The sequence below is a fragment of the Lepidochelys kempii genome, chromosome 22 (assembly GCF_965140285.1).
Source record: "Lepidochelys kempii isolate rLepKem1 chromosome 22, rLepKem1.hap1, whole genome shotgun sequence".
Lineage (NCBI taxonomy): Eukaryota > Metazoa > Chordata > Testudines > Cheloniidae > Lepidochelys > Lepidochelys kempii.
In genome coordinates, this window is record NC_136401.1 from 7,141,487 (window position 1) to 7,263,382 (window position 121,896).

The 121,896-nt window shown below is 47.9% G+C and overlaps 5 protein-coding genes across 8 annotated transcripts; 1 reads left to right on the top strand and 4 right to left on the bottom strand.

Annotated features, from left to right (window-relative positions):
• Positions 1 to 1,899: 1,899 nt before the first annotated feature.
• ACRV1 (acrosomal vesicle protein 1) lies at positions 1,900 to 5,205 on the top strand. The gene is made up of 3 exons (XM_073320981.2): positions 1,900 to 2,021; positions 2,394 to 2,513; positions 3,947 to 5,205. Exons 1-3 carry the CDS (start codon positions 1,970 to 1,972, stop codon positions 4,099 to 4,101), a joined length of 327 nt encoding a protein of 108 aa, XP_073177082.1. The 5' UTR covers positions 1,900 to 1,969; the 3' UTR covers positions 4,102 to 5,205.
• Positions 5,206 to 6,238: 1,033 nt separating this feature from the next.
• LOC140901678 (prostate and testis expressed protein 4) lies at positions 6,239 to 8,618 on the bottom strand. The gene is made up of 3 exons (XM_073320922.2): positions 8,389 to 8,618; positions 7,075 to 7,191; positions 6,239 to 6,574 (listed from the first exon to the last, which is right to left on the bottom strand). The coding sequence occupies exons 1-3, from the start codon at positions 8,438 to 8,440 to the stop codon at positions 6,459 to 6,461; spliced, it is 285 nt and encodes a 94-aa protein (XP_073177023.1). The 5' UTR covers positions 8,441 to 8,618; the 3' UTR covers positions 6,239 to 6,458.
• Positions 8,619 to 18,026: 9,408 nt separating this feature from the next.
• CHEK1 (checkpoint kinase 1) lies at positions 18,027 to 35,999 on the bottom strand. 2 transcript variants are annotated; one of them, XM_073320829.2, is made up of 13 exons: positions 35,939 to 35,999; positions 35,783 to 35,862; positions 33,301 to 33,524; positions 30,341 to 30,405; positions 30,177 to 30,246; positions 29,034 to 29,222; positions 27,593 to 27,697; positions 26,401 to 26,496; positions 25,238 to 25,346; positions 21,483 to 21,660; positions 21,135 to 21,266; positions 20,805 to 20,906; positions 18,027 to 19,266 (listed from the first exon to the last, which is right to left on the bottom strand). In XM_073320829.2, the coding sequence occupies exons 2-13, from the start codon at positions 35,845 to 35,847 to the stop codon at positions 19,171 to 19,173; spliced, it is 1,431 nt and encodes a 476-aa protein (XP_073176930.1). In that variant the 5' UTR covers positions 35,848 to 35,862; positions 35,939 to 35,999; the 3' UTR covers positions 18,027 to 19,170. The 2 variants fall into 2 exon arrangements, with proteins under 2 accessions (XP_073176930.1, XP_073176931.1); XM_073320830.2 differs by lacking the exon at positions 35,939 to 35,999 and adding an exon at positions 34,610 to 34,692 and having other exon boundaries at positions 35,783 to 35,843.
• Positions 36,000 to 42,331: 6,332 nt separating this feature from the next.
• Positions 42,332 to 67,231, bottom strand: STT3A (STT3 oligosaccharyltransferase complex catalytic subunit A). The gene is made up of 19 exons (XM_073320526.2): positions 67,149 to 67,231; positions 63,875 to 63,954; positions 63,259 to 63,384; positions 62,833 to 62,893; positions 61,626 to 61,747; positions 60,276 to 60,421; positions 58,716 to 58,806; positions 57,404 to 57,510; positions 55,061 to 55,225; positions 53,730 to 53,910; positions 52,556 to 52,711; positions 51,239 to 51,330; positions 50,064 to 50,219; positions 49,531 to 49,719; positions 46,920 to 47,036; positions 46,574 to 46,676; positions 45,084 to 45,272; positions 44,189 to 44,304; positions 42,332 to 42,599 (listed from the first exon to the last, which is right to left on the bottom strand). The coding sequence occupies exons 3-19, from the start codon at positions 63,344 to 63,346 to the stop codon at positions 42,561 to 42,563; spliced, it is 2,118 nt and encodes a 705-aa protein (XP_073176627.2). The 5' UTR covers positions 63,347 to 63,384; positions 63,875 to 63,954; positions 67,149 to 67,231; the 3' UTR covers positions 42,332 to 42,560.
• A 5,787-nt stretch (positions 67,232 to 73,018) lies between these two features.
• On the bottom strand, positions 73,019 to 112,748 carry EI24 (EI24 autophagy associated transmembrane protein). 3 transcript variants are annotated; one of them, XM_073320766.2, is made up of 11 exons: positions 112,584 to 112,748; positions 94,686 to 94,833; positions 92,130 to 92,275; positions 86,771 to 86,831; positions 85,741 to 85,807; positions 82,453 to 82,577; positions 81,453 to 81,572; positions 80,893 to 81,004; positions 78,257 to 78,368; positions 76,915 to 76,989; positions 73,019 to 74,689 (listed from the first exon to the last, which is right to left on the bottom strand). In XM_073320766.2, the coding sequence occupies exons 2-11, from the start codon at positions 94,725 to 94,727 to the stop codon at positions 74,527 to 74,529; spliced, it is 1,023 nt and encodes a 340-aa protein (XP_073176867.1). In that variant the 5' UTR covers positions 94,728 to 94,833; positions 112,584 to 112,748; the 3' UTR covers positions 73,019 to 74,526. The 3 variants fall into 3 exon arrangements, with proteins under 3 accessions (XP_073176867.1, XP_073176866.1, XP_073176868.1); XM_073320765.1 differs by lacking the exon at positions 112,584 to 112,748 and adding an exon at positions 106,925 to 107,029; XM_073320767.1 differs by lacking the exons at positions 78,257 to 78,368; positions 112,584 to 112,748 and adding an exon at positions 106,925 to 107,029.
• Between the last annotated feature and the right edge of the window lie 9,148 nt (positions 112,749 to 121,896).

The following is a 121,896-nucleotide window of genomic DNA, read 5'->3' on the forward strand; positions in this document are numbered from 1 at the left end:
GGAGTAATGGTCTCAAGTGGCAGTGGGGGAGGTCTAGATTGGATATTAGGAAAGACTTTCACTAGGAGGGTGGTGAAGCACTGGAATGGGTTATCTAGGGAGGTGGTGGAACCTCCATCCTTAGAGGTTTTTAAGGCCCATCTTGACAAAGCCCTGGCTGGGATGATTTGGTGGGTGTTGGTCCTGCTTTGAGCAGGGGGTTGGACTAGATGACCTCCTGAGGTCTCTTCCAACCCTGATATTCTATGATAAAGGTCTCTCTTCTATTGGCCATGGCTCTGTGCGTGCGGATGGCTGGACGGGCAGGCAGCACGTTTGGGAATATAGTTATTTGCTTCACAGAATTGCATCTGTTGATCATTGACCCTGACCTGATCTTGGTTTTGAGTAAAACACAATCTATTTGTTAAGTATGCATATAGAAATAACAATGAAGGTTATTATTGCAACTGTAACAGCCAGTAGAAGAACCAAAATGCACATATTAAAAATTGGCTTCGGTTTAAGCACTAAGGGCTTAGAGTGAGGTCTCATTGGAATAAGTATTATGTGCTTAAGCGAAGATTATGAAGTTTAGCAATATGCATCTTGTGATAGGTCAGCAATGCATTTTGTGATATATGCGTAAACCACAAACAAGCAGATGCGTACTTTTGCAATGAGTTAACAATGGAGCTGTCTGCATTGACATATCAAAACTATGGGGACATTAATTGATGCAAGTGCTTGCATCGGTGGTTGGAAGTTTAACTGTGGTACTACCAGGCTGAATCCTTATCAAAGATGGACCCAGACATGAGAGGGTAAAATAGGAAAATGTGATTATCCAGCCTGCTGTTGGGGCACCAGGGGATGACATGAGACAGCCTGTCAGGATCCCAACAAGGGCAGTCAGGGCCAAAGATCAGAGCAGGGGCAAACCTGAGGTTGGAAGTAGCAGAGGAGTTCACAGCCAGGGTCAGTCCAAGTCAGGAGGCAGAATCCAAATCAAACCGAGGTCAAAGCCTGAACTTCAGGAGCAAAGAGCAGGAACCATCATGGCAGCTGGAGGACCGCCCCCTTGGGTTTATATAGAGTAGACAGCCAATCAGAAGCCTTGAGGCTGCTGCCTGTCAAACGCTTGAGGTGGATCTTTCCATTGATCTGCGTCCATAGCAGATCATGGGAAGTAGAGAGCAAACTGGTCACAGTGACTACTGGGTGGCAGGCTGGAGCTGCTACCTACCTATCAGCTCTATGGACCTGGGTTCTGGGGCCTTATACAATGGATGGAAAGCCTGGCCCTGTGCCCTTCTCCTAGGGTGAGCTCCAGTTACACTTTGTTTCCAATGGTCCATGAGGTTATAAGTCCACACAATGAAATACTGTAAGTTTGAACAAAGCAGGAACTTATGTACATTGATTTTTCTATTACTTCAGGTATATTTGTCTGTACCATCTCAAGCTTATAAAGTTTCTGTGTCCTTCACCAATTGCATCTTCTCACTTACCTGTAAGCAGCTGCCTGGAAAAGAGCTGGTTATTTGTGACAAGTGCATGCTTCACCCCAGTGCATACTTTTATCATTGTAATAACTGATCTGATTTTTTTTCTTAATAAAATAGAACCCAACAGGCCAACCGACAGCTCCACAGTGACACAGGAACAGGTCTCACCCCTCATTCCCAGCTGCTGTGGCATTTTGCCACTTTTCCTCCCACTTGCACATTTGGCAAAATGTCCCTGTGGGGGAGGCAGGGCTGGGGAGTCACCTGCCAGAGCCACTCACCTGGGCAGGGAATGTTCTGCTCTGAGCTGCACAGTGACCATTAGATTGTAATTAGTAATTATCCCAGTCCCCGGGGGTATAAATCCATCTCTGTCCTCCCCCGGGAGCCAGTGCACCAGGTTTGCAGCCCTGGCTCAGCTCCTCACGTACCTGACACAATCGCACAGTTGCCCCCTTCTCTTGGCAGAGAGAAAACTAAAGATGAACAAGATCCTGGCTCTGGGTTTGCCAGCCCTGCTCTGCTTAGTTACAGGTAAGTCCCGAAACAAAACCCAACGAGGAGAGATTTCCACCCGTGGTGGGGCAGAGCTTCAGCTGGTGCCAGTCCAATCAGCTGAGGTCTGGCCTGTGTTCTTTAGTGAGGGCATTTCAATTACAACCAAGTATCCTACCTAAAGGGCAGCCCGTGCCCTGGCGGAGAGACAGAGCCGCCCCTGAAAAGTCAGGCTGGCCCAGCGGTGACCTGCCCACGGAGGGATGAAATGAACCAGAGCAGGACATCAATATGCGGGAGGGGAATGGCTGGTTCCATGCGGCTGGGAAGCTGTTTTGGTGTCTGTGTCCGGTCACCAGTCTGGGTCTGGCTGTTTGTTTCCTACTCTCCCTTCTCTGTCCTCTCCCACAGCTGCAGCTCTCCAGTGCAACAGCTGTTTCATGCTGTTACAGGACGGCAGCTGTATGCTCGGCAAACACACCTGCACAGCGGCTCGGGGGGAATCCTGCTTTACCCGGAAAATCACTATAGGTGAGTCTGGGCAGCCAAGGGCCCCATGAAATGCCATTTAGGAGCTGCCGGGGTGTGAGGGCACCTTACTCTAGACCAGAGGTGGGCAAACTACGGCCTGCAGGCGACATCTGGCCCACGGGACCGTCCTGCCCAGCCCCTGAGCTGCCGGCTGTGGAGTCTAGTCCCCATCCCCTCCCCTGCTATGCCCCCTCCCCTGCAGCCACGTCACCGCGCGGGCAGTGCGGCTTGTGCCCGCCCACCTCCCAGGCTTTCCACTAAGCCTGTCCTGCTGCTCTGAGTGGCCTGGTAAGGGGGCGGGAGGAGGGGGAGGTTGGATGGGGGGCAGTCAGGGGACAGGGGGCGGTTGGATGGGGTGGAGGTTCGGGAGGGCGGTCAGGAGACAGGGAGCGGGGGGTTGGATGGGGGTGGAGTCCTGGGGGGCACTCCCAGGACAGGGGTCCTGGGAGGGGGCGGTCAGGGGACAAGAAGTGGGGGAGGGAGGGATGTGTCGGGGGTCCCGGGGGGCCTGTCAGGGGTGGGGGTGTGCATAGGCATCGGGGGAATCAGGAGACAGGGAGCGGGGGGGGTTGGATAGGGGGTGGGGTCCGGGGGGGGCGGTTAGGGGTGGGGGTCCCAGAAGGGGGCTGTCAGGGGACAAGGAGCAGGGGGGGTTGGATGGGTTGGGGGTCCTGAGGGGGGCAGCCAGGGGGCGGGAAGTGCAAGGGGGCTGATAGGGGCCAGGGGCCAGGCTGTTTGCGGAGGCCCAGCCTTCCCTACCCGGGCCTCCATACCGTTTCACAACCCCGATGTGGCCCTCGGGCCAAAAAGTTTGCCCACCCCTGCTCTAGAGTGACCCCTTGTGGCCAAGCTGGCCGCAGTACTGAGGAGGGAAGCTGGGGAGGGCCTCACAGCCCTGCTACGGAGCAGCTACACGGCTGTTTTTAGGGCCACAGTGTCCTGGTGTTCTGTCGACCTGGCTCTGAGATGTGCTGCTGCTCGCTCGGTGGCCGCCACATTCGTCCCTAAATCTAGGCCGGTGAGTACGGGGACGGCCAGAGCTAGGGGTGGCCCAGCTCGCGTGGCGAGCACGAGCCGGGAGGCTGGGGCATCAGGGGTGACCGCACAGCTAGCTGCTGGCGGATGCACCCAGAGGCCCGGGTGGGCTCGTCTGCCCAGTGCTGCCGTGGTTGCCCTGCTGTTGTCACCGGAGCTGGCTCCGGCCTGTCTACAGGGCTTCAGTCACGGCTCTGACTGCCGTGTAGACAGACCCTGTGACGCTGGGGCGGGTGTCCTCTGAGGACAGAGAGAGGGGCCAGCAAGTGTCCTCCCCGGGAGCAGTGCGAAGGAAGTGGCAAGGGGAGACAGAGGAGCCCTGGACAGAGGGGCGGGCAGCTCAGCTGGCAGGAGGGGCCTGTCCCTGGCACCTGGCTCTGGACTCTTTCCCTCTGCAGCGGGCTTTATCAGGCGTGTGGAGCGGGGCTGCACGTCCATCTGCAAGGATACGGAGATCACTGGCGACTACTACAAGGACACCACCCAGTGCTGCACAGACGAGGACTTCTGCAACATCCACAACCCCTTCCCCAAATTCTCCGATTATGCCTAGCGGGAGGCTGGCAGTCCGGCCTGGCAGGAACGCCATGGTCTCCCTTCACCCCACCCCCTGGCTCTAGGTTAGTCTCTCCCGCCCCTCGCCGCATGTAAAACCCAGCAGGACCCAAGACCATCCCCTGGTGTCATCCTCAATTCCCCGCTCCTGTCGGCTACAAACGATGTTTAAATTAGGAACTGAGCTCTACCCTCCGGCCCCGCCCCACTCCCCCTGGCCACGTCCCGCTTCCCCTTGGCCCCTCCCCGTGCCTGGCTGCCCTCCTCCCATCTTGCTGCCCCAGGCCCAGCACCCAAACTCTGGAGCTTTGCTGCTGTTCCATAGTTAAAGGTGCCCGAATCGGGGCGACACCCTCCCCCACAGCTGTCGCTTCAGAGTCGCCGCTGCCCCGTGAGAATGTTAAGGGGGACCCCCCCCCATTTCCCCAGACATCGCTCTGTGCAGGGTGGTCAGTTTGCCAGCTCAGGAGGCTGCAGTGCAGAGGGGACACCTAACCTGCCAACCAGTGGGACCCACTCAATTCTCCCTCCGTGCTTCCCCGTACACTGGGCCCCAGTGACGCCCTGAGCCTGGTGTCTGCTCAGCGCAGACCCCTGAGACAGAGTGAACACAGCACAACCCACAGGTCTCTGCTCCAGACGGGCTGTAAGAGGGTCGCTACCAGGTTCTCCCCCAGGCAACAGGCTGGCAGAGCCACGCCTGGGACAGGAACCCGGACAACAGAGCGCGCAGGGATTTCCTCCTCCACAGCGTGCCCAGCTCCCTGCCTGGCTGATCCCCCAGAGCCCCCCTGCCCTCGGAAATGAGTCCTGCCCGTCTCCCTGCCGTGCTCCAACCCCCACTGTGCCTGGGGCAGTCCCTGGTCTCTGAGTGATCCTGGAATGGGGTCACTCTCTACTGATCACATCCCGCCATTGGCGATGTAACGGTTACAGCTGTCTCTGAAACGCCGCCTCCCCGCTGTGCCCAGGGACAGGTGTGATCCTGGCTTGCTGTATTTGCAGCTGAGATTTCGCTGATGAAATGACTGCACTTATCTCCCTCTTTGTGGTATTTTGCTCTTTTGTTTCCTTGCGCAATAAACCCTCTGATTCTCACGGAGCTCTCAGGGCCTTCGTTTCTTCATACACGGTCAGGGGACACTGTATTTTCAGACCCACATTTGGGACAGTAGCTTCTCTCACCACCCCTCCGTGTCCAAAGATGGCAGAGGTTCTGCTAGGACATCTCCCTCTGGTGGGTAAAGCAGAGTGCCTGGCCCTGTGGCATTACAACCAAGTTCTTCCCATTGGGAGGGCGGGTCTAAGTGTAACCCTGTGTTGGCAGCAAAAGGGCTGCGTTCAGTGTTCTCGGGGTGCCCTCCTTAGCTGACACCGACTTGATCCCCTCCCCAGAAATGAATGAAACTATGTACCCCACCCTGAGCACCCTTGGTGGGACCGAGTCCAGGGGTTAAAACAAAGAGAACTTTATTAGGGGAGGGGAAAGGGGGGTAGGGCAGACAACAGAACAAATTTGGGGAAATCAGTAATTAACAAATTCTAAGGAGGTAAGATTCCCACCCCACAAAGTATCTTAACGACAGTCCCACCCTCGTTCCTCCTGGCCTTTGGGAATGGCGGACGATATGTTGGCCCTGGCTGGGCCGTTGGCGGTGGGGTCCTTAACGCATGAGCCGGGACCGCCTCAGCTGACAGACCCAGCCAGCTCCGTTAGCCACGGCTGTGGCAGGCTCCTCAGCCTCTGTCTGACACCCAGCTACCGCCAGAGGAACAGGGAGCACTGCCCTGCGGGGTATGGGTTACACGGGCCCCAGGCTCAGGGCTGGCCCCGGGCATTCGGGGGAGCCTGGCGGATGGAGGGGGGATTGAGCAGGGCTGGCTGGGTGGCAGGCACGGTGTCCCCGTCCCTCAAACGTCAAGGGAGGGCACTGGAGCCTTCCCCACTGGCAAACTGCCCACCCTGTTCAGAGCGCTGCCAGGGAGAGGGGCCCCTTAATGCTCTTGGGGAGGAGGGGGGCTCTGAATGACAGCTGGGCGGGGGGGGCGCATGGGTCACCTTAACCCACGGCACCACAGCAAACCCAATATCCAAGGGAGTCATAGTGGGCCAGCGAGACACAGACAGGGGGTGAGCAGGCAGGAGAGGGGTCAAAGGGGAGGGGGCCATGGGAAGGGGGAGGCCAGAGGACAGGAGAGGGCAGGCATGAGCTACAGCAGATCTTGGATTCTGGTGGGTTTTTAATCAGACTGGAGAGAAACCAGGAGGGATGGGGGGGGAGGGGAGAACATGGACTTCTTCCAGAAGTGCAGCTGCTCCCACGTGAGTGGGAAGTGAGGGGGTGTCCATGGCCCCTAGGCGTTGCAGAAGTCTTTGGTGCAGCAGTGGAAGATGTGCCAGTTGTATGGGCCTACGACGTAGTCCTGGCAATTGCTGACGCAGCCCATCTTTGCAAAGACGAAGTTGTTCCCTGGAGAGAGAGAGAGAGAGCCTGGGCGACAGGGACAGACGCCTCCTCCCTGGGACTGTGCCAGAGGAATCCAGCATCTGGTCCAGCCCCATAGCCAGAGCATCCCCAGCTGAGATGCCTTTCCCTTTGTTGACGCCCAGGAACCAGGGCTCCGTTGTCATGCTCTGCCATTCCTTTCCCATTGCTCCAGGGGAAGACACCTGCCGGTCCCTCCCTCTGCCCTCAGGAGATTCCCACACCCCTACCCCTCATCCTCCTGCTCTTCCCTACGGCCTCATGTCACAGCCACCTTTCTGAACTAAGGGCTGAACATAGCTCCCTCTGGAGTTCCCCAGTGCTCCTGCCAGTCTGGCAACCAGGGCTCGCTCTAGACCTAGCAGAGACCATCCTAGTTCTCACCCTGCCAGGGGCAGCACCGTGAGCCCCAGAGATGGGGCATCTCGTGGTGACTGAAAACAGCAGGAATGAGAGCGGGGTGCGTGCATGCCACATGCACCTACCTAATGAGTGTGTGTGGACGAAGCAGGATTCCTCCTGATCCGCCTTGCACGATTTCCATCCTGTGCACATCTTGTTTGGCTGCAGTCTGACACACATGTGGCATAGCAGGGCTCCCGCTGCGTGACAGGAGAGAGAAGAGAATGACAACTCGCCAGGCACAGAGGGCCACTGGAGATGGGCGGGGAAACAGAGTCACCCATCTGATCAGGAGCGTGGCTGGGTGACAGGGAGCGCTCACTTCCCTCTGTCATAAGAAAGGCTGAGTGTGGATCGGCCTAGGGAACTGGCCCAGCCAAGCTCATGAAATAGAAGCTTGTCAGCATACACACACTAGCTCTGCCTCGGAAACTGACTAAACAGAGGGCCGCGATATGCTAACAAAGTAAACCGGGGAGTGTGGGTGGGTGGGGGGGAATGGGAAAAATACCTTTCTCTCTGGTCCTTGCAGTTACAATGAGCTTTTATTCTCTTAGTTCAAAATATTTCAGAAACTGTGATTTCTATGTGGAGAGTGAATCAAATCAATCTGAAGGCCCATTCCAGTTTTTCTGTACTGCTTATGAAAGAGTCAGTGAGTATTTTAAAGAGCCTGGGGAAAAAACACTGTGCAGCATGTCAGCAGCCAGTCAGATCTCTCTATTCCACTATCCCTGTGGCAGCATAGAACTTTTCCTGCCCCTGTAATTTTATTAAGAATTTAAAATAATGTGAAAACCACAAAGTGACCCACGGAAGTGATTGGCACTGGCTGCCGCTCACCATTTTGCAACACACGTTGTCCAGTTCTTTGTCTTGGAGAAAAGGGACTGGTAATGTTCACTGCACAGGTCACCTCAAAATCCCCCTTGCTAGTTACACAAAGAGGCTAGATCTCTCTCTACCAACTGCCTGGATCCAGCCCAACTGGACTTTGCGACTGCCAGAGACGCTTCTAACAAGCTCATGGCCCTGCTGTATTTGGGCAAATTTGGGAAGCATGTCGCTGGTTTGCACAACTCAACAGCCCTGTCTCAGTCTTGTGAACCCATCCATTTCCCTGAATTGACTTCAGAACACGCTGATGTTATCTGTCCCCTCGCAGGGCCCTCCCTAGGCCAGCCTGGCTTTGCCAAGGCATCTGTCCCTAATGCAGAGCACAGCCTGCTCTTCCGCTACAGTATGTGAATCCCTCTCCCTAACCAACAAAGGCCAGCTCCTCTGCTGGTGTACATCATCCTAGCTAGCTCCACTGACGTCGAAGGGCCAGCTCCCCGATGGAGCCGAGGATCTGGCCCCTTTGGGAGTGAATAGGTCGGTTTTGTTTGGGGACTTACCCGTTGAGAAGTACAGCAGGGCTGTGAAAATAGGAACCAGCATCTTGCTCATCCTTCGTTTTCTCTCCTTCAAGCGGAGTGGAAAGCAGCACGGTGTGCTGGGCAAGTGAGAGCCCAGGCAGTGGTGCAGGGCAGTGGGCGGAGTACGGCACAACTCAAACACCAGCCGGATTTATATTACCCCTGGTGGGGCCGGGCAGCAGCCAGTCAGGGCCCATCCTGCGGGAAACACCCATGAGTTTCTGTTGATTAACAGTCATATCCCCAGATCGGATCGGATGGTCAGCCCAGGAGCAGAGCGATTCCTGCTCAGGTGACCAGCTCTGGGCAGGCAGCTGCCCACCCTCCCCAAAGGCTGGGGTTGGACTGCACTGGTGCCCGTCGCCCAGGGCTCCCATAGGGTCCCGCCCAATGCCCACAGAACATAAATGGTCCTTTTTAAGCATTAAACTTCTTGCCCCGTTATTGTGAATAAAACCTTCCAACCGGGCCCGATGCACAGCTGGCTGCTGAGTCTGCCTGGCTGAGACACACACCCACTCCCGGGGAGAGGGGAGCCAGCTGCAGTAGAGTTGGCCACAGCAGACTGACACCCCCTTGAAAGTCTCCCTGCTGGGACGTGGAGGGCAGCAGAGCTAGTGGCTCCAACAGAGAACGCCCTGGCCACAGGCAGAGAGTCCCACCAGCTGTTATGGAGAAAGAGGCAGCATGTGTCCCCAGTTACCAGCAGGGCAACTGGGAGCTGGGATGGGGGATCAGGATTATGGTGGGATGGTGGGCATGGGCGAGCAGGACAGGAACCTCACAAACAAACCTGCAGCCCCCAGTGGCCGTGGGAGGGGAGAGCTGCAGCACCCCCCTCAGCTCATGCGCTGGGAAAGGTGCAAACTCCTCCAACCGCTGTGTGTGCCCCCTCATGCCCAGGGAACAGAGCCCCTGGGGATCTGCCCACCAGAGCCTGACCACTGCAAAGGACAGAGAGGGAACATGCTGGGAACGTGGGTGGCAGATTTCCATCAGTATTTTTAGCCCAGCAGCGGAGGCAGTGCAGGATCAGAGGGATCCAATTCGCTTCGGGACAGAGTCTGCGGCTCGGCCCGTCCCAGGGTCACTCTAAGCCCCCTTTATGGAGTCGTTTGGACCATCTCAGCCACACGCTATTTAGTGTTGTCACCCTGGCTGCTGGAGGCCAATGCCCAGGCCCCAGAGGGACCTCACTGGCATTAGCCAAGGCGTCCAACTCAAGCAATGACATTCCACCTCCTGAAACACCCCCTCCCCTGGCAGTTTCAACTGGACAGGGGATCCATCCACCAGTCCTGTCCTAAACCTGGGCTGGGCCCGAGAGGTGGCTGCATAGTCCAGCCTTCGGTGAAGGGGCTGTTAGCCCCACTTGTTATTACGGTTGCCCAAGACATCTCATTATAGGGCCCTGTTTTCAGTTGCTGATACCTTTGCCAAACTTTAGCTAGTTAGACTGACATTTTCCATGACCGGTGTCTGCCTCTGGCTGAATTTTCTTGGGAAGTTTCAGCCAAAACGGTCCAGCTGTTCCTGAGAACAAGACCAGGGGAAGTTAGACATAAAGGTAGCTCTGGAACAGGCTTCCAAGGGAGGCTGTGGAATCCCCCTCATTGGAAGTTTTTAAGAACAGGTTAGACAAACACCTGTCAGGGATGGTTCAGGCTCACTTGGTCCTGCCTCAGGGCTGGGGGCTGGACTTGGTGACCTCTCAAGGTTCCTCTCATCCCTACACTTCTGTGATTCTATGTGGGGCTAAGAGGTTTCCCTGAGACTGACTGTAAAACACAGGGGCTAGGGGATTGATTGCTTGCAGCTACCTGTGTGCACCAGCATCAGCAGGCAAGACAAGCAGGGGTGAGCATGGCCCTGACAGGAAGCTGAGAGACAGGGCTTCTGTTTGGGCACAGTGCTGGCTGGAAACGCAGACTTGGGTTTCTGGGCAAAGAAACTGCCTGCTGTTTGGTTCTGCTTTGTTTAGGGAAATAGGACTTTGTGGCCAGTCTTTTGACTAAACAGGATTGCACCAAAGAAATACCTGACTCTCTCATCAGTCTCTCCTCCTAATGGAAATGACCCACAGAGCCCCGAATACTGGCTAACTACTTGGACCAAAAGGGGTACAGGTTTGCATTCGCACAGGCTGCAGCATGCAGTGCATCCCCATCTGTGCTGGCAGGGGGAAGGGTGCTGTATGGGGGCCAGGGTCTGTTAGCACAGTCTGTGATGTGCTGGGTGCACTGAGATTTTAAAGGCACTTCCTTAGCACAAGACACATAGAATCATAGAATATCAGGGTTGGAAGGGACCCCAGAAGGTCATCTAGTCCAACCCCCTGCTCAAAGCAGGACCAATTCCCAGTTAAATCATCCCAGCCAGGGCTTTGTCAAGCCTGACCTTAAAAACCTCTAAGGAAGGAGATTCTACCACCTCCCTAGGTAACACATTCCAGTGTTTTACCACCCTCTTAGTGAAAAAGTTTTTCCTAATATCCAATCTAAACCTCCCCCACTGCAACTTGAGACCATTACTCCTCGTTCTGTCATCTGCTACCATTGAGACCAGTCTAGAGCCATCCTCTTTGGAACCCCCTTTCAGGTAGTTGAAAGCAGCTATCAAATCCCCCCTCATTCTTCTCTTCTGCAGACTAAACAATCCCAGCTCCCTCAGCCTCTCCTCATAACTCATGTGTTCCAGTCCCCTAATCATTTTTGTTGCCCTTCGCTGGACTCTCTCCAATTTATCCACATCCTTCTTGAAGTGTGGGGCCCAAAACTGGACACAGTACTCCAGATGAGGCCTCACCAATGTCAAATAGAGGGGAATGATCATGTCCCTCGATCTGCTCGCTATGCCCCTACTTATACATCCCAAAATGCCATTGGCTTTCTTGGCAACAAGGGCACACTGCTGACTCATATCCAGCTTCTCGTCCACTGTCACCCCTAGGTCCTTTTCTGCAGAACTGCTGCCTAGCCATTTGGTCCCTACCCACATGGGTGAGTTTAGCAAGGTAGCGACACAGACAGCACCAGTCAGATTTGTTTCCCCTTTGGCCCCACTTAGGACATTAGTGCGTTGATGCTTCGGCATGATTTGCGCGTACAGCACCTGACACAAAGTGGGCTCCTCAGTGTTCTGGGTTCAGAGTGACCTTGGGACGTGCCAAGCCACAGTCTCTGTCCCCAAACAAATCAGCTCCATCTGATCCGGTGCTATCCCCTCCACAGGGCTAAACATACTCCCACCAGCTGTCATCCATGCTCCCAGCACAACCCCCCACTGCCTCACTTCCAGCCAGGCTCGACGGGCTCAGGTGGGTGGATCCAGAGCATAGCATTCTGCTCCCTGGGGTTGCATGAGAGCAGACCTGAGCTGAGCGTGGGCTGGCCAGATGTTTGGGGGAGGGGGAGAAAGGGTGTTTTGCCTCCCCACTCTGTGTGAGGGGGACTCTGTCCCATTTGTATGTTTCGGGGTTCATAGTACTTAGACCATCCCATCTCATTAGAGGAGAGTCATCAGGAACTAGTCAATGCCTCCTCCAGAGAGACACAGCTACCAAACCCTTTAAAAAAGTCAAGTGCTTGACCAGTTCTCACCACCCAAACCCCAACCCAGTAGATCTTTCCAACAGCTGCCCTGTCTCCAACCTCCTATAACAACTGAGACGGTCATAACCACGCTGGCCCAACAACATGGGGCTGCCTTGCAGCAGGGTTCATACCAGGGCACAGCAGAGACGACAGCCTCGTGGCCGTGGACGCAGGTCAGCTCTCTATGCCCCTGTTGCTGGACCTCTCCGCAGCCTTTGACACAGTGCACCATAAAGTCCTGCTACCTGCTGACACAGATCCCAGCAGGAGCTGCTTCAATGGCTCCAATCAGCCTTCTGCATCAGAACTCAGAAGGGCGGTGGGTAACGGCCCCTCTCCAAAGGCCCCACTGTGGGTCTCACAGGGATCCCTCCTATCCCTGCTTGTCTTCAATGGCTGGGAGAGAGCATGAGAGGCCATGGGCTTAGCTGCCAGTGTGGCACTCAACCCTGTCTCTCCTTCTCAGCTCATGCACCCACAGCTACTGCTAACCTATCAGGATGCTACTGGAAAACAGTTCCTGGGTGAACCGCAGCTGAACCCCATTTCATCCCCTCCCCCACCCTTTCCCCCTGAACTGTCCTAATCCTGCAAACTTCTGCAGGGATGTGGGCCCCCGTGTTCCTGCAGTGTCGTACCCAAGTCGGGGGGGGGGAAGGGCCACACGAGCGGGTCCCATAGAGCCCAATCCTGCCAGATGCTCCATGCACTACTAAAAAAAAAAGAAGAAGAGGAGGACTTGGGGCACCTTCGAGGCCAACCAATTTATTTGAGCATAAGCTTTCGTGAGCTACAGCTCACTTCATCGGATGGGAATGCATCCGATGAAGTGAGCTGGAGCTCACGAAAGCTCATGCTCAAATAAATTGGTTAGTCTCTAAGGTGCCACAAGTCCTTTTCTTTTTGCGAATACAGACTAACACGGCTGTTACTCTGAAAGCTGCCCTACTGGTAGCACTCCCTGACAAGGCTGGCACTGAAAGTCTCGTTCTTTTCCATAACACTCCCCGCCCTCCCGAGGGGCCTCCTCACAGGGCCGCCGTGTGTCCCTGTCACACAGGGCCATGGCCGGTAATGGGAACTTGCTGTACAAACAACCTTAAAATAAACTAACTTCACCTCAGTGGGCCAGGTGCTGAGCCCTGGGACACCGGGTCGATGGGGAGGGACTCTGGGCTCACACAGGTGTACCTGAGCTCAGGATCTGGCCCACCAAGTAACTTGGGATCGGATCCCACATTCTCTCCTCTCCCTCAGTTACACCAGCCCTCCCATCATACCCTTCCCCCGGCCAGCACCACAGTGCAGGGCCCTTCAGCCAGTTTGCCTCCTCCATCCCTCAGGCCTTCAGCCAAATTTAGTCTCTGATTAGCACAGGGGTAGGCAACCTGCAGCACACGAGCGGATTTTCAGTGACACTCACACTGCCCAGGTCCTGGCCACAGGTCCGGGGGACTCTGCATTGTAATTTAATTTTAAATGAAGCTTCTTAAACATTTTTAAAAACCTTATTTACTTTACATACAACAATAGTTTAGTTATATATTAAAGACTTATAGAAAGAGACCTTCTAAAAACGTTAAAATTAGAGTGAATAAAGGAAGACTTGGCACACCACTTCTGAAAGGTTGCCGACCCCTGCATTAGCATGTTTATGGAGCAGCAGCCGCTCATCTGGGCAGGGAGCGTCTTGCCCCCGGTCTGCCATACGACAAGAGTCCAACGAGTAAGATCCCGGGGGTGCATGTTGGTTCCTCCCAGGACTCGCCTTTGCCCTGGGGATATCAATTCAGTTCTGCCCTGCCCAGCAGCCACTGAGCGAGGTTTGCAGTCTCAGGATCCCCACTCACCCCACATGACTGCGGCTTTACGGAGACGAAGCTAAAGATGAACAAGCTCTTGGCTCTGGGCTTCTCTGCCCTGCTCTGCTGTGTCCCAGGTGAGTCCCTGAAACAAAATGGGGGCGCTGGAAAGATAAGTGCCTGGGCTGCAGTGGCAGAATTCCTGGGGGGCCCAGGGAATAGGAGTAACTAGGTGAAATTATCTGGCCTGTGCTATACAGGAGGTCTGACTAGATGATCTGTGGTCCCTTCTGGTTTTGTAATCTAGCCTCGATGAACCGGATCTTTCCAAGGTCTGCGAGCAGCAGATCACAGCACCAACACCCCCACTGTGCTAGTCCATTCCATGCAGCATATCCAAGCTGCCTGTGGAGAGCCACTGGAGACATGGAGCACAGCTAACAAAGCAGTCCAGCGGTGATTGTCCTCGTGTCGCGTGCACAGTTCCTGCATTTCACTGCTAGATGGTGACTAACAGCATTTGTCTCCTGTGTAACCAAACCCTGTCAGAAACTGGCAACTGGCTTCCTCTGGGCACTGGAGAGACTGCTTAGCAGTCGCGGGGAGAACAGTCCCCACTTGTCTTTGTGTTACCTGCCTCTGTCCTTAGGGATTGGGAACCAACTATTGCCCAGCCCTGCCTCCTGTGTAATACCCTCTAACACGTTTGCTTCCCCCTAGTGGAGGGACATTGGCATGTGCTACTGCCAGCCCAGGGAATTTACCTTTATCACGAGCAGACTCTTGCCTGACTTGCTTCTCCACAGGCCTCTTCTTTGGCTCCATCTGCGGGTGGTCTTTGTCATCACATGACACACTCTCCATGGCAGGTGCATGGGGAATTCTGTGGCCTTCTCTGCTAACTGCTTCCTGTCTGGCTCTGTGTGGGTTTTTCCTCCTTTTTCCTGCAGCTGAAGTCCTTCGATGTATTGTTTGCCAAAACAAGATTCCCATCTTCGGCTGCATCAAAGGACAGGGCATTTGCCACCTTCCGCCAGGGCTGCCCTGCAAACTCATCAGAGTCTATACCAGTATGTACCAAAATGGGCACTCCCCATGGGGTGGTTTATATCAGCTCAGGCTGCCTCTCTCTCAGTTGGGCCCCAAATGAGACAGGACAGGGAGAAAAGGCATGCTGTACCCTTAGTGACCCCTTGTGGCCAAGAAATGTGATGAGTCTTGCCTTCTGGCTGGGTGTCCAGGCAAGGGCTGTCGGAGTTACCTATGCAGCATTCTATTTAACCCCTGCTTGCAGAGCTGTAGGGTAAGGAGCTTGAAGTGACAGTAATGGGTTATGAAAAGCTACTTCCCTCTCTCCAAGGAGGGTCCATCTTAGGGCCAAGACGGGAAGAGGACTGGCTTTGGGAAGGCGGCTTAACTGCATGCGAACAGGGCCAGCAGGACCCATGAGGGTCAATGGAGACACTGGACCCATGGCCAAAGGGGGCCTTATTCACAAGTCCCAGCCCAGCTGCAGACCATGCAGTGCCATAGTGGCTGCGCTGCACTGGCAAACCAGGGGAGCTGCCCGGGCAGAGGACACAGACTAGTACTGGCCACTTCTTTAGCACCTCCCCCATCCAAGGAGCTCAAACGGTGAAATCAACGAATGGAAACCACAACATGCCGCTGGGATAGGTGAGACTATATGGGGCACATCACCCAATTCTGAAAGGCAGTCACCTTGGGGAACGTGGCAGCTGTTTAACCAGGGACAGCACTTTAGGGCAGGAAATGAAGAATCCTGTAGCCCAGTGAAACGACATTAGGAACAGTGCACCCAAAGGTTGTGTGTGGCTGGGACACCAGCGTTTACTCCCTTCTTCCTATCAGAGGGAACCTGGGAGCTTCAGTGATCACCTGGGAGCGCAGTACATCTTAATCTTGACGTGACCTACTTTGGGGGTTCAGCATGGATCCCAGCATTAAGTAGCTGGCTTAGCTTTTTGTCCCCATCTCCAGTGTGTACCCAAACACTGAGCTCACAAAGTAGGACTGAAGAATGTTGGTTGGTTGCTGTGCTATTGCTGGAAGTGGTCCTTTGGAGAAGACTTTAAATCAAGCTCTAGTCTGCCCCAGCAGAAGTTAGCCATTTGCCCCAGCACTGAGTTATGTGGATAACCCCATGAGTCCTGATCTGTCATGATCCATATGTGTTCACACAGTAGAGCTGGGCAGCAAGAGCAGTTCTTTACCTCCATGTTCTTTCGAGGGTCAGCACTCTCATCTCTCTTGGCCCACATGTCTTGTTAGCCTAAATGTTAGTCTAGCCCTGTGAGCGGAGAGAGGAAATGAGTACATAAACTATTTCTGGTTAGACACTCCACCTTTGCCACTGAGTTGAACTGAGCGGGCACTTGTGAGAATCTTGGAAGGAGCCCTCATTCCTGGGTGCATTGTCCTGATGTGTTTTTCCTCCCTACACAGCAGGCATCCAATTTTCTTCTCAAGCAGATTGTGCTATGCAAGGTGACAGATGCAACATCATGGAGCCAACGAAGTCTGGCCACCACCAAATTTCCTGCTGCAACTCTGATTTCTGCAACAATTAGAACTACCAACAGCACCAATGTGGATCTCCACCTCATGGAATTGCGGGGCCTGCCTCCTCCATGCTATAGGGATCCCAAGCCCTTCTCTCATCCCCCATCTCGGGCTTCAAGATGCCTCCACAATCCAAGACCACCACCTAGGACCTCGCTGCCTTTATGGTGCTAATTTGACATTTCCAAAACGATCCTAACTCTGAAAACTCTTGCCATACATGGCACTAACAGGCTCGCTGCCAGACTGACTCAGCCACAATCGAGGTCCTCACAGCTGGGAGCTCATATACCTCTGCCTTACTCAGCAGAGATCCCAGTTAGCTGCATTCACACCCACACCCCTGCCTCGCTGATTATCCCATTTCACCATTCCCTCAGGCAAAGGATAGTAATGTGGGCTAGTGGAGAGAGCACAGGCTAGGAACTCTGGAGTTCCAGTTCCAGCTCTACTAGCTGTATTCTAGGGCAGGTCCCTTCACCTTTGCACGTCTTACGCCTTGTTTATGCTAGGAGATTTGCACTAGTTTGCCCAAATCAATTTAAAATCTATTTAAAACTAATGCAACCTTTAACATCCATATATTTAAACCAGTGAAACTGTCACTGAAATCACTTTAACTTGCATCAGTAACCACTGAGGGAAGCTAAAAAGATGCAAGTTAAACTGGTTTAAGTGCATCTACATTAGGGGCTTGCACCAGCTTACCTACACCAATTTAGGTCTTGAATCGATTTAGCTGATAAGGAATCAACTTCAGTTGGTTGGTAAAAGCACTCAAAACTGAAATAAGAGCGCCTATGCAAGGGAGACTGACTTTCAAGCAATCTTCACATATCCAGAGCCAGCAGCTGGTGCAACATTTCAGTGGTCTCTGAAATATTGCTGGTGTACTGAGCATGTATCCGTTCGCCTATGATATTGCGCTGCTGAACTGTGAACTTTGCTTCGTTTGGATTTCTCTACTTTGTTTCCTGGTCTATAAACCTCATTATTACTAAATTGAAATCTCAGCAGTTCTGATTTGTATCAGGGGTTCCCCTTGCATAAGCCAGGCAGCCTTCTGATCTCTCCTAAGCATTTTCATGCCAAAAAACCCTACAACACTCTTGGCCAGATATAGTCTATTAATTTAAACCACAGTCCCAGTTTGACCTCTGTTTTGGGAAGCTACATCAAATGGCCCGGAGGCCTGTATCAGGAATATGTAAACCTTTCCTTTCAAGTTTATGACTAAAGCTAGGAAAGAAGAGGTCACAATACAAAACGTGTTGCTAAACCACTGCTTGAAAACTGGCAGTGTCATACCTGACTTCAGTCATTATGGGAGTGAGCTTTGAACTGCTCCTATACTGCCAGGCCTGCTGGAGAAGCAAGCCTGACTGATTGAAGGACTCAGAGGCATAGCAGAAAGCTGAATCCTGAGCCAAAACTGGAACCCCCTCCCTGCCCAATGTGGAAGACATGAAAAGACTCCCTACCTTCCTACTGAAATAAAACAGAAAGGGGGCACTGCTAGATGCTGGGAGGTGGTGTTGTGGGAATGAGACACCGGCTTGTCTGGATCCTTTGCTTTGTTAATAAGTTGAGATCCCTAGAAGGGGCAAACTTTTCTGAAATGAAATTCTGTTCAGAACACCCTGGGGCAGCCATTTGCTTTCTTTCAAATTGAGATTATACTTTATTTTGTAAAATTTACAAAAGTTTACACAGATCGTGTTTATCTTCCCATCATTGTACATTTGACTGTGACTGGTCAGAAGCAAGTGGTCCTTGTTAATACAAATAAACTATGTACCATTAAAAGAAATAACTGTCCAACTAAGTCTGAATTTTAGGTACCAAGAAAGGGGTAAGAGAAAGGGGCATTTCTTATTTCCATGGGGCCCTGCTACCCTCCAGCAAATTCCCAATATAAGCTGTTGTATATAATAGGTTTGACTTTACCTTCCAATGTAGGGAAAACTGCAAAACACTGAACAAGCGGAAAAGATAGTTAAAAACAAGATAAATGGTACATAAAATGTTAATACAGCATCTATTCTGCTGCAGACCTCTTAGCCTGCAATGTGTAAAACTACAGGTGAACAACACACTAGAACTAGTGCTTTGGACCCAACCACTTTACTTAATAAAAGGAAAGGCCAAAAAGATATAATAAATTTAACAAAATTACATGACTAAGACCCACATTGTCTCTAAGCCTCTGCACCCATGTCATCAAATTTTAAATGAAAGGGTAACAGACAAGTTATAGCTCAAATAGATTTAAAATCAGAAGATACAGCAATGCAGTAAGGGGGCTGAAACAATTTTTTTTATTAGGTATAGGCTCTTCCCCTCCCCACACCCCCAACCCTAAGTCTGCATCAGTCAGTGGCTGCAACAACCTTGGGACAGGAGGCATATGCTCCATAAATCAGTGGAACAGTCAGGTTGGCTCCCACAGAAGCACAAAGCATCCCAATGACAGGGTTTTCTGACTGAGCAGAAGAAAAAACTCCTCATGCCAGTAGCTAGCAATAGGAAGGCATGCCACCAGCTAACTTACTACAGTCAGGAACACTTTCATGATCATTAACCCAAATTCATCTGGACATGTATTTACTAAGTCTGTCCTCTGAGGAAATGTCCTGGTGTCAAGATGGATCCCTAAACAAATGGGTTTCCATCGCAAGTGACTCTCAGATACTGGCACCCACAAGTATTTGTTGATGCGGAATAAAAAAAATTAGATCAGTGTAGCAGCATCCAATTCACTCCACCTCCCAACGGCAGCTGGATCATGTGGCAGGAAGCCATACTTTCTGGGTGCTGACAATATCATTCAGTTTCCCTTTAATCTTCAGGAAGTGCCTCTTGAACTCCAACCCATCACCCTAGGTAATAAAAACAAAACTACTTTGGGGACTGCATGCATGTGCAAATAGACAGACAAGAAAGGAATGGGAACGCTTTAACGCCTGCCTATCTGAGGGACACTGGGACCTATTATAGAGATTTTATTTTTTCCTTTACAAGTTTTGTGTTCATTGTTTATAATTAGTTCTCAAGAAACGCTGCCACCTCCTCTATCGTTATATGCATGGTATTACTTTTATAACCTTTTACAAAAGTGTCTCTTCCATTTGCCCCTTTGAGACAGTAGTTGTGGATTTTCTCCACTTAGGGTGCAGCAGAAATTCCCCTGAACCCATGTTAAATAAAATTAAAATATTTTTAAGACTTAATCTTTCAAGAAGGGAAATATATGACATGGCAAGAAGAGTCCCCACCTCTACTATTATGCTCTTAACAGCTTGGCCCGACCATGACCTAATCCATTTCAGAGCCTTATTTTTCATGCACACATTTATAATAGACTCTCCCTCCAAATACATTGACAAGTGTTCTCTATAGAAACAAAACTGTCAGGGATCTTTAACACAGCAAGCAAATCAGCCTATTACTGTTAATTGTCACTGGCAGAGGCAGAAGCTGGAGTTCTCTGTCTCACCTGCAGCAGACTATTCTGCACCATCTGCCTAGAGATGAAGAGCACCTTTAATATTAGGTAGGGCCCCCGTTTCACAGAATCACAGACGTGTAGAGCTGGAACTACCTCAAGAGGTCATCTAGTCCAGTCCCCTGCACTCAAGACAGAATGCTTAACCTTTTCCCAGAAAGCTATTATGGTCCATTACATTCAGATCTCTCTTAGCTTGATACTGTGGGCCAAATTTATGCAGCCCCTGCATACTACGCTAGGGACAAGACACAGGGAACCCCATGCACACCAACAGCCATAATACAGTTGCAGTGTTGGCAGACAGTCCAGCTAGTGGCTGCCAAACTCCAAGAGAGGCTGTCTGAGTGTGGGCATGCTTTCTTCCCCACTACAGTAGGTATCAGCAGAGCTGAATGGGGAGATAGAATAAGGCTAACTACACCTTTAAGGGCTTGATCCTGCTTCCACTGGAGTTCATAACTCTATTTCCCCACTGATTTCCACGAAAGCAGGATCAGGCTAGCCCAGCATGCTGCCCCAGTGCCTAGAAGTCATTATGCTTTAGATAATTACAATTTCTTCTCCCATAGTATTTGGGCACTCCAGGAGCTTGCTCTCTCACTAGCTCGCCACACTTATTAACTGGAAGGAGGGATTTCCAGACAGTGAGAGTTAATAGCTTTTGCACTGCATGGGGCATTCAGTACCACAGCCCTTGTTTCAGGCACCAGTGAAAAAGTAATGTTTCCAGCTCCCATTTTGTAGGTTCTCTCTTCAGTTAGACACAACATGCCCATGCAAAAACCCCTTCTCCCCAGGCTTGTCATCTTATCCCACTTGCACATGTAGCTTTATCATATGAAAGCTGGTCCAGTTTGCTTCTAACACCCACCCCTCTAACGCTAAAGTCTGTTGGCTTATTTTGCATACCTTAGACAGGCGGAAATCCACCAAAATCTTGTCCTCCATTTCTACCAGGTTCACCTTGAAAATCAGTTTATTATTCCTTCTGTCAGTAGTTGATATAGTGACCTTGAAGGCAAATGGGAGAACATTTTTATGAGAAGGGCAGATTTCACATGCTCCTAGCACTATATTCACAGTATACTAGAAACTACACTAAGGGAGTCTGACTGACTAGAGATCTCATTTACAGGTCTTGTGTTGGTTCAGAAAATGCTACATCTGACTAAAAGATATTTTTATAGATTTGCCAAATGGAATCAGAAGCTTTAATTTGTTTATTTCCATGGACTGTACCTGGTTTGTGCAGCTTTTCTTCCAGACATAGCCCATCTTCTCACAAACCTCCTTCAAACTATTATAGGAGCGGTCAGCATCCAGCTTTGTAAAGAAACGGGTCATCCTCTTCACTAAGCGTTGCCATGGGTTCTGCAGATTAGAGATGTGGATTCCACAGATAACCAACTACTTTTCGGGGCTGAACGTTTGGATACCACCTCCCCCCCACCCAATTTACTTGGCTTTAAAATTAGGATAATGTATCTGAATTGGTGCAAACTGCATCTTTACAGTCTAGCAGCCAAAGAACAAATTGCCAAGCTGCTGTGAACAAAGATGAACGAACATAGCATTTCCAGATATTACCTGTGATGAGCCTGGGGTGCCAAGTAACTGACTGTTAACTAGCATGTGCTCAGGGCATGCTGGCTGGGAGAAGCTGATCCCTTGCACTAGTTTGTTGATATTGGTTGGACTGCTGTCCCACAAGGAAATGCCAGTGCGAGGTTCTGGCTGAGAAGTGGAGTAGCTCACTTTTTCCTCACTGAAACATGAAAACACAATTAGTTATGTTAATAATAAAGTGCATCATAGTAATGTTACATTTCTCTGCTGACTTTTACAGACTAAACCAGGGGTTCCCAAACTTTTTGGCTGAGTGACCACAATTTTGAGACTGTTTTCTGTGACCCCAGACAACAATATAGCAACCAAGGAATCCAAAGAATTTACACATTAAGTATCCTTTAGTGCTCTCGTGTGATACATGGGCTTGCATGTTGTGACAGCTCCTCAAAGTCTGGTGGCATGGTAGAAATTGCACATCTAATGACACCAACAGTAGCTCAATATTGCAGAGACTTGATGGACACAAGTGTGCTGAATACAACTTCGCACAAGTATGTGCTTGTGAATGGCACCATCAACTTCAAGGCAAGTGTTGAGAGTGCAGGATATTCATTCTGGACAATGAACCACAACTCTGGCAGGTTTCAGAGTAGCAGCCGTGTTAGTCTGTATTCGCAAAAAAAAAAAAGAAGTACTTGTGGCACCTTAGAGACTAACAAATTTATCTGAGCAAGAAGGTTCCTTGCAAGAATCGACTGCAGGAAATTTTGATGACCTGTTCGATTTCAGTTGCTGGCAAATCCATGGCATCAGGCTTGCACTGAAAGGGGTTTTGCACCCAATCATACTTTGTCATGTCCAAGTCAGGGAAAAAGGATGGAAACTATTCCTCCAGCCAACTAAGATGCTCAGCCATCACCTGCACTGGAGGCTGAATAGCTGGTCAGCCAGGAATTTGCAAAGCTTCAGAAAGGATTCATAGTTCATCTTTTATAGATTATTCTTCCAGAAAACAATTTTCTTCATGAATGAATCCTGTGATTCAATCACTCAGCTGAAGGACGTGGGAGTTCTTTCCTTGCAGATCTGTATTCAATTCATTCAGATTCCCAAATATGTCTGTGACATAGGCAAGAAGGCACATCTTCCTTTAGCCACAAAGGAAAAAAAACCAATAAATTCACTTTTCGCAGACCATTACATGGGCGTGCAAATCATGCAACTCATCTCAGTTAACAGAATTGTTCTAGTACTTTTGTTCTCAAATGCCAACAAGCTTCAGTGTGGACCAACACATGATCAGATTTCTTCGCAGTTTTGCAAATAGATGTGCACAGAGAGGCTGGGTCTTGATGTAGATCACAATAGATGAGACCTGCTGCAAAATGTCACCTAGCTCTGGACACAGACCTTTAGATGCCAGCTGCTCTCTGTGAACCATGCAGTGAGTCCACACAGGAGACTGAGCAACTTCCTTTACATTGGTACACAGACTTGCTTTGTGGCCTGTCAGACAACGCTCCATCTGTGCAAAACCTCACCATTGTGATATCACAGTACATTTTGTCTTGCATGTAGCACAAGGAATGTTCAATGTGCTACGTGGCTGCGTCGTGTCCGAGAGAAAGAACAGAATGTCTTCGAGAACCACAGCCTCCCATGTGTATTTCACAAAAGTCAAGACATGTGCATCACAACCCTCAGTTCTCTCATCAACTTGCAGAGCAAAAGCAGCTGTGTTTTTCAGCTGCTCCACTAACATGTTTTCCTTATCTGATCCTAATGCTTCAATCCTTTGCTTCACCATGTTGTTGGAGAGTGAGATGGCTTTGAGTTTGCCTCAGGCCATGTCTACACTTACAAGCTTACAGCAGCACAGTTGTACTACAGCTGCGTTGCTGTAAGATTGCTCCCGTAGCCATGTTATGCCGACAGGAGGGAACTCTACTGTCAACATAATAAAACTCGATCTATGAGCGGCAGTAGCTATGTTGGAGGGAGAGTGTCTCCTGCCCACACAGCGTTGTGCACACGAGCGCTTACGCCAGCAAAACTTATGTCATTCAGGGCTGTGTTTTTTTCACACCCCTCAACACCAAAATTTTGCCGACATAAGTGCTAGTGAAGACATGGCCTCAGTTTCCCCACACATTATATTCACCGTATTGACTGCAGCTGGCAAAATCAAAGTCTCTCCAATTGTGAGGTTTCTTGGCCTGTGCAGTGCGGTCACTAACTTCAAAATGACGACTTTTGAGCTTGGTCAGATATGGACTTGACTCCCCTCAATAGCAATGATTGATGCAAAAGTTCTTTTTTCCAACACTGGAAAAATGACCTTGGTTTTCCCTGTGTTCTTTGCAAAATGTTTCCAAGCATTGTTTAGGTTTATTAGGGATCATGCTTCCACTTAACAACACTGTGTGACATAGCAGACATTTAGCCTTTCTTCGTTCTTGACCAAAACACTGGTGAAGCCATAATCAAAGCAAACCTCATCATATTTGCAAGTACATTTCTTGAACTCTTGTTTTTCGTTCATTACTGCATCACTTGACTCACTGCTGGAGGTTGAAGCACAGAGTCCACTGTGCCTTTTATCACAAATCAGAAAGAGGAAGTCACTGTTAAGCAAATGAGCCCAGGATGGAAGAAATCCCTGTGTGGTGATAGTAGGGCAGCACAGAGACAGGGACTTACAATGAATCTTTACTGAGTGCCAACAGGGTACTCAAAAAAGATATGGGCCCTTAAGGCGCTTATAAGCCACTGCAAATTCTCATCTCAGAAGAGGCTAGCACAGGATCCTTCTAGCTCATGCAGAGAGGATGTTTTGTTGATAACGCTGCTGCCCACAGATAAGGATCTTCTAAATTCAAGTCCCTCAGCTGGATGCTTGCACAGCTGGACGGTGCAAATGGCCAAACTGCCATCCGCATGGCCAATGTGTCCGGGCCTGCTCCACAAATGCCGTTTTGATGTACAAAATGGTGGCCTCCACACAACATGACCTTGTACACACCATACTGGCACAGTCTGGATACATCTGTGGTCAGATGGCATAACCTCACAGGCTCTACCCCATCTGCTGATGGCCCACAGTTCGGGAACTGCTGGACTACATACACATATATTTAAAAACAACAGTAATTTGCATTACAGAACTTATATTAAAAGACCCACTTTACAAGGTTTAGCCACCTCCACAGTCTTAATGGGTGCGGACAGATCTGAATACTGAGTATGTTTGCGCTAATTCATGGAACATTCATCGGGTGGAAACTATTAAGGATCCCCCTCCCCATGATGTTTTAATATACTCTAGGAATTTGGGGGAAGTTCTATGTGCTGTGGTATACGGGAGATTAGACAAAGGCCCTTCTGGCCTTTGAATCTATGAATACAGAGTATGGGGAGAAGAGCTGTCAGATTACAACCTGTTTTCACATAAGAGGGAAATTTGGATAAAATACAACAGGAAGGGTATAATTCTGAAGCCAGCTTAACTAAGTTATAGGTTTTCAAGTAAAGGCTTTCAGGTAAAGAAGTGTGTGGGGTTAGAAAGTGAGGCTATAATCATCTTTTAAGGTATCGCGGGGAAGGGAACCCTGAATCACAGGTAGCGGAGAAGAATGTAATTATACATATCCCCATCTGAATAGCACTGTGGTGTAAAAAACAGGCATCTAAAAACAAAAGGTGATATCAGGCTGGAGTCCATTGTGTATTAGTCACTGAAAACAACAAAAAACACAAGCATATAGCATTCTGACCTGTGTGCACTTTTCATCGGCGAAAAGTCCATATCAGACCGAATGTGCTTAGAAAAGCCACCTGGTGAGTCTGAAAGGCCCCCTGAGGAGACACGAGCCCGCTTTACACCTAACAGAAGAAGATAGATCACACAATCAGGGGTCAGAAAAATCATCCTAAGGGTCACCAGGGGTTTAAAGCATTTGGAATTAGGCGGAGCTCCCCCATTAAAAATACATAGCTCTCGCATAGGTTGGTCTTTGAATTGTCACACAGATCACTGTCTTTGTTTATTTTTTCCATTTGTGTTCCAGGAGCTGCAATGTTTGAAACTATGATGCCAAACATCACTGAACAGCAATCTCAATAGCTGAACAACTAGCATAGCCACAAGGGTAAAAATCCTTAATACATTATCGTTTTCAAAAACGTCACTTAAGGGGCAGAAAAATCCTGCCCTTATAGGAATACCGTGAGAAAAAATGAGAAATAACTATTTTTTTCATCCAAAAGAGTAACATCTCACTAGAAAAGACAGGAACTATAATGCCTTAAGCCTATGCTGGTTGCGCTGATCCTTCTTTCTTTATGGTTGTGTCCACAGGGAAAAAAATGCTTTGCAAATTCCCAAGATCTCATCCTGAAGACAACTGTTCCCCCACTCTTCGTTAAGAGCAGACCCCTTCCATGGGGTGCTGATAGCACTCAGCACCGTCTCCTATGATATTGTGTGACAACCAGTTATAAGAGCATCATGAGACAGAGCTAACATGCCCACATATGTAAGTCTCCCAGGCCAGATGATGACATTTTAACACTTATATGAGAAGACCCAAGGTTAATGAGGTAACAAAAATATCACACTTGATATCAAACATACTTATGAAAGTCTTAAAACCAATACTCTGCAGTGTACATTTTTGAAACTTCACTCACAGAGCAGAGAAGTTGGGAAGGAGACATATATCCAGAGGATGAATTAAGGTAGTCTGCACACTTCAACTGTGAATTTCCAGGATTTAAGTTGTTTGAATTTCTTGTAAGTTTAACCTTAACTCTGAATTTCTTGCCTTTAGAGTAGTTTCTGCTAACTATAGCGTTCCAAGGATTTTACCCCAACATATGCTCTCAACCTTTACTTAAGCTATTTGTCTATGCTGACAAAGCACTTAAAGGCATTTACCTTTTTTCATAGGTTTGTTGTACCATCTGTCCTTTTTAATGTCTGCAATGGTAACCCTTGCCGTGGGGCTCTCAGTTAGTATTTTGTGGAGCAAAGCTAGAGAGAAACATTACATTCATAGGAAGAAACAACAATGAATTAACTGCCATATATCCTGATTCCTAGATCTCTATATATCATGTTTTCCACAGGTCATTACATTTCAAAATGATACTTCAATTCCATCCCCAAATCCTAGAGTTTATCAATCCTAACCAGATCAAATCCACATTTTGATCACTCATAAATTAACACCAAGTTAAGGTAAACTCATATCTGGGAGGCCTAAAATAAAACCCAAGTTTTGTATAGATTTGTGACTGTGTACCAAAGTCCACCGTGTTCCACCTTCCACCTTCATGAAGGCTTTCTAGCAGATTTCTATAGGCCTGTTTACTTACAAGAATCATCTTGGGCAAGAACAGCGTAGGAGAGTACACCAAACAAATCTAGTACCCTGGGTTTTAGGTCACTCAGCAAAGAAAGAAATATTAGCAACACTTCAACCCTCAGACTTTCCAGGGTCAGGAAGAAATGTAGTGACCAAAGAGCCCGGCGTGGGGGTTAAATTTAATCGGCTCAGACCTACCAAGTGTCCTTAAGCTCATTACTCAAAAATAATAAAACATAGCCTAGTTGTACACATCTTCATCAACAGGACTTCTGCCCGTTCCCTTGGGAAATAATTTCCTGTCTAACAGATCTCGGGCCCCAATTCTTTACTAGCTTGTGAAGTCATTATAGCTGTGCAAAGTAGGTGTGAAATAGTACCAGATCAGAATGACAGATCTTTGCATGTGCTTTGCACAGCTAAGTGACTGCACAAGCAAGGAGGAGGCAGGCCCCATATCTTTAGAAGTCTGTCTGAATAGTCTCTTCCTGTTGCCATCGCTGCTATGTCAACCAGATGTCTCCCACCAGTCTTGCTTAAGAACACCCACCCTCCCCCCCAACCCAATTTTCAGGTAGCTCCCTAAAGGTGTTTTACAAGTGACAGTTCATGTGACATCGTGAGTCCATAGTAGAATCCAGCCTTTAGACAGAATGATTTTTGAACACAGACATGCATAACTCCAGCACTTTATTCCCCTAGACACATCACTGTCCTACTCAAATACATAAAAATCAGCCAGCCATTCCACTGACAACTTACCTAATGGTGCAGAATCAATCTTCTTCCAAGGTGGAAGGTATGTTTTCTTTTCCTTCCAGTCACAGTATTCTTGACAACTGTCGCTAGGCTGGTCCCATGGCAATTCTGCAAGTAAAAAAGCCAGGTACCAAATCATTTTTATGCCTCTGAACACAAGTTTAAGGATTAAAAATTTAGGATGGCTAGGGAAAGAGTGAAAGACATGTAAAGAGCACTGCCATGAAACTAAATGGATTTCAATGTGTGGAAAAGGGAAAAAAATGGTCCATCCTGATTGTGGTTACAAGTTATAGAAGTGCCAGGTTAAAGCTAAAAGTCATTGCATTGCTCCAAACTAGTTACATATGTAATGACATCATCTGTTTAGAAAATATCCTGACCTCAAACTGGTGAGTCAGTGGCTCTACAGTGAACAGAGAACCTCTGAGCAACACCAAACCTTGGTAAATTCTTCTCTAACAGCAAGGTTAGTGAGGAGGCACACTTGGCTAACAGCACTAATCCTGTACAATGTGCATTAGCAAAGCATGGCAAGGTTCTGGCTAACGCCTTCAGAAGGATCACTACAACACTCACTGCCTCCTTGCAGTGGTGAGAGGCGCTCCCTGCTCAACAACATGACTGGATATTTCTATATCCCTTGTCAAAAAAGCGGTTTAATAAACTGTATTTGCTTTGAACTATATGTAATGATCAGTGGGTCAGGGAAGCATCCAGTGTGGGGAGAGCACCCCAGCGTTGAGGCACCCTAGCCCCTGCCCTAACTGACCACGACAAGGTTGGGAGTCAAGCCCCCCAGAAATCCTGGACCCAGCCTTATCGGGATTACAAGGACTCTGCCACACAGGAAAATAGAAGGAGAGCCCTTGAGGTCAGGCAGGCCTCTGGGTAAAGGAAGCGGGAATGAGGACTCAGATCCTTTTGCTAGCCCATTTCACCAGGGTAATTTATAAGCCAGAAAAGTTCTCCACAATAGAGGGACCATTCCCTCCCTTACATATACTAGCGGTTCTCAATCTGTAGCCTGCTTGCAGCCCAATCAGCACACAGCTGCAGCCCAGGTGACATCCTCAGGGCCATACAGGTACTACATATATTGTGTGGATGCAGCTCATATAAAACATATATAATAAAAGAGAGCTACATATGCAGCCCACAATGGTAAATACTAAATGCCATATACTAGAGCTGCTACAGAACAAGATGGTCCATGGCAGATGACCCCTATGAGAATCTATAAAAAAGATGACCACAATATGGAAGTTTGAGAAAATATTTAAAATACAACATTTACTTTCCCCACCAAGACCACCTCCATGATTTGGGATCAACTCTTTAAATCTAGGTAGGTTATGAGCATTTGTACTGCAAATCTAAATCACTGAAGCTGCAGTAAATATGCATGTTATAAAATAGTGAGAAGAAATTGACCAACTCCTACCTCCTGCCAACATAGCAGTAAGTACTATCCCACATGACCAAACGTCAACTGGCTCTGCATGGAATTCTTTTCTCTTTAACAGTTCTGGGGCAACATATGGGAGAGTGCCACACATCTTGTTTAACAGACGCTCACGACCATTGTGTTTAAATACAGTCGCTAAACCAAAGTCAGAGATTTTGAGATTATCTAAGCAAACAAAAGAAAAAAGTCATTAAGTATATTGTGTAACAAGGTATGTTCATCTTCTCGGCTAGAAGACTATTATATTACGTTAAAGCTAGATAAAACCAGAGATAAGCACATTTACACTCACTCTAAGGTCCCCTTTACATTGCCAGTGCAGCATAAAGGGGCCTTAATAAAAGTGAAAATCAGGCCCTTATGACTTTTCTCTCGTTTCTGATCATAGGCATTTATACAATTGATCTGAAGTTTGAACCTGACTTTGATTCAAGGAGCACATGAGTTTGATTCAAAGAGAGATTCAGGGTACAGAAAAACCTCTAAGACAGTTTGTGAAGAGTTATTCTCTCCTTAAAGAATAGTCACGTTAGAAACCATTTAAAAAATACGTTTTTATTACTAACACTGCCTTTGATTATTAAACTGAAAGTTTTAAAAATCTAGATTACTTTTCACCATACCCCGATTATTTAGTGTTTTGGTTTTCCTCTCAGCTTTAACAAAATCAATCCATTTCACTAGTCTGTTTCGGATTCTCATGCACTAGTACCATGCTGTAATATTTTGGTTCTGAACACCGTTTTACAAAAGTTCAAATAAAAAGCTTGTTCAGCAGACATAGAAACATTTGTATTGGTCTTTAAATTTTGTAAGAACAAGGTTTAACAAAACTTAAGCTTTATTCAAGTGTGTTCCTTTAAAGGCCACTGTGCAGAGACCCAGAATAACTTGCTTTAGAATACACTGATTAGTCTATTTACACAGGATAAGGGAATGAATACAAGCCCTGACAGCACAAATCTGCTTACTGCATTTGGTTATTCTTAATGTAGCAGGATGCCACAGAAGCTCTAGGAGTATTTTCAGACTCATTGAGTGATGGTGTTTCTTTTCTCCCCTATATTCTTGATGACCAAGAATTTAAGAGAATATGAAGTCAAAAGTTTTTATACTTACCTCTTTCATCTAGTAGTAGATTCTCAGGCTTAATATCCCTGTGAGTTATTCCTATACTGTGAAGATATACCTGAACAAATAAATAAAAGGCTTTAATACCATGTTCTGTTTAATTTAACTGGAAAAAAGGAGCTTGAAATAAATGCATAAAGCCCAACACGTACCACGCCAGCCATAAGCTGATGGAAAAACTTCTGTGCATCTGGTTCAGGCATTCCTATATCAGGTTCTGTAAAAAGTAATTCAGAATCTACATACCAAAATACTTTTCTTCCATCATAAACAAACTATGGAACGGAGACTCTACACTATGTTTTTGTAACTATTTTACAAAGTTTCCTGGATACTCTGCACAACACTTATTTTTCACCTGCCTTGAAACAGTAACTACAGGCAATGCAAAAGTGTCATGAAAGGTTATTGAGTTACACTGCAGAGTCTGCATCTATTTAATCTAAACTGAGATGCTACTTTTTTTGTATCTTCCCAAAGCACCATGGGGGAAAATGCTAAAGGTTCTCTTTAAATCTTATACCATCAAAACACTAGGGCCCAGATCCTGCAAGCTGCTCTACACCAACAGACCCCTTGTGCCCATATATAGTCCCACTGTAGTCTATTTTCCACTTTCTAGGGGCAAATTCGTTGCCTCAAAACTCCAGTCTAGAGCCCTGGGTGGGACTAGTGTAAAGCCCTGCAGCGGGACCAGGATCCCGCAGGTCCCACAAGACCCGCTGCCATAATAGCAAGAGTGGTTGGGAGCGAAGTTAAGAATAGTTCCAACAGGGCTCTACTCCAGTCCTCTTCAGTAATGCCAACCGCTTCTCCACTTAAAAAGCTAATAAAATGAGGCTAGTTTAATATTAAGATGCACACTGAAAAAAGAACCAGGAGTTTATGATGTTAGAAGAAAGGCTTCTCTACATAAAAACTGAAAATTCCTGTATATTATTGCAGTTCGTTACTACTGCACAATATGTACTGTTAAAACTTGTATCAGAACGTTCCTTGCACAGCTCTACTTCAGAAGCAGTTTCACATTCCAATGGTAGAAAAAAAAACAGATTAAAGAAAAATGGAAGATATATCTTACATACCAAATTGCTTTTGTGGTTGGAAATACTGATTAAAACTTCCAAGAGACAGATATCTACTTATGGCCCAAACATTTTGTTTTAAAAAAAGCTTCAAAAGGATTTTTTGTTGCACAGATTAATCTATTTGATCTGTGCAATTTGAGTCTCCAATACTCCAGCTTTTCTTCTCTACTTGGTTAGTGATTTACAAGATAAACATTCTCTAAATCACACTTAAAACAGCACATAATCTCTGAAGTTAAATGATTCTGAAATATAAAACATCTTCCCAATTACATTAAATCCAGAAGACATTGGTTAAAAGATTTATTATCTTTTGCAATAAAAACTGTGTCACATGACTTGTAGGCAAGCGATTTTTACAAAATCAAATGCAAAGAAAAAATTTTAAGGATTTTGTGCTTTTCACTGCTCCATTATGATTATAAAGATTACATCAAAATACTCTCTTTTAAAAAGTGTTATCTATATTAGAAATATCCTGGTCTGACTATCCTCATTTTTCTGGAGGACTTTGGCAAGATGAAAGAGCCTGAACACCAGACCAGGGCTTGTAAAGTTTGCCCAACACACGCTAGCCCAAGGTCTAAGCCTACCAGCCACGGTGAACAATAGCTGTGCTGCCACTTCCCCGGCCATTTTAAGGAATAAAACAGTTGTGTACTATGATATTTAATAGCTTTTTAAAATAAAGTAACTCCCTAGATCTTTTGCATTTATTATACCTTCTTTAATTCCTGACTTCATTCCATTTTCTCTCTTTTCCTATAAGACATCTCTTCTTACATTGTCCTCAGGGTAAGTTTCATCTAAGTGCCACAGAATCAAGTCTTCTAGCCACAGCCGTATAAGAAAGCTGGAGGATCCCAGTGTGCAAGGGCACACAAGTGAGAAACCAGCCCCCATTGGCACACTTCCACTTCCCCAACTTCCTTGCTGACATGAGGAGTGGCCGCCAACACTTCTCATGTTTATGATGCTTTTGTGTTCTCCTTAGCAATACCAATATTTGTTACCTACATACTGCTCAGAGTTTTCCCAACCAGCAGCAGAGTGAAACTGACCTTTCTTTTCAGCTTCACAGCTGCACCCTAAGGTCTGAATAGCAGCAGTTAAAACTGACAAAACTAGTCAGTTTTTACTCTGCTTCAGCTTGATAAACCTGCAAACAGCAGCAGAGCTCTGGCTACAGACTTTGAAAAATACCACTGCCTCAGTCCCCAAGGCTCATGTTCAGAAAATGAGTTTTGTAGCCATGAGAGTGAGATTTTTATTTATTTATTTTTTTTAATGAAAGCTTAGAGTCCGCAGAAATTGAAAGCATTGGCCTGGGAAAACTTCCTTCCTTGGATTTCTCAAGCTCCTCACAGCAAGTTATTTTATTTGTTTAAATTAAATTATCCTTACTTGTGAAAAACGATGGCTGTCAATAGTCTTGTAACAGAAGTTCTACCAGGATTACGCTATCAATAGTGAGCATAAAGACAGTCATGAGCAGAAACTCCTGCAGATTTCAATGGCTACCTTCTCAGGGTGCATGCATCTCCCATTAGCACTAAATAGAACTGTACACTGGAAGGGGAATATATTACATATTTATTTTCAGTCTGGTAACCACTGGAATGCAAGTCTGTACGCATTAAATTTTCCAGCCCATTTATCATGTTTGCTCTCCAATCAGTTTTTCCCCCTAACTTTTATTTAACCTATAGCATTAAATATGTAGAATTTCTGAATTGTTAGGACCATGCAAAGTGAAGCAAGGTGGTATAGTGAGCTAAGCATAGGTTTGAAACGTGGGAACTCTACTTCTAGCCATGGCTTAATCACTGACTCACAGTGTGCAGAAGGACAGCCACCCGCAAAGCCAGCCTCTCCTAGACACTTTCCCTCTAAGATCAGTGGCACTGGAAGAGTAGAGTAAGGAATCCCTCCGGTCTTATAAGACAACTATGGTGTTCTAATGAGTCTGTGCAACCACCACTGGAGTTGCCCTCAGACCCTCCCCTGCCCCAAGAATTCTGTACCTATTCGGTCAAAGAGCTCTCCCCCGCTGCAGTACTCGAGGAAGAGGTACTGAATACTGCCTTCTCTACGATGTCCATAGAACTTCACAATGTTCTCATGATTTAACATCTTATTAATGCAGATCTCTTTTTTTATGTTCTCTGGACAGTCCACAGCACGTTTCATGTCAACTATTTTTACTGCAACAGCTTCTTCTGTGCGTCTGTTCACAGCAAGCTGAACTCTGAAGAGAAGAAGGGGAAAAGCAAGGTAACAAGGGATGAAGCAGGTAGTGCACTATGAACCTTGGAATGCACAGCTAGTTCGCATGTTTAACACTATGATCCATATACTCAATGGAAGTTAGGCACCCAATTCCCACTTAAATCAATGGGAGTTAGGCACCTAACATCTTTAAGGACCAGGGCTTGAGACACTATGGTGATGGGTGCTAGAGAGAAATCTCCAATATAGATATGTAGTGGTCTAGCCTGAAGCTTAGGATGCCCCATCCTTTATTTACATAAGAGTTTCACCCTACTCCCTGTCAAAGCATAGCGAGTGTGGGCAGCTCTATCGATCAGGTGTTAGTGTGAGGTCTACCCCCAGTCTGAATTTACATACCCCTATCTCGATATGTTGTTTAAAAATAGCCTGACAGATGAAAAGTGCCAAAAACCAGGCTCAACAGACCCACATGTCCATGTTCCAAAACAACTAATTACATGCCTGGACACATAGAAGGCTTACAGCTGTTCAAGTTGTAAAAATTCTGATAAGCATTTGAAATTTGTGGTCTCCATAAATTATATGGAGGAAATTCCAGCTCTGGTGTAAATGGATGCAGCTATATGGAGTACAATAGAGTTGCATGCGCTTACATCTATGAGTTTCACCCAAGTGTCATGCCTGAGCTTTAAAAATATCCACATAAAGCTAGTTTTGAAATTGTCAATGATCACAAAAGTCATAATATTTACATTAATTCTGACATTTGTTTAAGAAGTTGCAGCATATCCCTAATTATGACTTATATAAAAGCAAGAGAAAACAAGATTAGTAGTGACATTAATTAACTCAGGTTGCATCATAAACGTATTGTATGCCACAGTACATGGTGGATACAACATACCGTACATACACAGAATATAATGGTAATATCAGAATATAATACAGTGTGTCTCAAGATGTCTTGGGAGTTAAGTTGAAGGAGAATGTATCCTTACCATCAGTACATGTCCTAACAGAGTAACACCACCACCAAACTGCTACAATATTAAACAGTCAAAGCACTTCACAACCAAAAAAAAGGCAGATTAAGTGACTTGCCCAGAGCTAGAAAGGGGCTCCCAGTCCTTTGGTTAAAGCACCTCTCTGTACAGGGAAGCACAAGTTGACATGATGTGATGGACCTGACGTGAAAGACAACTGTGGGTTACCACTGTTGACAGCAAAATAGTTTGGAAAGTCAGTTCTACCTCCAAGACTCCTATCAGGGGCAGGACCCTGGACATTACTCGGAAGAGTCCTGAAGACTGGTTGTAATTTCTGGCAGATGCTACCTATAAAGGTCTGCACAACCCTTGCAGCTCAGTCATTTTTTCCCTTCTGACAGTTATATGTTACATCTGGACATCAAGTTAACGTCAGATAAAAATGTCAACTCTCACTTAGGCTGAAACCTGGCACCGCTGTGCCAGCAACACCGGCTTCAGCAAGCGTCTGCCTTCCGCAGCCTTGCAGGCCCTTATTGGTCAGAAGTGGCCCTGGGGCGAACACAGGGGTGGAGGGGGCAACTATACCCCCCCCTTCAGATGTACATATGGGAGTGACAAGGGTGAGGCGATGTGGGTGATGGGGTGAGACGATGGGGTGGGGGCGACGAGGGCCAGGCGATGGGGGGAGTCGGGCGAGGGAGGTGATGGGGGTCGGGCGAGGGGGAGGGTCGGGCGATGGGGGTGAGGGGGGCGAGGGTGATGGGGATTGGGCGAGGGGGGCGAGGCGATGGGGGTGAGGGGGTCAGGTGATGGGGGCCAGGCGATGGGGGGAGTCGGGCGAGGGAGATGATGGGGGTCGGGCGAGGGGGGCCATTGGGCCAGGCGATGGGGGGGTCGGGCGAGGGGGGCGGGGCAATGAGGCGAGGCGAGGGGGTCGGGCGATGGGGGTGAGGGTGATGAGGGTGATGGGGGTCGGGCGAGGCGATGGGGGTCAGGCGAGGGGGGCGGGGCAATGAGGGCAATGGGGCGAGGCGATGGGGGCGGGGCGATGGGGTGAGGTGAGGGGGGGGGGGTCAGGCAATGGGGGCCAGGGGGCGACGCGATGTCTTTTATTGGACCCACTGCTGCCGGGGCGCGCCCCGCTCTGGGGCAGCTTTTCCGGCCAGGCAGGCTGCCGAGCGGCGGCGGAGCAGGGCCGGCCACGCCCCCGCGGGGCCCCTCGGCCTCCGCCCGCCGGGGGCGAGCCCAGGCTCGCGGCAAGGCGCCCGAGCCCCGCCGTACTCACTCTCCGTAGGCGCCCTCGCCCAGGGTCTGCACCAGGTCCCAGTCCTCCACGAAGGGCACGGCCATGGCGGTCCGCGGGCCCTGCAGCCGGGAGAGAGCGGGGTCAGCGGCCGGGCGGGGGGGGGGGGCGTGAGGCGACCCGGCCCGAGCCGCTCACCTGCTGCCGGCCCCGCGCCTCAGCCGCCGCGACTTTCCCGCCCAGCGCCGCGCGCCGCCCCCCGCGCGCGGCACTGGCCGGGCGCAGGGCAGGGGCGGGGCCTAGGAGCCGCTCGCCCCGCCCCGCCCCGGGGATCGGCCCCGCCCCTGCCCGTCACCGCCGGGGTCTCCCCGTCGGCCTGTGAGTGACCCTGGGCCGAGAGCGGAGGTGGGGGCCAGGACTCCTGGGTTCTTTCCCCCCCAGGGGAGCGAGGCCTGGGGTGGGGGGCAGGACTCCTGGGTTCTTTCCCCCCTAGGGGAGCGAGGCCTGGGGGTGGGGGGCAGGACTCCTGGGTTCTTTCCCTGCCAGGGGAGCGAGGCCTGGGGGTGGGGGGCAGGACTCCTGGGTTCTTTCCCCGCCAGGGGAGCGAGGCCTGGGGGTGGGGGGGCCAGGACTCCTGGGTTCTTTCCCTGCCAGGGGAGCGAGGCCTGGGGGTGGGGGCCAGGACTCCTGGGTTCTTTCCCCCCCAGGGGAGCGAGGCCTGGGGGTGGGGGGCAGGACTCCTGGGTTCTTTCCCCCCCAGGGGAGCGAGGCCTGGGGGTGGGGGGCAGGACTCCTGGGTTCTTTCTCCCGCAGGGGAGCGAGGCCTGGGGGTGGGGGGCAGGACTCCTGGGTTCTTTCCCTGCCAGGGGAGCGAGGCCTGGGGGTGGGGGGCAGGACTCCTGGGTTCTTTCCCCCCCAGGGGAGCGAGGCCTGGGGGTGGGGGGCAGGACTCCTGGGTTCTTTCCCAGCCAGGGGAGCGAGGCCTGGGGGTGGGGGGCAGGACTCCTGGGTTCTTTCCTCACTCTGCCTCTAACTCACCTCTCTGCCCCCATCCCCGGGTCCCTGTTTACAAAGTGATGCTGACGCCCATGGCCAGGGGCTGAACTCATCCATGTCTGTGAAGCACCTTGGAGGAGGAGGCTGGAGCTTGGAGCTGCTGGCAGAGAGGCACTGGATCTTGGCAGAGGCTGGGACAGAAAGTGCTTAGGTGGGAAGCAGGAGATGCCTCTGGTGAGCGAGATGGAAGCAGCTTCCTTCAGCCTGTCCGGCCATTGGGAGACACAGCACAGAAGCTCTAACCCAGCACATGCTTCAGTGGACACAAGTTAATTTGAGGAAGGGAAAAATGTACCAGGTACTTGCCTGGATGCCACTCTAGGTAGAAGCCAGCTCTCCTGAGGGTAAATCTGGTGACCTCCAAACAGAAGCATCCTGTCAACCGAACTGATGCCATTCTGCTACATAAATATGCAGAGACCAGGCAGCAGTGCTCATTCCCATGCCTGGCACAGGGCGCAGCATTGCACAGGCTTCCTGTCTGATGGTGCACTCGAGGGGAGGGGCAGGATGGGGGAGCAATGGGACTAAAGGATCCCCTTGCTTGTGGAACTTCCTGTTCTTCCTTTCATCAAGGTTCCCTGTTAAGGGAACACAGGGCACAGTAATCCTCTGGGAAGGTGTTCTGCAGCAGCCCTAGGACAGCAGTTCTCAATCAGGTGTTCAGGGTCCCCTGGAGGGCCACGAGCAGGTTTCAGGGGGTTCATCAAGCCGAGCCAGTGTTAGACTCCCTGGGGCCTAGGGCAGAAAGCTGAAGCCCCGAGCCCTGCCACCCACGGCTGAAGCCAAAGCCTGAGCAACTTCGCTTTGTGGAACCCCCTGGGACAGTGGGGCAATTGCAGAGGTAATTGCCCTGCTTGCTACCCCCTAACACCAGCCCTGGGCTTTATATGCAGAAAAGGAGCAGTTTTGGAGCATGGCGTTTTTGTAGTGGGGGGGGGGGGGTTCAGAAAGGAAAAGGTTGAGAACCCCTGCTGTAGGAGATTCCACCCATCCACCCGTGCACACAAACTATCAGTTCATATTTCAAGAAAACTACCGTCTCACGGTCTGACTCTGATCAGGCAGGAGGCAAGACCTTTCCCCTTGAGACTCCTCACTAGCTGCTTAGGCCTCGGGACACTCCCGCCTTGTACTACCTCATAGATGGACCTTGTGGGAAACCATAAACTTCACTGGTGGGATATATGCTACCCTAACCTGCTTCACTTCTCTCGGCTATGCCCTCCTCAGACCACCTCCCTCGGTCCCTGGAACACTAGTGTCCAACTCCATCTACTGGCTTTGAGGTAACTCCCAGCCCAGGGTGTGCACAAGCCTGCTCCATCTGTCAGATGGCAACAGGCATACTCCCTCCTCCCCAACCCAGTCCTGCTTCCCTCTCTGCCATACTCTACCCGCCTTCCTTTAAGGCAGCTGCATCATGGGGTAGCAGGTCCCCCATCTCCTTGCTGGACTCTGGATAAGACAGATGGGTTTTGGGCATCACTGTCACACATATCCAAGAAGACAGGTCAGAAGTGAGTAAAGGTAAGAAGACAGGGAAAAAACAGGCTGGAAGAGAGTGAACTTGAAAGTCTAGTTACATTGGCTAAGAGACTGTGTATAGTAATGAGCTCTGAAAACTTCCTATTGTCCTCCCACGGCACCCCATGCTAACAGATAGCTAACTCTGCTATACCCATGTCCTAGACAGCAGTTGAGGCCCCACATTGATACCGCTACAGAAAAGAGTACAGGAACTAGAAAGAAACATCAAGGATAGGCGGGCAGGTAAGATCTCTGAAAGCCAGAGGTCTTGCTGTGGAGAAAAAAGTCCTTGATGCACAGAGGCAGAGAAAGGTTAAATGCAAAAGGCAGAGAGAAAGTGCCGTGTCTCTAGCAGAACATCACAAACACCGTGGCCTGGTCTACACTAAAAAGTTAGGTCAACCCTGCTATGTCGTTCAGGGGGTATGAAAAATCCACACACCTGAGCGAAGTAAAGCCAACCTAAACCCCAGCGTAGACAGAGTTTAGGCAATAGAGTTCTTCCATCACTCTCGAGGAGTGGATCGCCTACCCCAACTGGCGAACTCCTGCTGTTGGCATACGTATAGGCCACACTGAAGCACTACAGTGGTGCAGATTGCAGCTGTGCCCATGTAGCATTTCAAGTGTAGACAAGCCCATACTTCATCATGCAACAACCTGACCCCTAACTAAGGGATGGCTGGGGAGGGAGGAAGAGAGTTTAAGCAGTGTTAACAAAGGAAAGTCTTACTGCTGTCCTTTGTTTAGTGATAACTTTCTAAGGCAAGGGACAGGGCTGAAGGAATCTCTGCAACAGGAGTGGCTGGAAATAACATTTCTATTTGAATGGAAGCTGTGATTTTCACTGAAAGAAGTGAAATAATTTTGAGAAAGCTCCTTACATTGCACAATCCCAGGCTTCAGCCCCACCACCTCATTTATTTTGGATTTATAGTGGTGTCAATTAGAAACCGCCCGGCTGTGTTTACTCCCTTGCCTCCTGTCCCGTTTATTTCGTTACATTAATTTGGCAGATACAGGATCTCCCCAGTTATTGAGAGGTTCATTCTACTGCCCAATTTTATCTTGGGCCTGTGGTGAAAGAATTTTCCTTGACTCACATTTGTCTTCATTAGCCTCCCTATTACAACTTTTCCTCTTAAAGGCATTGGACAGATAAAATGCAAATCAGTCTTACATTCTTTCAGCATGTGGTTTTTAAAGAGTACTCCGAAATTAGTGCCTTATGGACGTTGTTTTATCTGTTGTCCCCTTATAAATATACTAGAGGCCCTAAACACAACAGATTGGTGTTATGGGAGGGGTTGGGATCATTACTGGAGAAGGTTTGGGGTTTTTTTCAGTTAATATATATTAAGATTAGAAACCCATTTTAGCAGTGGGTAAAGGAGCACAAATTGCATCCTATACGTAGAACATTGAAGAGATCAGGAATTTCCTGATCACACCATTACCTGCTGTGCCTTCAACAACATGCAGGTGCCATCCTTCCCTACTAGTTACACAACACCTGTCCAGCTTATCAGTGAAAATTAGGCTAAAGATCCAGCTCAGTATCCATAGTGGGCGGTTAGTTTCTCATTATTTTTGTTTTGCAAAATAGGTTTCATTGATGAATCTTGTGTCACAACCACCCTAGATCTTCTGATTTAGAGTATCTCAGCTACCTAAAAAGCAGATGTGACTTTACCACAGCTTCCCCTAACATCAACAAGACTTCCACAGAGCATTACTCATGTTTAGAAAAAATTAGATAAATTTCAATACAGTAAAAAATTATTAGATGTTTCACCATTCACTACAAATAAAGCCACTTCCCACCAGGATAAAGATATCCCATGTTATTTCCTGGTTTTTAGCTGCGGTCAGATTTAGATATTAACTCAATTTTCTCAGTTGGCCTGAGGATCCAAGGTGGCCATCAGTTGTTGTACACCCATTTGGCTGCTGTATGCTCTAAAGCAGTTTTTTTCAACCTTCTTGATACCAGGGATCAGCTTGCTGCCTTCCTAAACTATGTCAGGGAGATCTCAGGGACCACCACTGGCCCACAGACTGGTCATTGAGAAATGCTCTAGATTGGTGCAGTAACATTAGTTCAGTCTCATTTTCAGAGACTCCAAGGCTAGAAGGGACCACTGTGATCATCTAGCCTCACCTCCTGTAGAACAGGTCATAGAAATCACCCAAAATAATTGCTCAAGATCTTTCAGAAAACCATCCAATTTTGATTTAAAAATGGTCAACGATGGAGAATCCACCACCACCCTTGGTAAATTGTTCTAATGGTTAATTACTCTCACCATTAAAAATTTACACCTTATTTCTAGTCTGAATTGGTCTAGCTTCAACTTTCAGCCATTGGATCATATTATATCTTTCTCTGCTAAACTGAAGAGCCTATTCTTAAATGTGTTCCCCATCTAGAAACTTAATAGACCAGGGGTAGCCAACTGTGGCGTGCAAGCCACATGCAGCTCTTTTACCGTTAAAAGTGCAGCTTGGAAGCCGCCCACATGCCCCCATTCTCCACCTACTGGGGGGACAGAGCTCAGGACCTCTGCCTTGCAGTGCGGTGGTGGAGGGGCTTCTGTCCAGCAGGGAGGGGGATCTTGGTGCTTCCGGCTGCTGGGGCTTGGCGCTTCAACAGGAGTGGAGCTGAAGCCCTGAACCCTGGCTCCCGGCAGGTATGCCCTGGCTGTCAAACTTCTGAAGAGTGTTGTACGCAGCTCGGAAGGCCAGCAAGTTTGGCCACCCCTATTAAACTGTATTCAAGTCACCTCTTAACTTTGCCTCTCTTTTTAGCTTAACAAAGAGAAAGAGCTGAGTTACCAGAATGCATGCTTTCTAATCCTGTAGTCATTCTTATGGCTCTTCTCTGAACCATCTCCAATTTATCAACAGCCTTCCTAAACTATGGACAACAGAACTGGTCACCAGCTATGGACAGCAGCAGCAGTCCCACCAGTGCCAAATATAGAGAGAAAATACCCTCCTTACTTGAGATTCCTGTTTATGGATCCCAGGATCATATTAGCACTTTTGGCTATAGCATCACAGTAGGAGCTTAGCCACCATGACCCCCAAATCTTTTTCAAAGTCACTGCCTCCTAGCATAGAGTCCCCCATGCTATAAGCAAGCCCTATATCCTTTATTCCTAGCTGCACACCATTTAGGCATATATTACTTACTTGTGCCCACTTTACCAAGGGAACCAGATCACTCTCAAACAATCACCTGTCTTCTGCAGTGTTTACCACCAATTTGCATCATCTGCAAACTTTATCAGTGATTGTTTTTGTCTGTCATTGATACAAATACTAAATGGCATAGGGTCAAGAACAGATACCTAGGGGACCCTACTGGAAATACACCTACCTGCTAACTATTCCCCATTTACAGTTACATTTTGAGACCAAGCAGTGACCCAGGTTTTAACCCATGTAATGTGTGCCACATTAATTTTATATCATTCTAGCCTTTTAATCAAAATGTCACATGGTACTAAGTCAATCACCTTTTGGGTGATGCTAATCAGGTGTATGGACTGACCTTGCCAGGAGAAAGCAAACTGGAGGGTTCAAGAAGAGGCTGTTAACACTGAACCATACCACTGATGCATGACAGAGGGAAGTCTGGAACAAGGTGGCTCAGTCAGGTAGAGGCTGCCTACAATGACACAGGCTGGAGGAGATACAGGCTGGAAGGGAAAGGCTTGGTTTTATATGTCAGGGGAGCAGGAGCTGCCACTTCATAGTAGGCAATATGTTCAGTGCCCTCCAGTATAGGAAACCACAAGGAAGTTTACTGCTTGTTTAGATAGGAGGAGAGGTTTCATAGACTTGATCTGAAATTCTAAATGGACAAGGACTGCTGTTTTATAGACTGCTGAGTGTTGATCGACAGCGGCCAAAATGCGTTTCCTGTTTATCAGGGGAAGTGCAGACATCTGGATTGCTGCATCTGGCATCATCAGTGGAAGGGAAAGAAGAAACACACTCTTTTTCGTTCCCCCTTTAATCAACCCACCGTAAAGCCATTATTTCTGATTTGGTAACCGGTTCATATTTATAAAAAATCATTCCATCAAATACAGACTGAACGCATGAGGATGGGACTTCACGGGCAGTTAAATCCAACTCCTTTCTGCACTTACAAACTGTATAAAAAAATTCTGCTTCACAGGCAAAGGCTCGGTCAGTGCAGTTTGCGTTAAAGCTGAAGGCAAATTTATGTTCTTGACAATCCACGATTATCCAAGTCCTTTACCTGCAAGACACAAATAATCTTTGCAGCTTTCCATAGTTCCATTAACACAGGGAACTACTCTACTGCGTACTGACTCCAGCACATGTTTAGGAGAAATCATAAATTATTCGTACTGACTTGTCCACTTTGTATTGGCAACTCAACATTCAAAGTTACATTCTTTTTACTCCTGTTCACAAGTACTTTGCTGTCTGTAGCTCATGCACTTCTAAACACCAAAAGGGCAAGTCATTTCACTTATACAGTTTCTCTACCTTTTCACAAGCTATCCAACTAAGTGAGGGGAGAAACATCTAGGATCATTTCACTTGTCTGTAACGTTATATTCCACACACATGCTCCATCGGTTCCAATTCTTAGCTGTAGTAGCCACAGGATAATTTTAAATTTCAGTGTTTAAAGTTTAACAAAATGTTCAGCCCAAATTCTTTAGACTGCTGGCTGCACATTACTATCCAGATATAATCCACTTTCAAACACAGTAACAGAATACCACTTTGTACTTCTATAGTGCTTAGGTACCATGGTGATGGGAGCCATATGTGGATTTTGACAGCACTTGGTAACTAAGATAAGATCCTAAGAAAGACCACTCTAGATCAGACCAATGGTCCATCTAGCCCAGTATCCAGTCTTCTGCCAGTGGCCGATGTCAAATGCTTCAGAGTGATCCCATCCCCTGTTGTCCAGTCCCATTTCCTGGTAGCTGGAAGTTTAGGGACACCCAGAGCATGGGGTTGCATCCCTGACCATCTTGGCTAATAGCTATTGATGGACTAACTATCATCATCAACCCCATTTTACAGATGGAGAAATAGATGCAGAGAGGTGAACAGACTTGTTCAAGGTCACAGAGCAAATCTGTGGCAGAAGTGGGACTAAAACCTATTTCTACTTACTCCTAGTCTTGTGCCCTGCTCACTGGACCCATGCTGCCTTTGAGTATTTAATGGAAAGGCAAAAACGGTATTAGCTGTTTCAGAGAAGGTATGATGTGATCGCATATAAAGACCAAACAAATGGCATCAGTACAGGGGAACTGAAGACCTGTGGCACAGTCTGCATTCATTATTTGTTTACTTTAGTATAGCAGAAATAAGATCTGTGATCTAATCTATGGAGGATCACCTTCACAGCCATCTGGTGGCCTACGCTTCCCAATTCCCCTGCAGCATAGCTAACAAAATACATCCTCTGACACTTGTTTGGGCATGCAAGGAATGTTCAAGAATCCTAATCAAAATGGGGCATTTCCGGTACAACAATATAGAAAATGCCAACTAAAGAAACAAAGAGCCCTGAAGGAAAAGCAGCATCAGACCTGGTTTAAAGCTTGACTCCTTTGTAAATTTAGCAGTCCAGTTATTACGGCATTCCTGGCAGCTTCCCAGGACTTGTAGCCCATATCAGTAGCCTAAACTTGCCTAGAAAGCTGGACTCCATCCTTTGTTTAAAAGAAAAAAATTCCCAAAGTCTCACTTCCAAAAAGGCTGTCATATCCCAGCACAGGCAAACCCCAGATACCCAGACTGTTCACAATTTCCCCCCGCTCCTCTGTAGAGAGACGATAGCACCCACTGCCTGCTTACTTTGTATATTCGAACTAGCCAGTGCTCTGTGGTATATGCCTCCTCCAGCACATCGAGTTCAAAGTCTTTGTTTCCAATCTCAGCGTTTCTCACTCTGTCATAACCTGGGGGACGCTCTAGAAAGAATGGGAGTGGGGAAAATGACCAACAGCTTCAGAGTCCACATTTCTGCCAAAAATAATACAGGTCCTTCCAACCCAAATGAAAACCCTTTCCCAAGGCCTCTCAAAACCCGGTGGGCAGACAATGCATTCAAAACATGGAGCTGGCCAGGCTCTTCTCTTTCCCCAGATGACTCAATTCTGAACGTACAGCCTCCTGTGAGTTCTAACACAGTCTGTGCCCCCTATATAAAGTCAGATTTTCATCTCTTTATGTTCTGAAGGGCTGCAGTACAAGCCTCCTCGGGGCAAGCCAGAGCAGGGAAACAAGGTAAGTGGGAGGTGTTATTTTTTGTATTCCTTTCAGCTGTATTCCTTTCCAAATGCATCCTTAACTTTTGGGTGTCAGGTATCAAGATGTTCTCATGAAAGGCAGTCATGCGCCAACATCAGCACAGCAGGCTCAGAGCTGCCAATGCCTTCAAAGAAAGCCCAGAGCCTGGCAATGCACTTTATATTCCAGAACAAAACTTTGCACTGGTGTGTGGTGCTGGAATGACAGTCCTGCCAATAGAAGCCCTCCTTCCCCACCCCCAGGAGGTAGGGCAACATCCTCTCCATTTACAGAGTAGAGACAGAAAAAGGAAGGGACTTGCTCAAGTTCACACAGCAAGTTAGCATCAGAGTTGGGAACAGAACCTCAGGATCTGGGTACCCATGTTCCCTGCTCTAATGCCTAGACAGTATTCCTGATACTCTTCTGCAATACCAATACAAGGACCATTACTACATACTGGCTTCTGTGTAGACCTGCCCGAAGCGGTAGTAGCACATCTTATACATAAGGCAGTTGAGCAACACAGGGGAACCTTCCCTATCCACACGGAACTCTCCTGTCGGCGTGTAGTAATCGTGCTCCTTTATGTGCTTCCCGGTGTCTGTGCTTCCACCAATTCGCACCATCCACAGAAACTTGTTTATATCTAACAGAGGTAGGAAAGAGAGGTCAAAGTGTTTTTACACATCACACGTACTTCAAGCAAACAGTCTAAGCAGCTAAGAATGGCACTCAGCGGGGTCAACTTTCAGACTTCAGGCCTCCACCAGTTAGGTGACCCATGTGAAGGAGCACACACAGGGCATGTGGTTATTGAGACAACTGCCCATCTGGAGGCACAAGGCTGAAAGGCAGGTGCCCTCAGTCCCTATATTCAGAAACGTCAGTAGCAGCTGGACCTCCTGGAGAGCCTCACTTCAGGCTGAAACTGTATATGTGGCTCTGAGTGAAGAAACAAGGTAGATGAAGCTGCTTTGAACTCTGTAGTCTCCCCGAATCGCACAAGCTAGGAGCTCAGTGAGCAAATAGGTAAAAGGTGCCCCATCTACATTCTTCTCAAGTGGAAACATGAATTCATGAACCCTCAATACCCACCAGGAGGTAGGGAATTGTCTCCAGTTTACTGACAGGGAAAGGAAGGCAGAGAATGTAAGTGACTTTGCCCAGGAACACAGAACATATACTCCACCTGCTACCCAAACTGCAACCTTCCCTCAAACATCAGTAATCATAAGGCACTTAGCCACTGCCTCGGTAAGGAAGCTCACAGGAGCTTACATACTTTGCAAAATTACTGCATAACAAGCTATTGTACGTTCCAGAGGGTACCTGCAATTGAATTGCAGGATTGTTCTTGTTCCTGGCAGAGAATTGGTTTTGTGTTTCTCTAATACCCAGCCTGAAGGCTCAGAAGATGCCATCCAATTCAATTAGCAAGCCCCCTAGACACCCTTTGATCAAACAGTATCGTACAAACAAATCCAGGCATTCACCAGCAAGATGGAGCAGCGACATGAATCATTCTGGCCTTGCCACGCACCTGCTCATCCCTACACTGATTATCCATCCCCGAAGTCTAACAGAACCTCCAGCCTACCTGTCCATTCTAGTCTGTGTGTTGGGATTAATTTACATTAGATTAAAAAAACCCCACACCAATAACAAACCCGCCCAATTTAAGAGTAACCATGGGCTAGGTCTTTCCTTCCCCTGCTGCTTGTGCAGTGTAGCTCCAGCCAGCTCTTCAGTGGTCACTTGGTGCAGCAGCTGAATGCACAACCTGCTACTGTGCATTGTGCAGGCAGGAGATGAGAGCATCACAGCACAGAAATCAGGGTTATTCATGCAAGAAGGGAGTGTGGGCAACTGGGCTAGAGGGATGAGTTAGCATGCAGGAGTTTGCACTGCAGAGCTGTAAGAAAAGGGTTTTAGAGTGACATATGTTACCATCTGAGGAATATCCAGTGAGGCCTCCAAATATTACCAGCACATAACTGACATCCAGCTCCCTCATAATCTCATAGGCCTTCTCTTCAGTGGATGCCATTGCCTTGGAGAAAAACAAAGCCAGAGTCAAGCCATAGCCATGAAATCCACAGTAACCCCATCACACGGGAGTACAAGCTGCATCATGGAATCGTCTCCATCAATAAATAAGAGCACGGGTCACTCAAATGAGAGCTAGAACCTCCATTCAGTGCAGCACCCAAGAAGAATTCATCTTCATCCATGGGAGGTTTTTCCTGGTACACTAAGAAGAGAGGTCCTGCGTTCAAGGAGTCACTGCACCTACCTGACCAACTCGGGAGATGTGTGTGTTATTCCAGGTGTTGTTGTCTACAAGAATCGTCCGATTCGCCATGGCTGTTATCTGATACCCATAGTCCCACCAGGACATGACCTTTGCATCCTGCATTCAAATACGAAAGAACCAATTAGTCACCTGCTTTCAACCAAAATTCAGAAAGGGCGCTGTCCTATTCCCACTACAACACACTTAAGTCGCAGGCCTGAGTGATTTGCTCTGAGAAGCTTAAACATTTGCATCAGGTTCCCAAAGTCCTTTGGCTCTAGGGTTGCTTAGGAATAAACATTATTATAGGACACTACAGTGTTCATTGAAGTTGAACTAGTCTGTGATGGAAAAAAGTTGGGCAGCCATAGAGCCATGTATGCCAAAGGTTCAGAGACAAAGCAGGCGGGGCGGGGCGCGCAAGAGCATTAAAAGCTTGCTCAAACAGCTAAGCTCTGCAGCAAACTGGGCCATCTCTGCAAATAAAGACATCTGGAAAAGAACTATCTGCGATCTCATTTCCCAGCTACAAAATACACAGAGAGCAAGACTGCAACAGGGAATTCCTTGAAAGCTGCCAAGAAAGGCTTTGTTAAAATGGAGAAGGGGCTCAAAGATGCTGTGCCTGCCAATATTCCCCGCAACCATTTCAACATACAGGTCACCTCTAGCTCAGGCTGTATCCAGAGGAACCCTCACCTCACCATTTTATCCCTTTCTTTGAGTCTGAAATCTGAGGCCAAAGACCTATTTACACAGCCAAACTGACCATGTCAGTGGACAGCATTCTTGCTCACAGACTGAATTAAGGTGTATTACAACCCCTTTAGATTGTGTTACAGTTGTGCAATGACCCAGACTATAATGCTAGAATGTGGAGTTGTGATGCAGTTTGTTCTAGTCTACATAGGTAGGATCAAACTGCCTTACACTGCAACCTTCTAAAACGGTTGATTTTCATGGCTAGATAGGCCCAACACAGGAACTGCTCCATACGTTAGTTGTATAGCGAGTCACTAATATGCTAGCTTCTGGAGACTGATAGTCTTGCAATACAACCAATTGCTCCAGAGACCCAGGGACTGAGATAATTTCCAAACCTATGTTGTGTGTGACAGAACTACTCACTGCACCGGACAGTTTTAAATTTAAAGTGACACACTGGGTCTCGGAGGCCAAGTCAGAGACACACAGTACCATCTTGGAGTTAACAACACCAGAATTATGAACTGACCGGTCAACCACACACCACAGGTGGAAGCAAAAATATGCAATCAGGCAGCGGGGGGGGGGGGAAGCAAATATAGTACAGTACTGTGTTAAACTACTAAAAATATAAAGGGAAAGTTTAAACAAAAAGAAGAGTTGACAAGGTAAGGAAACGGTTTCTGTGCTTGTTTCATTTACATTAAGATGGTTAAATGCAGCATTTTTCTTCTGCACAGTAAAGTTTCAAAGCTGCATTAAGTCAATGCTCTGTTGTAAACTTTTGAAAGAACAACCGTAATGTTTTGTTCTGAGATACAAACATTTCAGAGTTACGAAAAACCTCCATTCCCAATGTGTTCGGAAGTCTGAGGTTCATCCTCATAGGCAATCCCTCTGCAGAGGTGAGCTGTACTCCCCAGTGCCAGTCCAAAGGGACATAATGGTAAAGTTAGAGCAACACCTAACCTACACTTTCATAACCTCCCACAAATGAAACAAATGTGTCAAAACTGTTTGCTTCCCACAAGTCTAGGCCAGCGGCCCAGCACTATGAACAGTAGATCCATGTGCCACATGCAGCTCTACAGAAAACAAACCAGCTGACGTGCAACAGACAGTATGGCAAAGAACCTTCACTTCCCCAAGAAATTAACAGTGTAAAAGCAAGTCATTCTGCAAGTGATGAAGGGCAATTTATCAGGGCCCTTCCTGTACAGACACACTAAAAGCAGCTAACTTACTTTTCCAGTTTTCCATTACCGTGTGATGCCATCATGCTGAATATTAGTATCTTGCAAATAGGGCCTTGTGGCCCCTGCCAGGAAGCTTGGGACCTAGGGATGGGTTACAAATGTAACCCCATGCTTACTCAGTGTAATAATATTCACTCAAGTAGTACCTTTCATACCAGGCTATCAGAGCCCTTTACAAACAGTAATTAATTAGTTAGGCCTCTTCACTCTCCTAGAAGGGAGCTATGCAACTATTATCTCCATTTTACAGATGGAATAGTTGAGGCACATATCGGATAAGTGACCTCCCACCGTCACACACCATGGGGAATTAGAACCCAGGAGTCCAGACTCCCAGTTGTGCACCGTGGATAGGTACAGCAGTAGAGAAAATAAACATAAAACCCTGCTCGTCAGAAACAGATTTAATTCTGTTTCAGTTTTGATTTAGCACATTTAAATAAAAACCTGATCAGTGCCTCCTCCTCTTACTCGGAATAAATCTAATTTAGCCAAATATTCTGGCATTTAAGTCCAAATTGTTGCCATTGTCTCCCCAGCGACAGAAGGTGCAACAGCCCTGTAAGCTGTCAGGATTCAAGTCTCCCTGCTCCACCTGAAACCAAGCCCTAGGATCACTTTGTTTGTGCAGAGACCCTGTGGCAGTTTACCTCTGGCGTATTGTGACGCAGCCAGTAATACGCCTCTCTGAAGTCATCGAAGATGATCCTACTGCCATCCCCCCCACGAGCAGATAGCACTATGGAGGGGGAGGAGTAGGCCTCACTGGTTACCCAAGTCGAATGAAAAGTGTAGGTGATCAAGAAGAAAGCCATGACCAGGATCATGCCACTGGCAACCTAGGGAAGCAACAGACAGTATCAAAAGCATGTCAGAAGGTTCACTCATTTTGAAAGAGAGCTCAACCTCATATCACAGAGCTGTGCTCAACCAAAGTGCAGGGATCACAAGCGACGATTGGTCTACTCTATGCTCAGAAAAGAGACTCTACCACTGATCCTCTCTGAGCTACTCAAAAGGAGGGCTAGAGAACATCCCCATGTCACTTCCCCGCACCCCGCAATCTCCTTCCCCCACCTCCTTTAATCACATTCCCCCATAGAGATTTGGAGCACTTCCCCCAGATCAGTGCCCACATGGCTTCCCCTTGAAACCTGGATTATAATCATGCATGAAAACCCACTTCGTTTTTAATAGGGTAGGTAGAGTCCTGTTGCTTTTTGGTTTTCTTGTCTGGTCGGCTGATATCCAGGTTCTTCATGTAAGTGGAGAGCACCTGAGAAACCCCAATGCCAGATAGAATGCACATAACTGGGGCCAGAACCAGCATGAGACGCACCTGTTGAAGACAACAGGACATTTAGTACCTGGCCACAGAATGATGAGCTCCTAGCAAAATGCACAATGAGCACAGAAATGAAATACAGACAGTGGGTGTATATAGCTCCTCCCCACGGATGCAGTGACTGTACAGGCAAACAGCCATACTGTACTTCGCAATAACCATCCCAGCCTGGGACATAAGACTGTTTTCCAGTGGACCATCATTATGTTGAACACACTGGCATTCAGGACCAAAACAGAATGTTATGAATCACCTGATTTTAGAATGCATCACCTAATGCCAACAATGAAATCAGTTACATGCAGCATTAGGCTGTCCAAGGGGAATGCAAGGCAACATGCCTAGTGCCATGGGGTCTTTGAATTTCTCAGGGATGGCCACCAGCCATGTGCAGGAGGGATCTTAATTTAACATCACTTCTACAACCTCTAATACTGTTGTACCGTAACCAAGAATTAACGGATGCTTCCATGCACAGAGGTCAACTCTCACCTGGGGCACAATGTGCTAAACCAAAATCCTGAACTACTAGCTCACCATCAGCCACTCAGCTTTAATAATGAAATCCAGAGCCTACCACCTAGAAGCTTGATGGGCTTTACAACTCAGCTGTGAAAAACTAGAAAGAACATTCACTAATCCCTCCCAAAAATCTACTCACCCACGGCGATGGCAAGAGAGAGACTAATGATATTTCATTGCCGCTTCAAAAATCTCGCAAGGGCGCATTCCCTAACAAAACCTCACAACCATGTGTGATTGAAAAACAGAAAAATGTCATGACTGTTTTAACTAACTCTGTGGGTAACATTAGCTCTGTTTGACAATTGAAAAAGTTCAGACATAGGGAGGAGAAATTACTCTAAGGCCACTAGTGAGTCAGTAACAGACGGACTAGGAGCCATCCTAGTTCTCCACTTTACTCATTTCCTCTTTCTACCCATTTTTCCATCCCCAGGATGGTCAATCCCGTGACTTCGCACATTCAATCCTCAGCACGTGGCAGCTCTCACCATGACTGCAGAGAAATACATGCTGGTTACGCCGTACATGATGATAAAAATGCGGGCGTCCGACAGATTACTGAAACAGTAATACAGACCAACTGTAAGAGAGGGAGAGACAGGTCAGCAGCCAGCTTGACAATTTCCTTCCAGGCCAAGAGTTAAAACGCATTGTATTAAACAATGCAGGACCAAAACAGAATGTTATGAATCACCTGATTTTAGAATGCATCACCTGTTGCCAACAATGAAATCAGTTACATGCAGCATTAGGCTGTCCAAGGAGAATGCAAGGTTACAATGCATTAACACCAGGGATGGGGCAGTGCTGGTCAGGTATTGTAAGGCTGTCTTGTGATGAATTAGCCTGTCAACATGGGGTTGAGGGTTAGAAGACAGAGCAAATGCTGGGCTTACTGTGCATAACAAGGGACCCATAAGTATGTGGTGTGCTACAGCATTAAGACAATGAGCAGGACATTTTATTGGCACAGCAACGAATGATTCAGCTGATTTAGTGGGTTTTTGTGTACAAAGCATACAAGGCTGTAGTACCCTCACTAACCAACCAATGCTCTGCAGACTGCACTTGCTTCTTATTCATATCTGGGTGTAATTCAAAATATTAGCACCAATTAACCCCAAATGCTCAGATCTAAAGACTGAGGGCAGAAGGCCATGGGGTAATCTCAGCAGTGACAACAGTTCATGGCAGGGATAGGCTGTCTCTCCAGTGGTAATAATATCCAGCACCTATTGTGTTTATAGCTTTCCATCCATAGATCTGAAAGTATTTTACAAGGCAGTTTAAGCATTATCATCCCATTTTACAGAGAATGGAATGACTTGCTCAGGATCACACTGTAGCAAAGAAAGCAACAGAACCCAGAAGTCCTAACTCCCATTCCAATGTTCTCTCTGCTATATAATGCTCTTTCATGGCAGTTGGGACCCAAGCCACACAGGCCATGCCATAAGGTCAACACTCTGGACTGCATCCAGAAGTAAAAGTGCAGGTTTCAGAGTGAATGTAGTATGAAACGCATGGCTGACAATGCTAAGCCGGGGGCAGCTCCATGGTGCACTAGCTGAAGCTTTTAAGTGGCCCTAAAATGTAGGCCTAACCAGCTGTACATTGCAATGCAATTTCCCACTGATCTTCTGTTGGACAAGGGTTTTGGCTTTTGGTATAAAGCTCCTCCACTCTAGGGCTTTGCCCACTTGGTGTGGGCAGGGGCCTGTCATTAGAATTTCTGCAGCAATTTTTTTCTTCATCGGAATCGGATTGGTGTGAGCACATTCCATAAACAAGTGCACTGAACTCACCTGGGAACATGAAAACAAGAAGCTGCAGGTCAAAGTAATAGGAGGACCAAGTGGTGGGCTGGTGCTCAGAGACTGAAGCAATGATGGGAATGTTATTCTTTGCATAGGAAGGATCCAGCAGAGAGTAGAAACGGCCAGTCCAAGGAGAGATTTTCCCTGGCAGTGAGGAGAGAAATCCACATTTATGTACTGGAGTCACAGGTCAGTTTACACCAGAAAGTTCTTTTACAGAGGACGAATATGTAGAGCTGTAATTGTATCTCACAAATATTGATCACATGCAACACTATTAATATACTGAATTTATTACTCCTCAGAATTACTAGGTTTTAAAATAGCTGTAAAGTGCAGCTCTCCTCTGAAAGGCACTCTCAGCATGGAGCTCCACAGTGCCATTTGTAATAGTCTCTCCTTGACTCCAGGTCAAATCTGTTCAGATTCCAAGTCAAGCAGCAGTTGTGTAACCTCTAGCTCAGCAAACTCAGTATGGGATCCAAGAGTCCTTTCTGACACTTCTATACAGATTCTGCTGCTGGAGATTAGTTAACTGTTCTGAAGATGAAGCATGAACCAGAATATACCCCAGCTCCAGCTCCCAGAGTTGTGCTGGCTCTGTTGGGCTAACAAAAATACTAAAAACATGCTTTTAGTGAATAACATAAGAAGATTATGAGTACTTGTGGCACCTTAGACTAACCAATTTATTTGAGCATAAGCTTTCGTGAGCTACAGCTCACTTCGTCGGATGCATTTTTTTTCCACTAAATGCATCCGACGAAGTGAGCTGTAGCTCACAAAAGCTTATGCTCAAATAAATGGGTTAGTCTCTAAGGTGCCACAAGTCCTCCTTTTCTTTTTGCGAATACAGACTAACACGGCTGCTACGCTGAAATAAGAAGATTATGACTCTGGACACACACACAGGGGATCAGGTTTGAGGAAGAAGGAGCTATTTCTACTTATCAGCGTAGAGCTACACTTTGCATGCAGATTTTGGTACAAGAGCTAGTACAACTTCTCAGCCAAGATAAGGGCTCTTTCCTATTTCATTGAAGGAAAGAATTAAAATTAACCATTATGCCACTTTTCAAAGCAATAGCAGGAAAGTGAAGCAGAAAATTCATGTGTTCCATCACCAACACGATCACAGCTTTTGTCACATATCTCAATCTACCTGTCAGCATCAGCACAGCTCCTATAGTGAGAAGAACAAATCCAACCAGGGAGATCACACTTCTGAAGAGAATTTCAAATTGCTGGGGGTTCAGCTTGCTGCGCAGGTAATCCACAAAGGCATGGATCTGACACAGGCCAAAGACCCCCAAGGCAGCCATGTGCTCAGATGACAGGACAGGCTGTGAGGAGAAAGAGCGGGATCAGATGCGAAGGAGAACGACAGCAGATATTTCAATCTGCTTTCCAGCAGCATTCTCACTGAGTCACATGAAGCCTTCCCCTCTGGGCAGAGAGTGCACCACTCGGCCAGGAAGAGTCATTTTCTCACACAAATTAAAGCTCTTAGGAAGCCAGAAAGAAAATTAAATCCAGGAGCCACAATGAGAGCCCTGATCATACCAATCCCTTTTTCCACATACTCTCTCCCTGAGAACTTGTTAAGACAAAGATGCTGACCTGAACTGATACCGTAACATTTAGCATATGGTAGTAGCTCAGATTAAGTCTCCTGAGTATCTAAGCAGGAGCTCAGAAAGACCACATAACTGCAGCTCAAGATGGTTTCAGCTGGCTCATTCGTTTACGAGAAAATAGGGGTATTTTAATAAAAAGGTAACAACAAAGACGCAGTGAATAATCTAGTACCAGCCTACTGCTGTAGAAGTCACCCAGCCTTACAACCACGCCCAGGCTAAGTTGTAAACATGTAACATTTGACAAAGGCTGTGAAGCAGCTTTCTCCCCATTTCACGGAGCTGGAAACAGAGGCACAGCGAGGTTAAGTGACTTGCCCAAGGCCCCAGAAAAGTCAGTATGGCAAAGCTGGAAGTAGAACCCATCCCTCAATGGACAACCCGGCCTTCCATAATTAGCACTGGGACTAGAAAAGCCATAATAAGAAACAATGACCTTAATCACAATGGCATTGAGTAAGTCCGTGAAGACCAAGTGGTTTTAAGAACAGGCAAACCCAAGTGATTTGGAACTTACAGCTATTTTATAATAATGGGTTTTATAATAACTTAAAATATCCAGAACACAGCAGGTCAGGATATTTGCTAGCACTGATAACAGTCTGCAGCCCTCTGACGAACAGTGCAAAGAGCATTACCGAAGTTCATGAAGCCCTGCACACTTCTGGGAGGAAATTCAGTCATATCATCCCTCTGTTACATATGAACTGAGGGACAGAGAGGTGAAGCATCTCCCCTAAGGTCACTCAATAAGTTAGTGGCAGAGCCAGGAACAGAACTCAAACATCAACCTACAGTTCCCCTTCTCTAACTGCTAGACCATACTCCATCTCACTGCTTCATTTAATTCCCTTACCTGGAAGCCAACAAAGGAAATCTGCATAGACAAGATGGTTCCTAAGCAGTACACGGTGCAGTAGGCTACATAGATCCTGTGGGAGAAGCGTCCTGTCAGCATCAGCACAAGGACATGCAGGGGGATCAGGTTAATCAGAAATACGTAGCCACCCCACGAGGAGACCTGGGTAAGAAAAGAAAAAAAAACAATTCTATGCTCAGAGTCAGTTGCACTGTGGGGATGGAAAAGAGGTTAATATTCTACAGGCCATCTCCCATTCCCTTACTCCTTTTGACAGGGAGACAACTGGGCCCAGAATCCTACAATGCTGAAAAGCCATTCTCCCTTTTATACAAATCATGGCTAACGTGACTGGGAGAGTAACTGCAAAGTGGACGAAAGACTGCGCACTCAGTGAATATGCCAGGGAAGCAACAAACATGCAGCAGATCAAATACCATCAATATTTAAGTAAAATATATTAAGGAAGACAAGCTAAGCTGAGCTGTGCATCTTTCACTACAGGGCATCCAAACTCTATCCAATACAGGCCCATGCTTGCCAACTTCACAGAAATGCATGGTATGCTCATAGGTTGTGTAAGACAGACTACAGCTACCCTCATCTGCCATGTAGGCCACATAGGACAACTGGTCCAATTTTACAAGATACCCACAAAGTATCATGGGCTTTTGCTCAAAAACAGGACCATTTTCACTCAGGAATAGTCTGATTCTTAAGCAAACTAATACTTTCAAAATTCCCTTTAAAAGGAAACAAATTCCCATCAACACCCATGTGAAAACTGGAATTTCTCACAGTAGCCAATGCCACATACGTGGGACTCTTGATCACACTCCAGTCGTTTTTAAACAGTTACCAATTCAAAACGTTCTTCAGAATTAACACTGTCCGTATATAGCAGCCTTCTTGTGATGGCTTCAAACAATGCAGAGTTAACGTCCCTCTTTGGCTTTTCTAACACTTAGTTCACTGTTTCTCTCAGCAGACTTGGGCAAATGTTACTGTTGTTTGTACATTTAGTACATCCCACTAGAGGGAAGAGAACATGTAAAAGTCATGGTGCTGCCCCAATTCCAAACATCTTTCCTTTTAAGTAAGTGACTCTTCTTTAAAAATCTGCCTTTTCTCTGCTAGTTTAGATGAGCTCTCCAGCACTGACCTGACAGGAAAATGCACCCAAAGAAAGAGAATTATCTTTGTAGCCACATGGAAGAATTTCAGAATGGCTCATCTCAGATCTTGCATTATCTGCTGTATTATGAATATAGTCTTATGTGACGCTTACCCAGACTCGCCAATGCTACTACTATGCACAAACAATATGGCATGTAACACTGGGAATCATTAGCAGTTAATCTGATACAGTATTCATAAAAGCTGAACGGAGCATTGACCCTACTTGCTCCACTCAAAAAAGCCAAATAAAGAAAAAGCAAAAGAAAATAGCATCTGAGAATATACAGAGACCACTGGGTCTTAATGACAGCATCTAGGCAGCTTAGATCACTGGACAAAATGAAACCCACTACACAGGAAACAGGAGGAGTGAAAGCTTTGCCCCTCACTTCATTTCAACATATCAGGATGAATGTTCCACAGGAGGGGGGAAACATGTCCTTCTGGCTTTGAAATCAAATTCTAGTTTTTTTACGCCTCAGATAAATTTTCTTTACACTGGAGTTGCTAACAGAGCATCTCTGCTGGGCTGCTCTGGAGTCCTCGAACACCAGACAGCATGCTAGGCAGCTCTGCTTACTATTTGCTTTGACCATGTCTACACTAGGAAAAGAGGTGAAGGCCAAAACATGTTAAAATCCTAATGTAGGCAAGGCAAGTTGTAGTTTTAACATGTCAGTCTGTATATGGAAACCCTAGGCTTTACTTTGATCACTAATGTGTTAAAAAAAACCACCTTTTCTCCTAATGAGGACAAGGCCTTTGATACCTGGACTCTGCTACATCACCCTCTATAATAAAAAGGGTCAATGGATAATAAAGCTCAATCAGCAGGGAGTCAATCCAAGGGCTCCCAACCACTGGCCCCATCAGCAACCTGGTAGGAACTAGGCAGACACATGTAACTGGCATAAAATGATACAAAATATAGTCACCCGCAACTTCAATACCCAGGTGTGCCGCAGGGAGGATACACCCTACATATAGGAATCATCAAGGAACACAGGATGGAAGATTGAATGCTGAAACAGAGACAAACAGCTGCAGGACACATTTGACACCCAGGCTGTATTTTGGTTACTTCTGGTCAACCCCCACAGCTGAAGTGGTCACTGGCTTGTTGGAGATTCCTAAACATTATGAACAGAAACAGACACTTACCATGTAGAAGTAGGCAAGGGCACACATGGCTGCCCAGTAGATGGAGCCAGTCTTCACTGCTTTGATCCACATGTAGTAAGTTAGCAACATACAGAATATTGCAATACCTGAGCAAAATAATGTACAGAAATCAGCCTGGAAAAACTATGGACACAAAAACAAATATCTGCCCTGAAGGGCCCAGGACAACCTCACCATGGCAAAAAGGACAAGCCCTTTAATTCAATGGGGATTAGGTGCCTAACTTACTTAGGCGCTTTTGTAAATCTCACTAGACAACATCTGCATCTTTAGGCACCTAAAAACCTTGGTAAACCTGACCCTAGGTCCACCATGTTGTCCAAGGAGACAAAATTTCCTCACAGTAGTAATAGCCATTGCATCACTGGCAATGTGATCTCCTATGAAAGTTACTGCCCTATGTCAAAATGTCCTTCCCTCAAAGTTCAGCCATGGGACTAGGGCACAGCACACACTGTCCAGCTCCTGAAAAACCCCCCACTGGTTTGGGAACCACACGTGCAGTGGCAGTGCCTACCTAGATTATCGCAAGGAGCAGAGGCCTACAAAATTACTGTCTGTTACACGGACAACTTAACACGTCACTGTCTATGTTGCCTTGGGCCCCTGGAAGAAACATCTACCCCGTATGTGAATGTATATGTAAATTAAATTACAATTTAAAGCACAATTCAAGGTTTAAAAAAGGTAAACATGGTTCCTTCTGACTCTACAAATTTGCTTCTGGTGCCCCTCCAAGTCACATCTGCTAACTTTGCTGACAAGTTGCTTCTTGGTAGCCCCAGCAGTACCAACACAGCTACAGAAGAGCAAGCTGGATTCTGTTCTGTTTTAGGTACCAAGAGCGAACTTGTCTCCATTTCAGCTGCAGAATTGTTGTTACTGGCAGCGAGGTAAGGGGAAGAAGAAACATGGCAAGCGTAGTAGAGTTTATGGAGCTGGTAGAATCGCTTGGTGACATGAAACTGACGATATTCCTATTAGAGTATGATTAGCATGCTCATTTCTGTACAAAAGAGAAAAGATGCTTTCTGTCCTGAGAGGTCAGCTGCCTCAACTGGACAGGCAAAACATGCTGGATGGGCAGGAGAAAAGCCACATCTCAATGCAGTGAAGATTTTGTCTGGTGGATCATTATTGCTTAGGAATGACCCGGCTGTGTGTCTCTGGGAGCGAATACAGGAGGAATCACACAATGCTATTTTTACAGTCAGTTTTCAGCACGTAGTGGTTCTTTAGGGGTTACCTTCTGTCTCTACATAACCCCATTTTGGAGTCCCACCGATCTCACCTTCATTGTCATAGGAGCCAGCCACAGAACGAGAGATGTAACCAGGCACCACGGCAATCATGGCAGCAGCTAGGAGACCTGCCCCTGCATCCTGGGAACCACATATGGTCAGAGGGAAAGAGATTCAACTTCAGTCTTTAAAGAGAGATTTACAAACAAGCATGGCTGGCAAAAGCAAACTAACCCAAGGCACAGTTCCTGCTTAGTGACTTGGTAAAATAATCAATTCTCCCAGCCCAAGGGGCCCTAGAGAAGATTTGCCATACCCCACTCCCTCTGAGACCTGTATCAGAGCCTGCCTTCAGCTGAGGAGAGCTGGAGGAGGATCCCCTTTGGGGCCCATAAGAGGGGCTCTTGTCTGCTAGAGGGGGATCAATACAGAGACTGAAACACAGACCAGAGAGTCAAACCTGATTACTGCATGTACCACCCTGACAGAAAGCTGGCAGAAGGAAGGAACTCACAGAGCTGTATCTAAACAGAATCCTGAAACTACCTTCATTATGGCTACAAAATGCTGACAGTAAGGCTGAAACTCCCAGTTTCATGGGGAACACGAACATATGAGACTGAATGCGGAAGGATCTTTGGGCAGTAGCCCAAGGTCACCCTCTCCAGCTCAAACATCTTTTTAAAAGCCAGTGGGCAGAACTAAGCAAACATGAATGACTTTGCACTATCGCTGTGCAAAGCAGCTCTGGTGGGAAAATAAAGCCCAGGCACTTGGGACCAAACTGCGTTGCTCGTGCAGATGAACGTGACACGGCGGAGGCTCTGGACACACATTCCTGTGCAATTACAAGCCTTGCAGGTCATTCAAAAGGCATCTCCAGGCAGCAGAGAATTTTAAAGGGCACAAAATAAACTGTGGCCCAGATGCCTCAAACAAGTAGAGATCCTGAAGCAACTCTCAGAGCTGCCTTTGGGTCAAGCTGAGGCAATACATTTAAGCCCCAGCCCCTCCTACTCCCATTCTCCCTACCACATTTAACATGACAAGGAGCAAGGAAACAGGACTCAAGCTGGAATCCTAGGCCAACTATTGCCATTTACAAACCCCCAGGCATTGTGGGATTTGTAGCACTCACAGAGCCATGTGTGAGACACAGGACCTAAACATGACTGAAGGGGAGAGCTGCTATTTTTTCCTAGTCTGTAAGACCCCAGCATGGTTGCTAACCTGCTGGCCTCCCATCAAAGCCAGTCAGCGCCAAGCACTCAGAGGTCAGTGCAAAATGAAATAGAGCACGGAAAAGATCCCATTGGGTAGGAGTCAATAAAAAACCCAGTCAAGAATATACAGGCCTCCCAAATAGTTTGGGGGATTTTTCAAGGCCAGATGAATAAACTGAACTACCTGATGAATCTGGCTCTCAAACAGCAAATAATCAATAGACAACAGTGTAACAGAAGTATTAAGGACCATAATCTCACGCCCCCCACAATTCTCAGTGCTTCTGCTCTGTCATATAGGTACACCAGACAGCAAATCTCATGCCCTCTACAGAAAGCTACAAAACTCAGAAGCTATGCACAGATCTACTCTTTATCACTCTTTACCTTGAGTTCTTTGGTGAGGTGATAAGTTACTATGGTGGTGAAGGAAGAGAAGAGGGGAGCCAGGAATACACAAACATTTCGGATGTCAATGGTAATGTGGAAGAAGTGCAGAACATGGTAAATCGCTGCTGATGTGATCATCAAACCTGAGTGACAGAGAATCTTGTTAGCAAGGGGTCATTGATTCACCAGCAATACATGAGCTATACTTCATTTAGCACAGAAGGCAACTGAGATGCTGTTTTAAGTTAAGAAAGGGATAATTTAGCTGCTGTAAAGAGAATTTAAAGGACACAGTCAGATTAAAGCATTTACACTAATTCTTAATGTAAATTATGACCATCTAGGTACTTATATTGCCCTTAACACTATTATCTGAAGGTCTCAGGGACCCCCAAACCTTCCTAAATTAGAGGCTTGGTGGGGAGAGGATATAAAACAGGGATGTCTGGCCAGTGCCTCTGATCCAAGAGAATGCTGGTCAGATTTAAAGGGACAGCCATCAAAATACTCCAGACCCTTTTAAAGACATCTGGCATCTGTCTTAACTGGGCTCTGAACATGGGATAAAGTGCAGACTTCCTCCCACAGTTGGCCTTGAGTAAACCAGACAGCAGCTTTGAACTATGTTCTATCTTTGGAGAATCTGCAACAAAGTGCAACCCTGCAGGACAAAACTGGACTACATTTAAGTGAAGTCTGTTATCTCAAGGGCTGTATTAGAATTATGAATGCCCAGATCATGTGTAAAAAGAACAGGGGGACTGGTGGCACCTTAGAAACTAACCCATTTATTTGAGCATAAGCTTTCATGAGCTACGGCTCACTTCATGGGACGCAACATGTGTGAACTCCGAGAATTCCACCTCTCTGTCAATCAGGTACCATGGTGCAAGCAGAATCAACAGTATAGTTCACGCCAGCCAGCTACTGTCCAAAACTCGAACCGGGGGGGGGACGGGGGACGACACACACCCATGTGCCGCTCACACTGTCTTAGATGAATAATCCTTAAATCCTAGCAAGGACTATCTGAACTACCACTGTCAGATGCTAGCCCAGTGGGCTGCCACATTACTAGTCAATTTGTTTATCCAAAATTATTTCTTAGGTACCATTTCAGCTACGCAACTGATAAGAACAATTCTAATGTTTCATGACGCTGATGTAAAGTGAGAGAGGAAAATCAAGTTTGATTGCCCGGCCACAAAAATATCGGAGCTAGGGAACAGGAGAGACAAGATGAAGGGATAAGTCTCTTGAACCAAGATAAGGGCTTGGAATCTGCACCATCTGAACTTCTTGTACTTTAAAGTGAGGTTTAGTGCAAAAGAAACACCCTGGCTTTACCTGGATAAATGGTTCCACCAATGATCCTCCCCAGGGGGTACCAGGCTCTGTCGTCAAACCAGTTGTGGAATTTATAGAAGCCCTCCTCTGCCAGGAAGCGGGTCGTGCGGTAGTTAAAATACCTGCAATAGCACGAGATGTTGAGTGTGTCTGCAGTGTGGACACGGGAAACGCTGTTTACCGCTCCTCAGGTTCCAATCTCAGCCTTTAACTAATCAATGCACGAGGAAGTGCCACTATTTATGACACGTGAGTGCCAGCCCAAGTGCTGAGCAGTACACAGTCTTGAAATAAAATCCTTAGGAGATCCATGTGCAAACACACCAAGTATTAGATACAAGGAGCTCTGGCCATTTCTTCACTATGCATTCTGAGTTTTAGCAGGTAGCAATGTGATCAGCTGGACCTCTCTCCAGCTGTAGACGTTTATGACTAACGATACAGAATACAAAGCTACCCCAGTTGGCAGTATATTTTCTGAAGAGAGAAAGAATGCAGCTCAGACCTCTGCATATCTAGGCTGCCTAACATTTTGCAAGATAGTTGCATTGTGTTTTTACTGGGACAGCCTCAGTAAAAGCAGGGCCAGAAGAGATCACTTGCAGAGCCAATTCGATCCCCCATCCTCCCAGCAAGCATGTCACAAAACTGTTCACTACTTTACTCCAGCTTCGCTAAACCATCCTGAACCTCTGTAGTGAAGGTGCCCTGTCCGTCTCCACCTCTGCGCTACTTCCTACTGGTTTCAAAGGTGACCACAAAGGTCCAAATTCTAGTAGATTAACCCAATATGAGCTCAAACCTGCAAGGGGCACTCAGAGCTTTGCTACCTAAGCGTACTTTATTGTACTCTTACTTTTTGGGGGTCCTGCATTCATCCCCACCAGGTCCAGAGGGCACGCCCTGGCAGCAACATACTTATACCAAAGCTACCAGGGAACCTGTTCAAGTTAACTCCATCTAAGCCAGCTCCACACTCCAGCAAGAATCACTGGCAACAGGGGAGTGCCAGCTTTTGGGGGAGGGCAACCTAAAGGTCTGTGATGAAGGGTACGTTTTCAATCCCCCATCTTTAACGCAGAGCAATTTGCTCAGCACCCTCGCACATGACATTGCAGAAGGGTAATGTGACCCTGACAAACACAGCACCATTTCTGCATTCTCACAAGGAAAAAGACTAACCAGAGCCCACAAGAATGATACTTACGGGTCAAATTCATGGATGACACTTTCAAATCTTAACACAGAGAAGAGTCTAGTGGAGAAAGCTGCAAAACATAGGCAGAAGGGAGAATCAACGCACAGCATTCACACAGCAAGGGAAACTTGATTTAGCTCAATGTCTCTGTTCGATGAAAGCTTAAAACCTGTGAAAAGTGGTGGGGTCATCGGAGAAGGTGCGTTTGGCCTGATATCCAGGACTGGCTCGAACTGACCCCTTGAGGGAGTTGGGGTGGAGAGATGTTATTTTCAATATATTAAAAATAATGGAAAGGGTTTTTTTTAAAAGCAATTCTAAAAATAGCTGAGTTCCGTAACCCTAAGAAATGCAGAACATGGAGCTGAGCTAGCAAAATTCTGGAAGTTGCCTTTTGAGGATGTTCATAGTTAAATTACCAAGGCTCAGACTTACATAGCACAGCTGCCATCGACAGGATGAGAAGCTTGAGCAGCGTGTCCTGTTTTTCATAGGACAGGCGGAGAAACCCTAACTTGGTCATTTTCACATCAAAGGCTGCGATGGATGATGCCTGAACACCTGAAAGGGAACAGGACAGAAGGGATGAACCAAGAGCAAGGCAGCCCGCAGCCCAAGAGCAGCATTTTGGATTCCTGTTAGGACGTTTATTCAGAAGCTCTCTAAATAAGGAATTAACAGATCCATATTCCCTTGAATGGGACCGTCCCCATGCCTCAACACACTCCATTTCTGCCCCAAAAGGCAGTCTCCCCTCCTGTCATTCTGACTGTGTCACCCGCTCTGGATACTTTCACTGGCTTTCTGTCTCTTATGGAATCTGATTCAAACTTCTCACTAATCCCAGCCCTACTTAGATCTCTGATCTCAGTCCCTCCTCCCCTTACTTTGCCATTCCTCACTTCCTTTCGCTCTCAGCATCTTCTACTATACTCCCCCTAAGACTGGGACACTCTCCCTGCCCTCATCTGCCAGATGTCCTTTTCCCCTTCAAATTCATCTTTGAAACACACCTCTTCAAGCAATCCCTCTTCACCAGTAACCCCCTCACCTGATCAGCTGTCCTCAGTCTTGTCTGTGTTTGTCTTGCCTTAGACTGCAAGTTCTTTGGGGCAGAGGATGTGTCTGTTTCTGTGTGTGTAAAGTGCCATGTAAATGTAAGTTTTATAAGCAATTAACAATAAGTAATACTTCAAAAAGTAATACTTCAAAAGCATTCCCTGGCCTAAAACCCTCCCTTCAACTTTTAAAGTGACCTGCAAAGGCCAAAAAAATCCCAAACAAAACAGTACACATAGAGTTTGTGCCCTTTTTTACTCCCATTTGATACATGAAGAGGGCCTGAAAGGATCTCCCCCCACCTCCCGATTTGTTTACACTAGAAATTCAGGACTTTTCTACTGTGGACCAGGATAGGGTAGTAAAATTGCACCAGTTTAAATCAATCAATTTAAAATCAACCGGTGAAACTTTTCTAATCGTGACAAGCCCAAAGACACTATAAATACAAAACCAATAGGATTATGATATCAGACAAGAGGGAAGTGAAACCTGATTAAAAAGAGAAGGGATTTTAATTCAGAATACATCAGACTCTTTGATTTTGTTGACACCTCACTTCTTTAACAAATACATTTGGGAAATAAGTTCTCTTTGCTATTGATTTAGACTCCCTAACCCTTCAAGGACAAAGAAAGCTCCATATCCATATGTCTGAGACACCCAATGAGCCTTTCAATTAAGCCAGGGGAGACCAGACTTGACAATCCTGGGATTTGTAAATAAAATAAAGATACGTGCAGAAACACTTCCAGATCTGCTTTACCTATCAGAAAAGTTACAAACTTGGCAAAAATAATAGTCAAGACCGAATCACTGATGCTACATTTTTAATAGTTTCCCAATTTCGGGGGACACAGAAAGATCATTATTATTCTACTCAAAGGTAACGGAATGCAAATGCCCATGGAGCATTAGGGCAAGAGAATCTGGCACTGGCTCTGGAGATTTTCTAGATAACGGATAATCTAGCTCTGAGCTTGGCAGCAGCCCCAGGAACTTCAGGGCAACAAAGGATATGGTGCTGGAGTTGCTGCCTATAGATTGTCTGGATTCCAGAAGGTGACACACACAGTAAGTCAGTCTGCCTCACAGGTCACTCTACTAACTGGCAAAGCTGGCTCTAAGGAACATTGTCCAGCCATGGCTTTGTCATCCAGATGGGGCAACCTGCAATTCCTGTACAGTAACTGCCCTCAGTAAGAGGAATAAGCAAAAGGGTAGAGCTCAGGGCCATGGAACAACTGTGGAACGGATACCACCGAGACATCATATCCCCTCCTTCCTCTCAGACTGAACAGAGAGTCATTACAGTCAACTGTTCCCTCTTCTGCAGTCCCCGAAGACTCAATCTTCTGCCCCATATCATTCAACAGCTCTCTGATACCTTTGGGAGAGCTACAGAGTTAACACAGGTGAAAGTGCCAGCATTATCTCCTAGCTTTCTCAATGTCCAGCCAAAATCAGCACCTGGATGAAGACCAGCTCCCTAAAGCTGAACTCAGGCAAGATGAAGGTGATGCTTGTAGGATGAGGGAAAGTCCTTCAAGGAATTTGGCTCCTCTACAGCACTCCCTACTAGTGAGGGCAGGGCAGTCAGTAACCTTGGGGTCCGTTTTAACTTCCTCCATGGCACTGGGTACCCAAATGATCATGATGTAAAAAAAGTGCCCACTGCCATCTATGACTGGCCAGGTGATTGCACATCTCTTATCAGATACAGAGCTCCTCGTGGTGATCAATATAATAAATGTCATTCATGGCCTCTGGGGTTTGATTATTGCAACTCATATTGAGGAAAGAGGCCACATGCCCCGAAAAAGCTTCAGCTGGTACAAAACACAGCAGCCCATCAGCTTAGCACCATAAGTCACTCATCACAGGTCTCCACCCTCTGCACTTCTCACCAATGAACAGTCCAGTTCAAAGTCTCTAGCCCAATAGCCCGCCCTGGGACTGACCCTCGGTACCCCCACCTCGAGCATGGCCTCTCACAATTGCTACCTTCCACCGAGGCTATGCAACTGTCAATCTGCAGGGAAAGGCTCCTTAGTGCAGAAGACAGAAATTTCATGAGAGTGACTTTAGACCAGAGATTCTAAAACTGTAGTCCGTGGACCGCCAGTGGTCCACAAGCTCCATTCAGGTGGTCCGCGGATAGTTCCCTCTAAGGTGCACGCCTGGGCGGTCGCACACAAGAGAATGAGGGGCCACCCACCTAATTAGTGGAGCCACTGATTAGGTGCCTGGACCCTGGAGAAGTCGCACATGTAAGGTGAGGTGGCGGCTTGGGGGGGAATAGGGGGTAGGCGGGAGAGGGCAGTGGGGTGAGAAGAGGGGGTGGGGGGAATTTGGGATGTGCAAGGCTGCAGTGGCCAGAGAAAGAGGCGACTTTCCCCAGCTCCAGGGCTGCAGCTGCTGGGAAGAGATGGCCCTCCTTCCCAGCCCCAGCTCTGTGGCTGGGGAGAGACTCCTGCTCCTTCCCAGCTCCAGCTCGGGGGCTGCTGTGGCAGGAGAAGAGGGGGCACATCCATCACATTTGAAAGGTAAGACTACGGATATTAAAATATGAGTTGTGTGCTTTTATTTGTAGAGCAAAAAACCGTTAATTATTATTAATTTTTTTTATATAGCGCTTTTATCCAAAGGGCTTTTACAACGGTTAGCGAAGGCTCCGAACAGAGTTCGGAAAGATTATTAAGTGGTCCGCTAAGACCCTCGGCCATTTCCCAGGCGTCTGCAGAAAAAAAGAAAAAAGTTGGAGACCCACTGGCCGAGACTACGGGACCCGCTGCCACAAAAGCGACGTGGCCACAGGCCTCGGCGTGTTCAGCGCTAGACCCACACCCGGCTGCCCCCCGGGGCCGGTCCCTCAGCAGGTCCGGCGCCCCCGCTGCCGCGGGCACCCGCACCCCGCCGTCATGCGTGACAGCGTCGCCGTAACGCCCGGGGGCCCCAGTCCTAGACTGGGACCGCCCCCCCCGTGCTAGGCGCTGTACACACCGACACAAGAGACAGGCCCTGCCCCCAGGAGCCCCTGGCCTGACGCCCAGAGCGAGAGCCCGGCGGGCAGGGGCCCCGGAGCCGAGCGGCCTGGGGGGCCAAGGAGGGCGGGGAGCTCCCCCAGCCGCAGGGGCCGGGGGGCGGGGGGGGAGGGGCCGGGGCAGTGAGAACGAGCCCGCCCGCCAAGGCGGACGCTGCCCCCGGCGACCCGACGCTGCACGCGCGGAGGCCCCGCAGGCCGGCCCGGGCCCTCACCCCCTCACCTGGGCGCCGCTCTCCGCCCCGCTCCCTCAGCAGCCATCTGCTCGGCGCACCCACCCCGGCTCGCGCCTCCTCCCCGCCCCTCGCTCCTGGGCACACCCCATTGGCACAGACCGCTGTCCCTCAGCGCGCCGCGGGCGGCGCCTGAGCTGACTGGATGCCAGGCCTGTCACTCAGCGCGGGGGTGGGCAGGACTGGCGCTTCAGGACTGAATTGTGGCTGGTGGAAAAGTGAGAGGAGGGGCGGGGTCTGGAGAGCGGGGCAGTTTGGTTGAGGCGCGAGCAGTGACGTGTCGGTCCAGGCGAGAGACGCCCGGAAGGGGCCGGTGGGCGGGGTGTCACGTGACCGGATTCGGACGTGGTGGTGGCGAGGTGGGGCCCGCTCGTGGCGGCGGGCCGGGGGGCGGTGCCTGAGGACGGCTCCCGGCTCCGCCCCCCAGGGCTGGGGCGAGCCTGAGCCACGTGATCCAGCCGCTCGCCGGCCGCGCCCCGGGTGTGGGCAGGGCCGGCCTGGGACCGCTGCGCCCGGCGGGCTGTTCGGCTGGGCGGGCTCCCGGCCTCACTCCCCGCCCCCCCGGGGCTGTCCCGCCCCCCCCCCGGCCTCACTCCCCGCCCCCCCGGGGCTGTCCGCCCCCCCCCCCCGCCTCACTCCCCGCCCCCGCCCCCCGGGGCTGTCCGCCCCCCCCGGCCTCACTCCCCGCCCCCGCCCCCCCGGGGCTGTCCGCCCCCCCCGGCCTCACTCCCCGCCCCCCCGGGGCTGTCCGCCCCCCCCCCCGCCTCACTCCCCGCCCCCGCCCCCCGGGGCTGTCCGCCCCCCCCGGCCTCACTCCCCGCCCCCGCCGGGGCTGTCCGCCCCCCCCCGGCCTCACTCCCCGCCCCCCCGGGGCTGTCCGCCCCCCCCCCGCCTCACTCCCCGCCCCCGCCCCCCGGGGCTGTCCGCCCCCCCCGGCCTCACTCCCCGCCCCCGCCCCCCCGGGGCTGTCCGCCCCCCCCCGGCCTCACTCCCCGCCCCCCCGGGGCTGTCCGCCCCCCCCCCGCCTCACTCCCCGCCCCCGCCCCCCGGGGCTGTCCACCCCCCCCCGGCCTCACTCCCCGCCCCCGCCCCCCCGGGGCTGTCCACCCCCCCCCCGGCCTCACTCCCCGCCCCCGCCCCCCCGGGGCTGTCCGCCCCCCCCGGCCTCACTCCCCGCCCCCGCCCCCCCGGGGCTGTCCGCCCCCCCCGGCCTCACTCCCCGCCCCCCCGGGGCTGTCCGCCCCCCCCCGGCCTCACTCCCCGCCCCCCCGGGGCTGTCCGCCCCCCCCCCCGCCTCACTCCCCGCCCCCGCCCCCCGGGGCTGTCCGCCCCCCCCGGCCTCACTCCCCGCCCCCGCCCCCCCGGGGCTGTCCGCCCCCCCCGGCCTCACTCCCCGCCCCCCCGGGGCTGTCCGCCCCCCCCCGCCTCACTCCCCGCCCCCGCCCCCCCGGGCTGTCCGCCCCCCCCGGCCTCACTCCCCGCCCCCGCCGGGGCTGTCCGCCCCCCCCCGGCCTCACTCCCCGCCCCCGCCCCCCCGGGGCTGTCCGCCCCCCCCCGCCTCACTCCCCGCCCCCGCCCCCCCGGGGCTGTCCACCCCCCCCCACGGCCTCACTCCCCGCCCCCGCCCCCCCGGGGCTGTCCGCCCCCCCGGCCTCACTCCCCGCCCCCCGGGGCTGTCCGCCCCCCCCGGCCTCACTCCCCGCCCCCGCCCCCCCGGGGCTGTCCGCCCCCCCCCGGCCTCACTCCCCGCCCCCCCGGGGCTGTCCGCCCCCCCCCCGCCTCGCTGTCCGCCCCCCCGGGGCTGTCCGCCCCCCCCGGCCTCACTCCCCGCCCCCCCGGGGCTGTCCGCCCCCCCCCGGCCTCACTCTCCACCCCCCCTGGGGCTGTCCGGGCCCCCCCCGGCCTCACTCCCCGCCCCCGCCCCGGGCTGTCCGGCCTCACTCCCCGCCCCCGCCCCCCCCGGCTGTCCACCCCCCCGCCTCACTCCCCGCCCGCCCCGACCCCCGGGCTATCCGGGGCCCCCGCGGGCTCACTCCCCGCCCCCTGGGCTGTCCGGCTTGGTGGGGTCCCCCGTTCCCCCAGGGTTGCCAACTTTCTGATCGCACAAAACCGAAAACCCCAGCCCACTTCCTCACTCGCTCATTTTCACCAGGACGGGGAAGGGGGTGGGGGTCGGGGCAGGGCGATGAGGGCTCCGGCTGGGGGTCCAGGCTCTGGGGTTTGCTGCTGTGGAGTTTTTTCACTGTGTAGACCTACCCTGGTGTTAGGAGTAGCCCAGAGCAACGGCGTTGGCTGCTGCTGAGCAGTTGTAACTGGAGCTGTTGCATCCCCACGACATTACTAGCTCCAGCATCAGCATAACTGGGGCTTTAACCCACACGCCTGGATGGGCCAGCCTGCTTGAGCTCCAAGCACCCCTAACCTTGAGTTAGAGAATTTTGTGGGTGGGTGGGAGGGAGTCAAGCTGGGGTAACATTTGATTTATAACTCAAGATAACTAGATAACTGCTGTAAGAGACACCCAGAGCTGCATCCTGCATGGAGAGCAGCGTGCAGCCTGGTGAATATCCCAGTATCTGCTCTGGCTTCTCTGATTAGCTGCCTGCAGGATCCAGAGCAGCCTAAACTATTGACATCCCATAAGCTCAAGATCTTTTTTTTCCAAATTTGGAGATAGTATAATAAACTAAAGCAGCATCCTTGAAGTTACTCACCAGAAAACAATGTGAACTTGATTATCTTTTTTCATTCCCCCCCCTCCCCCTTTCTCCTTACATTTTCAACTCATTCTCTCCATCTCCAGGCCACTTTCTTTTCCTTTTTTCTTCTCATGTGTGCTGCTTTGACTTGTTGCAGAGTGACTTTTCTGTCCAGTTGTTAGTCTACCCCTTGCTTTCTACAATGTTACATTGTCTCTTTCCCCCTGACTCTCTTTCCTCACATCTGGGTACACTTTCTCCAAATTGTGGATGCAATCAGTTGGAAAAGAGGGGGAACTCCATTACCTGATGTACTCATTCTGTATCTTTAAATAAATCTGAGTCTATGGGCTATGTACTGCTGTGGATTAAATACAATTCCAGCAGGTGTAGTGGGACAACACAGAGTGACTATATGCTCACATAGCTCTCTGAGAAGAGGCTGGATTCCTGTGCATTTGCAAATTTCTCAGACCGAAAGGGAATTTTGGTGCGAGACTCCTCTGGAGTGCAGCATCTTCCCATCACATCCCAACGCTGCATCAACACAGAATGATGCAATGACTTTCTGGCAGCCTTAAAGTTACGCTGAGAGACGAGGAGTATCTGAAAGATTCTCTCTTCTGTGAATCCCAGGAGATATTATCTCAGCCAAATTCTGCTCATTATACTCCTATAACTCGTCCCATTAACTTCAGCGTGGCTGCCTTTGTGAGCAGGATTTTACCCAGAGCTTTAATCATGCTAAAGGTGACACTGTACTAATTACACAACCATTAGCGACCATCTAGCGGCCGGTGCTACCTCCTATTTTATGTGGCGCACACAGCAATGTTCAGCACGCTGCAAAAGGAGGCCACATAAAAGTGAGTTAGGGCCATGGGTAGGGCTTGGAAAAGGGGCAGGAGAGTCTGCCCAAGGACAGGGCACAGCAGCGGTGTAACCCCTCACTCCAAGCTACCCACAGACATTTTTAGTCTACAGATCTTAAATCTCCCATCGGTTACATATGTAAGAGAATTAAATCCTACTTTCCTCACCGTACGTTCCCTTCTCTTTCCCCGACTCATGAACTTTCAGTGGACAGGAGCTACATGGTTGAGCACATGGCTTCTTGAAATCCTTACCCGCTGGGATGGCTTAACTGAATCTCCTCCTTGCATTCTATTTTTGACAGCCTAGGAAACATTCCCACATACTCGCTGTCACAGCAGTGCCCTTGCAAACCCGCTGGCACCTTATGTCGTGCTGCTCCCTTCCTCAGCGTTTGTCTTGCTCTGATTGCTATGGGAACAAACAGCAGCTGGGTCCATTGCCTTGTAACTCTATGAAGAAACCCATCATCATCTCAGTGAAGGGCTTGGTTCATTCTTTGGAACCTGTGAATTCCCCATTTTGTTCACCTCTAAATAATGCAGCACTGTGTAGTGTGCTGGACAGAAAGATGGAAGGCCTCCACTGACAGGCTAACAAAGGAGAAGCTTCTACTCCCTTTTCCTAGATAGGCGAGACCTGCTGGCGGTCAACAAGGCCACACTAAGAGGAGAAGAATCCTACCCACAGTATTGGGTTTGTAGCCTTTTGGACCTGGTTCGCTTAGGCAGGGAGGGGAAGTCTCGTAATGAGCTTGTTTGCTGAACTCCACTGCATTACTGCTGCCTGCCTCTTGTGCGTGCTGTAGCTCACTATGGAATTTAGCCTCCTTTGTCAATCAGCAGACCAGAGCGGCAAACAGCACTGGTCATTTGATGGTGCATAGCTGAATAAGAAACAGCAGGCCCTGTCTGGAACAGAGGTTTTTGTCCAGAAAACTGACAGGCCAAACATGGTTGGAAAGCTATTTCGGGTAGAGGGAGGAAGCTGGCTGGTACACTGGCAAGGAATGCAGGAATACCTCTCTGGCTGTTCTATGTTTCATTAACTCTTAAGCTACTCATGCAGCCCAGACCACAACGAAGAGTATATTAGAACATGGAGTTTCCCTCAAATGACCCCTGTCACTTTCATAGCCTTCAATCACTATCCAGCTGATGGTGGCCAGACTTCAGCCCAGTACCATTGGCCAGGGAAGTCTTGCTAGCATCCTTCAAGCAAGAAGCGTGTTTAAGCATGATAAACTAGAAAAGGTACTAGGTTACATGCCCAGTCTAACTCTCCTCCATGCTGTTTATTTCAGTTAAGGCATCATTAATTTATCATGTTAGCCCAAGAAGGAAGATTCCCATAGCCATGTTAATCTATATATGTGATATCAAACAATAGATGTGTATAACAGTTTGCATATTGGAGAAAGGCAGTAGCCCATTCAGTTCCATTTGGAACCAACTTCCATTCCATTGCCCACTTTTAGCCCCGATCTAACTTTGAATTAGTAAATCAGTTTGATCTGAAAACTGCCACGTTTACTCAGAAAGCAACAAAGGAAGTTTTTGCAAAATTAGTCAAGCTGTTTTTGAGTTGCAGGCCATTAAAGTTACCCTGCTCTGAATGCTGAATTGTCTATCATTTGTCTTCCTCCCTTTGGCTTAAAACAAGCTCATTACTGCCCCTTCAAACTTTCCATGGAGTTAAATCTCCTTGAAAACTCATGCACCTGGTGTAGTTAAAGATGTGCATATCTTTGAATTCCTGATAACAATATGGTTGCTTATTAAGTGGGCAATGTCAGATGTAGTGTCCAAAACTATTTCCTTGCTTTGAAATGCTTGATTTGTGTCAATAATGTAATAGGTTAGTATATTGTCATTTAGGTTTTGTTTGTACAGTAAAATAAGATTGTATACAATCCCTTTCAAAAATGTTCATTTTCAAAATACTCTCATATGAATCTGCCCCTTCTCTTCCCTGTAGCTTGCTGGAAGAGAGTACGTAACATCCAGAAGTGGCTCTCTCTACTATTACTTTGAGAGTGCTTTGTAGCAAGCCAAGAGAATCATTTACATTATTTAGAGAAGCTTAAGGGAAGTTCAAATTCTATTTCCATTTGCCTCCAGTATCAAGTTGCACTGAACTGTTTCCCAAATCTCCCCCACCACCCTTCCCACATGTAGAGCCTTAAAGTCCCTGGATTGCAATTTAGACTTTAAGAATGACCCATCCACAGTAAAATGCAGTTTTTCCTCTTAACATTAACTTCAGTGCTCAGGCAGAACCCACTGCAATTTTTGAATTTTTGTTCATTTTCGTTTAATATTTCAGTGTGAAAATACTAGAGAAAAGTTTATCTGTAGACCAACCTCAGTTCTGAAAAACCAAGGGCTTCTTGAATTTCACAGATTTTTTTTCTGCCAAACAGAAATGTTACATGCAAGAAGAACACTGTCTAGAACCAGGATTGCTCACCCTCCCTTTGTGTATACAGAGTATATATACACACACAGAGACTTACAGACACACGCACATGAATTCACACATCCTGAGCTGACGAAGCAGTTTCACTGCAGCTACAACCACTTAAGTGTACTTTGGCCAATACCATTCCACCTATGCTGGGACAACAATTGCAGTAGAGATAGTGTCACCATGGCGACAGACTTGGAGCCTTTCATGTTAATTGAACAAGCTCTCTCTCTTCCCCAAGAGGCACACTACCTACTTTAAGCAGGGCAATGGTGTAGCCCAGGTCTGTATGTTATCCCATGAGTCCAGTAGAAACCGATTGTTCTCCCTTGTGTTGTCTGGATACAGTTTGGAACCTCATAATTTTGAATTTTTTTTTAAATACCGCCAGTATGCATGGTGTCTCCACGGAAAACTGGCAGACACTAATTTTCAAAAGCATCTGATTGCTGAGACAAAAAGATACATTAAAAAAACCTTATAACCCAACTACAGAGTTAAAGTGTTTCAATAAGTTTCCATTTCAGTTCCTGACCTCGTTTATACAATTTCCCTTTGAAATTTCAGGAGCTTTCACCAGCTCCAAACAGGATTTAAAAAAAACCCACCACATTCTGCTGTTTAGGTTAGGAATTTGCTTCATCCTGATGAAAGTTGATGCCCTCCAGTATATATCCTGGATACAGAAAGGTGGCACTTGTCCAGGTCTTGTATTGACGAAAGACCCAAAGTTTGCCAGTTGACAGAAAGAGCTTGACTGGAGCTCATTGGATAGTGGGCTGGGGGAGTCCCCTCTCTGTATAAATTGATCTTGCCCCTAGATCAGCATGATCCAGTTTGTCTTCCAATTCTGCTTTTCAGCACAGCAAGAATTACAAAAACCTGACCTGAGATACAATATACAAAGAACTATGATCATTGAGGAATCCAACAGTTGTGGCGCAATCTACTTTAAAGACTCCCATCAGCTCCACAAAGCTACAGCAAAACGTGGATTACAAAACCATTCTTCCTGGGGTATGGAGGGAAATGGCACAGGAAAAGAGTATACAAAACAGTACAGGCACAGGTCTGTTACACTCTATAAAACAAGCACAGAGAACCCGGCTTTTTAAAACTCACAAAGGTGTTAAAAATCCAGACTTTTCCAGAGATTTCCATCCACGTTCTCAGTGTGACACAAAACCAATGTCCAAGTGGCGCTTACAATGGTGACTGGTGGGGAAATGCACAAGCCCCTTGGCAGAATGGGTCCTGCCCTTCCCTAGGTCACAGGGGCACATGTAGCAGCCAAGGATGACACACACACACACACCCCTTTGGTTGTGGTTCAGTGCCTCAAAGCAGCCTTCTGTTTGGCAGGGGATGAGCGAGGAGAGGGCAGTCTATCTACTGAGGAGGAGCTGCTCAGGGTGGACTGAAGGTAAACTGTCTTGTGAAAGAGTCTGTTGCTGAGGAAAACCACCAAGGAGAAGAGACGCAGCTGGAAATGGCTGAAACACAGAACAAATGCTGTGAGCTCCAATCCCAAAGTCTCAATTGGTGTCTCTTGCACACATACGCGCACGCACACACACGAACACATTAACAGAACAGTGCAGCAAGAAGCTCCCTTTGTCCGTTTTTATATTTTGCTTAGTATATTCTAGGATAATGAGTGTCTTCACAACACAGCCCTGGTCTACACTAGGACTTTAGGTCGAATTTAGCAGCGTTAAATCAATGTAAACCTGCACCCGTTAACACGATGAAGCCCTTTATTTCGACTTAAAGGGCTCTTAAAATCGATTTCCTTACTCTACCCCGACAAGTGAATTAGCGCTTAAATCAGCCTTGCCGGGTCGAATTTGGGGTACTGTGGACACAATTCGACGGTATTGGCCTCCGGGAGCTATCCCAGAGTGCTCCATTGTGACTGCTCTGGACAGCACTCTCAACTCAGATGCACGATTGTTTGCCGTTGCTCTGACACAGGGAGGGGCGACTGACGACACGGCTTACAGGGTTGGCTTACAGGGAGTTAAAATCAATAAAGGGGGTGGCTTTACATCAAGGAGTATTTCAGGCAGGACTTCACGGAGGGTTCCAATAAGAAATGGTGCACCTAAGTTATTGTTCTTATTGGAACAAGGAGGTTAGTCTGGCCTCTGATTGATACATGGCTAGATTTACCTCGCTGCACCTTCTCTGTGAGTGACTGCAGTGTGACCTAGAGGAATGAGTCCCGTAGACGGGGGGCGGGGTTTGCAAATGAGTACAAAACAAATCTGATCTATTTCTTGTTTTGATCCACTTCATCTATCTTTTACATCTTTGGCTGGCAGCAGACGGTGCAGAAGGACTGCATGCCATCCACATCTCATGGCTGCTCGGCGGAAGGTGGTACAATAGGACTGCTAGCCATCCTCATCTCTTGCCTGCCCGGCAGAAGATGATGCAATAGGACTCCTAGCAATCCGTATCGCCTGCCTGCTCACCATAAGATGGTTCAATAGGACTGACTGCAGGACTAAAGAGAATGACCTGATCAAGTCACTCCAAATTTAGTCCCTGCGCCCATGTCTGCCCAGGCGCTCCTGATCGACCTCACAGAAGCGACCAGGAGCACCTCGGACATGACGATGACGGCTACCAGTCCTATTGCACCGTCTGCTGCCACAAGGCAATGGGTTGCTGCTGCTGTGTAGCAATGCAGTACCGCGTCTGCCAGCACCCAGGAGACATACGGTGACAGTGAGCTGAGCGGGCTCCATGCTTGCCGTGGTATGGCGTCTGCACAGGTAACTCAGGAAAAAAGGCGCGGAACGATTGTCTGCCCTTGCTTTCATGGAGGGAGGGAGGGAACGGGGGCCTGACGATATGTACCCAGAACCACCCGCGACAATGTTTTAGTCCCATCAGGCATTGGGATCTGAACCCAGAATTCCAGTGGGCAGCGGAGACTGTGGGAACTGTGGGATAGCTACCCACAGTGCAACGCTCCGGAAGTCGACTCTAGCCTCGGTACTGTGGAAGCACTCTGCCGAGTTAATGCACTTAGAGCATTTTCTGTGGAGACACACACACTCGAATATATAAAACCGATTTCTAAAAAACTGACTTCTATAAGTTCGACCTAATTTCGTAGTGCAGACATACCCACAGATTAGTAGATACACTCTACAGTAATGAAGAGTAAAGACCTAATGTAGGCACAGTTATCAAAACCCCCTGGAAAATGCAGGATGCCTCCATTCCATCCTTGTATCTACGTAGGGAGGACAAAGCAGACGCAATTATTCCAACCTTGGGGTTAAGTCTGTCTTGAAAAGCTTGAAGTTGCAGATAAGAGCTGAGCTGATGGCTGCCCAGGAATTGCAGGGTTTTGGCATACCCGCACTCAGCTCAGGGAGTGTGATGTAAGAGGATTTAAAGTTCAGTGCAGGTCTATCAATAACCGCAGAGAACCTTTCCCTTACCAATAACACACCCTTTTGAAGTGTTAACACAATGTCCTCTCTGTTTAATTTCCTCTATTTTAAATTAATCAAGGTGTCCCAACCTTTCATCATTACATGACCAATATCTTCAGAGATGTACATGGGCATCCCCTGACTTACCAAGCACAGTACTGCTAAAGCCCTGTTTTAGGTCACAGATTCGAGTGTCAGTTCATCCTGCATCTAGCATTATCATGTTAATTAAAATCAACTCTGAGTTTCCTAAGGAAAATACTTACTATGCTTTCCCAGGTGTCTTTGCTTCATTGGCGCTGATGATAAACAGAGGGAAAAGAATGGAGAACAGGCAGCCACTGCAAAGAGAAGACGGCACATTGAGCAAAAAGCCAATTACTATAGGTTGGTGTCATAATAAGGTTACACAGGAAAATGACCTCCCCCATGCAATGGAAGCTGATTTCAGGACATCCCTTCGCAGGGACTGGAGAAGGATGAAATGAAGCACCTTTAAACACACGGGAAATCAAACAGCCCAACCAAGGGCCACACTGAATTTATATAAATGGAGCAGATGACACCAGTCACAATATTTAATAAGGAAACACATTGTGCAGAGACAACATTTTCCGGCAGCTCACATCAAGAGAGAGTATCATGTAGCTTCCATAGGCTGCATCTGCATATTAAACAGAGATTGCTGTGGGCTTCACGGGACTACTACTGCAACCATCAGCACTTCACCGCAGCTTTAAATGAGACAATCTCAGTCACATGGAAGACGAGCAAAAGGTGCGGAATCAACAATGTAAATAAAGGACAAGTAACTCCAATAGAATCTGGGCATGCTTAAACCCTTCCCTGCTGGGATCCACTACAGTGTTCTTTTAAGAGTAAGTATTCAGTGAACTTTCAGAAGAAGAGACAGATACACAGCTTGACACTGGAATTGGATTTTACCTCCCACATATATGCTGTCTCAGTGTCACCTTAGGCAGGGCTGACACAGTTAGAAATGCAGCTCATCACAGAGAAGCTTGTCTGCATCAATAAATCGTGGCCCCTGCTAGCTCTGCTTACTGCTCTACATTTTAAGTATAAGAGAAAACATGCCACTAATGTTGGCTCCATCTGTAAGAGTATTCCAACCGTATGGGAAAAGGTTACAGCAGAATGAGAGCAGGACGAGAAATCATAAAGCAAACAGCAATGACATCATCTCAGCAAAGAGATGATTTCTGAGCAGTGAGAGGATTTATAAGCTTTTCCCAGCCACTGTGCCTCCAGAATGGTCAATACAGTGAGGCAGGAAGTAGGGGAGATTCTACTATCCAAATATGTTTCATAGTTGTATGGTAGTTCGGTGGAAGAATCTGCACTACATTTCTGATTTTAATGGAAAAACCTTCCTTATTCTTCAATGTACTTTCCCCTCCAACTACTTATTAGCAGAGCTATTTCCCTATGGTGCTGTGGAAGCAGATATACTCCTCTGATCTGCAGGGGTTGGTGGTATCTTGGAGGGTGGGAATTTTGGGTGGTATTTGGGGGGACATGTTACCTCTGCATTCATCACCCTCAAAGCAAAAACGCCCAGTGCTCCCAATTTACAGTTGAAGTCACCTGATGATGTAAGAAGACTGCATTGCAGTGAGAAAAGCCAGTGGTAAACCAAATCCAAAGTAATAGGGCCAGTTCCTCTCAATGTTGGATAACCGTTGATGCATTTCAATTCCTAATAAAAACACAAGTTAATGTACAGAAATTTAAGGAACTAAGGCAGGAAAGTTTGGGATAAAGAGCATGTGTTGTCACTAAATCTCACATTTCTAGAGTGCCAGGCATCCTGAATGATCCCAAAGTAATTTATAAACTACATAAGGGAGCTGTATTGGCCATTCCATAGTTAAGGTTGCAAACAAGTTTCTATTATAAATTAGATTTTGGCTCTACCCTATAAAATCCACAAACAAAAGACATCAGCCTCAAAAGTGGTATGTGAAGCCTGAGACGACAGTAGAATTTTTCTATCATGCTTCAATAAAATCTGACAAGGGATCCCTGATTTACAACACCATAGAAACAGAGATGTTCTTCAGAGTGTAAAAACCTAATTGTTTTGCCACTTTTGTAGTAAAAAGCAGAATATAAACTTGGTTTACTGGACCCATTGAGTTGGTAAGACAAAAGGCACAAGACAAATAGCAGTTGATTAAACTCCAAGTTTAGATAACATCAAGACTTCAAAGACTAACCTCAGAAAAGCTGGTCAGCTCAATTAAAATATGGAGGACTATGCTTTTTAAAAAAATATAATAGGTTTCTACCTTCTTCCCCACTGCTTTTTTTAAACTTTCTTCTAACGGTTTTTCCCCTTGATAAAAATCACATCTACCATCATTTAAATGCAGACACATTTAGAATAAATGTGGCACTAATTTATCAGTGGACTGTAAAAATACAGAACACTTACGGTGTTAAATGAAGAATCTAATTTAGATTATGAACTTCCTGTATTTTTATGCCTAAAATGGCCTGCAACGTATGGTGTGATACAAAATAACGCTATGTTCGGCTGAAACTTCACTAATAGTTGAAGGTAGGTGGCAAAATTAAGTTATTCCAATTGGGAAAACTGAACTAACACTCCTCTTGTGAAAAGTAACATGGGATCTTTTGTCAGCACAAGTTTTCAAGGCATCTCTCTCTAATCTGAAAGGAAAAAGATACCAGCATTTCTTTTTTCTTCTATTACCTTTGCTGGAAAAGGTTAAACAATTAAAACAATTTTACCATAGGTGTGAGAGACAAGTAAATGTTCATGTTCTGCATGTCTGAATATGTGCATTACAAAGCAAGAGGTGGCTGGGCCTACCTGACATTCATCATCAGGCTCCTTGCCAACCCAGAGCTCTAGCATCAGAAATGGAAGTTCTCTTTTCTTCTAGTGTTTTTTCTCTAGCTGAATTTAGAATTCAGATTGTTCCAATGATGGTAAGATTGCCTCTTTGGATTTAGTTCCTGGACTTAATTCCATGGAGTGAAAAATATTTGGAGCTGAAAAACCACTATACAAGAGAACCTTGTTTTTCCCTGGAACTGAGAATTCTATGGTACGCTGCAAACCAAGTCAGACAGGGACCAAATCCAAGGCTTTCAAGTGAGAACCACCAGGAGAATTTCAGACTGCATCTGGCCCTCAAACAAATGTTTATTATTCTACTCATCTTCCCTGCCCTGCTTCAAACACCATGTGACTATTTCTCATCTCTGCTATAGCCTCAGTGAATAGGCAGGCAAGAGATTAAGCACAGCACAACCAGAGCATTCAGTCACAGAAAAACAGAGAAGGGCAGTAAGTCATCTATAGTGGCCCCTTCTCAGCCAGTGTTCAATGGATTGTGAAATGATGTATTCACCCCCCTCGTGTCTGTGCTGCTCTCACACCTTGATGCCAGAAAGGGGTGGAGTCAAGATCCCTATCAGGATTTGGATTCACACTGCAATGGAGCATGCACCAGAGAGGGATTGGCTGAGATGTCAGAGGTGCCAGACTTCAGACAAGATGCTGAAGTCCCATCTGCCCATCTCTGGTGACTGTTTCAGGTGGAAATGTTCCCACAGCACCTTCTAAAGAAAGTCAGGGATAACATGCCAGTGTTGCAGCCAACATTCCTCTCTCTCAATAGAACAGTCTCTTGGACCATAAGTGGTATGGTTGATCCATTGCCTATGTAGTCCCCCTAACAGCAGGATCTCACTCCCAACTGTGAGGTGCTTTGGGGTGCTGCTCTGTTTTATCCATCTTATTGACGTGTCTCATCTTTGGGCAACACCTCTGCTCCTATACTCAGGCCCATTACTGGGACACTAACATCCAAATATGGATAAACAGGCGAGACCATTTATTAGAGTAGTACAAGTGAAAATCATCTCCTAGTCAAATCCCTCTCTTGTAAACAGCACAATAAATCGATCAGCTAGTAAGGTTTAATGCTCTGAAAAAACAAATTTGCAAATACAGCAGAGATTCATTCTCTAAAGAGAGGCTCATATTCCATACTCTTGAGGTAAGGGAGGAGGAAGGGTGACAGAGAGAGAGATCACTTGGAAACATCCCAAGTTACTTGTCTGGATAAAATGTGTTTGAAACTCGATTGTCCTCCTATCGGGAAGCTTATGCATTTAAAATATTCCCAGCAATGCAGAATGTCCCCAGACACACGCTGTTAGCCTTGGAAGTGAAGGGTAGCACTAACCTTTATTAAACCAGCGGTATTCAAAGCAGTACAAGGAGTAGAGCAGCGACATGTGCAGAAGGCTAACCAACTGGCCAATGATATCAATTGGGAAAAGGCTCACAATCATCCCCTGCAGAGGAAGAGAAGAAATTGATTGAGTTTGCTTTCTGCAGTGGTGGATTTCTGTACAGCACAGCAGGGACACAATACTTTTATCTTTACCCTAGCGAGTGATAGGGGAGCACAATTAGAGAGGACCTTGCTTTCTTGTAGTTTTAATTTTATTCTCCCGCCCTCCAACAGAACCATCCGAACCCCACCTTCCTTCTAGCAAAGCTCATCCTGTCACTTTGGGAACATCAATCAATTTGACCACAATTTTCTGCATATAACAGTCTCCTGGTCACAGCTCCCCACTCCAGCCAAGAGGCTCTCTCTCTTCCAAGGCGGCCACTAATGCCAACAGCTGCATTCGAACAGCAGAATGGTTTGGCATCTCCCCCTCAGCATTTCACAGCTAATATGTACTTGGTTCTCTACTGACCCAGATACAGAACCCAAGATAGGTCTAATCTCACCTGGATGAGAAACAGTGCTTGCAGGAGGAGGTTAAATAGCATGTCAGCAATGATTTTACTGACACTGGGAAAGGGCTGGGGCTTTCTTCCGGAAACCTCAAATGCCAAATCTGCTATGTCCTGAAACAGAGAAACATTTCAGGGAAACGAATTTACAAAGACAATTAACACGAGTGACTGCGCTACTGATCTGCAGTCAGCATGCAGATTCCACTGAGTACACTTTCAGGGTGCAATCTTGTTTTCTTACTGATGCAGTAACAGCTTTAGCTCAGCAGCTTATTAGACACAGTAATAAGGGTTTGCACTTTTCATTCAAGGTGCTCAGAGTACTTTAGAAACCTGGGTATCATTAACCCCATTGCTACAAATGGAGAAACTGAGGCACAGAGTCCAAAGTCATTCAGTAAGCCAGTGGCAGAGCTGAGACTAGAACTCAGGTCTCACGACTCCCAGTCCCTTTCTCTAATCACATCACCATGCTGTCTCCATTGCGTATTTTCCAAACATATTGCCAATCACATAACAGTGATGATTTCTCCCAAAAAGCAGCAAGCCATCTCTCCATCATCATGAAACACAGTGCACATATTCCACAGTGCACCTGCCAACACACTCAACACATCTGGAACAATAAGCTTTATGTAGAAATGTTCCTTTTATGGCATTATACAGAACAGAGCACATGGCCGTCCACATGTTGTCCAAATAAGGGCCACACTAGTAGCTTGTTTGACCCAGAAGACCTTACGAAATAAAGCAGGTTACGGCTCATTTACAGAGGTGCCAGTCTGTGGAGACTACTTGTTCCAGTACGCAATGTTCCACCTCAGTCTGACTGGTCACCATCGATATGAAAAATAAAGGAGGCTGTGGGTTGTACTCTTGCTCTATGGTCTTAACTGACCCACCCGTAACACAGCATATGCTATGTCACTTGTTTAATGTGAACTCCTGCTCCCATAGCTACTGAGGGCTGTTCCGCATCCTCCTCACCTACCTGAAACCAGATGGCATTGACGACTTTACTGAGCACAAAGAGAGGAAGGACCCAAAGGGCACCGAAAATAGAGGTGAGGATAAATTCCAGCCAGGACCAGACATCACCATGTAGTGAGGGGTCACCTTCAAAATAAGAATACAGTCCCTATCAGCAACATGCACATGGGATTCTCTTCATTTCAGACTGCACAACCTACAGTTACAATGGAGAAATAGCTAACAGCGGCCTCCTTTGTACAGATGTGATAGTCTGGTCCTACTACAAAAAGGGAAATAGATAAAACCAGGAAGGGCCATTTCCTACTTCCCTTCTTTACAGACCCATTTTCATGCACCTGCTCTTTATTTACTTCTAATAATATCCTAGCTGCAGTACTTCCATAGGGAACCAGTGGTTAATCCTATGGGAACATTTGCTTTGGGACTGCCAAAAAGCATCCTACTGGTTCAAAAACAATGGCTTTCGCTTTCTTGTGGTATAAGCAGGAACATAGTTTCCTCTTCCATCATTAGGAATAAGGTTTCCGGGTTTGACACTTATTTGCTGAAAACGTATATGGATGGGAAGAGAAAGCATTCTGCAACTAATATGTCATGCAGCAGACACATGGGAAGACAGACAGCTCTCGCCTATACTCAAATACTGTTTTGAACAGATGTTATCAAAGCTGTGTGTTTTGGTTCTCAGGAGATGAGAGGCCCAGAACACCCAGGAAAAAAATGGGGTTCTCCTTTGTTTTGATGGATAACTCTGTAAGAGGTTTCTAATACTTGTAGCGAGATTCCCTGACCTATCTGCTCCTCAAGTGCTCGCTCTAATCAGCATTCTGGTCCCTGCTCTCCCTGAACACTCAGAGTGGGAAAAGGGAAAAAGAAGCAACAATTACAGCATGCACATCATGAGCAAACCAGACATCTGAACAGTGGGGAAAGCTGACCCAGCAACAGGAAGAAAGGGACAGAGATGAGAGTAAAAGGACAGAATGGAGTAAGGCAAAAGGGTAGAGAGTGTCAGCAAGAGGGAAAGGAGGTGGACAAAGATGTGGGGGGAGGCAAGAGAGAAGAGGGTAGGAGACAAAGAAAAAGAGAAACAGTGTTAAACAAAACAGAACTAGAGGACGGGAGACACAGACAGGTCAGGAGACATAGGGTAAGGGTAAGACATTTGCCTGTTTAGGTACTTATATGGCGTCCATCACTGTAGTGCTAGAGGACCTCCCAAAAATTAAACAGTCAATATCACTGACTGTATCTCCCTTTCTTCCCAAAAAGTTCTTTGTTTAGATAGTTGGAGCTTTGCTGTATGTGTTTGTGTTATGGGAGAAGAACTTACTCAGGGACAAAGCAACCGAAGATCAGTTTTTCCTGTATTTTCAGTGTTCTCCAAGCCCAAAAACGCTTGGCAGCCCTACTTCTAGTTTGCCTCACGTCAGCACTTATTGGGCATGCCTGTGGCTGTCCTGGATCTATGCTGAAGCTCCTCCTCGTATGACAGAAAACTGGAAGCAATGTGACTGTATCACATTGCTAACAAACAGACTTCCACTGACACTAAGAGGCAGACCCCCAACTCCTCCTGGCATTCACCTCCACAGTTCAATACATGTTACTATTCACATGCACTGAGTTTTAACATGTTGGATTTTACATTTGCTTTCAGTATTAATGCTTAATTTCAATGGTTTTAAGAAGAATATGAGGACCATGAAAATGAGTGGAGACTTTTCCTGTCAGTGTGATTAGTAATACATAGCATTTGCAATCCATGCCACTTAACTTAAAAAGCACTTTACAACATTTAAATTAGGACTCTTCCAAAATATAACACTTTTTATCCCAGACAATTCATTTTAACAGCTTTAGACTTTACTGGCTGGTCAGAGAATACACCAATTAAAAAACAACTCATCCCATGTCTAATGGTAACTTTCTATGTTACATATTGTGAACTCTATGAGAAGCTACACCCCCAATAAAGAGGAGGATGTACTGCTTGTGAGAAATTCACTCTGAACAGTATTTAAATGAAAGTAATTATAAACAGCAGCAGGATTCCCACATGGAGAAACAATAACTGGGAATGGGCGACAGGGGATGGATTGCTGGATCATTCCCTGTTCTGTTCATTCCCTCTGGGGCACCGGCACTGGCCCTGGCCCTGGCCACTGTCAGAAGACAGGATACTGAGCTAGATGGACCTTTGGTCTGACCTAGTTTGGAGGTTCTTATGTAACTAGCTTAATACTAAAACAGCATTCCAAAAAAAGGTCTTCCCCGTTTCCCCGTCTGTTAGCAGAATTGCCCATCAATCTTTCTATCTGATACAAGCCATGCTAATCAAGTCACTGGAACATTGTTTAACTTTGTCCAAGTGTGCTTTTTAAGGCTTACGTGTCAGTTTTCACAACAGAAAAACAAGAAAAAGAAAATCTGGCTGAGATTTTCAAAAAGGTAAGGAATGTGGATGTCCAATTCTCATTAATTTTAATGGGACCTGAGCATCCAAATCCCATAGATAGTTTTAAAAATTTTCATCTGAGTCAGTTCACTAAAGAGGATATGGCAGCATTAATGCATGAAAAACACAGGAAGAGGAGGGCACAGCCCACACTGAGTGGGTCAAATCCTGAGTTGTACTGAGTCCTCACATCCCTCACTCAAGTCAGTGGGAGCTGCGATGCTCAGCATTTCTAAGGACAGAGGTGGCAGCCACATGCGGCTCTTCAGAAGTTACTATGCAGCTCCTTGTACAGGCATCGACTCTGGGGCTGGAACTACAGGTGCCAACTTTCCAATATCCTGGGAGCGGGGTGCTCACTGCTCAACCCCTGGCTCTGCCACAAGCCCTGCCCCCACTCCACCCCTTCCCACACCCTCCCCTGAGCCTGCCATGCCCTTGCTCCCCCCCTCCCACCCCCAGAGCCTCCTGCATGCCATGGAACAGCTGATGGGGAGGGAACGGGAGGCTCTGATCGGCAGGTGTGCTGGTGGGTGGGAGGTGCTGGGAGCAGGGGGGAGCTAATGGGGGCTGCTGACGTATTACTGTGGCTCTTTGGCAATGTACATTGGTAAATTCTGGCTCCTTCTCAGGCTCAGCGTGGCCACCCCTGGATTTTGCTCTCAGTTAAAGACTTGAGAGAGGGAAATAACTCAAGGATGGAGAGGCAGGATGTAGGGGCACTTGGCAGTAGTGTCGCCTTAGTCTTCTACACAGATGCTGATAATTATTTACCCTGAGGAGAGCTGATGTCCTAGCACTCTTTACAGAAACAAATTATGTACTTACCAATTATCTGTGCTGTGACTGACTGAAGTACAGGTATAAATACTCGGTAAAACAAGAGGAGACTAAGCTAAAGGAAAAAGGAAACAAGGAAACCATAGAAGAGGTTTTGTTAATGACACTTAAATGTTCACTTCTATTACTCTTATCTCTATCCATCAACCCAATCTGCAATCACTCCAGAGACTCTCAACTGCCTCCACGTGTCCATCTCCTGCAGGAACCCTACTAAAAGTACCATCTTGTCTGACTGCACTGCCATTGCCATGCTGAATGGCTTTGGCAAACTGAGAGGCTGTTTCATATTTGGCACCTAAACACCTCTGCATCAGATGGGGCAATAACTTTCATCTACAGTGACAAAGATCCATAAGCACTGATTTAAAGTGATATTTCATGTAGACATTGTGCATTCTCTATTAACAGCAAATTGTTTGCCTACCATCTATTAAACATTAAACACTATGATCCATCAATGCAGAGCACTGAAAGATCGCTCCTCTCTTAAATACAACCAAAATATATAATTGAACTGTTTCCTTTCAACATTTCCATGTTGGTTCCTCACCCATCAGGACAAAGTCTAATGGAAGATGAAAAGAGACAAGTGATTTATTAGGCTGCAAAATGCCTACTACAATCATGAATAAACCCTATCAAACTCATTAACACCTATTGGAAAGCTGACCTGAGTAAATGTACTATTCGATTCAGTGGAGCAGCACTACAGATTTCATTTGATCAGCAGGCGAACAAGCAGCATTAGGAACTTGAGAAACAGACTCCAGATTAATATAATGGTCTGCTTAGGGAATACAGTAGCTCAATTATATATTTTAAGGAGGGTCCCCCTTTATATAAAACATCAAAACTTAGAAACTTACTGGTTTCTCTCAATTCATAACGCCTTCCATCTTAGCCAGGCAGCCAACCTGACAGATCACCTCTGAAACCATAAAAGCCCTGAAGCAGTGCACTGGTTTAAACTGGTGCTTCAATTTTTAAGTTAGGAAATAAAAAAAATTACACTTACCCAGAACACGCCTCCATTCCATGCACAACATTGAAAAATCCGGCTTACTATCCGAGGTTCACTGGAGAGCAATAATACACATGCATGAGAGACTGTATCACTGTAGCTACTTCTCTTCAAAGCAAATTATCCCCAGCATCCTGGGTCACTGAGAACCACTTTTATACAATAACTTAAAGAAGAAATGTGCTGGGTGCCTTCAAAATATCTAGAATCATAAATTCTATTACTAGAATTCAGTTGGTAAATCAGCAGCACTGTAATGCTCCAACAATTCACCACACAAACTCATGACATATGCTCACTGCAACACACAAGTTAATTTTTCAACGCTTATAGAAAACTAATGCTGTTGTATCAGAAAGTCCATTTCAACATAGTGTTAATTCCCAGCAGAAACTATTTTAAAATGGAATTAAAATTGAGATTATATATCAGTAATTTAGAGTAAAAGACTTTACAAGGATGTTGTTGTTATTCCAAAAACAAGCATTAGAAATCCAGGAAATTCAAAGTTAAAGGTTCAATTCAAAAATCCAAACATGTTAAGGCATGGAAATGCACAGTTAAAACATCCATGCAGTGACTATTCAATTATGATTAGTGCATAACTGTATCTGTAGTCTCTCCACTGTAATAAGAGTACATGGCCTTCATCCATTAGTGCCTCTCCAAAGTTCTTCCATCTGACCTCAGAGATTCCTAGGAGATGCCAGGTGTATTGTTCCATTTCATACACGAGTTCTTTCAACTTCCTTATTTGTCTCAATGTCCTAACATTCCACGTGACTATGGTGATGTTATCTCTTCCATGGATCCTCTTTGTTGGGGTTACACCAATAGTATACTTGTCACGTCCGCCCTGGTGGGAGACGGATGGCATGGTCATTATTAACCTGGGCTGTGACCAATCCGATATAGACAAGGTTGACTTGCTCATCGTATGGTATGTCTTGGGCAAATTTCTAACCTGGCAGAGCCCATCCTTCTCCAGGCAGCCCCCTTTTAGTCGACTCTTACGACATGCAGGAGGAGCAGTGGGCCTATTCTGTCCCCGGACCCACAGGGGAAAGTGGAGAGGACAAACATGTCAACGGCGTAGGATTTATTGTGCATAAAGGTATCAAGAATTCAGGATTTGGAGGCCGCCCAATATCCAGCCGGCTTATTTCCATCCATCTAAGGCAGTACCGTTCAGTATCACAGTGGTACAAGTCTACGCCCCTACAACAGACTATGACAATGAGCAAATTGAAGTTTTTTACAATCAGCGCCAAGACATCTGTAAGGTACACAAGAAAAATATCCTGATTGTACAGGGAGATTGGAATGTTACAGTGGGTACTGGCGAACAGGCAGATTGGCGAGATTACTGTGGCCCTTTCTGTGATGCAGTAACCAATGAGAGAGGACTGAGACTCTTGGAGTTTGCCAGCTATAACAATCTGGTTCTTGCAAACACATTAGGAGCACATAAAGCATCCAGACGATCAATGTGGCATGCACCTAATGGCCTACCTCACAGTCAGATCGACTACATCATGATGCAAAACCGATTTCGTTCTGGGATCAACAGAGCTAAAACAAGGAGCATCCACTGTGTGGATATTGGAAGTGATCTCGACCTTGTGATGCTATGCTTTTGGCTGTGGCTAAGGAAAAATCATCAGGCCAAACCTCACCAGAATCAAGTTTGACTTAGAAAGACTTGGAGTCCGAAGCATTGCAGAGTCATTCCAAGCAATGACTGGCGGAAAATTTGCCCCGCTGCTTGCTCTAGAGGAAGACGTAGAAACATCATTTCAATACTGTAATGAATGATACTGCAATGGACATCCTTGGGAAACACCACAAGATGACAAAACCTTGGGTCACAAATGAAACACTAGAATATGTGACATTGGAAGAGAGCTCAAGAGAGACAAGAACAGCACTGAGGGAGCTGATAAATACAGAACGATTGGCAGAAAGATCAAGAAAGGAATGAAGAAGACCAAGGAGATACAGATAGAAAAACAAATGCTCTAAAATACAATAAAAATAGCAAACGAGCCTTCCAGGTTGTAAAAGATCTGAAGAAGGAAAGATGGACCAAAGCTAACGTAATTCAAGACAAAGAAGGGAACAGTCTTACAGAAGAAAGGGACATCATCAATAGGTGGATAAACTACTGCTCTGATCTATACAACCACCAGACAAATGGAGATCCTAGTGTCCTAGACAGCCCAGATTCAACAGAGGAGGATGTCTTTCCAATACTGCATGAAGAAGTGGAGACAGCTGTGAAATCACTCAAGAGCAGAAAGGCTACAGGTATTGATAACATCCAAGCCGAAATGATGAAATTCGGAGGAGAAATAGTAATAGATGTACTCACCAAGATCTGCAACAAGATCTGGCAGAATGGCGAGTGGCCCTCCACGGGAACACAGTCACTACTCATCACTCTGCCAAAAAAAGGCAACCTGCAGCTGTGTCAAAATTACCAGACCATAAGCTTAATTAGCCATCCCAGCAAAGTGATGTTGAAAGTCATATTGAACAGACTGAAGCCACAAGCGGAGAATATCATTGCGGAAGAATGTGCTGGAAGAAGTACCACAAAACAGATTTTCAACCTTCGTGTTCTGTGTGAGAAGTACTTACAACACCAGCAGGACGTCTACCACGTCTTTGTTGACTTCAAGAAGGCGTTTGACAGAGTATGGCACAAAGCTCTCTGGGCAACCACGAAGAAGTACAATGTTGGTCGTAAGCTTATTCTTACCATTAAACAACTGTATGCCAAGGCCAGCAGTGCATTTCTCGTCAATGGCACAATAGGAGAGTGGTTTCGCACCACAGTTGGAGTCCAGCAAGGCTGCCTTCTTTCGCCCATACTGTTCAACATCTACTTGGAGTGCATAATGACTGATGCCCTAGAAGATCACATATGCATAGTCAGCATTGGGGGGCAAACAATCTCAAACCTTCGGTTCGCTGATGACATTGACGGCCTGGCAGGTAGCAAAGATGAACTTGCCAACCTTGTGAAATGACTGGATGAAACCTCCGCAAAATACGGCACGGAAATCAGTGCAGAGAAAACCAAGCTGATGACAAATGGGATCAGATCACATATCATTGTCAGTGGACAAGAACTCGACACAGTGAAACAGCTCAACTATTTGGGGACAATCATCACTGATGAAGAATTAAAGGCAGAAATTCTGGCAAGAACTGTGCAAACAACAGCAACAGTGGCAAAGCTAAAGCCTATTTGGAGGAACAAGAACATCTCCCTGGAATCCAAACTGAAACGGCTGCACGCGCTAGTCATTTCCATTTTTCTGTGTGCGAGACATGGACCCTTACGGCAGAACTTGAATGGAAAGTACAGGTAGTAGAGATAAGATACTTTCATAAAATCCCGGGCATCTCCTACTTTGACCACGTCACTAACGAAGAGGTCCGCAACGTCATCACCCAGTGCGCTGGGTCATATGAAGACCTCCGGACGACCATGAAGAAGCGCAAGCTGAAGTGGTACAGCAATGTAACAAGATCATCTGGCCTATCCAAGATCATCCTCCAAGGAACAGTACGGGGAAGAGAAGAAGAGGTAGACAGAAGAAGAGATGGATTGACGACATAAAAGAGCAGACAGGAATGGACTTTGCGGAGACTCAAGCACTGACACGCAATCGTCAGGGGTGGAGACAATTGGTTGATTGTTTATCAATGATGGTGTCCCAGTGACCAGTGCGGTTATAGGAGTGATGATGATGTATCTGCAGTCCCAGGTTACATTAAACTGATTTTTAAAGACACGTTCAATATTTAAAACTTTAACTAGATGACCCTTGTGGTCCCTTTTAACCCTATAGCTCTGAGTCTATGCTATCACCACAGAGCAGAGTTAAGGTTCTTTGGTGCTCTATGTTCTCTGGGGCCATCCTCTTCCCTTATCTCTCTTGGGGAAATCTGGAAGGCAGTGGCCTTTTTGAAAGAGGGCAGTTCTATGGGAACCTCTGTAGAACTTTATTCATCAGTCTCTGCTGTAGAAAGTTTATTATGAAGAATAATAGTAAAATATGACCATTAATCCTAAAATAATTATTCAAATGCAGCTAATCCATGAGATTTCAGTACATTAACTGTCTGGAAAGTCTGAAGAGTTGCCTTATTCGATAACTAAAATCATTCAGGGCAACAACAACAAAAAGACAGGCATATGGTGCTATTTCTTAAAAGACTGACTTTTTATAAAGTAAAAATTAACTCAAATTAACTCATTTAACAAAGAGGTTGAATCCATGCCTTAGGTACAAAAATAAACCTAACCCTCACCAGAGAAGCCAGAACAAGTGCTACCATAATCTGGAGACTAGACACCCAAGGTAGAAATCCTGTTTTGGTCACAAGTGGCAATAAATTTGAGGATCTCTTCCTAGTCCTTAGTGGATGTTTCTTCCACATCACTGAAGAACACGGTATGACTGTGAAACAACAGTTGTTTTGGATGCCCAGGCCAGGACTAAGAGAGCCCTGCAAATTTCTGAAGTGTGATGGCAGAACTGTATGTGGAAAGCTTACTCCCAAATCCCACAACTGCCAGCGCTGCATACAATATCTCTTCTGTAAGACAGTCACAGAATACAGGCACTGGATCAGTGGCACTAATTACCCACCAGGTCAGTGTCCTTTCTCCAGCAGTGGCCAGTACCAGATGCTTCAGAGGGATATGTAAAAATCCGTGTTCTGAGTTGGCTTATGTCTTGATGCATGAGGGTTTATAACTCTATTTTTTAGTCCTCTCCCATTAACCATACACAATTTTTGAATCTTTCTAAGCTCTTGGCCTGAATATCTCGTGGAAGTCACTGCCACAGGTGCCTTATGTAAAAAGTGTATCTCCTTTAATCCATTTTATGTTTGTTACCTTTCTGTTTCAATGACAGTTGGCTCATGAATCCAGTTTTAATTGCAAAGTATTTCAGAGAGATTCTGACCCCATGGACCTTCAGTCAGTAGGTTCCTACTATTAAGGGGCATATTTTCATCCCAATGCATGGAGGGGTAAGCATGGAAATCCTCACATGTGCAGAGGGAAATAGCAGTCTAAATGTCAAATCTCCACTCACCTCAAATTCCCTATCTGGACTACTCTGAAATATTATATATGTGAACAAATGTTCTTGCAGATTATTCCCAATTCAGTGTGACTTTCTGTTTTCCCAGTTATTTAGGACCTCCATAGTCCTAGTCAGAACCATTGTGCTTACAAATAATTCTCTGTCTTCCCTGTCCTAGGAGATGGTAGGTTGAGAAGGCACAAACAAATTTGTTAAGTCTTTAACACTTAAGCTCCTTTACTCACTTCTCCAGCTTCCTCTCCTCACTCTGAGCTCTCCGCTGGGCAAGCACGCTGCTTGCTCTCCTTTTTCTCTGCTCTTCTCTTTTCTGTTGGATCCGGGCATCCAGCTTGGAGATTGTGCAGATCCCCCAGATGGAGTCCTTAATTCCCTGCAGACACAAGGAAACAGGACACCTGAACCCAACATACTTTGGGCAGTCAAAGTAAAAGTTATATAGATAGAATATATATATCAATAGAAAAATCATGTTCATAAAAATTACATATATTATCTGCAATCCACTATATGATAGAAACGGAAAGAATTTTACAAATCTCTTCATTATGATCATTGCATCAGTTTACTTTTGCACACTTCAGTCAGCTAGGGACAGTAAAAACCAGCCTGGGCAGTTTCACTTTCTGGTGCATGCACTGGCCTAAACTTCTGTCTTTGGGCTACAACCTGTGCAGAGGAAGGTACGAATTATAAAACAGTTTCCCTTGCATTTGTTTTTAATTTTATGTCAACATTTCTATTAATATTGGCCTTTCAACAAAAACATTTTAAACAAGACCTACATTTCAGGGGTACTAAATTGTGCAGTGGTTTTCCTTTCAATGAAAATCTCAGTTTAGGTGGGTCTGAGAGGCTTATATATAAAACTGCAGGTGTGCATGGCATTTTAAAAGACAAGGTCCCAGCCTCAAGGAGCTCACAGTCTAGTGTAGACAGATAATTAATGACGATAACAGTAGTGGGATAACTGTCACAGCAGCAGGATAACAAAACAAGGAAGTGGGGGAAATGCTCCCCGGACAACAGTTTTGGCACACGCTAAAAATAAAGGCTATGTTGCTCTATTTTTTTATGTCATCTTGGCCATGCTCAGAAGCGGCAACAGAGAGCACCTGTGGCGAGATCAATGGCAGAAGGAGACACAAAAGTCATGAGCTTCTGAGGTGGAATTCCAAGGAGAATAGCGAGGCTGTAAGGAGTAGCCAAGAAAGGAGAGGTTGTTCTCTTTGGGACAGTTTGGCCACCTGTCCTGTGTTCCCTCAGCTCCCATCATTCCCTCAGACCACAATTTGGATGAAAGCCAGCAACAGTACTCCGTCAGGAGGAGAAGCCAACACTGTTAATTGTAGTCAAGGTTCAGTTCAATACATTACACCAACTATTTTCAGTGGCCCAGTGACCTAAATCACACACATTTTAGGCATCTCTAAAAGGGACAGTAGAAAGTAATTAGTTTTTTTTTTTTAAAGGTGTCATTTCTTGTTGACTTCCCATTATTTATAGCCCCTCTCTCAGAAGCCCGAGAATCATTTCTTTCCTTGTCTGTTTTCTCCTATCTGGCAAAAAGTGCTTTTTCTCCTGCCAATTTGTGTATAAAGCTGGAATTAATCCAGTAGGGTTTCTTTACTGCCTTGTTTTGTAACACAAGCTGATAAGTGAGATTGTCGCAGACATTTGAGGCGTAGTTATTAGTTTTTTAATGCTGTGCTATCAATAGAAGTATCAATCCACAAGATAGTGTTTCAAGGATCTCCCAAGAACTGGTTCACTTTATTTGTAATTTCTCACCAAGAGTGGGGAGTTATTAGTATAATTTATGATATATCTTTATACAAGTTATCTATTATCTTGTTAGCTTTTTTAATCCATGGAGGCAGAAAATATAAGGGCAATAAAATATAATTACACACACATTTAGGATATGCAAGGCATCTGTGGTCGAATGTAAATCAAAATTTGGTGTTTACACTACTTGATTGTGTCCTCTGGTTACAAAACCAAGGCAGTTTGCTCTTCCTGGTTGCAAAGAAACATCAGCTCCATGTTGCCCAAACCCAAAGTTAAACCCACAAAGGGCTCCAGAAAGCACTTAAGATATTTCCAACTTTTTTTAAAAACGGGTGGGGGAAGCAACATCTTCTTAACTAGGTCGGAGTTAGCCTTTCACCTGTGGGCCATCTGTTGCAGCATCATCCAAATCAGCTGTAATCAGTCAAGCATTCCCATCACAAAAAATACATAATTGATCCCTTTGATGGCAGAGTGATTAAGGCTCAATTCTGCAGGGCGCTCTGCAGCACATAGAGATGTTTGGAGGTGCAGTGGAGGCTCAACGTTTGTCCAGACCATGCTCAGCCGTGTGAGTCTGTAGTGGTATCATGCTGAACAAGAGTAGCTCCCTCTTATTTCCACACACTCAAGAGCAAAAGAATGTCAATGAGTGGAGTTGGAGGGAGATTAGAATCCTGCTATTTGTGTGTGATCCCACACATATAAATTAGGTACACAACCACTATTCTGCTCCATATTTTTTTTAAAAAGGTAACCAGGAGTGAAACTTGAGGTTACTCCTGGAGAGGATATATTCTTAGTCCACCATTGGATACATGGAAAGGGAGGCACCAAGCGTTAAAGAACAGGATATAATCTGAATATTCAAGACCTATAATATTGATTGGTCTCTAAGTCTATTTTGCCGATAAACTCACTATGCCACTTATGCAAGGGGAAAAAAAAGATCCTGAAGAGATTCTGGGCTCAAGACAAATTGAGAGACTTACCCTGACGAGATCATGAAGGAAGGTTTTCACACTGTCTGCCATCTCTACTCCAGCATCACCTCTGATTCCAAAACTATCAACTACAGGGAGAAGGGAAGAGAAGAGCCCAAACCTCTGTCATCATGCAGAGATGGGAAACTGATGGAGCCTGGCAGAGAGAAAAGGAAACATTACCATGGTAGATGTAAACAAAGAATTCCTGGTTTACGCATTGGTGTGTGTAATGGAATTGTACGTTTAATAGCATCTCAACCATTTTAAACAGAAGGCAATATTTGTCCAGGCTACATGAATAATTTAACACTTACTACTATATTAATGTGCAGCATTTCTGAAGAAAAGGCATGACAATTGGAAAACACATAGGTAACCAAAGGTTTGAAAGTTGTAAAATTCAGACTTTTGAACTAATGAAATAAAGTTTTACATTAACTCCAGTCTTCATTGTTGCAACCCGTATCTAGGAATGAAGCCATATATCCTGAAAAAGCTGCTAGTACAAAATGCAGCTGCCTATCTGCTTACAACACAAGTCACCATGAGCACATCATCCCAGTACTCTGCTCTCTGCGATGGATCTCATCAAACAACTGTCCAATTCAAGATATCTATCCTGATACACAAAGCTCTCCATGGGATTAGCTTCTACCTATTCAACAGATTACTTCTTAAAAGCTGTGGCTACGGTTGCAGATTTGTCACAGTGGTGAAAATGTCACAGATACCATGACTTCTCCATTTGTCCATGACTTCCATATGGGAAGGTCCTAGGTGGGTCACCCCAGCAACCTCTTCTCTACACCAGGTTGGGTGGGGGTGTTGGAGAGCTAGCTCACCCTACACTCACCCCAAGCTGCAGTTCCTGAGACCCACGGGGTTGGGCCCAGCTCCCTACTCCAGGCATTGCAACCTGGCGCATGGGATCGCAGCACCCTTCTATAATGACAGAGCAGTGGCCAGGCCAAATTTGAGTGAATGGCACTGTGACCTTTTTCTCAGGTCGCAATGCCATTCACTCAAATTTAGCCTGCTGCCCCGGGGTGGCCAAGCCAAACCTGAGCAGAGCTATGAGCCGATGTGCCAGGTCACAATGCCTGGGACACAGGAGCCGCTGCTGCCCATGCCCAGGGTGATCACAGGATAGGCTCGCTCTCAACCCACAGGCCCAGCCATGTGGGACAGGAGCCACCACTGAGGGAGGGCCCCCAAACCAATGGCCTCCCCTCCTCACTATAGTGGGATTAGGGTTGTGGTGCCGGGGTGGAAGGTACTGCTGAGGGCAGTGACAGCAGTGAAGAAGGATGCTGGCCTATCATCTTAATGAGACACAGATGAATTTCATTTGTACTGCTTTAAAAAAAAAATCACAAATCACAAAAGCTATGACTTTTACTAAATTAACTGTGATTGCTCGATCTTTTTTAATAAAAAATGTCATAAAAAATCTGCAGCCCTAGGTATGGTCCCAGCTGAAGAACAAAACTGTTGAACAATAGGGAAAAATGCATGAGTGGGGAGACAAATCTTTCACAAGAGAAGGTCTTAGACTCTGAAACCACTCCCACAAGAGAGAAGAATGACCATGGACCTCAGTACATCAAAACTCCTAGATTTCCTATATGCATCTCCAAAGTGGCAAAAAGGAAAGTTATATGAAGATTAACAAGCCCCTAAACAAGAAACCGTATGCAATGACAGATGAGAAAGTATTCAGGCCGAGGCGAACAGTGAAACAGCGGGACAAAACCCAGGTCAGAACAGGGGATGCATTTGACAAGCAGAGTTCAAATTAGGTTCATGACTTGTTTTGCAAATGTTTTGGAAATACAAGCTTCTCCTTGCTCCAGAGCTAAGGACCCTTTACACAGAAAGACCTAGTGTAGTCTACTTCAAAGAAATAAGCACTGCACGAGGTAAAGGGCACACCAGAGGAGACAGACAAAGTGACTTAGGGCTTTGACTACATTAGGGATTTGTGCACTGTCACTCGTGTACATTGATGTAGCTACACCATAACAAAACCCAACATGCGTGTGCTGCACCATTGTAAAGAGGAGCTTGCACCAGTAAGACTTAGCCTTACTTTAAATATTCTTTCGTGTATTCTGTAACTTCGTAATACAAGAGGTCACCACATCATAGTCTTTACTGTTATATTTTAGCTGAGATGTGTTGCGAATTTTTTATGTTTTGCTTCTTTTAAAGAAAGCAGATTTATTGATTTTCAAGACTAACTGGTATGGTTCTATGGTATTTTGACAAAAATAATCCTAAGTGACAACTTATTAGTGTTACGGAGTTGCAAAGGGCTAGTACTGGCTGCAATGCCATCCTGGCTTCATCGGTTTCTCTAGAATTGAAGCTTTTAAGTTTTTTCTGGTTAGGAACAAAACCCTTCTGGTTAGGAACAAGACACTTCACATACACAACTAACACAATGTCTGCAGACAGTCTAAAATAGCAGATCTGAAGTCTAATAGTGATAAGTTAAATGTCAACATTGTTATCTATTTAACTGCTGAACATTTTAACTCTAAATATTAAGATATTCTGAATCTGTGGACAAATCTGAGTACTACAATTATTCTCCAAAAACTCTGTTTGAGACAGACTGTAAATTCCTTGGTACAGTTGTGTTTTACAGAACACTACTGGCAACTAAACAACAATTTGTCAACCTATTCCAGCATGATGCACAACTTTTCACGTTCTTCTTCCTGCAGGAGCATACAAATGTATAGCCATAAAAGTGAATCATTTAATTTCTACAATAACTGAAGAGTTATAAATACCCAGTTTCAGGATTAGTATCAATAAGCAACAGCCTTCTTCAGCAGACACTGACGTCAGTCAATGATCTAAACCTTGACCTTCATACACATTCTGTTTTGCAGTTTTATATCTACTGTATTCAAATCAGACATTGTGCTGATCAAAGCAAGGCCCTTTGGGTGTGTCCTTATCTCAAAACACCAAAACTCAGTGGCCAAAACTAACCCGGGAATGGTATTTGTTGTAAGAGCACAGAAGGTGGCAAAACAGATGGGCCATAAGATGGAGTGGAGTCTAAGAGAGGTAGGCCAGAACCTAAGCAAAGAGGATGATGTCTGCTAGTATTAAACATTTAACTGGACATAGAGATCTAAAAAGAATATTTCATCTGTGAAATAGCCCAGTATAAAAACAAGAGATCTCAGAATGAGCATGCAGGATGAAAGAACAGTTATGAAACACTTAAGAGTCAGTAAGGCAGAAATTACCAAGTAATTTGGGAGTCAAACATTTTCACAATTTGAAAAGAGCTCTCTCTCCATTTCTTCCTCCAGTAGTATACACACGCACAAGTTAAAGGGAAAGTATGTCAGACACATTTTATTCCATACATGTATCCAGTGAAATCTTCCTCTATGAGATTTTCCCACTCAATTTCTAAAAAGGAAACACACTGGATTTCTGACCTATGTCAAATAGAAACCCATATTGTTTACAGTCCTACATTGGCCTTCCATGGCGAAAGAATCACTAGTGTTGCAATTTTGAGACGAGCCTTCTGCCTCCAGCCGTAGGCTCAGGATGGTGATCAGCAGATGACTCTAGTGTCTATGTGCATGTGTCCACAGAAAGTGGTTTATGATAACCCACAAAAAGCTCAAATCAAAAGCATGTTTCTATACTAAAAATATTCTCCCTGCAAGTCCTATGCTATCACTAGTTTATTATAAGGGATGTGTGGCCCAGTGGACTGCCTGGATTGGGAGTCAAAGGACCTGGGTTCTATTCCCAGCTCTGTCACTATCCAGCTGTGTAATCTTCATCCTCTCTGCATCACATGTAACATGGGGACAATAACAACCTTCTTTGTAAAGAATTTTGAAATCTACAGATGAAAAGCACAACATAAAAGGATACCTATTATTATTGTAGGGTCTCACAACTTCTGTGCTTTTAGCATTTCGCCATCAAATTTTGATCCTTCAGCTTCTCTTAAAGTGTCAAAAAAGCATTTGTCCAGCATGTGGATCACTACCTAAATGCTTCAACACATTTGTCCTCATCACAAGAACCAGAACACAGTTCAAAATGACTAGTAAACTCTCCTCAGAGTCCAGATCTGGAATAGCAGAGGGTGCCGCAGGCGGGATAGACGTTCAGAGGCAGAACTATATAAAGTAACCCTGCACAGAACCAGCCTGGCTGGTGACTACCTCTAAACCCATGTTATTAGTCCCTCAATTTTGTGAGCCCTAAGTTAACTCACAAATGGACAGTCAACTTGAAATCAATCTTTTACAAATTCTAAGTAGTTTTTGATCCCACAGCTGACGCTGACAATTTCTGTGGGTTTGAAGTTACATTTTTCTATTTTTAAAAATCTTGCCCCCCCACCCCGATCTTGCTGTATGAAAGATTCATACAAACAGAGGAGACAGAAAAGTTTACAATGCACACAATCATCAAACTGACAAAGGGAGAGGAAAAAGTGTTTTCTCTAATCTCTTTCAGTGATCGCAACCTTCTGTGTAAAAAATGTTCAGGAAGACTTGTAATTTTTTTTTTTTTTTAAAGTGCCAATGGTTGGGCAAGCCCCCACCCCTCAGCAGCTAGAACATGTCTCCCACCGGCCTAGGGGTTACAGTCTGAAGCAGCAGCCAGAGGGAGAGGGAACCTGGGCCTGGGCACTCCACCGCTTCTGACTCAGGGCCCTCTTGAGTACTGTAAGGATGCTGTTCACTACCTGCAATCTAGCTAACACACTTCTTTGGGTCTCTTTCTACCAATTTGTTCCTCCTCAAGGCACATCAAGGTTTTCGGTTATCCTGTGCAATGGGAGCCACCGGATGCAGCGTCCCTCCTGATGATGCATCCTCCAGGTGTAGTCCCTCCAAGCTGTGAGAACAGGTCCACCTCCCTCTGCTCCCTGCCCCACTGCACTGCCTCTTTTTAAACCCCTCCTCTGACTGGAGCATGCCCAGCAGGCCCACCGGGGAAGGGCTTCTTGGGCCCAGAGTTGTTCCTGTATTCCCATTCCATAGTGGGAAGCTAATCCACCCCATCACAGTGCCCTTCTAAATTAATCAATTTCAGGGTGGATAAAAATCAATGATTTTTAAAAAAAATAAATAAAATTTGGATTTTTTTTGATAAATTGCTTTTTGAGGGAAAAACCTATCTAAAGATAGTTTTAATTAAGATACATTATAGCTCAAAGATATCTCATCATGGAATAGGGATTATAAATTATAATTCTATAATATGAGACAATATATTCATGTAATGTTTAAGAAAAGTTTTGTAAATGAGTTCCAATAGTTCATGGATTAGGGACCCAATCTTATGGGGCTCCAGGGGCTTCCGTATAGATAATTTAGGTTAATATTTCTATCTACCCAAAGGGACCCAGTGCTCAGTCTAGATAGAAGATACCATCAGAGATGCTTAGTTTTGCAGTTCTCAAACTGTGGATTTGTGTCTCCAGAGATAACATGCTTGTAAACAGCAAAAATGTTTTTAAATAATATATACAGGTGAGAAATAACAAACCTCAACCCTACTGTCCCTCTGCAAATCTGTGTACACAGAGTCAGTGCCTTACCTCTCTCTAAAAGTGCAAAGTTTCAAAAAGTTCAATGAATAGAAGGTTGTTGGGGGCGGAATAGATCTGGACAAGGAGATAAATGCGAGAAGGGAGGGACAGGTAGTAGAAACAAAAGTGAAACTGTTTGAGCAGCATATTCCAGAAGTCTTGAGGTCTTTCTGAGTGTAGCCTTCATTGATTTGAGATCTATCATACCATTCTCTCACTAGAAGGGAAAACCTATAATGGCAGCAGGCCATAAAAGAGACCCAGTTTGCGAATAAGAACATTCAAGAAATATATGTTCGCTGATGATGTTTTAAAGAAAATCACACCAGTGAACTGGTGGAAGTCACTTAAGCACTTGGATTCAGAGACTGTTGAAGTGATAATCTCACTTTTAACAGCAGTAGCTTCTTCTGTAGAGAGAACAGTAGAGTGTAGAGAGAATATTTTCTTCCTTTGGACTACTTCATTCCAAACTGAGAACTCGTTTGGGACCTGAAATAGCAGGAAAGCTAGTTTTTCTTTCCCAGATTATGAACAAACAGGAAAATGAAGGTGAAGACGACTGATTTAGCTGCAGAAGCCAATATTTTAAGTTTCTCAGGTTGATCTGGCTGACATTGTCAATTTAATTTTTGTTTTGTTTTGTTTTGAATTTCATTTAACTATTTTAGTTAAAAACAATTTTAACAGAAACAAACCTGATTTTAAAAAACTTGAATGTTTAAATTCAAAAATTCATATGCTTGTTTTGTTAATATATGATATGTTTGCTGTTGAAGAAAAAAAATCCAGAATACATAACTTTTTTTAGTTAAATAAAACAATTTAAATGTCTGTCTGGTGATGTTCTCCTCCTAATACAGCCTGACAAGAAAATCCTCCAAATATTAATGATTAACCTGTTGAATTGGAGCTAGTTCACCTCCCAATGACTTCATAAATATCTGCTTCAATTACCTTTGGTAAATGAAATAACCAAACCATCATTCATTTTCTGATACAGCTGTAAAACTAATCTGAAAAGTTTTCAAAATAAATCACTTAAAAAATATATAGTGTGTACCTTCTAAAAATGAAACTTATATCTATCTCTAAGTTGTGAAGAATATGTATTAAGGTTATAACAACCAACAAGAATGCACTTTTATGTAAAAATAACTATCACGGCTACCGCTCTAAAACCTGTCACTTTTATGTAGAAATCCATGATTAAATCAAGTCTTCCTGACTAGTGATTTAAATCATGATTTAAATCAATTTGATTGAAATCAAATCCACGCTGATCAATATGTAAATTATATTTCATTACTGTGGTTTCTTTAGAATGCAAAGCTTTAGCACAGATTTTTAAGCTGTCACCCCAAAATTGGGCCCTAATTTTGCAATCAAATCCACATGGATGCACTCCGGAGACTCTGCAGAGCCCCATTCTGCACATTCTTATTTCACTCTGCCTGGTCTACATTTAAAACATAGTTCAAAATAGCTACATCACCCAGGGGGTGTGAAAAATCCACACCCTTGAGTGATATAGCTATGCCAACCTAGGTTTTAAGCAGCCGATGAAAGAATGCTTCATTGACCGAGTTCCTGTAAGCTCGGGAGGTGGAATTCCTGCAGCGATGGAAATACTCCTTCCATTTCTGTAGTCTTGTGTCTACACTATGGAGTTACAGTGGCATAGATACAGCACTATAGCGATACTGCAGTCGCACAGACATGGCCATAGTGAAGTCAATGATTATACTAACGCAGTGGTTTCCAACCTTTTTTCATTTGCAGACATTCTGCAGACCCCCAGACTTCTGTGGACCATGGGTTGAAAACCACTGTTCTATGGTAACGACAACCTTTTGCGGACACTTTAGACACAGTCTGTGGACCCCCAGGGGTTCACACACCACAGGTAGAAAACCACGATACTAATGGATCTGTGTCAGATAAGGACATGAATCACATTTATAGTTACAAATGAAAGTGGTTTTTTATGCAATTAAGCCAATAAACAGCAGAAGCCCCTTGACTGGGATGGGCCAAAGGACAGAATCGTCCCAGTTAAGAGAGAAGTCCATGAATAAAGTCTAACAGAATTTAAGTGGGAAAAATTCTGGGCTGAATAAATGTCCAGGAATAAAAGGGATGATGGCTGTGCTGGAAGAGCAGAGTTCTTCTCTTCACCTTCTGGCACCAGCTGAACACCTCCTCAGCAAGTGGCATGTTTCCAGTTCCAGTCACGATCATTAAGCGAAGTCAGTTCCCTAACAAATGTTCTTAGAAAGGGCCATCTCGGGCTACCTGACTCCCTACAAAGCAGCTGCGCCTGCTGGATTTAGCCAGTTCAGCACATCCCTAAAAAGCAGACACACCACACACCCTCAATTCAGTGTCCCTATAAAGCTGCTTCCCCTTCCCCTGTATATCCAGGTAGACAACACCCCCCCCCCCCCCCATGATGAGGGATTCTTCTCCCCCCTACTCTCCTGTGGCGAAAGGACCCACTCAGTGGCTCAGGGCCCCTCTCCCTACAGAATCAGGGGTAGCACCCAACAGAGGGAGACAGGGCAGGTCGGATGAGGGAGAGCAAGGAGTTTCCTGTCACCCCAGGCAGCCCAGAGAGAGGACGCTGGGGAGGGAGCCCTATACCAAGACCGGGGTGAAGACAAAGGAGATCACAGAATCATAGAATATCAGGGTTGGAAGGGACCTCAGGAGGTCATCTAGTCCAAACCCCTGCTCAAAGCAGGACCCATCCCCAACTAAATCATCCCAGCCAGGGCTTTGTCAAGCCTGACCTTAAAAACATCTAAGGATGGAGATTCCATCACCTCCCTAGGGAACCCATTCCCGGGCTTCACCACCCTCCTCGTGAAAAAGTTTTTCCTAATATCCAACCTAATAAGATGGGGTACCAGAGGGGGAAAGCATCTGGGCCGGGGCACGCAGGCAGGTGGGGGCCGGGAACGGGTGTCACCCACAGCAACCGGGGCAGGGAAGGCCAGCGTGCCCGGGGGTGCCTGAGATTGAGCACCCAGGGCAGAACGGGGCCCAGAGACCGGGGGGCAGAGAGCGGGGGGGCAGAGAGCGGGGGGGCAGAGAGCGGGGATGGGGCGGGACGGGGTGCCCGAGGGGCAGAGAGCGGGGGGCAGAGCGCAGTGCCGGGGCGGGACGGGGTGCCCGAGGGGCAGAGAGCGGGGGGCAGAGCGCAGTGCCGGGGCGGGACGGGGTGCCCGAGGGGCAGAGCGGGGGGCAGAGCGGGGTGCCAGGGACCGGGGGGCAGAGCGCAGTGCCGGGGCGGGACGGGGTGCCCGAGGGGCAGAGAGCGGGGGCAGAGCGCAGTGCCGGGGCGGGACGGGGTGCCCGGGGGGCAGAGAGCGGGGGCAGAGCGCAGTGCCGGGGCGGGACGGGGTGCCCGGGGGGCAGAGAGCGGGGGCAGAGCGCAGTGCCGGGGCGGGGTGCCCGGGGGACAGAGAGCGGGGGGCAAAGCGGGGGGCAGAGAGCGGGGGGCAGAGCGCAGTGCCGGGGCGGGACGGGGTGCCCGGGGGGCAGAGAGCGGGGGGCAAAGCGGGGGGCAGAGAGCGGGGGCAGAGCGCAGTGCCGGGGCGGGACGGGGTGCCCGGGGGGCAGAGAGCGGGGGCAGAGCGCAGTGCCGGGGCGGGACGGGGTGCCCGGGGGGCAGAGCGGGGGGCAGAGCGGGGTGCCAGGGACCGGGGGGCAGAGCGCAGTGCCGGGGCGGGACGGGGTGCCCGGGGGGCAGAGAGCGGGGGGCAGAGAGCGGGGGGCAGAGAGCGGGGGGCAGAGCGCAGTGCCGGGGCGGGACGGGGTGCCCGGGGGGCAGAGCGGGGGGCAGAGCGGGGTGCCAGGGACCGGGGGGCAGAGCGCAGTGCCGGGGCGGGACGGGGTGCCCGGGGGGCAGAGAGCGGGGGCAGAGCGCAGTGCCGGGGCGGGGTGCCCGGGGGACAGAGAGCGGGGGGCAAAGCGGGGGGCAGAGCGCAGTGCCGGGGCGGGACGGGGTGCCCGGGGGGCAGAGAGCGGGGGGGCAAAGCGGGGGGCAGAGAGCGGGGGCAGAGCGCAGTGCCGGGGCGGGACGGGGTGCCCGGGGGGCAGAGAGCGGGGGCAGAGCGCAGTGCCGGGGCGGGACGGCGTGCCCGGGGGGCAGAGAGCGGGGGCAGAGCGGGGTGCCAGGGACCGGGGGGCAGAGCGCAGTGCCGGGGCGGGACGGGGTGCCCGGGGGGCAGAGAGCGGGGGGCAGAGAGCGGGGGGCAGAGAGCGGGGGGCAGAGCGGGGTGCCAGGGACCGGGGGGCAGAGCGCAGTGCCGGGGCGGGACGGGGTGCCCGGGGGGCAGAGAGCGGGGGCAGAGCGCAGTGCCGGGGCGGGACGGCGTGCCCGGGGGGCAGAGCGGGGGGCAGAGCGGGGTGCCAGGGACCGGGGGGCAGAGCGCAGTGCCGGGGCGGGACGGGGTGCCCGGGGGGCAGAGCGGGGGGCAGAGAGCGGGGGGCAGAGAGCGGGGGGCAGAGAGCGGGGGGCAGAGCGCAGTGCCGGGGCGGGACGGGGTGCCCGGGGGGCAGAGAGCGGGGGCAGAGCGTAGTGCCGGGGCGGGACGGGGTGCCCGGGGGGCAGAGCGGGGGGCAGAGAGCGGGGGGCAGAGCGCAGTGCCGGGACGGGGTGCCCGGGGGACAGAGAGCGGGGAGCAAAGCGGGGGGCAGAGAGCGGGGGGCAGAGCGCAGTGCCGGGGCGGGACGGGGTGCCCGGGGGGCAGAGAGCGGGGGCAGAGCGCAGTGCCGGGGCGGGACGGGGTGCCCGGGGGGCAGAGAGCGGGGGCAGAGCGCAGTGCCGGGGCGGGACGGGGTGCCCGGGGGGCAGAGCGGGGTGCCAGGGACCGGGGGGCAGAGCGCAGTGCCGGGGCGGGACGGGGTGCCCAGGGGGCAGAGAGCGGGGGCAGAGCGGGGTGCCAGGGACCGGGGGGCAGAGCGCAGTGCCGGGGCGGGACGGGGTGCCCGGGGGGCAGAGAGCGGGGGCAGAGCGGGGTGCCAGGGACCGGGGGGCAGAGCGCAGTGCCGGGGCGGGGTGCCCGGGGGGCAGAGAGCGGGGGGCAGAGCGCAGTGCCGGGGCGGGACGGGGTGCCCGGGGGGCAGAGCGGGGGGCAGAGCGGGGTGCCAGGGACCGGGGGGCAGAGCGCAGTGCCGGGGCGGGACGGGGTGCCCGGGGGGCAGAGCGGGGGGCAGAGCGGGGTGCCAGGGACCGGGGGGCAGAGCGCAGTGCCGGGGCGGGACGGGGTGCCCGGGGGGCAGAGAGCGGGGGCAGAGCGGGGTGCCAGGGACCGGGGGGCAGAGCGCAGTGCCGGGGCGGGGTGCCCGGGGGGCAGAGAGCGGGGGGCAGAGCGCAGTGCCGGGGCGGGACGGGGTGCCCGGGGGGCAGAGCGGGGGGCAGAGCGGGGTGCCAGGGACCGGGGGGCAGAGCGCAGTGCCGGGGCGGGACGGGGTGCCCGGGGGGCAGAGCGGGGGGCAGAGCGGGGTGCCAGGGACCGGGGGGCAGAGCGCAGTGCCGGGGCGGGACGGGGTGCCCGGGGTGCAGAGCGGGGGGCAGAGAGCGGGGGGCAGAGCGCAGTGCCGGGACGGGGTGCCCAGGGGGCAGAGAGCGGGGGGCAGAGCGCAGTGCCGGGACGGGGTGCCCGGGGGGCAGAGAGCGGGGGGCAGAGCGCAGTGCCGGGGCGGGACGGGGTGCCCGGGGGGCAGAGCGGGGGGCAGAGAGCGGGGGGCAGAGCGCAGTGCCGGGGCGGGACGGGGTGCCCGGGGGGCAGAGCGGGGGGCAGAGAGCGGGGGGCAGAGCGCAGTGCCGGGACGGGGTGCCCGGGGGGCAGAGAGCGGGGGCAGAGCGCAGTGCCGGGACGGGGTGCCCGGGGGGCAGAGAGCGGGGGGCAGAGCGCAGTGCCGGGGCGGGACGGGGTGCCCGGGGGGCAGAGCGGGGGGCAGAGAGCGGGGGGCAGAGCGCAGTGCCGGGGCGGGACGGGGTGCCCGGGGGGCAGAGCGGGGGGCAGAGAGCGGGGGGCAGAGCGCAGTGCCGGGACGGGGTGCCCGGGGGGCAGAGAGCGGGGAGCAAAGCGGGGGGCAGAGAGCGGGGGGCAGAGCGCAGTGCCGGGGCGGGACGGGGTGCCCGGGGGGCAGAGAGCGGGGGGCAGAGCGCAGTGCCGGGGCGGGACGGGGTGCCCGGGGGGCAGAGCGGGGTGCCAGGGACCGGGGGGCAGAGCGCAGTGCCGGGGCGGGGTGCCCGGGGGGCAGAGAGCGGGGGCAGAGCGCAGTGCCGGGGCGGGACGGGGTGCCCGGGGGGCAGAGCGGGGGGCAGAGCGGGGTGCCAGGGACCGGGGGGCAGAGCGCAGTGCCGGGGCGGGACGGGGTGCCCGGGGGGCAGAGCGGGGGGCAGAGCGGGGTGCCAGGGACCGGGGGGCAGAGCGCAGTGCCGGGGCGGGACGGGGTGCCCGGGGGGCAGAGCGGGGGGCAGAGCGGGGTGCCAGGGACCGGGGGGCAGAGCGCAGTGCCGGGGCGGGACGGGGTGCCCGGGCGGTGGGGCGGGGGGTGCCAGGGACAGAGCACCCAGCGGGCGGCGGGGCGGGGGGTGCCCGGGGGAGCGGGCGGGGGGGTGCCCGGGGCCGGGGCTCACCGGAGCGGGCGGGGACGCTCCCGGGGCTCCGCGACCGAGGCTCCGTCCCCCTCTCAGGCCGGACTTCCCAGCCGAGCGCGCCGGCCGGCCGAGACACACCGCGCATGCGCCAGCAGCCTCCTCAGCTCGGCAGCACTCACGGCGGCCGCCAAGGGAGCCCGCGGCGCGGCGCCGGCCTGCGAACGCGCAGGCGCGGCCCGTCCCCCTCAGGGGTGCAATGCACGGGCGGCCACAGGGGGCGCAGGAGAGGCGCAGCCCGCAGCGCTCCCTGCTGAAGCAACCTTGGGGCGGGGGGAGCTTGGGCCTGGGCACGTTGCTGGGGCCCGGGGCCAGCCTCGTGCTGAGGCCGCCCACGGTGGCACACACCCAACCGCAGGGCCTGGCCCGGTGCCCCCCCTGCCGGGCCCCCACCCGCACCACCTCAGAACTCCTGGGTTCTGTCCCAGCCCCCCAGCCCCCTGCCTTGCCAGGACCCCCGCCCCCCGGCCCCTTTCCCCTTCCGTGGAGGGGGAGAACAGGGGCCCGTCGCACAGCTGGGTTCTCGTTCGGGCTGTCGTCCTATTCCTGGAGATGGGCCCAGTTTCTCACTCCCGTCTTGCACCAGATAACTTCTGCCGACTTCAGTGCAGCTGCTCCTGATTGATGATGACGATGGTACAACTCCCAGGAGAACCAGGCCCAGGGTCTTTACATTTTAGGAGCTCTTCTGATCCTGCCACTTATTCCCCACCTGAAGACGTGAAACCCACTGCGGTGACATCAGCCACCTTTCCACAGCCTTTCATTGGGATCTTCTAGAGAGGACTGGTCTTCACTGCAAAGAATAGGCATGTTTTTACATTAAGATAAAAAGAAAAGGAGGACTTGTGGCACCTTAGGGACGAACAAATTTATTAGAGCATAAGCTTTCGTGAGCTACAGCTCACTTCATCGGATGCATCCGATGCTCAAATAAATGGGTTAGTCTCTAAGGTGCTACAAGTCCTCCTTTTCTTTTTGCGAATACAGACGAACACGGCTGCTCCTCTGAAACCTGTCATTAAGGTAGTTACTGCAATGTAAAATCCTACAGGAGACAACAAGGCACAGGTAGTTTTTACCTTGATGTAGCTTGTTGGAGTCAACCCTCTAATCCCAAACTGGGGTTAATTTTGACTAGCTACACTGATGAGCTAAGGATAAAAGACAAGGAAGGAAAATTCAGTAAATGACACAAGCAGAACTGTCTGTAATTTGAACATGTACCTGTTTCCCACGAAGTGGCAGTCTGTGTCTCTGAGTGAAAATGAGGCCCTGTGTTTCTGCTCCTATGGGCAAAGAGACCATGCCCTATGTACCGCCTCCTCCTATGATGGCTTTAGAGCAGATGAGCCAATTTGTATGCATGCCAGCAGTTCTACATACAACACCCTCCCCTTCCAGCTGTTAATGCACCATAATATTAATTAGTGTGGGGGAGGGTTGTGACAGCTTTGGGAAGAATATCGTTACATTACAAATCACTCACTTATTGAGGGTGGGGCTAAATCTCTGTGAAGAGTAAGGAGGAGCGGAGGGATGGACAGGGTGTATGACACAAATGAGCATCTCTCAGTACAACAGATGGTTCTTCCTCTTAACTGAATAATAACTGTGCTCTGGGTAATAAACATCTCAGGATGTCTGCCCAGGATGTAGCCATTTACCTTGTAAACAGGAAGTGTCCTGCAATTATCTCATTGTAACAACAAGCAAATGCTCTGGACTAGTCAGAGCATTCTGAAGCCAATGAGCATGGAGTAACTGTGTGAGGGGACATCACCCCACATCCTTCCCTTCTCCAGAGCTTAGAATAGCAACTAGTTAAACAAGTGCATTACTCAGTTAACACAGTTCTATGTTTCTCCGTTATCTCAGGGTACGTCTACACTACAGCGGTGACACCAACACAGCTATGGTGATGCAGCTGTGCCCCTGTAGCGCCATAGCATTAATGCTTCCTACATAAACAGATGGGGGGTTTCCATTGCTGGAGTTTAGCTGCCCCTCTGGGAGGTAATAGCTAGGTTGACAGAAGAAGGATGATCTGGATCTGGAGGATGGTGTGGATTGCACTCTCAGCAAATTTGCGGATGATACTAAACTGGGAGGAGTGGTAGATACGCTGGAGGGGAGGGATAGGATACAGAAGGACCTAGACAAATTGGAGGATTGGGCCAAAAGGAATCTGATGAGGTTCAATAAGGATAAGTGCAGGGTTCTGCACTTAGGACGGAAGAACCCAATGCACAGCTACAGACTAGGGACTGAATGGCTAGGCAGCAGTTCTGCGGAGAAGGACCTAGGGGTGACAGTGGACGAGAAGCTGGATATGAGTCAGCAGTGTGCCCTTGTTGCCAAGAAGGCCAATGGCATTTTGGGATGTATAAGTAGGGGCATAGCGAGCAGATCGAAGGACGTGATCGTTCCCCTCTATTCGACATTGGTGAGGCCTCATCTGGAGTACTGTGTCCAGTTTTGGGCCCCACACTTCAAGAAGGATGTGGATAAATTGGAGAGAGTCCAGCGAAGGGCAACAAAAATGATTAGGGGACTGGAACACATGAGTTATGAGGAGAGACTGAGGGAGCTGGGATTGTTTAGCCTGCAGAAGAGAAGAATGAGGGGGGATTTGATAGCTGCTTTCAACTACCTGAAAGGGGGGTCCAAAGAGGATGGCTCTAGACTGTTCTCAATGGTAGCAGATGACAGAACGAGGAGTAATGGTCTCAAGTTGCAGTGGGGGAGGTTTAGATTGGATATTAGGAAAAACTTTTTCACTAAGAGCGTGGTGAAACACTGGAATGCGTTACCTAGGGAGGTGGTAGAATCTCCTTCCTTAGAGGTTTTTAAGGTCAGGCTTGACAAAGCCCTGGCTGGGATGATTTAACTGGGAATTGGTCCTGCTTTGAGCAGGGGGTTGGACTAGATGACCTTCTGGGGTCCCTTCCAACCCTGATATTCTATGATTCTATGATTCTAAGAATTCTTCCGTCAACCTAACCACGTATTCGATGGGAGTTAGATCGACCTAACTACGTTGCACCAGGAGCAAATTTTTTCATAGCCCTGAGTGATGTAGCTAGATCGATCTAATTTTTAAGTGTAGATTAGGCCTCAGAGTTATTCCTTAGGACAGATCTCCTCATCTTCATGATAGGAGATGTGCTAACCCTCGGCATTTGGTAGGGCAGGGCCAAGCTGACCCTACAAGCATTGATTCAGGAGGTGAAGACAGGATTAGTGGCCTCTGCACACCAAAAACCAACAAAAATTCTTATTGCAAACAAACCTACCCACCCCAGCACAGCAACCTTCCTCCATCTACATATTCATCCTTGCGGCCCCTTTTTCTGCTCAGCCATTGGCAGCAGGCTCCTCCAGCTGCCAGACAGGGAGCTCAGATCCTTCACACTAGCTATAGTGCTGTTATAAAAGGATTCTGGGCCACGTTCTGAGAATCCTAGTACCTGCTGCAAAGTGAACTCCAACAGAAATTCTCCTGAAGTGTGGCAGGAAGTGTACTGAAGGAAAATAAATGTTTGGGACCAGCCGACTGGAGAGTAACCACACCAACCCTGGGTGGTAATCTGCTATCACCTTTGGAGCTGTTCATGCTTAGCCCATCCCTAAGCCTTTTCCTGTCGTGTGGGCATGTTCCTTAAAAAGATAGATACATTTTTTAATTCTTCTGGCACATTCACAACAGTTCAGAAATCTTAGCTAATGCACCTTCCCCAGAACAATCATTCTGGTCACTTTCCCCTATTAAAGCAACAAGCAAAAAATAATAATACTTAACAATCATTCAAGAGAAAATACACCCCAGTCACTGAGCTGCCAATATCAAACTACATCCTGCAGAATGAAACAAGCTGATTTCTGCGAGGTACCTTCCATCAGATCTCTTAATCTTCTCAACATCAAATATGTATCAGTGGCCTGCAAGGCCCTGACCTTGCAATGGGATATGCAGAGTCAGGCCCCTATGCCTCCACAGAGCCCCACTGAAGTATACTGGTTTCTGCACAGAGACAGTAGCCCACCTGCATGGAGGCGAGTGCAGGATTGGGGCCAAATGAGCACCAAATGACCAAAATTCATTAGAAGTCATTTTCATTTTTACTTCCCACTTCAGGAGACAGGTGGCCAAGAAATTGAAGCACCAATACACAACATATGATGATTTATAAGTCGCACTTTCAACAGTCCCTTCTGCGTCCAGCCCACTTTCAAACTATTATGAAGTCTGGGCTGGCTATCTTCCCTTGAAAATGTGGTTACCGGTTTTACACCTTTAGAGAGAAAATTAAGATAGCAATACAGGTTCTTTTGTTTTTTCAAGTTTGGTCTCGGGTCCCTTCAGTCCAAGCACAAGATCAAGGTCAAGTTCAAAGTTGATGTCAGAATTTGGGTGAGCAAAATTCAATGACTATTCAGTTTGCTGTCACTTCCTCATTCAAAAGCCCATTCACAACTTAGTTGACTGCCTTACAACTAATAACCACCCCAAACTTCTAGCAATTAGCATATATATCTCACCCTGCAAACAGATTTCCTTGTAGCATGCAGAGATGATTAGATACCATGGTGATGAGCATGGTACAAAATGAACTAAAAAGCTCCATCCCCTTCACATATGTCTCTAATCACAGTTTTTCCCCCTGACAACATTTTATAGAGATTTACAAATAATTCAGTTTTATCAGCAGAGCAGAAAGTGGGAAGGCACAGTCACTCTTTGGTAGGACTGTAGCTATTAAGAGTTCAGTAAACTAGACTGAATGAATGGCTTGTCAATCAGATATACAGTTAATATCTAAATTAGGGTCCCTGCCTGCTGTACGCTTTTATTAGTACCATGTAGGAAGAAAAGACCTTAAAGAGCATACCATCTGACAGACACTGGCCAACAGATTATTAAATATGGTAGGGCACAACTCCTGCCTGTTCAGGGAGAAAGGTATTAAGGTCCTCCCTGACACACACTCCCAGACAGAAAGCGCTGCATTGTCCAACCTGGCACACAGAGACCCAAATTGTGGCTCATGTTCAGGGTTCCTAGAAATCCATTTACCACAGAAAAACGTGCAATTAGTGTTTTTACAGAGAATCTTTAGTTTTTATATTTTGTGAAAAAATAAAAATGTATACAGCAGAACCCCGTTTATCTGAGCCTCCGATATCCAGCTCTCCATATTGACCAAACCAGGGCTGACAGCCCAAGACCCGCTGCCCAGAGCTGAAGCTCTACGGATTTTCCAAATTTTTGATTATCCAATCCGGCCCCCGTCCTAATTAGATCAGATAAATGGAGTTCCCCTGTGTTGTGGCTAGGGAAACTAAAGTTCAGCATTTCATTTTAATCGTGGGAAAAGGCAGATTTTTACGTTTTTTTATCAGAAAATTTTGGGGAAGGGAAGTTAATCACGGGAAACAAGGATCCCTGCTCATGTTCCACCCAGCACCCACCTGCATGCAGAGGGAAGAGTCCCCTACCATATTTCCAACACACAGGCATGTGCCCTTGCTCTGCCTTACACGCAACCTGGCTATTTTGTCCCCATCAGAGTCCCAATGTTTTCAGCACCCAGAACCAGCCCTGTACACTCTGCCTCCCTCTCTCCAGACTGTGACTTACCTCCTGGGGCTCCCCAGCTGGCCTTCACTGGGGTCTCCACGCCTGTCAGTGTGTTAAGTGCTGGGATTAATTCCTTGTACAGGTCCAAAACAAAGCAGCTCCCCTGTCCCAGGCCCTGGACATCTCTGCACAGAGCATGTCTTTCAGGAGCACACTGGGAAGTGTAGTTCTTAACCTCTCCTGCAATGTAAGAACAGAAATAATATGAGTCTGCTACCGAGCAAGATGGATACGCAGAGCTGTCTGGGCAATGTAGTTCTCGATGCCAGGCTCTTTCGCAGCATCCTCTGAGTTTCTGGGAAATGGAGTTTAATGTCTAATTAATAATGACTGATGCTATTTTTAAACTCCAGATGTCCTCATACCACCTCCTCCCCCCGTGTTGCAACAGGGCAAAGGGCAACTTAAATTTCTGCCCAACATTTATAAAAGCTAAGACCAGTAGCTATGTTTGTACAATTTTTTTCAGTTCCAAAGGAAACAGCTGGTTTTAAACAAATGACCCTTCCTCTTTACTATTTGCAGCTCACATTCAGCTGTCAGCCCCTGAAAGTGACATTGACCATAAGTGAGAAAAGGGAAGCTGATTCAGTTGGTTTCCATTGCGCAAGCTGGAAGACAGGCAGAAGGTAAACAAACAGCACAAACAGGGACACGCACTTTGGGGTTTTAAAATTCTTTCAGCTCTGATCATCTGAGGTGTTATTCATACAATCAAAAGAAATTAGTTTCTTTACAACATATATTTTTGTTACTTTAAAACCATAGCAGAATAAGGGTTGGACAGGGAATCCAACGTGAAAAAGAAACAGGATGTAGACATTCTAAAATAAATATAGCAGTAATACTTTGCATTGCTCAGAGGCCTCCACCTGAGGATCTCAAAACATGCTACTGAATTTGGCCTAATGGCACTTTAGTGAGGTACCTAAGTGTTGCCACAAATCAGCGGTAGTGTACAGCTTCTTGGTTGTCACTACGCTTAGCACCATGGTCACTTGGAATTTCACAGCTACATCATACACTTAGCTGTCAATAATCTCAATTAATCCAGGACTGCCCCTGGTTGTTTAAATCTGCTCTTGGAAAGGCCAGTCTCTGCCAATGTTCTGCCTCCCTGTTTCAGCATCCAGGAAGCTGGCCTCCAGCTGGCTGGGAATGTTCTCCCCAGTGTTGCTCACCTGGCTTGCTTTCTACTCCCACGGGGGTCCGAGTGAGGAGCTGGCGTGGAACACTCAGCTGGGCAACTGCAGGGATGTCAGCTGGAGCAGCTCCCCCAGTGACTGGGGGAAGAGAATAGGAGGGTTGCAGGGTGAATGGTCTATCTCCCCTCCTTCTTCCCCCTGCCTGAAAAGGATGACAGCTCAAAGAGACAACTGGGGAGATGCCCCCACGTCTGGAATGCCCCATTCCCAAATGAGGGAAGGAGGCAAAGAAAGGAGAAGCCAGAGCTCCTCTCCTCCCTGGGCAAGGAGCAAAGAGGAGAAGCTGGAAGGTGCACAAAGCCCCTTGCTCCAGGAGCACTGGGCAACCCCAGGGGCTTGGCTTGTTTCCATAATTAGCCACGGGAAGCCCGCAGAAATGCAGGCAGCCCTGAGCTAATGTGGGGATTTGACAGACCCCAGGGGGCTCCTTCCCACTTCCTACCAGTGCTTGGGGATGCTATTGTGGCAATTCCAGAAGTGGGGTCAAGAACAGCTCTGGGTTCATCTTTCCTGACAGAAAAACACAGAGCGGAGTCCTGGGTCCCTTGGAGTGGGCACACAGCCATGGGGATGGTACAGGACCCTACGAACATATCCAGGTATCAGGCTGCTCTCACCTTTCAAATCATGAGCCAGGAGCCCTCACCTTTCAAATCATGGGATCACAGAGGTTAGGGAAGGAAAATGTCAACCCAGTCAGACCTGGGGGCTCAGGGCAGGACTGGCGCCTACTGCCCAGCTGCGAATGTGCCGACCCAGTGTTAGGACTCCCACCCCTTCCCTCTGGGGATGTCCCCGTGGATTCCCCCACTGAGCAGATCTCACTGACCGGAAATGTTCCAGAGATCCACTCTCAGCATTTCCCCCTTTAACTCCTCCTGGTGGGGCCCACTTGCCAGGTCTGCCAAGTGTCCCCCACGCATAGGCAACCCACACTGTCTGCAGCTCTTCATGGCCGTCACACATCCCACACGGCTGCAGGGATTCCTCTGCAGTAGCTTCCCTCACCTGCTGTGCAGGCTGGCCTCCCCTCTCCTTGTTCCCCCAGCTGGTGCCCAGCAATTGGGGAGGCCGAAAGAAGGACATAAGAACGACCCTAGTGGGTCAGACCAATGGTCCGTCTAACCGGACTCCCTGTTGTTTTTGTGGATACAGACTAACACAGCTACCCCCTGATACTTGTCTTCCAACAGTGGCCAATGCCAGATGCTTCAGAAGGAGTGAACAGTATAGGGCAATTATCAAGGGAGTGCTCTGCTGCTAAAGGCACCATCTTTCCCATCACTTAGAATCATAGAATCATAGAATATCAGGGTTGGAAGGGACCCCAGAAGGTCATCTAGTCCAACCCCCTGCTCAAAGCAGGACCAATTCCCAGTTAAATCATCCCAGCCAGGGCTTTGTCAAGCCTGACCTTAAAAACCTCTAAGGAAGGAGATTCTACCACCTCCCTAGGTAACGCATTCCAGTGTTTCACCACCCTCTTAGTGAAAAAGTTTTTCCTAATATCCAATCTAAACCTCCCCCACTGCAACTTGAGACCATTACTCCTCGTTCTGTCATCTGCTACCATTGAGAACAGTCTAGAGCCATCCTCTTTGGAACCCCCTTTCAGGTAGTTGAAAGCTGCTATCAAATCCCCCCTCATTCTTCTCTTCTGCAGGCTAAACAATCCCAGCTCCCTCAGCCTCTCCTCATAACTCATGTGTTCCAGTCCACTTATAACACCAAGGCCCAGCATTTTGGGGCTCCTAGTTCTAGAGTTCCAATTAAATTTCAGTTGAGTAATTCCTTCCTCTCCGCTCTCACAAGTGAAGTAGTTTTGTTCCTGAATGGGAGACCTGCAAGGATAACCCAAGATGCTGCAGGCAGGTGTATTCAGAGCTTGCTAGGTGGCACTCTTCTCTCATAGGGAGGGTCGAACCAATGCTCCAGGAAAGCAGCAGGGTCTAGAACTGTCATTGCTGATCAGAGGAGTTTTGGGAGGGCCAGTGATCTCATTCTCCAGCTCCATATGCCCATACCCCCACGCTGGCCAGACTCAGTTTAAATAACAGGTTACAGTTTGAGGGGAGGGTTTAGCGGCCACCAGCCTCCTGCTGAAGGAAAAGTGGGGCCCATCAGCTGATGCTGGGGCCACACTTAGTTACCAACATTTGAACTTGTGGGCCAAGACAGTATTGCAGACGAGCCAGGGCCTTGCATGCTGGGGGATACTCTTCCTTTCCCTCCAGTTATTTAACTACAGAATCCAGACTAGCCGGAAATATTAATATCACATAAGTGCTCAAAACAGCCACCACATCCTTTCGTCTTCAATGCGGAGCTCTAGGCTGCCTGCCAGGAAAAGAGAATAAAGAAGAGGAGAAGAAATAAATGTAATCACTTCTCCAACCCAGATATTATTTGCCCTTTCCCTCTTCCCTTTCCTTATCCTCTTTTTCTTTTCTTCCATCTCCAGTTCATTCTATGCACCTCCATGCAAATTCTGTACTTTTTTATTTATTTATTAGCCAATCCAATAAATTGCTCCAGAAACATTTTTGTAGAGCTAACTTACAATTCCACCAAGAACAAGCATGGTGCACACATATTCCAATGCATAAGCTGGCCTTCAGGAGACCATACACTAGGGAGGTGTCTGACTAGTACAAACAACGAGGAGTCCTTGTGGCATTTTAGGGACTAACACATGTATTTGGGCATAAGCTTTCGTGGGCTAAAACCCACTTCATCAGATGCATGGAGTGGAACATACAGTAGGGAGGTATCAATACACAGCATATGAAAAGATGGGAGTTGCCTTACCAAGTGGGGGATCAGTGCTAATGAGCCAATTCAATTTAAGTTGGAAGTAGGCAATTCTCAACATTTGACAAGAAAGAGCGGAAATCACTTTTGTAGTGTTAATGAGGCCAATGTAAACAAGGTGGCCCATTTGAAACAGTTGACAAGAAGGTGTGAGTATTAGGCAAGGGGAAATTACTTTTTGTAAAAACAACAAGGAGTACTTGTGGCACCTTAGAGACTAACAAATTGATTTAGTTTCTGTAGTGACCCATCCACTCCCACTCTCTATTCAGGCCTAATTTGATGGTGTCCAGTTTTCAAATTAACTCCAGTTCCTCGTTGGAGTCTGTTTTTGAAGTTTTTTTGTTGAAGAACTGCCACTTTTAAGTCTGTTATTGAGTGACCAGGGAGATTGAAGTGTTCTCCTCCTGGTTTTGGAATGTTATAATTCCTGATGTCAGATTTGTGCCCATTTATTCTTTTGCATAGAGACTGTCTGGTTTGGCCAATGTACATGGCAGAGGGGCATTGTTGGCACATGATGGCATATATCACATTGGTAGATGTGCAGGTGAACGAGCCCCTGATGGTGTGACTAGTACAGCAGCAGTTTAACGATTTCTCCCTTCAGTATTCACAGAAAGTCCGCAATCTCTGAGGTTCAGCGGCAAGGGATGATTCTTTCCCACCAAACGCCAGGAAATTCCACCAGGTTTCTAGAGAAGTATCCTTTTTCCTTCTTGACCATAGAACTCTGACTTGATGGGTCAGCTTTCCTGACGTTACCCGTACTTTTTGGAACCAGTCACTAGATATAGGGGATGTCACATCTCTTCCACCACCTTGCAATTGTGATTCTTGCTGAAAATCACATACGGTAATTGGTTCTTTGTAGGTCTTATACAGCGCAGAATTTGGGGGAAAATACCCAGCCAGGTTATCTGATAATTGGCAACCCATTGTTTCCTCAATGGCGTCTCCAATCTCTTTCCAAAATATCCTAATTGTTAGACAGGTCCACCATGTGTGAAGAAATCTGCCTGTTTCATTACAGTCTTTCCGGCATTTGCCCATGCCCGTACCAGAGATACATTTAAGTTTAAGGTAGGTTAAGTACCATTGGTAGAGGATTTTAACGTAGTTTTCTTTTATTAAGGTACAAGAACCGCTGTTCCAAATACTTTGCCAATCCGCATCCTTGATCTCCGTATCCAAGTCTGCATTCCACCTTTTTATGAACCTGTGTTTTTTCTCCAAGAAACAATTTAAAATATCTTTATATAAGGTGGATCGTAGACCCTCGTGTTTTATAGGGGTGACCAGTAATTTTTCAAAGTCTTTTAATTTTATGCTTAGATTTGGTTTCTAAGAGGGTGGATTGAAAAATGTCTCAGTTGCATGTATTGGTGCAATGGAATTTTAGTATCTTTTGCAAGCTGTTAAATCTTGTCAAAGAATCTAAATGTAGCCTCTCTGAATAACTGACCAAATCTCATAATACCGATAGGCTCCCAGGCTTTAAAGTTTCCCAGATTTTTATTAGAGTTGCATTCTGCGATAACTGCTATGGGCGTTAGAGGTGATATGGATGGGCTTAGTTTTTTGTAAGTGTGATCCCACACCTCTATTGTTGCCCTCATAAAAAAGTGGCTAGATATTATTGTTGCAAAGAGAGTTTCTTTATGCAAAGAATCCTGTGGAATTTGATTATAGGACAATGTGTCCGTGTAGCGGGGCGGGACTCACCCCTGCGGCGGCTCCTGTTGGTCGTCCAGGGAATTAGTGTTTCCAGCCTCTAGAGCGCCCTCTGCAGGCCGGTGTCCCTCTTGCCGCTGGGCCCAAGTCCCTCCTGGACCCCGGTGCCCCATTCAGGCTGGGGTGCTGCCCCTTGACAGTACCCCCACCGATCTGGGTCTCTCCTCCCCGGGGAATCCCCACCCTCTATCCCCACCTCACCTCAGTCTGTGGCCACTGCCAGTCATCAACTGTTCCCTGGGGCAGACTGCAGTGTAAGTGCCACTCATCACCGGCAAGGGGGGGTTTGGACCTGCTGCCTCTGCCTCCCCTTGGGCTGCCCTGTGCAACCCCAGTACCTTTCTTTGGCCTTTAACAAGGCCTGCAGCCTGGGGGGTTTCCAGGCCAAAGCTCCCCAGCTCCTCTGGCCTTCCCACAGTCCTGCTCCAGTCTTGATACCCTGCTTAGCTACTAGAAGCCAGGCCCATCCCTCTCCACATCGAGAGAGAGAGAGAGAGAGAGAGAGAGAGAGAGAGAGAGAGAGAGAGAGAGAGAGAGAGAGAGAGAGAGAGAGAGAGAGACTCTGTTTGCTTCTGGTCCACTGCCCTCTTATAAGGGCCAGCTGGGCCCTGACTGGGGCATGGCCACATCTGTGGCTGGTTCCCCAATCAGCCCAGGCTTGCTGCTTTTCCTAGCAGCAGCCCTCTTGCAGCCTCAGCCCTCTCCCAGGGCTGATTTCAAGCCCTTCAGGGCAGTAGCAGGTGGCCACCCCGCTACAGTCTGTTTTACCACTATCCAGTGTTGATTAGAGCTTGGAGGTATCCAGCACAGCAAATTTCCCATTTGGCTTGCCCAATAATAATGTTTATTATAATAATGTTAATTATTACTGGGAGCACCAGTTCCCGACTTTACCAAGATCTCTGTCGGCTGGCCTCTTTGGCCCTTGGCTTCTTGTGTCTCCAAATTAATTTATCATCTTCAACAAGTTTCTATGGGATGATGATGTATTGCACTCTCACAAAGTTTTGTGTGTGCAGATGCTGTAGAAATGTAAGACAATTAACAGTGCTGGCGAGGAGACTCCAGCAGTGCCAGAAGGTGGAAAGAACCCAGCAGCACTGGGAGAAGTAGTCTCCCAGGAGGAAAGCCCAGCGCCACACTGCTTTGGTTTGTAATGACGTGTGATCACAGGCTAAGGGACAGTTGGGGCCGCACTTGGATGGGAGACCTCCAGGAAAAGCCCTGGTGCTGTAGGAAATGGTAATGGTGACACAGTAGGTGGCCCTCTGAGTTAACAGCAGGGAGGGGTGGGGTGCTGTGCTGATGAAGATTCCGTTTTCCAAATGAAATGCAGAACCAAGACCCAGGACGCTTATCACCATTACAGGTCCCATAGGACTTCTCAGAGTTATACTGCCAGCCGCCTGTCCAGATTCCAGCATGGGTAACTCCGTGCAGGCCCTCCTCCACTCCCTCTGTGTTCTCAGTTGGGCATAGGATCTCTTTACATGTCTGGTCTTAAGTTGTTGTGCAGCTCCTTTGTGCTGTTATCCTCTGCTACATTCCACCCCAGACATGGCTGCATTTCAGTTGCGGAGGAAGGGAGTTTTGTGTTTACTGTGTACAGTCTATAAAACACTTTGGGATCATTAAGGGTACTGCGGCTATAGAAATCTAAGATATGTTCTTACTGTTATCGCTAATAGTCCCAGGAAATGAGGGCCCAACCCGGCCAAGAGGATAGGAGCAGAAAGCCCAGGCCCTCGGGGAAAAGGGACCAGTGAAGGGTACAACATATCTAAAGAGCCCAGAGGGGAGCGGTTAGAGTGAACCTGTGATCTTCTGTCCAACACATTTTGCTACTGTCTCTGTTGAGTTTGTAGGATAGTTCTGGTCTCTGCTGACTAAGGACAAAATGATAGGTTGAGAAGTATTTTGTGACATCTCCTATTAGGGACTCCCTCAACTGTCCCTGGCCAAATGGGTAGCAGGGGGAACCCCCACACAGCTCCCTTCCCAGTGAAAAGCCCTGGCTCACAGTGAAGTTACATACACACGAAGCAGCAACACCTGCCCCTGACTCCACCTCCTCAGATGGTCACTCGACTAGCCCAGGCTGAGATACAGTGTCCTAGTGGGGACGGGGTGCATATGATAGGTCAATAACTCCTTTCTGTGTTGGATTTTATGGTGCTGCACCCACTTGCTCTCTCCTGGGCTCCACTGCCTTTCCCCAGTTATCTTCCCCCTCCATGGGCCCAAATCACTTTCCATCTCTCCTTCCCCAGCAGTGTTAATGTGATGGGGCAACCAGCTGGCTGCTCTGTCGCGTCCTCCTCCACTCCAGTGTGCGGCCTGGGGGACACGCATTCACGCAGAGTGCAGGAGCCCAAGACCTGAGCAGTCCTGCGCAGCAAACCTGACCGTGCTGGAGACTGGCAGCTCAGGATCTAAACAGGAGGCAGCATGCTTTGTTCCATCAGAAACATGAGGCTGTCAGTGCCGTGATCTAACCCATTGTGTTTGGCACAAAGAAATCGCCGTGAAGTTTCCATTGTGCTGCCCTACGCCTTGCTGCATGAATTTGTCACCTTGCCACACAGCTGTGGCCTGAGAGCAAAGGCATTTACTGACGGTGCGGTGCTCGTGAGAGCAAACCTCTTGTCCATCCATGAACACGTGGGTATCACTATGGAATGGAACAAGCCTGGAGCGATAGCCTCACCATTACCCGCCTCCTGCCCCAGCAATGCCTTACAGCTCCATCAGTGTGACGCACAGTGCGAAGAGAATGCAATGGGATTTTTGTCATTACTACTTACTGAGCACCGCACCCAGCATGATCTCTGCTCCATGGAGTTCACAGTCTAAGCTAGACTCAGCAACGCATGCTAGGCAAACAAGTGACATTTCAAAGCAATATGGAGGTTTTATTTTTTTAAATAGATGATGGGTTAGGCAAGAATTTTTGTAAGGGCTAATTTTCATAGGAAATTTCAAACTGAATTTCAGCTTTGGCTCATAGAAACACTACAGGCTGCACTGAGTGAACATTGCGAAATGCAACAGACTTTTAGTGGATTTAAAAATTATAGCAAACAGTAAATATTAAGATCCCCACACAGATGCTCCATCCACACTGCTCTCTCCGCATGTTCTGGAAAATGAAAGACAAACAATTTTGCTATTGGCACCTGCTTTGCTCTCCCCAGTCGCTCTGTTTTAGCGCCATGAGTGGGTGTAAGAGCAGATTTCAGTAGTAATCATCCATGTTAGTGAGCGGCCATACTGAACTCGCAATTCCATAATGTATCAGCTGAGGGATGGTGCAATGTATGTAATTTTCTGGTATCTGCTATGGATGAGAGGAGCCAAACCTTGGGGATGGGGGGATTGTTTCCCATTTACCCCCAGCCAGAATGTGAATTGTGGGCAAAACTGGGCATAGAATCATAGAATCATAGAATATCAGGGTTGGAAGGGACCCCAGAAGGTCATCTAGTCCAACCCCCTGCTCAAAGCAGGACCAATTCCCAGTTAAATCATCCCAGCCAGGGCTTTGTCAAGCCTGACCTTAAAAA

What these genes read in the sequence shown, in the direction of transcription:
- EI24 (XM_073320766.2), bottom strand. Translation starts at nt 94,727, where the DNA reads ATGGCAGACAGTGTGAAAACCTTCCTTCATGATCTCGTCAGG. An exon ending in ATACCGCTGGTTTAATAAAG is followed by an intron (nt 78,369 to 80,892) that starts GTTAGTGCTACC and finishes TGTTTTTATTAG; the next exon opens with GAATTGAAATGCATCAACGG. An exon ending in CAGTCTTCTTACATCATCAG is followed by an intron (nt 76,990 to 78,256) that starts GTGACTTCAACT and finishes TTCTCTTTGCAG; the next exon opens with TGGCTGCCTGTTCTCCATTC.
- ACRV1 (XM_073320981.2), top strand. Translation starts at nt 1,970, where the DNA reads ATGAACAAGATCCTGGCTCTGGGTTTGCCAGCCCTGCTCTGCTTAGTT. An exon ending in CCTGCTCTGCTTAGTTACAG is followed by an intron (nt 2,022 to 2,393) that starts GTAAGTCCCGAA and finishes CCTCTCCCACAG; the next exon opens with CTGCAGCTCTCCAGTGCAAC. An exon ending in TACCCGGAAAATCACTATAG is followed by an intron (nt 2,514 to 3,946) that starts GTGAGTCTGGGC and finishes TTCCCTCTGCAG; the next exon opens with CGGGCTTTATCAGGCGTGTG.
- LOC140901678 (XM_073320922.2), bottom strand. Translation starts at nt 8,440, where the DNA reads ATGAGCAAGATGCTGGTTCCTATTTTCACAGCCCTGCTGTACTTCTCA. An exon ending in CCTGCTGTACTTCTCAACGG is followed by an intron (nt 7,192 to 8,388) that starts GTAAGTCCCCAA and finishes CCTGTCACGCAG; the next exon opens with CGGGAGCCCTGCTATGCCAC. An exon ending in CGTCCACACACACTCATTAG is followed by an intron (nt 6,575 to 7,074) that starts GTAGGTGCATGT and finishes CTCTCTCTCCAG; the next exon opens with GGAACAACTTCGTCTTTGCA.
- STT3A (XM_073320526.2), bottom strand. Translation starts at nt 63,346, where the DNA reads ATGACCAAGTTAGGGTTTCTCCGCCTGTCCTATGAAAAACAGGACACG. An exon ending in AGCTGTGCTGATGCTGACAG is followed by an intron (nt 52,712 to 53,729) that starts GTAGATTGAGAT and finishes CCTCACTGCCAG; the next exon opens with GGAAAATCTCTCCTTGGACT. An exon ending in CACTGGATATTCCTCAGATG is followed by an intron (nt 45,273 to 46,573) that starts GTAACATATGTC and finishes TACCTCTGTTAG; the next exon opens with ATATAAACAAGTTTCTGTGG.
- CHEK1 (XM_073320829.2), bottom strand. Translation starts at nt 35,847, where the DNA reads ATGGCCGTGCCCTTCGTGGAGGACTGGGACCTGGTGCAGACCCTGGGC. An exon ending in TCTACTACTAGATGAAAGAG is followed by an intron (nt 29,223 to 30,176) that starts GTAAGTATAAAA and finishes TTGTTTGCTTAG; the next exon opens with ATAATCTCAAAATCTCTGAC. An exon ending in AGAAAAGCTGCACAAACCAG is followed by an intron (nt 20,907 to 21,134) that starts GTACAGTCCATG and finishes TTTGCCTTCAAG; the next exon opens with GTCACTATATCAACTACTGA.